Source organism: Centropristis striata, chromosome 14 (genome assembly GCF_030273125.1).
Source record: "Centropristis striata isolate RG_2023a ecotype Rhode Island chromosome 14, C.striata_1.0, whole genome shotgun sequence".
NCBI lineage: Eukaryota > Metazoa > Chordata > Actinopteri > Perciformes > Serranidae > Centropristis > Centropristis striata.
Window position 1 is genome coordinate 23,407,408 of NC_081530.1, and position 144,179 is coordinate 23,551,586.

General features: G+C 37.8%; 6 protein-coding genes and 1 long non-coding RNA gene across 9 annotated transcripts in view; 5 read left to right on the plus strand and 2 right to left on the minus strand.

Moving 5' to 3' along the window:
• Nucleotides 1-11,136, plus strand: part of kmt2ba (lysine (K)-specific methyltransferase 2Ba) — a 36,936-nt gene extending 25,800 nt beyond the window's left edge. The window contains exons 22-36 of one of the 2 annotated variants that reach the window (XM_059349600.1): nucleotides 285-419; nucleotides 545-703; nucleotides 826-943; nucleotides 1,045-1,123; nucleotides 1,873-2,033; nucleotides 2,388-2,549; nucleotides 2,718-5,046; nucleotides 5,531-5,659; nucleotides 5,997-6,115; nucleotides 6,645-6,770; nucleotides 6,987-7,239; nucleotides 7,388-7,498; nucleotides 7,619-7,702; nucleotides 7,808-7,937; nucleotides 9,259-11,136. In XM_059349600.1, the coding sequence (XP_059205583.1) occupies nucleotides 285-419; nucleotides 545-703; nucleotides 826-943; nucleotides 1,045-1,123; nucleotides 1,873-2,033; nucleotides 2,388-2,549; nucleotides 2,718-5,046; nucleotides 5,531-5,659; nucleotides 5,997-6,115; nucleotides 6,645-6,770; nucleotides 6,987-7,239; nucleotides 7,388-7,498; nucleotides 7,619-7,702; nucleotides 7,808-7,937; nucleotides 9,259-9,534 (4,371 nt within the window). In that variant the 3' untranslated portion in view covers nucleotides 9,535-11,136. The remainder of the gene's footprint in view (nucleotides 1-284; nucleotides 420-544; nucleotides 704-825; nucleotides 944-1,044; nucleotides 1,124-1,872; nucleotides 2,034-2,387; nucleotides 2,550-2,717; nucleotides 5,047-5,530; nucleotides 5,660-5,996; nucleotides 6,116-6,644; nucleotides 6,771-6,986; nucleotides 7,240-7,387; nucleotides 7,499-7,618; nucleotides 7,703-7,807; nucleotides 7,938-9,258) is intronic. The other variant, XM_059349601.1, reaches the window with a different exon arrangement.
• Nucleotides 11,137-13,556: 2,420 nt separating this feature from the next.
• Nucleotides 13,557-18,811, plus strand: LOC131985251 (trypsin-3-like). Of its 2 annotated transcripts, XM_059350291.1 has the most exons (5): nucleotides 13,557-13,596; nucleotides 13,789-13,942; nucleotides 15,438-15,691; nucleotides 16,965-17,101; nucleotides 18,662-18,811. In XM_059350291.1, exons 1-5 carry the CDS (start codon nucleotides 13,557-13,559, stop codon nucleotides 18,809-18,811), a joined length of 735 nt encoding a protein of 244 aa, XP_059206274.1. The 2 variants fall into 2 exon arrangements, with proteins under 2 accessions (XP_059206274.1, XP_059206272.1); XM_059350289.1 differs by lacking the exon at nucleotides 13,557-13,596 and having other exon boundaries at nucleotides 13,662-13,942.
• LOC131985252 (small ribosomal subunit protein eS19) lies at nucleotides 18,385-24,199 on the minus strand. Its single transcript, XM_059350292.1, has 6 exons — nucleotides 23,921-24,199; nucleotides 23,603-23,673; nucleotides 21,140-21,240; nucleotides 19,834-20,017; nucleotides 19,706-19,760; nucleotides 18,385-19,343 (listed from the first exon to the last, which is right to left on the minus strand). Exons 2-6 carry the CDS (start codon nucleotides 23,671-23,673, stop codon nucleotides 19,296-19,298), a joined length of 459 nt encoding a protein of 152 aa, XP_059206275.1. The 5' UTR covers nucleotides 23,921-24,199; the 3' UTR covers nucleotides 18,385-19,295.
• Nucleotides 24,200-27,534: 3,335 nt separating this feature from the next.
• LOC131984309 (uncharacterized) lies at nucleotides 27,535-54,673 on the plus strand. The gene is made up of 4 exons (XR_009395562.1): nucleotides 27,535-27,822; nucleotides 30,903-30,954; nucleotides 42,392-42,472; nucleotides 54,276-54,673. It is a non-coding gene; the product is annotated as an uncharacterized LOC131984309 (long non-coding RNA).
• A 4,656-nt stretch (nucleotides 54,674-59,329) lies between these two features.
• LOC131985275 (chromosomal protein D1-like) lies at nucleotides 59,330-64,097 on the plus strand. Its single transcript, XM_059350318.1, has 2 exons — nucleotides 59,330-59,469; nucleotides 60,688-64,097. The coding sequence occupies exon 2, from the start codon at nucleotides 60,729-60,731 to the stop codon at nucleotides 62,028-62,030; it is 1,302 nt and encodes a 433-aa protein (XP_059206301.1). The 5' UTR covers nucleotides 59,330-59,469; nucleotides 60,688-60,728; the 3' UTR covers nucleotides 62,031-64,097.
• Nucleotides 64,098-66,168: 2,071 nt separating this feature from the next.
• Nucleotides 66,169-77,599, plus strand: LOC131984247 (transmembrane protein 79-like). Its single transcript, XM_059349092.1, has 5 exons — nucleotides 66,169-66,298; nucleotides 68,342-69,127; nucleotides 71,806-72,000; nucleotides 72,105-72,327; nucleotides 75,525-77,599. Exons 2-5 carry the CDS (start codon nucleotides 68,446-68,448, stop codon nucleotides 75,715-75,717), a joined length of 1,293 nt encoding a protein of 430 aa, XP_059205075.1. The 5' UTR covers nucleotides 66,169-66,298; nucleotides 68,342-68,445; the 3' UTR covers nucleotides 75,718-77,599.
• A 10,263-nt stretch (nucleotides 77,600-87,862) lies between these two features.
• On the minus strand, nucleotides 87,863-119,647 carry LOC131984482 (myocyte-specific enhancer factor 2D homolog). The gene is given in 13 exon segments (XM_059349310.1): nucleotides 87,863-89,236; nucleotides 89,238-89,550; nucleotides 90,660-90,710; nucleotides 92,260-92,328; nucleotides 93,733-93,922; nucleotides 96,183-96,312; nucleotides 101,857-102,038; nucleotides 102,519-102,575; nucleotides 104,276-104,492; nucleotides 106,241-106,378; nucleotides 106,723-106,926; nucleotides 109,705-110,066; nucleotides 119,449-119,647. Coding segments are annotated over 12 exon segments (1,752 nt in total). The 5' UTR covers nucleotides 109,759-110,066; nucleotides 119,449-119,647; the 3' UTR covers nucleotides 87,863-89,089.
• Nucleotides 119,648-144,179: the final 24,532 nt, after the last annotated feature.

Below are 144,179 nucleotides of genomic sequence, written 5' to 3' on the forward strand. Positions count from 1 at the left end.
AGATTATTTATAAACACATTTTATATATAGTGAAAAATGCACAGTGTGAGGTGAGGTAATTGTTATGTTTTCTGCAACAGTCCAAAGACAACTATATTCAGCCATTTTTAATATGTATTTCATATTTGTGGTGCTACTTTAACTTACTTAAATTATCAATCACTTATCAGAATAGTAGCACATCCACAACACAGAAACAGGATGCATTATGTCTGCAGTGACTGTACATTGTATTGCCTTTCTTTGCATGCCATCTTACTATGAATGTGTTTTCCTCCTGACAGGATGCAGGACGGCTGCTGTACTTGGGACAGAACGAGTGGGCCCACATTAACTGCGGCCTCTGGTCTGCAGAGGTCTATGAGGATAATAGTGCTCTGATGCAAGTGCACAGTGCGGTCTCAAGAGGGCGTCACCTGGTAAGATATCACCAGGGAATAATTACAAAGTTTTATTGTAGCCAGTTTATTTGTCATTCTAGGCACAAGTGTTATGATGCGATTCTTAACTTTATTGATATTGTTTTTGTCCTTTTATTCTCCAGCGCTGTGATCGTTGTGGGCAGTCAGGAGCCACTGTGGGCTGCTGTCTTTCCACCTGCCAGAGTAATTTCCACTTCATGTGTGCCCGTGCGGCAAACTGCGTGTTTCAGCTGGACAGGAAGGTGTACTGCTTCAAACACAGGGATCTCGTCACTGCGAAGGTAAAGTCATAAATTAACATTTCTGTCAGAGGGGAAAGCATTTCAGTTTACCGTCTCACAACTCACACCTGCTGTTTCTCTCTCCACATTGTATTGATTTATGGTTCACTGTACTCTTCCAGATGGTGTCTGGGAAAGGCTTCGAAGTGCCTCGGCGGGTATACGTGGACTTTGACGGGATCAATCTCAGGAGAAAGTTCCTCACAGGCTTGGAGCCAGAATCCATAAACATGACCATAGGTAAGAATATCTGGCTGTGGTCTGGCTGAAAAATGACTGCTATATATCAGACTGCCTTTAATGTGCTGGAACTCATCACGCTTCCTTTTTCATTTTTCCAGGCTCTCTGCAGATTCAGAAACTTGGTGTGTTGTCAGAGCTGTCATCAAATGGAAGAATGCTGTATCCAGTCGGCTATCAGTAAGTGCTGATCTCACCTCTTACTAGGTTTGCAACTAAAAAAAAACAGAATTATTTTGGGAACTTGGGTTTGGGTTAGGTATGGGAATAATTAATGGATGATCGATTAATGGTCGTTAACAATTTGGTTGATCACATGGAATTTTTAATGAATCTGTGTATTTTTTCTTTTTTTCTTTTATCTATGACTGTGTCTCAGTACTCACTTAACTGAAACACGGCCGTATGTGAATAAGCCAATGAGCATTAAGTTGAGAATTAAGTTGGATAAAGCTACAGTATGCAAACTGAAAGTTACAATAACAATTATAAAACACACAGAAATACAGTAGTATAGAGTATTTCTTTGAGCAAAACTAGCTTACTGTATCAAACCTCGCTAGCATGTATTACTGAGTACTTTTATCCAAACACTTAAATGTGCAAGATTACTGTGAAAACTAACCTAATGCCTCTTCAGGGGCTAAAACATAAAACACTGAACTCCTTGAAGTTATCTTTACAGTTAAATTTCAGTTGAGTTTTACGATCTACAGGAAGTTTCTTTTCGTCCTTTCAAAATAAAATTGTCTGTTATCGAAACAGGCTTTTGCATAGTACTGTATATATATCTTTTGTTTTGCCCATGTATGCATGCAGCGTTTAATTGTTAACGTTATAGATAATCGAGTTGGCAGGTTTCTTCCAATCGCCCATCCCTAGTTTGGGCATTCCTTCTCTTACACGTTATTCCCCTCTTCCTTCTCCAGATGTTCTCGGTTGTACTGGAGCACTGTGGACCCTCGCAGACGCTGCAAGTACACCTGCAAGGTGACAGAAGTGAGCACGCCTCTGCCCGGGGAGGAACAAGATCCGAGGTGGGACCAAGAAGAGAATCACACCATCGCCCACAGCCCGCACCACCACAGAGGTCAGCAGCAACTTTTTTTATTTGAATGCCTGCCTGACAGAAATGTTTTAAACTAAAATAAAGAGCTGATGTTTAATCTTTAAAAAGTAACCAAGTTTAAAAAAAACAAATAAAAAAAAACAGCTTTTTTTGGTAGGTTGTAGTAGTGCACTAAAACATATTTTGTCTAATATATTTTGGACTAATTCATTATTTTAGATGATTTATTTGTTTATGTATGTATTTCATGTATTTTTTATTTTACATGTTGTGTTCTTTTGCAGTTTAAGTTCATTTAAAGATTGAGAAAATCTAGCTTTTAAAAAAAAAAATATATATATATATATTAGTTTGACACCTTTTCTTCTTTGCCAGATGCGGAGTCCCCAGATCGTTTAAGCCTTTCCTCTAGCCCGATAAAATCCACTACTCCATCACCCAACTCTAAACAAAACAGCACACCAGGATCCAAAAGTCCCGGTTACACTCAGACCAGGAGACCAGCAGGAGGATCATCCCGACCTCTTCCGTCTCCAGGTAAATACTTTAAGATGAAATATTTGACTTTTTTTTTTATTTTTTTACCTTTGCTAGGCATTATCTCTTCATTTTGTGTGTTATATGTATTATATCTTACTGTTTTATTGAAGTAGACTGCATAAATTGGCATCCTTGCCTCATATTCACTCTTTTTGATGCTCTCAGGGTCCACTCTTCCTAAATCCCATCATGTCCTGACACTGAGGGACCTGGAAGACACCCGTCGGCCTCGCAGGCTCTCCTCAAGAAGCCGCTGCAGTTCCTCACCAACAGACAGCGACCCGTCGGTTCCGATGACCCTCCGCTCTGGCGGCACTGTCCACTCCAGGTGCGCCCTGTTTAGCTCGCCTCCCAGGTCCTCAAACTTGGCAGCGACCTCACCTCCTCTATCACGACAAAACTCCGCCTCGCCCGTCTGGAGCTCCCCGCCACGATCCAACTCCAGCATTTCTGCAGGGCTGTCGCCTCGACGAGGACTCATCACTCACTCCCCCAGAGGGAGGCAGGCATTTAAAATCACCACTCCAGTTTCTGCCGAGGTTCCTCAAGACTTCCTTGCGTCTTCCGAAGCAGAAGACGCAGCAGTGGCCACAACCAACGGGATCTCACTCGCCCCTGATAACCTGGAAGAGGAGGTGGCTCATCTGATGGCGCAGGAGCTGCCGTACACTGTGTTCGACACCGACACAGAGGTCGCTGTGGCCTCCATGCTGAACGCTAAGCTTGAATTTGACGAGGCTTTGCTCACAGAGAACGTGACGCTTCACTGTGGCGCACAAGGCGGGAGAGGAGAAGCGGGAGTGCAAGATGTGGAAATGCAGGTAGATAATCAGGACTCTGGAGATGAAGACTCGAGCCATTACTTTAAATTTTCCCGCACGGTGGTGTGTGACGCAGCCAGCAGCTCCGACGCCACGGGTCAGCTCACTTCAACACAGTCGATCTCACAGTTGGACGGAGCGGACGGCGGGTCGGAGAGCGATGAAAGCGAGGTGGTCGAGGATGAAGTGCAGCACACAGGAGGAGAAAATGAAGAGATAAAGATTCATACAAACCATAACACACCGACTAAACAGCTGACGGTCGCTCTGAAAAGGCTGGAGTCCATTTACACTGTGTCAAAGCCAGCAGCTGAGCCGGAGTATTTGCCACCATCTGATGTTTTTGAAACAGATTTTGCAAATGATGACATGTCCGTTCAGGAGGAAGTGGTCCCGATGAGCTCTGAATCACCAACACAAACGTCTCAAAATGAGGTGATTTTGGATTCAACCACTGGACATTTTGTTTCCGGTTCAGATGGCAGCGTGATGTACCCAAGTAACGTTAAAGCTGGCTTAAAAGACGAAAGCTGCTCATCGACCGACTCCGTTGAAGAGTTTAAAGATGATTTGAATGACCCTGACTACTCTCCGGAGGATAGTCCATGTCCAGAGCGTAAAAACAAAAGATCTCCCCCAGCGATGACGAAAAGCATCTTTGCGAAGCACAAGCGTCCCTCATCAAACCACAGACGCCTGTCGCCAAAACCGTGTATTCCACAGCAGCGCAAACTCAAACTGATGATTCCCGCTCAACCTATGCAGACTGTAAATAATGCATCCCCTGCTACTGCCACTGTTTCACGCACAGTCACCTCCCCCATTGTGATCAACGGCTTAAACGTACCTGTTCAGCCTGGCGCCTCACAGAACAGAACCATCGCCATTCGCTTGGATAACTCGAGGGCAGGAAGTCAGCCGCAAGTTACACTTCAGAATCAAGCTGCAGCCAGTAGCTCGTCACTGTCCCCGGCTCCCGCCCCTCAGGTCCTTTTGGTTAACCGACAAGGTCAGATTTTAATCAAAGACCCGAGATCAAACACTTATCAGTCACTTAGTACAAACTCTCCCGCCTACAATAAAATAAGCCAGATCGCCAAGATTCTCCACAGTGGTAACGCCCTGCAGCGATCAGTCCCTCGCGTCATAATAAAGCCTCGTTCCAGCATCTCCGCCACAAACTCCCCTTCTGCCGATAACCACACACCAACATCGGAGAAAAAAATCATTCTCAGAGTGGTGCCTGTGAAAAGCCTTGTGACTCCGGCCCTCGCCACTCCGGTCAGCATGGAGAGCTCTACTGAAGCAGGTTTTTCCAGTATTGAAGAAAGCACAGCGCAGGCTATTATTGACAGAGCCATGGCGACCCACCGCGACGAGACAAAGACGAAACCCCTCATCCTCACTAAAACTCAACAGCCAAAGGTGAAAAAGGGAAAGCCTCCACAGCTCCAGGACACAGACGTGTCAGATCAGTCACCAGCTGCACCGTCAGAGTCCCCCGGTGCTTCCCTCTGTGAACCAATCGATGTGCAGCCAACTCCTCCATCACCACGCCCCCTGGTGAGGGTCAAGAGGGTGTCGTCTGTGTCCGAACGTCCCTCCAGGAAGAAATCCAAGATTGACTTCTTGACGGATCCCACAAGCGAACCAGAAGAAGTGAATGAAGCCAGGTATTCAAAGATTTGATTCTTCCCTTTTTTTTATGAAGACTTTTGAAAAAATACCAAATTACAGGCATACAGTGTGTGCAATGGATGCATAGGTTGTACCTGGGCTGCACTTGTAGATAAATGGTAAACTACACAGGGTATTTTGAATTTGCTGCATGCATTTTGCGCACTTTTGTATAATTAATTAATTATAACAAAAAGGTTTTTCATTCTGTCATCTCTAGCATTCTTGGTAGGTTAATTTACCAAGACTGTTGGTGTATACTGTTGTTGTAATACATTACCAGATACATTTGGCATTCACAGCAAATCAGGTGTTGAGGTGAAAATGCAGCTTGTGCTGTTTATTTGAGTGGGGGTCGTGCTTTTAAGCTGCAGTAGTGAGACTGCAGGTAATGCTGTTAAAATCACAGCAGCCTGCGGTTAAGGTTGAGTTTTTGTGATCTCAATTAAGCCACCAAAATGTTTCTTGTTTTTTCCCCAGCAGACCGAGTGGAGTGAGAATGAAAGCTCCATCAATGAAGGAAATCCTTGACATGGACCAGGAGAATATGCCACGAAAACCAGCGCAGTTAAGGATCACTGCTCCTCCTGCACCTCCTGCACCCTCCAGGTTTGTTCATCTTTAACTTCCCCTCATTCAGAGCCTTATTACTTATTAGAGTTGTGAGAGTAACAAAGAGGAAAATGATTAGTGTCATTAGGTAATGTGAATTTAAAGATCAATGTTTTGGGGACAAAACTGCAAGACAGCTTATTTTAAAATGTAATCAACAGCTATTTAAAGCCACAGTTTACATGCTCTAATGAGTATTTCTTGCCAAAACAAGCTTAGATTTAGTTTCAAATTTTTGGATGGCCAAAAACATGTTGATTAACTTTTCCTCAAGGGTATTTTTGTAGTTTTTTGCCTCTGCTTATTTTCTTTTTTGGTTGTCTCTTCTGCTCAGGCATCCTCGGATTGAGAGTCCAACCTCAAGCACACAAAACAACAGTCTTATTCAGGGTAAAACGCACATGTGGGTCAGCGCTCGCCACGGAGACCTTTCTGATTGGGGCCCTTATTCAGGTTTGTAACATCACATTGTATGTGTATTTAGATCTCCAGTATTCCCAGTATCCCCAGCACAAGTGAGGGGAAAAAGTTAGAACAGCTAATTTCATGTAATTAAGTGTAATTAATGTGTCTTTAAAAAACATTTCAGTGATTTTTTGAGATATCTTGTTCTTACATTTGCTAGACACATTCTAATGACTTAAAACCTAATTATATACTGCTATATACAAAGTCATTAGACCACCCATGTTTTCTTCAAATTTTTGTTCATTTTAACGCCTGGTACAATTTGATTCTTGATAATGATTTTGGTTATAATACAGAAAACCATGGAAAATGGCGAGATATCAGCTCTTAAATTAAACTCTTCTGAACTTTTTTTTGTTGTTGTCATTATATTTGTCCAAACAAATGTACCTTTAGTTGTACCAGGCATTAAAATGAACAAGAGATTAAAGAAAGCATGGGTGGTTTAATATTTTTTTTTCTTGACTGTAGTTTTTAAATTATTCTAAAAGTATCTATTCATTTAATTCTACAGGTTTTAGCTCGGAAGAAGACGTACCTGCACCCAAACACAGAAAGAGGACGTATCTGAACCAGCCCCACCTGCGCTTTGAAATCACCAGTGATGACGGATTCAGTGTGAAAGCGAACAGCATAGAGGGTAAGAGCTGCTTGTTTGCTCTGCTTGTTGCTAACCACACAGCTGAGGAATAATCTTCTAAGCATGTTTGAGTCTCTTGATTGGAGTAGAGTTGCAATCTTTTCACATTTGCACTGATTACTTTGGTACCCAACCCTATTTTGGACTCTGAGAGGGAAGCTTTTCTCATGTTATGTTCCCTTATAACAAACCTTCCTTATCTGTTTCCTGCGTCAGTTGCCTGGCGTGCGGTGATCGACGGCGTCCTCGAAGCTCGAGCGGGCTTCCACCTGAAGCAGCTGCCTCTGGGCGGGATGAGCGGGCCGCGGGTGCTCGGCATCGTCCACGATGCGGTCATCTTTCTGCTGGAGCAGCTGCAGGGCGCTGCAAACTGCAAACGCCACCGCTTCCGCTTCCACCGATGTGATGACATCGAGGAAGAGCTTCCCCTCAATCCGAGCGGCTGCGCTCGTTCTGAAGTCTACACGCGGTACAGACACAGTTCATTTCTGTCATAACTGGGGTTTTAAGAGCTTTCAATCGTTAATGAGCTTAATTCAAATGTTGTTGTTTGGTTTATTTGTCTATGTGATTTAAATAACCCTAAAATTAATTGATTCCTTTCTTTCTCTAATCAGGAAAGCAACTTTCGATATGTTCAACTTCCTGGCCTCGCAGCACAGAGAGCTCCCGGTCGTCATCGGCTCCCTCGATGAAGAGGATGATGAATTCCCACTGAAGTCTTCCAGGTTTGGGGATTAAATCTGTACCAACTTTTCTTGATCCCAAACCATAATGAACAGGGATTTTAAAGATTGTAATTTTGCCATGTTTGGGTTGATGCCAACTTTTCTGTCTCACTCTGACAGGAGAGCCACCAGCAGTGAGCTTCCCATGGCGATGAGATTCAGACACCTGGAAAAAATCTCCAAAGAAGCAGTCGGAGTTTACAGGTAATGGTGACAACAAAAAGACAAGAAAGGAGCCATGAGCTTTCATTAAAATAATTAGTGAGCTCAAATGTATTTTAACTTTTTCCTGTTCTGTTATCTCCCCAGATCTGAAATTCACGGTCGCGGCCTTTTCTGCAAAAGGAACATCGAGGCTGGTGAGATGGTGATCGAGTATGCCGGCACCGTCATCCGCGCCGTCTTGACTGACAAGCGGGAGAAATATTATGACAGCAAGGTTAGTTGACACAATACACACTGCTGCACTCAGGAGTCTCTGCCTCGATCATTTTGCATGTTCATTCCTGTAAAATCCTTTAATCTGAAACTGTAATGAAATGGATTGTAGGCACTGTGCAGAAGTGGCAGACTCCACCACAAACAGTAGGAAATAGTGTAAAGACCTTTACAGAATGGAAAGGAAAAAATATTAGACCATTGTTTTCTTCAATTTCTTGTTCATTTTAATGCCTGGTACAACTAAAGGTACATTTGTTGGAGAAAGTATAATGATTACAACAACAAAAAAACTCAAAAGAGTTTAATTTAAGAGCTGATATGTAGCCATTTTCCATGGTTTTCTTAATAATGATTTTGGTTATTATCAAGAAAACCATGGAAAATGGCTAGATATCAGCTCTTAAATTAAACTATTTTTTGTTAGAAATTGAAGAAAGCAATGGTCTAATATTTTTTCCATGACTGTATATTAAATGGATATTGCAAAAAATGGTAGTATCAACAACAGGATCACAATTATTTTTATTGCCTAGTAAGTTTTCACATACAAGGGATTTGCTTGTTGCAAAAGAACAAAGAACTAAATATAAATATTGATTAAAGAAAACAAGTAGTGTGAGCAGCATAAATAGCAAATATGAAGAATAGAAAAGTCAACATACAAACACTTTTTAAAAACTATATAAATTAAATAAACAGTAGAAACAAAAGTACAAATATGGATTATTCAAATGAGGGAAGGAGCTGTGCAAATAGAAATGTGCAATGATTTGATTTCATGAAAAAATAAAGTGAAAATAACACATAATATAGATCCATTACACACAGAATTAAACATTTAATGTCTTAATTTATTTAATTTTGTCTAATTATAATGATTATGGCTTACATTTAATGAAGACCTAAAATTCAGTGTTTTGAAAAAATATATATTACAAAAGACCAATTTTTAAAAGTATGTTTAATATGGAAATGTTGGCCTCTGAAAAGTATGTCCATCTATATGCACTCAATACTTGGTTGGGGCTATTTGACTTTACTACTGGAAATGGACTTTTCCATCATATTCTAATGTATTGAGATGCACCTGTATAACGTAGCTTTTGAATCGATTGGAAACTAAAAAATAATTAACCCTTTTTAAAGTTTCCGTATTGGAAAAACTGAGATTTCCATGCCTATGTTAGGACTGGGGAAGTACCCACTCACAGCCCGTATCCAGTCATGAAAGCATGTAAACATGTTCTAGCAGAAACCCAAAAAACAAGTATGAACCTGAAAATGAGCCGAACACGTCCCCTCTAATCTCCCTCCATCAGGGCATCGGCTGCTACATGTTCCGCATCGACGACTTCGACGTGGTGGACGCGACGATGCAAGGCAACGCGGCTCGCTTCATCAACCACTCGTGCGAGCCGAACTGCTACTCCCGCGTCATCAACGTGGACGGACGCAAGCACATCGTCATCTTCGCCCTGAGGAAGATCTACCGCGGAGAGGAGCTGACGTACGACTACAAGTTCCCCATCGAGGACGACAACAACAAGCTGCACTGCAACTGTGGGGCGAGACGCTGCCGCCGCTTCCTGAACTAGTACAACACGCACACACGCATAAACGCACACAATGTACCTGTAGCCATCTTGTTTAATGCACTTAATTCAGGAGGCGGACTTTGATGGACTGATAATGGCGACATACAAAGACCTGCATCTACTGAGTGTCTTGGCTTTGTTGGAATCTTAATTTATAGACTGACGGAGGACGCCGTGTGTTCGTTTCTGTCCTCTGAACTGCTGTCAAAGGTCACCTGGTTAGAGCCATATGTCAAATCTTGGGATTATTTATGTGATTTTTGGACTGCTGGATTGTTGGTCTGTTAAAAAAAGTGCAGTTTAATTAAGAAAACTGCATATTTTTTGGGATTAGTGTACTGTATTACCACCCCATACACCACCACATTCTTTCAGTTTTATATTGTTGAATATGTCAGTAGCCTCTGCTGGAACTGGGGCGATTATTACCAGCTACAATTGGTGCAAACTTTAATAATCTGATCGCAGCTATTACTGGATCTGTTATTCTGCTGGGGATTTTTTTGTAAATAAAAGGTCACAGAGAAGTGATGCAGCACCTTACTTTGACAAAACCTTCTCTGGCAGCACTGGTGTCGCAGCAGACGGGACAAGTTTTACTTTGGAGCGAAACAATTCAACTCAAAGCACCTCGTGTACACTGTAGTGCAGCTACATTTTAACCTCTGGATACTACCAAGTCTTGTGAGCAGGGACTCCTATTTTAGGTGCTGGTGACATTTAACCCAAAAGGTAGTTTTAATATATAGTCACCCAAACCTTTTTTTTTTCTTCCCACCCCTCACTCAGTCAGTTCCTGTTTTTATTTGTGACAGCAGAGACGCTGTGAGCTTTTATTCCACCTTTCCTCTTTATTTGTGCTGTTTATGTATTTTAAGGTCTATGAGGGAGAGTTTCCTTGCTGCAGGGTTCAATCTGAATATAGTGATCTCGCTCTGCACAGTCCCTTATATATCCTTTTTGTATTTTTGTATATTTGAACAATAAATGTGTATTCAACAAACTGATGGAAATAAATGTGTTTGAGCTTTTAACTTTCTATTTGTAAGTGAAGGCTGAATAATAGACCCGAGGCTATTGCGGAGTCATGAGTTACTCGAAGTTAATCTTTTTTTTGTTTGTTTGTTTGCACCCTCTTCCTCCTGTTTCTTTGTCTCTCACAGGTGTACTACCTCAAATGTGTTAATGAAGCAACATTAATTTAATTACAACAGCTTCCTCTTTTCCTCATTGTTCAATCTTTCGAAACATTACGTCTTGATAGTAAGAAAACAAAACATCAGTTACTATTAAACACTGACTTGCTATTATGCCTGCAATTATTTGTTAGATTAGGTGGCCACCTTTCTCTGTGCTCATGTTCTCCTGTGTGCAGCCACACCCAGCTAATGTAGATAGGATACTAGGTTGAAGGTTGAATGCTGTGGAAGAATGTTTTGTTTTTTTATTAATAACTGACACGCAAAGCTTTGTTACTTTATCTGCTCAAATGGATCCTTGCCTGTACATAGTTGTATAAAGAATTTCTAAACCTGTTAAATATTTTTTTACCTACAATTTCTTTTTTTAATTTATGTTCAATAAAAATTTGAAATGTTCAAAGTTTGCCATCCACTTGCCAATGTTTTTACCATTGAGTAAATATTAAATGAATTAAATTTAAAAAATATCGCTTGTGATTCTTGAGTGAACACAGAACAAATTACAGTGAACAGGAATGTGCTTGAATTGAGGATAAATCGGTGTTTCATCTACACAATTACTAGAGGTGTGAATCCCCAGAGGCCCCACAATACGATTTTATCCCAATACTTGATTCACGATACGATATTATTGCGATTTTAAGCATTTTGCGATATGGTGAGTATTGAGATACAATATATTGCGATTTTACTGTTTAACTGCATGTTTTGCCCACAAAATTAAATTCAATCAAGACTTGTTTTGTCAAATAAGAGAAAATTCTCAGTCTATTCATCTCATTTCAGTCTTTTTATTTCTCCTCAATGAGAGTCAAACCCACAGACTGACCAACAAAGTATTCAGTCAAACTGAACTTTTGATTAAAAACATGCATGGACGACAATAATTGCAGCAGCATTTTCTCAAACTTTCCTCAACTTTAGGCTTAACTGCTCTGATTTTTTTTTTTAATTAAACATTTAAAAAGTACTTTGCAGCATTATTTTGACAACTACCCGACACGATATCCTGACACACATCCAGGTGCCTATAAATTCCCGAGATCTTGTAGTTTCATATGATTATATGAAAAGTGAGCCCACTATGGCATCCGGAAAAAAAAAAAAAAAACAGCGAAAAATACTGATGGCCCATTGGCCGTCGGAACACCAAATATCGATACTTGGAGGCCATGAATCTACTTTACACACGTAAATGTATATAAGTACTTGAAATTAAACTACCATGTAGACACAGTGTGTGAGCTATAACCTTATAAACTACCTATAAATATTGGGGAGAGCTCAGGTTTTTGTGAAGGTAAAGGCTTTAGGATCTGGAAATCTTTGGTTTATGCACCTTGAATGTACTTGCACACTGCTTTTATTTTACTCTTCAGCTTTTACTCTTCAGACACCTGAAAAAAATCCCCAAAGAACAGTCTGAGTTTACAGGCAATGGTGAGAACAAAAAGACAAAAAAAGGAAGCATGAGTTCTTATTAAAATAGTGAGCGCAAATGTATTTTAACTGTTTCCTGTTCTGTTATCTCCCAAGATCTGATTCATGGTCGCGGCCTTTTCTGCAAAAGGAAGCTGTACAAGATAAGTCTATAAGCTACTGCTGCTTTGAGCTCAGTCAAGTAAGCTAAAAGAAAAAAAAAATCAGCTGAACTTTTAATTTCTGAAATGGTGATTTACCTCTTCATGGTTCTAAATCATTATAGTAATGGTCTGAGACGAGCCGAGAACTACAGTTCAGCTGCTCACAACTCAAAGGCAGACAGTCTGATTAGAGGTCACAATGGTCTGTTTAATATAAAGGTATACTATGCAGGATTTCTTTAACCTTACATATACTCATTCAGAAGCAATCACTCTCAATCATCACTTATCATCCAACAGTGTGTGGTTGTTTCTATCTGTATTTTTTGTCTTCATTTCATTTCACTGTGTTCGGGACATTTCTGGGCATAAACCTTTGGGTACGAAGCTACAAAAACAGCGGACATGGTGCAGAAAAAATGCTTCGTATCAGGTACAGTATATAACACACATGTCTTATTTATTAAACATCAGCTGGTTTGTTGTGAAGACAGTTCTTGTGATTAAATGAGTTGAGCCGGGTGTGCTCAAACCTGCTTATAGGCCCCTCACTTCCAGCTTTTTGACAGTTTGACAACCAAACAATGCTTACGTCCCAGAAAATACATGTTAAATTTAATCACCTCATGATTCCTCAGATTAAACTTGTGTACCATTGATGGGGCGATTCGGGAACCACAGATGTACATAATATTCTTTCCATTACGTTTCCCTTTTTTCCAGCCTTGCTGCTGCAGTTTCTTATCTTATCAGGTTTTCTATGGATTACCTTGAAATGCATTTGATGTTCCTGCAGCCTGCTGCTGAGTTATCACCTGCAAACTGCAATCATGCATACAGACCTTTAAAGTAAGCTACTGTATTTCTTTACTGTACTCCACTTACACTGTATGAAATGTGCCATTTGTTCCATTACACATCATCTAAAACTGGACAGATTCTGTACTAAAAGATGTCAATAAAACACTTTAAATTTACATGACATTGAAATTACATAATTTCTGATTACATAACGAGCACAGTTCAATCAGAGTTTCCCTTAAGTGTCCTGGGAGTTTTATCCCTTTAGCTTTGACATCACTCAAGGTCTTGCTGTTGCTTTCAGCCATATGGCTCTTTCCCAGGACAGAGTTTTACCTTCCCGACCTTGAGATATTTGGGAGTGTGAAGAGCGAGACAGGTGTGTATATAAAGAGTTGCAGGGTGAACTTTTTCTTACATTCAGAGGAAAGTCACCATGAAGGCCCTGATATTCCTGGTGTTGCTTGGAGCAGCTTGTAAGAGATTAATCAAATTATATTTTTATCTCCTGTTTTGATCAATGACTGTAAATGTCCTCTCGTGCACCTCTTTCAGAACTGTGTTTTAAAAACTGCTACAGACTTCTTCTTTTTTTCCATTCATGGCCATGGTTAAGTATTTCTACATTGTACTCCATATGTCTTATAATGCCTCACATTCTGTTTCAGTTGCTGCAGCTGAGGACGATAAGGTTGTCGGAGGGTACGAGTGTCCCAGACACTCTGTTCCCTACCAGGTGTCTCTGAACGCTGGATACCACTTCTGCGGTGGATCCCTCATCTCCAGCCAGTGGGTGGTGTCTGCTGCCCACTGCTACAAGTCGTAAGTACAGAAGGTTAAACATTTTTTCCATTATCACCAAGTTAAGTGCTGCAAGTTGGACTGAAGGATATGGATTAAACTAAACTTCATAATATCAAAGCGAGGATCCACAGTGATTGTGTGTCAGAACAAGAGTTTTATTGGTCAGTCGATCAATCAAACTTCATTTATGTACCTTTCGTACAGGGTTAGTGCAGTTCGACATGTTGAATGACAAGCCATAAATAAGACATCACAAGTGTAGACTGTAATAATATGAAATAGGCCAAAATTGTTTTAACTATTTGAGACCAATGCAAAAAAAGAGAGAAAAGAAACTTAAAATGATTTTAAAAGCCATAAAAACAGTGATAATACGGAGTGAAATAAAAACTAGATGAATACAACATCAAATTAAGTAAAAATAGAATGAAATTGTTCAAATTAAAAACAAATTGAATAAAATGATGTTAAGTAAAATAAATGTGTCATTATAAAACTCCACTGGAATAAATAAATATGAAGCTGAAATAAATAAGCATAGTCCCTTTTTATGCAATAAAAACATATTTATTTATTTCATTACAACATAACATTTATTCAACTATGTTGACCCATTTATACAGCTGTTTATTTAATGAATTATAATGATTAATTTATGAATGTATATTTTCATTTATTCGTATATGTATTGGCTGATTTTTAATTACAGGATTTATTTCTTAGCCATATTTATGTAAACTCTTAACATAAAAAAACGTTTTATTTATTTATTTATTTATTATGTATTTATTTATTGAACTATATTGATTCATTTATAAATGTATATTTTCATTTATTCATACATGTGTGGCCTAAGTTCTAATTTCAGGATTTAATTCACAGCCATATTTATTTATACCATTAACACAATAAAAATCTTCTAAAAACTTTCTTTCTTTATTGAACTACAGTCATGGAAAAAATTATTAGACCACCCATGTTTTCTTCAGTGTCTTGTTCATTTTAGTGCCTGGTACAACTAAAGGTACATTTGTTTGGACAAATATAATAATAACAACAAAAATGGCTCATAAGAGTTTCATTTAAGAGCTGATATCTAGACATTTCCCATGGTTTTCTTGATAATGATTTTGGTTATTATCAAGAAAACCATGGAAAATGGGAGGTCAAACACTGAGGTCCTTGACTGTATATTGACTCATTTATAAATGTATATATACATTTTTTTTGCATTTATTACCTCATTTAATATTTCTTAATAGACATATTTATTTATTCGATTACTTATTTCTTTGTTATTAATGTTAATTAATAATAACTAAATGGTATTCCATAAACTGGTGGCTGTAACCGTAACTGTTAACTGCTATTTGAATTTTCCAAACACTATGGCAGCTAATTTTTAATATGCTTTGCAATGAATCCCCTCAGTCAGGTCACTAACTTTATGACTCTTAGATATGATTATTTCAGTACCTAAACATCATCATTTAAACTCTCATCCCTCCTCCAGTCGCATCCAGGTCCGTCTCGGCGAGCACAACATCGCTGTGAACGAGGGCACCGAGCAGTGGATTGATGGAGTCAAGATGATCAAGCACCCGCAGTACAACAGCTACAACCTGGACAACGACATCATGCTCATCAAACTGAGCCGCCCCGCCACCTTAAACAGCTACGTCCAGACCGTGGCCCTGCCCTCTCGCTGCCCCCAGGCCGACGAGAGCTGCATGGTGTCCGGCTGGGGCAACACCTCCGCCAACGGAAGTAAGTTATTGAGTCTGGAAGCTGATGATAATGTGGGGTGATTCATACAGCACAGAGTTATTCAAAGAAATGATACACAGCTGAAACCCTGAAACAGCCTGACCACGTCACTGTGTGGATGTTAAGGAGCACATGAGACCTGATTTAAGGCTTGTAACCACCATGTCAGAGAGAAAGATAATTTACCATCAGGAGTCAGCTTTAACAAAAAAAACAAACAAACTTGCTTGACTTGACTTAAATACCAATGACTTCACTTAGACTTTAACCATTTGGCTTGAAAGTACTTGATATGTTACCTTAAGGCCAAAGATTAAAAAGTATGTCACTTTAAACATTCTGCCTTATTTTAATTCCTTTCAATTCCTGAATCAATTCACTTTAATCCTATAAATTCCCAGAAAATCAACACTTTATTCCTTACATCAAGTTTGTTTGAAACCAATCTGACAGCATCCAATCTGGGGAGAACCATGGAGAACCCAGGTTACGTTTCTGAGCACCAGTTACTCTGTTAAAATGGCATTACATTTAGTAAAGGACTCAAAGTTTAGGAATTGGGATTTGTCGGTCTTGATTTGGTCCTTGAGTGCAAAGACTTCTGACTTTTGTGACTTGAACAGCAAGTTTATTTATATTACACATTTCAGCAACAAGGCAATTCAAAGTGCTGAACATAAGACATTAAAAGCATCATGACAAAGGGCAGAAAAACTCATTTAAATTTGAATGAAAACAAAACTTTTAAAAATAGTTAAAGCTGAAGCTTAAATATAGTTAAAGTTATATAAAAAAGTTACAGTGCGTTTCAGAGTTATATGGTAAAACAAACTGTATTAAAATCATTTAGTGAAAGACAGCTGTAAACAGGTGAGTTTAAGCACATTTTGTCTACTCATGAGGAGTGTGTCCTAGCTTTATATATATATAATTATGTGCAGCTTTCCAAAGGGTGAAAAAGTAACCCTGACACTTTAAATATGGTTATTTGGCTTTGGATTAAGACATGATAGTTTAGCAGAAGTTGGTACTTAGCAGGTAGAGCATGACTTGTTTATTATTGCTCTTCTTTAGTTTGACTTGCGGTTCCAAACCCATTTGTGTTCAGTTTACATTGATATGAAACAGAAAAAAGGAAGAAAATCTTAAAGGATTAATTAGGAAAATGGGAGTCAATCCCACATTTCACATTATTTCCATGTTATACAGCTGAATTCTAGTGTTTTACATAATGCTAGGTATAGTAACTGAGACTTGGCTTCCTTCTCAACAGACAACTTCCCTGACAGGCTGCAGTGTCTGAGGCAGCCCATCATCGATGACAGGATCTGCAGGAACGCCTACTCCCATCTCTTCACTGAGAATATGGTTTGCTCCGGATTCATGCACGGTGGTGCCAGCAGCTGCCAAGTGAGTTGGACTGAACCACAGTGAACACACACAGGGAGTCAGGTGGTGCATGAGTGTGCATCTCCTCCAGCAGTACAAACACTGTGATTATGCACACTATCACACTTATTTGTTTTTCACAGAGAAATGATTCTACTTACTCCTGTAGTGCAAACGATGCATATATCCGCTCTAACCTCCTTTTAACTAAAAATAGAGATTCATTTTCAGTGCACCCACTTTTTAAATGACACCACTGCCACTGCCGTCTGTATCACTGACTGCAGGAGGATGATGCAACAGTGGTGCAAGAGACACATTAACCCTCTGAACATGTTTCCTCTTCTAGCTTCTTTAAAGTTATACGACAGGCCTAAATATTATTTTTGATCAAGCTTAAAAGCATAGTTGGTGGATGCTGAACATGTAATTCTATAATTATTAAACAGTTTATTGATATAAAATAGAAGAGAATTGTATTTTGTTTCTGCTATTCAGTGGTTGATGTAGTGAAATATTCATGGGATGGCATAGAGACTTTAAGAATGAAACGCAGATTTAATCATTATCATTTATAGCATATAGTAAAGCATTGAATCGAAATACCAAAAGGTGACATGATAAATCAATAAATTTGCTGCCCCTTCTTCCTGAAATAATATACAGAATAATGACATTGTCAGAGCTGATTACTATGGGAGAATTTAAGTTAATTTCAAAGGATTGAGAAAATAGTACTCTGGGTCACTCTGATAGCACCTAAAATATTATACTGAAATTGTTTAAACTGTACTGCTTATGTATTATAACTGTCATTAATTGCATTTTAAGTGGATAGTGTGCTCACTCATTTGTATTGTGTGACAGCTGTATTTTGTCTCTCTGTATTGTCTGTGTTTAATGTTGCAACGATGTTTATGCTCAGGTCACTCTTGGGAAAGAGAATTTGATCTTAATGGGACTTTTACCTGTTAAATCAGGGATATTTATCAAATTATTTTACTTTTTTAAATGAAAAAAGCCCATCACTTTGCCAACAATGTGGCCATAACAGTTAATTAAATTATGTACATTAATTCACATTTTTTAGCATGTCGTTTTTAAAAATAAATCTAAATTAAAGTGTTAAATGTGATTTCCCTTGCTCCTAGATGCCCCTAATGCTTCTCAGCAGACATTTAAATACCATTCAAAGTAATCCATAATCATTAATCAATTGTGTCATTTAAACTCTGTTAGGCCATACACGAAAAATAGATATAAGTTGGACTGATAATTGACATGTTTTAGGGGTGACAGCTGCCAACCCATAGATCTGCCTCAGCTGTGATTTATAGACTGAATCCTTTATTTACAACCACCTGCACCAGCCAATATCTGTCAACATGGTGCTTTTATCATAACACAAACAGTAGGTGGTATAAGTATATATTTTCACAGTCTTTTGACCACACAAAATGGTGAAACAGGATAGCAAAACATTGTTGTTAAGTTAATACAAACTGTAACCTGTAACAGAATGTCAGTATGTAATATCTATGATCACCTGCAGTAACAGTTATTCTTCTGCTTGCGTTGCAGGGGGACTCTGGCGGTCCTCTGGTGTGTAACGGTCAGCTGCAGGGAGTCGTGTCCTGGGGTTACGACTGCGCTATGCAGGGACACCCCAGCGTCTATGCCCGTGTGTGCCGCTACAACAGCTGGATCAGCAGCACCATGAGCAACAACTAAACCCACACAGTCGCCCAAACATCCATGTGCAACACCATACTCAGTGTTCATACTGTTTAATTATATGCATCTCATCGTTAACATGTTTAGGCATAATATTCTTTGGACAGATGAATAAAAATATACAGTAGCATCGACTGAATTTGCTTTGTTTTTATACATTGAGTTTCTCAGTTGGTGTCAAAACAATATAAACATGCTCTTGCTTGGTAACACTGTATCCATTCTGTGCTGTCACAAGGCCACTGCTGTCTGGAAATTCATACTGAATTACAGGCAAAAAACAAACCTAAAAATCTGCAGAACATCCATGTGTGATATCTGATCTGTACCTATTGTACTATGGATACATGCATCTCTATGACACGCCTTTTGTACTCAGTTACTGTGGGCACTGCAGTGATGTGGGAGGCAAGCAAACTTGAGTAAATAAGCAGTAAGGCATAACTGCATTTCACTATTCTGGGTTCTTTGCATGCAATCCTCAGATGGCGCTTTGTAGACTTCGCTGTTTCTTGTTTGCTGAGGCAACCTAAGGAGGAGAAGACAAAGAGAGAGCAGAGGGGATATCCATGCAGCCATATCAAACATCATGAGCACTGGATATAAAAATGATTCAGGGATGGCATAGCAATAAATAACCAGTTTATCTACATTAATACGCAAATAACACCAAAATCTTGGCTTAATCATCATCATTAAGGCAATAAATGACACAGAACACAAGTGGGAGCCATGCCTGTGCCACACATTTGTGCATACATCGACAAAAAACAATCATGACATCAAGCTTGTGTTTCTATTGTGTTTTAATGTACTCTTTGCAAGCTACAATTCACATTGGCTTATGCATACAATACATGTACTGCAGCTAATAAAAATTCAACCACCCACCTGACCAGCGATCCTGTCCAGATCTCTCTGGCCCTGAGGGGTAAGTCTCCGTCCACTGTAAGCAAATGTGAAAACACATCACTTATTCAAATCAAGGCAACATAACTTTCTCTCTTTCTATCTCTTACCCATTTGGGTCCTTCTCCACCATCTTCAGACCCTCCAGAGCCTGGAGGACCTTCCTCGCCACATTCCTGGAGCCCACGCTGAAGTGGGCGGGGCACACGCCGTTCCTCTGTCGCCCTCCATAGATCTTGATCATGGAGCCGACTCCGACCCCGCCTCGCAGGTACAGGTGGCGAGCTGTGGATGCTGGGGACAAACGGTATACAGCATATGTTGCAATGTATCCTTATTTTATCATCTGTTGACTTTTTCCACACGAAAGACATGAAATCAAACATTCCAACTTATCTAATGTGTGACATTTTTCTCAGCAGACTCGTATGTGACTGCGGGGTCAATATAGATAACATACAGCAGCAGAGGGAGGACTGTGTGCATATGCTTTTACTGTATATATCGTACTTATGATAGGACTGACAAATATTACACAAGTGTTTCGGGTATAATCATGTATCACATGGATTCCTAAAATGGTGATGACTGAATGGGGTGTTTAGGAAAACTGTTTCACTTCCTTGATGTTGGTGAAATCTGCTGTCAATCTCTTGATATAGTTATTTCATTTTGAGTTAAATAAACAAAAATCATAATTTAAGAGATCTATAGATCGATCCACTCTAACCTCCTTTTTTAGATAGATCTTATAGATCTCTGACTTGTAATGTTTCAAGAACCAATGACATAGTGCATAAAATATCCATTGATATTATTAACTCAAATGAAATGCTGAAAAACATTTAATGTCACTTAGCTACAGTGGGAGAATGTAACCAAGTATATTTACTCAAGTACTATACTTAAGTACAATTTTGACATACCTGTACTTTATTCAGGATAAAGAAGCGTTTAAAACAAGTGTACACATCGATGCTTAAATAATATCAACCAGTAATATACTTTAATGGCTTATTCTGCACAATAAGTACCTTTACTTTGTTACTTTAAATACATTTTGATGTTAACAGTTATGTGTTTTTACTTTAGAAGCATTTTAAATGAGAACTCTTATTGTAACAGCATATTCTTATACTGTAGTATTGCTACTTTTACTTCTTCAACCACTGCTTAGCTAAAGCTGTAAAAGGAAGGAAAAAAATGATCATCTAATTGCTTATCATGTCTGCGCAACAGCTAAAACCAAAAATACAGTTTGAGGTTTAAAAAAAGCTGCAAATCCTGCTGGAATCTACAGATTTTCAGCATATATGTTTGGTAATTTACTTTGAAATAATGATCGTTTCATCTACTAATTTGTTTCAGCTGTTGCAGATGACTTGATGCGTGGGAAACACTTCCAGTGTCACCAACCTGCTCTGGTGTAAAACCAGTTGTCATCGCAGGGAGCCAGCTCCTTGTGCCTGGCAAGCTTCACAGTGTCGACCCATTCTGGGACTTTCAGTTTGCCAGACCTGAAAAAATTCAATTATCAACTGATGTGATGAATCAACTGACTGGACCGTTTTCTCAAACAACATAAGGTGCAGGAAATGGGATTCATTCAACACATATGTATTATGTAATTAGTATTAATTACTTGTGTTGGAGTGCCAATACATAGCCACTGCAGTGCTGTTTGTCGGCCCTATACATCTTGTTAACCCTCTGGAGTCCATCTATTTATTGAAAATACACATATTTTATTTACAGTAATAACTTTATTTTTATATGATATGTAGACAAGCTGAGAGTGCCAGTTGAAAGTGCAATCATAGGAGCTTTCACAGTGTGCCATTTATGTTTAGAATGGCATAGACCATTTTTAAATTGTGAATTTTCTTTCTACAATGAAAACTATTACTATTTTTAATTTACATGCAAATAGACTGTTTTGTAGTTTTATTATTTTTTATTTTTTCTGCTGTTTTTGTATGTATAAATGGTTTTTAAAAAAGGTACATTTCCATAGACACGTGTCTTTTGCTTGTATTTTCGGTTCCTGGCAGCTTTATACTTTGTTAATTAAAATAAAAGGAAAAATCTGACTGATAGCCAAGTTTGTGTTGAGAAAAAGAAACCATGAATGTGATGTAAGGACAGACTGAAAGATGCTAAATAGAGACAGAAATTAATGCAAAGGAAGTTGACAAATTTGAACCAAAATCTCCTGGACTTCAGAGGTTTAAAGGAAGACTTAGATTTTAGATATCTATAAAACTGAATCCTATTTTCATGTATTTTTTCGTCTAAGTGACACTTTTTTTAAATTGGTCTTTTGAGCAAGAGCTCCTGTTCGAACGGCTGCAATGTCATAATTTTGGGCAATGTGTACCAATATACATCCACTTAAAGTGCTTGTTTTTCTACAGTCTGATTGCTATTATTAGTGTCTGACAACATTGTAGAAAAGAGCCTACAGTGAAATAAAACTTTTTTTTTTAACCTTTTACTTGATCCTCTCTGTGTCTAATCAATGCTCTTCAAATTCTTGGCTGCTCCCACATTGTCAGAATCACTTAAATATTCAGCCATGAAATTGAAAATCTTCTAAGATAACGCTCTTTGTAATACAACATATTAAACTCGTCATAGCATTTATTTTTCAACTCCCACTCTCCATGATGGCTGTGGCTCAAATGAGGAGAGATTTTGGACCAATCTGTAAAAACATTTTCTCCACCACCATCACAATAAGACTAAATTATATAATATAAACTGAACTGTGATCTGTGGTCTGTGATTGTCTCTGATGCTACATCCTTTTGATAGTTTTGTCTGCTGTTCTCAGGTCTCTCTTGCAGAAGAGATTTTGATCTCAATGATTACATAAAGGTTGTATATATTAATGAGGAAATATCTTGTGTAGGAAAGGTGTTCATCCTTCAATAGAGTTTCAGAGACTTGGCAAGAAGGACTGAAGCTGACTCTATACTAAAGCCCTTCATGTTTTTTTTTAATTATTATTCTTTAATTTTGCATCTTTGCAACTTACAAAAGGTGTAATGTTCAATTGTCTGTTTTAAAACTGAGCTCATCATAATTTTTTATTTTTTTTTAACCTTTAATTATAAAGTGTTTCTCTGCTTTGTTTGTTGCTGTACAATTAATTTGATGTTTTATAAATCAAAATCGCAATATGGCCTGGTGAATTACATCCAAATTGCAGGAGGTGCAATGTCTGTGAAAGGCTAATATCTGTCAAAATACTTTTCTGAATTCAGTACGGTAAGTCTGCAGAGATGTCCTGACCTATAAATTGTATTCTATAGACTTGAGAAAAGATAATAATAATAATAATAACACCACGATCATTTTAGAATAATTCATTTTTTTATTTTTATTTTTTACAAATAGTGCAGCCCTACATTGTATATAGTTTATCTTACTTCTATAATTTTTTTAATGTTAATTTTCTAATGTTGGTCGTTGCTGTTAAGTACAGCCCTGTGTCGCTGTAACATTGGGCTATAATAAACTTTTGCATTACTAGCTACGTGTGTTATAATTTATATAATGCATGAAAATGTCCTTACTGTTCATTATAGAAAGATTTTATATATTTTTTATTTGGTGTGTATCTTATTTATAGTGTCTCTACGGCGCATTTTGCAAAAAACCCTTCACTGTTGTCTCAATAAATACACATTAATGAAATTATTTTATTTCATTGAATCTTGAAATAAATGATTCTAGCTTTAAACATATAAAAACACAGTGTATTTTGTCGGGACATGAAGGTCAGCTGCTGTTGTCCATGATTCCCACACAGCACCATCAGGCTGCGTGATTGACAGCTCTCTATCAGCCAGTCAGCTGGTTTCAAGCTTTACTTACTTTTTGAGGAAAGCTGACAGAGCCCTCACAAACTCCTGCTGGTTGACATCTTTCACCGTGACACTGGGCATCTAAAAGGCACAGTTGGAGACAAAGGTGAGCTTAAAATGTCATTTTTCATCGTCAAGTAGTGGCTTTAGGAGCCAATAAATAAATAAAAATAATAATGAACCGCCCGTTGCAGCCGTTGGAACTCTTTGTTAACGTTAGCTGCTAGCTAGCTTAAAGTAACCATAGTTACCATAGTACCTCATAACGCGTCTGACCGTTACCGAAATATTTAGCTCTTATTATATCCAGAAATATGAAATATCTTACTGTTCACGCAGCCAGATGGTCGGGTTGGGGATGGAGTTTAGTGCCAGTTTAGCCGACAGCAGCTACTGCGGCTGGAGGAAGGATGCTGAGGATGAGGGAGGGGAGGATGGTACCGTAGCCTGAATTAACCTCTCCAGCTGCCCTCAAATCAGCTTCAATCAGCCTTTAAAAGGAAATAGCTCAAACGCCAATGGTAATATTCTCAACGTATGTTTTAATCACGCACTATGCCTTGTTAATGTGTCAAAAATGATGGTTAGGCACTGTTTAAAACGTCCCTTTTCACAGATGATGCCGGCTGTGAGCCCTTCCCGGTGGACCCCAGCAGAGGGTGGTGTTGTGGCGCCCATTCCTCTGTTTTACCTTCACACCCAAAGGGTTTTCAAGAAGGGTGCCGCAGTCTGCAGGCGAGGTTGGTAACCTTTAAGTTCCTTTCTTTTTACCATTTGCTCAAGCAAATACAGTCATTATGCAGTCAATACAGTCATACTTTTATTTTACTTTATATGCTTCATAGAGTGCAGTTGTCAATGTGGCATGAAATAAATTCATACATTAAGATACATTTCGAAGGATATCCCTGAAATATTGCTATTCATAAAACGTAATTATGTTCTGTCTTTCCAATGTCACCATTTTAGGTTAATGCCAATGCCCAAGCCTCTGTTTTCCAAGGTGATCACTGCCTTGGAAAACAAAGCAGCATGCAGTGACTGCTATCAATATTTTATGAATAAAAGCTCTCATTCTTGACACCAATGTGTAACAGCATACAGAGCAATGTGAAAAGGTTTTCCGGAAATTTCTCTTTTGACCTCCCATCACCTGCCTTCATTCTCCTCTTTTTTCACCTCTTTGCCTTTTTCCATGTCATCACATATTCTTAGAAAGCAATTAAAAGTTCTATAATGGGCTTATGGCTTAAGATAAATTCATATGTTAATATAAATGATGATATATTTTAAAGGATGACCATGGACATCTCTTTTCATTAAATGTAATAGCTATCTGTCCTCATTGCTGGCTGTTTTCTACTATGCCATGTCTTCACGATCTTTCTTTCCTTCTTCTTCCTTTCCCCATGACCTGCTCCTCTATTTTTCCTTTCCTTTTCCTTAACCCCTGACATCATATTAGTGAAAGAAATCTACTTATCTCAAAGCGTCGTTCCCCCCTCTCTCTGTTAACCTGCAAAGATGTCTGCATGCAACTTGTGATATGAGTTAAAATTGCTGAACAGCAAAAAAGTCAAGTACACATTATGAAATTGTACTTAGTCTTTTAGGGTATAATGCAAAGAAAAATAATAATGCAAATGCCAAGATACCACAGATCAAGGTTTTGTTACTTTTTCTGACATGTAGCCAATATGTAGCATTTTTTAGAGGTCAACGAGATAATTTAATGAAATTATATAGTTAGTTTTAATCAGAATTGTAAAATTTTATTTTTCTGTGGATCTGCTAATCGATTAATCAGCTCTTTTAAGCATTGGAAACACCAACAGTTATCTACAAATATTTTTAATTATCAATAAAAAGTTCTATAAAATATCCGAAAATAATGAAACATGGCCATCTCAGTTTCTCAAAGTCCAAGATTATGTCTTTAAATGTCTTCTTTTCAGTCGAAAACCCATTGATATTCAGTTAAATATAACATGAACCAGAGAAAAACAGAACAGAAGCTCAAAACATAGTTTTCTGACATTTTTGCATGAAAAATTACAATAATTGCCAATTATTTCTCTGTTGATCGACTAAACTATTAGTCGTCTAATCGTTGCAGCTCTAGGTCCAAGTCTGACGTGTACATGTCATGATTGCTGGCTTGCACTGAAGATTTAAATAAATATGCAGTATTAATTGATTTGTCAGCTGACAAAAAATACAATCAGTTATGTAATCTTTGATAAAAAAGAAAAAACACCAAACATTAGCTTTTAAAAGCTTCTTAAATGTGAGAATTTGCAGCTGTGAGGCTCTCTTTTGATTGTGAATTGAATCCATTTAGCGTTTAGATTGTCAATTCAAAAATGTAAGCAGATTGAAGACATCACTTTTTGGCTCTGGTAGCTCGAGATAAGACTCTTTCATTACTTGTGACATTTTTGACTGAATGAATAATTAAGGATATAATAGTTGGATTTATTCATATTTAACATCCAATAATTCCCTGCAGCACTAATTATATTGTATGTCTCAAAAGCATGCTTTAATTTTAATAGTTTTCTTATAAGTGTAGTTTGACACTATAAACTGCTGAAAATACAGAAAATCCTGCCGTTTTTAATTATTTCTTTCCTTGACCCCAAAAAGTCATGTATTTCTTTTCCAGTATGTAGGCTAACATGATATGCGGATTCCCACCAGTGTGTGAAACAAGCTGCATCTAAAACCAAGGTAGATGAATGTGAGTTTACAAATGTGCAGACATGTTCATACCACACACAAACACACACACACATACACACACACACACACACAGAGCAGCCCTGTGCTCTCTATGTCAGCCCGTCTAAGCTTCTTCCCCTCCCCCCCTCTCAACATCTCTCTCCCCTTTTTTGTCCCCCTCGCCCTCTCCTTTTCCCTCCCGCTCGCTCTCTCCTGCCTGCTAGCACTATTTCAAGCCTCTGCCTAGAAGAGAGAGGAAGAGAGAGAGAGAGAGAGAGAGGGGGGCAGAGACACACAGATGCGCAGTTAGAGAGAGGGAGAGAGAGAGAGGGGAGGGGAAAGCAAACAGGATTTAGAGTTCAAGTGCACGTGCAGAAAATAGGCTGAATAGAGGAGAGTCGGTGCAGAAAGGAAACCAGGAAAAGAAACGGCAGGGGCGGCAGACAAAGCACACAGTAGCTCTTTCTCTTCTGCTTTCTTCCTCTCTATTTACCTCTTACAGAAAGAGAAGGTATTAGCCTTGGAACAGAGGGGTGAAAAAATGAAAAAGCACAAAATTCGAATACCGTGAGCGTAAAAAAGAGGAAAAAATGTATTCCTATTCCTGCCCCCTCCTCTTTCCTCTCCCCACCGACACACTCCTCCTCCATCCCTCCCTCTTGGATATTTCTCCATGAACCCCCAGTCTCTCTCTCTCTCTCTCTCTCTCTCTCTCTCTCTCTCTCTCTGTCTTCTTGCTGGCTCTCCTTTCTCTCTCCTCCCACCTCTTCACACACACACACCCCGGAGTCCTTCCCACTCCTTCCCCTCATGCGCGGTTACTTTCACTGGAGTCCGACCACAACGAGCTCGGTTTTATATCTCCTTTTTCTTTTGCTTGCCATTCTTTGCTTTTGGTTATGCCCCCATGTACGGAGGCACCATCACCCCTACTATGCGTGGCACCCCTGAAAAACGCAGGCCATGGATTGTCCCTGCGTTAGACTGAATGCCACAAATCGCCTTCTTTCCTGTTAACAGTTTTTCTGCAGTAATTTTTTTTTTGTCAGAACTCGACTTCTGTTTAGAAACCTTTTTAAAATCGTGTCTGTGTTCTGAAGCAGGAGCTGAGGGTTGAAGAAAAGGAAAAGAGTGTCCGATGAATGGACAGATGAAGGGGACAGAGGCAAAGAATGAGGGGAAAATGGAGAGCATGGTCTGCGGGAGAAAGCGAGAAAGACAGAGAAAGAGAGAGAGAGAGAGAGGTAGGAGAAAGAGTACCGGCACTGGCTAGAAAAACAGGAGGGGAAAGAGAAGAGAAGAGAAGGGGGACCAGTAGGGGATAGACTTATGAAGGAGGGACGACTGGATAGGAATTGGTAAATTCGCGGGAAAGAGGAGAAAAAACAAAACTCCAGAATGAGAAGAAACCGGACTTCTCATCAAACTCAGGCTCGCACTCTGGTCGCCTTTGATTTTGTTTTTTCACATGATTTTTCATCACTTCTCCGGTCATCCTCTCATTCATCTGTGAGTATACTGTACGTCCATTTTCTTTCCCATATACCTTTTTTTCTTTAAAGCATTCTCCTCGCCCCCGCTTCATTTTTCAACTCTCCTATTTTTTCTTTCTTGTTTGAGAAATGTGTTCCCTAGGTTGCTAATCCCCCCATCCTGTTCGTCTATCCCATCTCTCGCTCCACCTCTCTCCCTCTTTCACTGTCTTTCTCTCTTTCCTCCTTCAGCTCCTCTTTATCGTGGGTTATCACTGTTCTCTTTGCCTCTCCTTGAAGGATTACCTCTGCTCACATTTAGATGAGGGCTCTGGGAAGGGATCACTGAGTGCACCCAGTTTCAGGGGGCCCATGCACGGGAGGCTAGCACATGAAGGAGGCAGGGTGTGTGCATATCTGTGTGTATCCGTCTGTATAAGTCATGTGTATCTGTGTGTCTGTGCATGTGTGTGTTAGTATGTTGGGGTGTGATTTAGAGTTAACGGAGCCGGCAGTGGCGAACAGTCACTCCTGCTTACGCATGCGTGGATTTACACAATCACGTTTCATGTTTCATATCCATAAAACGATCGTGCAATGGTGTTCGTTATAAAATGCACACTAATTAAAGGCGGTGTGTAAGAATGCGGCGAAAAAGAGAGCTGAAATTACTCTAAATACTGCAAGATTCCTACTTCTTCTCCCATTGCATATTTCACTCCTCCCATGCTCTCCCTCTTTTTCTTTCCCATCTTCCATCCGTTCATCCGGGTATCCCCAATCTATCTGTTGGTCCGCCTGTAAAGACAAAACCCACAATCCAAGCTGTGGTTCGGTATCAAGAAAAGATAAGGGTGGATTTATTCCAGGGTGTAAGCTGCATAACAAACTGGAGTACATTTCAACAAGTTTTTTTTTTTTCATTTTTACAGCCTGCACATTAGGGCAAGATTACTTTTCTTTGATGTGGGGAAGTTACAGGTAAAGATGGAGGCTTTGGTGCAAATTACTGCATGTCTGCTGCGTTAAGATGTCGACAGTAGTGGATTACATTCATACATTATTGTACTGTAATTAAAGTGGGCAGGAAGAGTAGATAGAGACATTTATATATATCAGCTATCGTCCATTTCTGCTGTAACCGCCATCGAGTATACCTTTTTTTCCCGCAGTGTCAGCCTCAGATATCTCCTGGCATCTCTTTCCATTTCCCTTTTTCTCTTTCCTGTGTTATACATCTGCCTGCTCTGTTTTTATTTACATAGCCTGCTGTTATCTCTGCCCACATATTCTGTATTACTTGCCACAGTTGTTATCTGCATCCAAGAGATTGTCCACTGGTATCGTTCCAAGGGGACTGTGTGTGTGTTCCTCCGCCGACAACGTTTTTTTGGTGGCGTTTGAGTGTGTGTTACTTTAAACGATAACTGCGGAAACACCTTTTGATCGTTTGTGCTAGTTTCTGTCATTTTTGTTTAGTTTAGCATCTCTGTTTATACTCTGTCAATGAAGGAAGGTTATTGAAGTTATGTGAAGAAATGGTTGTCAATAAAGTTTTTGAAACAGCGCAGGCATTTTCAAAAAATACCTACTGCAGATACGGGGAAAGAAGAAGTTAATTGTATAGCCTAGACTGTTAGATAACAGCTACTGGCCTAGTTTTCTAATAATATTCAGCGTTTAAATTTGTGCTGAATTAATTCAAATGCAATCATTTTATTTATGCACAATTATATGACATTTATGGGCAGATAGCATCACTGCATTCTGCGATAAGCCAAAGACGGAGTGTGCTTTTGTTCAGTGGCGTCCCAGGCTCGACCTTTCCGTGACCACCACTGTAGCTCTTAAGAAAATGAAGATAAAAATCTTTGATGTCGAAATGTTTGCGGGAACCAAACGTGGTTGATTTTCAGCTAAAGACACAAGAAGGTGAAGAGACATAGATCCACCCTAAAGCTTTCAACTTGATCGTAATTGTTTTCAAATTTGACTTTTTATGTTACTGAACCTGCCTGGCACCTTTGAGTCCACTCCTGAGGGGATTTGGTGGTAATGTCAATGTAGTAGGACCCCCAGGTTATGAAATATTATTCAGACAGACCTGGAGTTATGTAATCTTACATAACTGAGGCGGCAGCTCAGCAGGGTCGTGATCAGAGGCTCTGGAGGAGAAGCTATATGGGTCTGCTTATGGTATGAACTCACTGGCAGGGTCAACACACTCTGGGCCTTAAAGGGGAAGAGGCCCCGACTGCATAAAGATACTGCAGTATTCACACATATGGACTTAAGTGCCTGACACCTAAAGACTGAGGAAATAGAATAGCTTCACCTATAGCAGGAACAGTTTGTTGCAGACAGTCTGCCTCTGCCATTTACAAGTGTTTCCATTTCTGTGCAATTTGACAAACCCCATTCTGTCAAAGCTAAATATTTTTATGTGAATTATTAGCTTAAATCCGGCACTCATTTCTGATTGAATTCAACTGCAAATTTGATCATTGCTTAAAAATGGAAACATGTCGTCACATAGCATGCATCTAACTGCGTAATATTTGTACCTTTGCACAGTATGTTGCAAATATTCACAGAATTACAGTGCACAGCCATGACCCATACCAGCTCTCTGTGAATCTCATGTGTTTCTCATTCATAATTGATGACATTCAACCGCAGCATACATTAATGGATCGAACAGACCTCAGGAATTCCCATGCAAGCTGTCATTCTGTGTAGCCGGTTTGAATTTGTGCTGCTGAATTTGTGTTTTCCCAGCTGGAAACTGACTAGTGCTGGTACAACAGCCTTACAACGGCCTGGTGTGAAATACGAATAGTGCAATGAAATGCCTGCAGCAATAACAAGTGCTGTATTGAACGGAGGATTCAAATGATATTGTATTGTATATAAATATATGGTTAAACAAACAGTAAGGGTAACCAGAATGAGTGAATAATGGGGTTGCATTCAAGCTTGCTAACAAACAAACAAAAGACATATAATCCGGAATCAGCTCATAAATCATATCCAATAAATCAGGCTTTACAGAATGCCTGCGGTTCTTAAAGTCATTACATTGCAAATAATGTATACATGTATGTTTGTTTTCTTCAGGTCGAGCCTCTGAGACCACCTGAACTTTTTCACCGAAGATGATTTTTATCAGGTAAGGGAAGATTTACTGCACATTCATTTAACTCCAAGCCCTACAGTCTCATTTTACTGTGGCCTAGTTTTTCACTGCAATATATAAGTACTGCACCTCTTTTAAAACAGCATGATCATGGCCAGATGTAGGGATAACTCACAAATGTCTTTTGTGCAGTATAACACGATTAAAATTCATGAAAAAAAACACAATTTGAATCACTTAATGTTATTTCTATTGTTATTTAAATTGGAAATAACATGACATCTATAATAACATTCAAGCGCCCACAAGTGTTAACAGTATTGGAAAAAATGAGCTCCACATGCTATTGAATAATTTACATTTTCTTAGAATGCCTCTTGTCCATTCCTCTCTGCTCTAACCAGCCTGTGGCTCAGTCAAAGTTTCACAAAATGTTTGTCATGTGACTGATCTCAGCTGAGTCATTCATGGCTTCCCAGTTGCACTGAGGAACGCAGAACTTAATGTTTTTTACTGGATCTGGTTAGTGCAGATGGTTTGTTTTGGGCAAAATTTTAAATGAGACATACAGAATAAAGAGATTTTGATGAAATATCCCCATTTTAAACTTTGATTGGGTTACATTTTCTGCCGGGAATGTTCGCCACAAATGAACATGGACTGTCAGAAAGTTTAAAATCTGATGATAATGTCTGTTTTTACAGTTTCTGTCAATGATAGATTGTGTAATTTTGGTGAATTTTGAGAGAAAAAAGGCTTTTCAAACCTGCTGATACGTTTCAGGGTTCAGAGGATTCTTTCAGACAGCGCCCAGAATAAGCAACAGATTCTGTAATTTATGTTCATCCCTAAAGATTGAGTCTATTTATAGGTCTGTTTAAAATCAAGTGCTTTACTGATGAGAGTTTTGCTTAATGGCACTCAGCAGTCAGGAACACTTGGTCAGCCATTTTAGTCCGTGGCCTGATCGAAACGTCGATGCACCATCAGAATAATTTAATTACTCTTCCCTGAGTCATTCTGTCGTGATTAACCTCACAGATATGTGCGAACCGTGGGCCTACGTGAAAGCAGCTTGCGGACATTCTTTTATTTTGCAGGCACGCCTATTTGAGTCAGTTTGGTGTAACGCTGTTGGCTTTGACTTATCTTAGTAAGCAACAAGTGGAAGGGTCATCTGTTGGTCACGTCCCGATTATCAGATGTTGCTGAAAAGAGAGAGAGTGCCGGTATAAAGAGCGGCCTGTGGTCTCGCCTCGAAGCTAGCTTTGGAGATGCCTCACATTACATTTTTGTCTTTGTGCTGATGTCACCCCCATGCCCCCGGTCCAGCAGCAGGAGAATAAGAGCTACATTCTGCCTCTGCGACACAATAGAGCCCTTCTTGCCCTGATATTTTCACAATGTGTTTTTTGCAGGGCCCTATGCACACACAGACCGTTGATTCAGAGCTGGTTGAGCTGTGCACTTTACCTGATATTTCCATTCTTGTTGAAGGTGTTTGCTCAGACATTTTCAGCAGTTTGCTCTCACTGTCAGAATGAGCTTTGTAAATACACTGCAGGTCATTTATTCGATTTCAAGATTAATTTCGCAGCACCCACTCAAAATGGGAAATGTTAATGCCGCTTCATAAACTGCGTAGGGTTGGTAGAGTGTGTATTTTTGTGATAGTTAGGGATATTTTTCAACGAGTCAGTGAGAAAAGCCATGTAAGCCACTGCAGTACAGTATGGTGGAGTGGCATGGGTTAACATCTGAGGACCGGAGGAATGTGTCCGGGTCGACAGGGGAAAATTCCTCAGTCTTGTGCGACTAGGTCACTGCACTGTCGAGAGTCTGCCACCTATTTTAGCATGCGCATTGCCCTTTTCTGTCTTTTTCTAATTCTGCCTGACTGTCCTCTTTCTCTCTCCTTGTCTTCCTCTGTCTGGCTCCAAGTCTGTCCTTCTTTCTCACTCTCTTCCTCCACGTCATTTCACCTTTCTTCCTGCTCGCTCTTTGTTTGTCTCTGTCTCTCTCTTGTGTCTCTTCTAGTTAATCTGTCTGTCTGTCTTTCAGTCACGCCGTCTTTTTCGCTGTCCTACTTTGCTGCATGTTTTTTCTCTCTTTGTTCTGTCTTCCATTTGTCCTTGTGCACTTTTTGCTTGTGTTTTTTGTTTCAGATATTCATACCTTTAGGTAATTATTCTGTCATTGTCGTGTGGTTTGTCCATTCTCCACCCATTTATCTTTTTAGTATAAAGTCAGTCGTTTACTGTGTCACATTGAGTTCAGCGCTGAAGGTGCTTTCAAGAGGACATAGCGAGAGTGCAGGGGAGTGAAGAATAAAAGACACAGGCATATCCATTCTCTGTATGTGTGTGTCTATGACACTGGCATGCTTGTTATTAATGCAGTGCTGCAACATGCATATGGTGCCTGGTGGTACTGGTCATGTATGATTTATATGGGTTGTTCCCACATACAGGCCGGGGGCTTTCATACCAGTTATCTGTATTCCAGAGTGAAGGAGTTTGCAGAGTCTCGGCTCTTTATTGGCTGACAGTGGGGGTGACAGACAGACCCCCAGGTACAGGAGTGTTTCCGCTGATGGCAGATGTGGCGATTTGACACAGTCTGAACCTCGCACACATGCTTACTGAATGGAAGCATGGTTCTCCCATTTGCACAGATATTGGCTTTGCACAGTCTTACCCTCATGCAGAGAGATATCAGCAGCCACATCTGGAGATTCTCTTGTTCTTCTGTAATCTACATCCATACAGATGTGATATACCTGGCTCAAATATTTAATGATTTGCTGTTTAGTTGAATTAGAGATGTTTGTGGTTTGCCACATCAGGACATTATGGTACATGTAAAAAATAGGAGCAGTGCATAGGATATAGAGGGTCTTTTGGCAAAAAATGGAACACATATTCATAACTGTTTTTTCATTAGTTCATATCGCCTAAAAATGTCTTTGTGTTTTGGTTAGTTTTAAATGACCTCTTTATATCTACATAAGGAGCATGCCCTCTTCCACAGAGTTTGCCATGTTGCACTGCCATGTTTCTTCAGTTACGCAGAGCAGGTAAACCAAACACTGGCTCTAGAGAGGGCCTTTTGTGTTTTACATTACCTGAAGGCTACTATAGGCTTGAAAAGGGAGGAGTGAGTGGAGGAGTATTTAGTGTTAGACAACCTACAACCTCAACGCAAGATGCCAGTGAATCTGACACCTTTGCTATTAAGAAAATATACAAAAAAAAAATCAAAGGTTACACCCTTTTATACATGATTATTTATCAGTATCATAATCTCCAATTAAAAATATCTTAAAATGATCATAGTGGATTTTTTGTTTTTTTGCGAGGATCTGCACCAGACAAAGATTTTTTCTTCTTTACAGCACCACAATACTTTCACAAATGTTGCGCCACCTGCAATTTATATATTGCACTTGTCCATATTGTGAGTTTGATAAAAACTTTGATTAATTGTGCAATCCTAAAAATAATTGATAGTTACAGCCGGTTAACCTATAATAGTTTTACACACATAACTGTGATGGACAGCGTATCATAGTAATTATTCTGTCAAGTTAAATTATTTACTGCAATGTCATTCCCATCTTGTAGTCAGTCCCAGCATCAGTGGGGGTCGAAGGACATAGCTGACACTGGCCGAAGGCCCAGGGGGGGTTCATGCAAAGGTCTACTGCTGCAGTGGGTGGGAAAATTCATAATGGAAGACCTGCTTGCAGTCAACATAGGTTAAAACTTATATATTAAGTGAATACTTTTCCAATATTTTGAAAAAATGACAAAGTGATAGCTTGTATTGAAGAATTATTATATGTACCCGCTTCACTAAAATGATTTCATCCTCAACTGAATGTGAGCCAGAACTATTTTAGGTAACAAAAATCTCCAAATGGGATTTGCAGAGAATTCTGGAATAAAGCTCTTCAAATGCTATTTTATTTATCTCTGACACCATGTGTGTAACTCTGCGTGTGTGTCTGTTCGTGTGTGTTCACTCTGCCCGCCACCGATCACCTAAAGCCCTGGCAGTTTCAGACAGTGAAGGGAGGTGAGACGTGAGTAATAGCAGTGACTGATGATGTCACAGACAGCATCGCGCCGCTTCAGCTGCCCCCATGACCCGGCTTTGGGATGGCGGCAGCAACGCGCAAGCACCCGTGGGTAACACACGCCAAAGCACATTAGAGGCAGGGAGATGGAGAGAGGCGGGGATGGAGCACACAGAACACAGCTCAGGGGGACAGAGAGAGAGACTGAGAGAGAGAAAGAGAGGGGGGAGGTTGTCAGATTAAAGAGGAGAGACAGGAAGAAAAGCTGAGAGACACGGCGATGTTTGCCTCTCCATGCTTTTTTTTTTTTTTTAGCAGACTGTCTGGTTGGAGTTGCTGTGCTACATCATTGCCTCAGGTATCTCTCACTGTCTCTCTCTGTCTCTCTGTCGGTTTTACTTCCTCTTGTCAAAAAAAAATGAGTCTTTGCATGAAAACAAAAATGTTGTTGATATGCAGTCGATTAATAGTTTATTATTTATCAGTCGGCCTGTACCAAATATCTTACCAACATTCGATACTGTGCATAATTTTTTTTTAAATTGCATGTCTATTAATTCTTGTTTAACCCAATATTTTTGCAAAGTTGCAGATAAAGATCAGGCTACATTAATATTATTAGTATTAAACTATTTGTAGAATTAGTTTAGATCTAGTTTTGATAGATGTGATCATTTAAAAAATTCACAACATGTTTTTATCTAACAAAATATTCTGCTTCAAGCCATATTTGTGGCATTTATCCTTATCACGAACAACATTTTCAGTGCGGTCAAAAAACTGTTTGACCCCCTGCTCACCACGCACAAAGGGAGGCACGCAGCTCTATTAACAGTGAAGTCTAGCAGTGAACTGACAAATAATATTTAATAAAGAAAGTCAGTTAAATAAATAAAAAGACCAACTCATTGAATCTACTGAATCACTTATTTGAAATTGAGGATATCCTTTTTTTTAGGACAGACATTCAAAGGCATTTGAACAAGTCACTCTTTTCTGACAATTTAGAGACTAAACAATAAAGTGATTCACTGAAAAAGATACAAGTTGTCAACAATCCAATTAGAAATTAGTTGCAGTCCTTCATGTGATCTCTATTCATTCTATTCTCTTTAATCGTATTTTGCTTTAGGATTACACACACACATTTCACATTTTATCTGCAGCATCTCTCTCACTCTTTCTGCGTCCGTCTTTATCTTGTTTGTATCAACGGTCACGGTCTCTCTGATTGACTCCCAGTGCAGAAGGTGAAAATTATAGTGTGAGTTCAACAAGGGTGATATGAGCGACAGTGATGTAGTTAAAGGACTGCTGAGCTCACTTTTTCAGACATTATTCTGCACATATCCACCTTCATGCCTCGATAGCTTGATTCAGAAGGCAGATGTCACTGGCTGCAACTCCTCTTATCCAGTTCCTCCTTTGCTCCAGTGGGTCCATCAGGTGTTACTGTTTATGGTGATTCATATGAAGTAGCATTTATGTAGCACATGGAAACACTGAAAGACAATATGATGTATGATTTAATGCTAAGGCTGCTAGAGGAGTTTTCTTTCATGCATATGAAGTAAGAGAAAATTCTCACTGTCTGATACATCAATGGCCACATATAAAATACAGATTATATGGATATAGAAGTATTATACCAACATTTTATTTATATTCAGATTTATTTTGAAAAATTTAAAAATTTTGGATGTTGTTGGATACAGCAAGCTATCAATGGATCAACATTCATTTTCATCTTGTGCTTTGTGAAACTATGATCAGCATTTTTCATTATTTTTTCACATTTCAGGGACCAAGGGACTCAATTGATGCAAATAATCATTATTTGCAGTTTTACAGTAGTATAATTAACCATAGTTAAAGCCCTGATGATTAGAATGATGGGAATTGCACCATATATCAACGTTCATTCATTTTTAATAACTGGAGAGCATAGTCGCCAGCAAAGTATATTTTTTGGTGATATAAGGCCAGTGTTGTAGGTTTTTAAATGTAAAATTTCCAGCATATTTCACCCTGTTATCCAGCCATTTTTCTCAATATGTGTGCACTCATACAACAAAGGATAAAATAAAACCTAATCAGATCATAGCTTACAAGGTTAAATAAAGTGGCTGTTATTTTCAAACTCCATATCTATACAATGCACAAATTAGAATTGTGAATTAACACCTGTGTGACTACCATTCATGCTTCTCTTTCAAGGCCAAACAGTATATTCTTGGGAATCCATTTTCTGTAGGTATCCTCTTCAATTAAAGAATATTGCTTACAGTATTCTCTCCAAGGCACCAGAGGTACTGCACTTAAAGTTAACTGAGGCATTTATCATTGAAATCTATCTCAAGAGCCGAGGAACCTTGAAGTGGAGAGTGCCTGTTCACAAGCACTCAGCACCCATGTGTTTGTTTTCGCCACTGTCACTTCAAAGTCTCATTCATTTCCGACTCCCAAATGGCTCTTGATTCTTTGATCTCATTGCAGAGATGAGTAGATACTCGAAGCCGAGTAATACTGTTTGTAATTTCAAGGTGATACTCCAAAGTGCAAAGAATCTGAAATATTTTCCAGTATAGGTGGAAATGAGTGTTCTGTTATGATATAGCTCACAAATTAACAGATGTTGATATATGTAACCAAGATAATGATAGAATCTCAATAATTGTAAACTTGCGTAATTGGTATAAATACAAACAAATAATTAACAACACTGACACAGCTAATTGTCCAAGAAAATGGTATTGATACTGCTGCCAATGTACTGCTCAGCTGAAAATAATATTCTCAACAACAAAAATATGACACTCGATCAAATCTCAAGTGATTTCTTCATCACAGACTAGACAAATATAGTCGACCGGTATATCATCATCAGAGGACCTTACGTGTGCTGTTAGACAGGAATACAGCTTCAATCAGGCATTGTAGACCAAACATCTTTAAAGCAAACCAGACTGAAACCTAACATTTGGAGCTTAAACAGTTACTCGATTTAATGCAACTATTTGTAACTACCATAATAAATTATTTCAGTCAACTTTCAAGCAAAGTGCCACGGATTCAAGCTTCTAATGTGACGATTCTCAGCTTTGAACTGTTTCACGCAATTGTAAATGGAATATCTTTTTTTCTTTCTTTCTCCATGGTGATGGCCCTTGGTCACTCAACTGGCTCGGTTCAGCAGTGAGCGCTCTGTGAGCTCAGTCAAGCCCTGGACATGCTTTTCCAGTGTTACGATGGTAGTCTTAAACTTGGCAGAGATGGCTTTTTTGCTTTTTTGGCCTCAGCATGGTCAGCTTTGGTGTGCAAGACTCAAACTACGTCTTCTCCATCTGCTCTTAAGCCAGAAGTTTCATGTTTCATGTTCACGAAATTGATAATTGGAGAACATAATCAATATTTGAATCAATAATGAAAATAACTTTTTGTAGCCCTGCTAACACTGAGAGATAGTTTGATAGTTTCAGTACTTTCCAAACCTTGCAGGAAAGCAACAAGAAGCCTAGCCGACTCCCTATGGTCCCTACAGTTTTCACTGTAAATGTCAAGCTCCAACTGGGAGGCTAAGTGGAAAGGTCAGAATTAAATCCTCGCCAGCCTGAGATTTTTAATCTTATCATGCTTGGTGTAAAGGAAATGTGATATTTAGGCATGGGATAGAAGTAAAAGGGCCAAAGTTGACTGTGTGCAGACAGTGGCAGATGTTACTGTTGTGAGATCTGAGATCAAGGTTTGTTTATTCATGGCCATGACCCTCTCACCTCAGTCATCAACAGATTGGTCTCTAATAGAGATGGACCAGATGTGAAATTCTGGGCTGATACCAATACAGATGTTTCAAACAACAATTTGGCCAATAGGCGTTGGCATTTTTTTTTCTTGTCACTTATTTTGTTTATTCTTTTGGAAATCTTTATTTAAAAAAAATAAGAGTAAATGACTGAACTGTCATTTAAGTCAGTTTGCATTTCATTACACTGTCTTTGAATGAGCATACATTTTATTCATACATACTTGAAACATGAAACCTTCTCTTTAACAAAAAAAAGTTTTTTTCTGAAGAAATAAAGGTATCAAAAGCCGTTTCAACTGCTACACAACTATCTACCCATTGATAAAAATGTTGCAGTACTTACATAACCCAGCAATCTTTTTGTGAGACATGAATTAAATGTAAAAGTGATATCATAAATAGGACTAAATTTTATCTTTTTGTGTGTTGGCCATGATTGAAAAAAGTCAAATACTGGATAAAAAGTTACACACAGTGGTTAATTATTTTATTCAGGCATCCTTGTTAAAGAGCTTTCCATGACAAAATAAAATACAAAAAAGTAAAGTAAACACCACAAACGAGTGCCTTTATTTAACCAGGAAAGGGTATTAAAAATGGAGATTTTAATTAAAATGAGCACCATCCACTCTCATTTCCCTACCACTGTCCACGAATCAACAGCAATTAAGGAGTGCCAGACTTGTCTCCGGTGCACCGCTGCTCTCATCTCTCTCTGTTTTCTCTCTACCTCGCTTAACCATCCATTTTAACCATCAATGACCTCAAATCACTGAGGTTTCGGTCGTAGAAATGAGTGGTCTTTCCCAAGTGTACAGTTAGTTGCTGTGCTGCTGGTAACACATCACCCATCCAACCCACCATCAGCCCTCCTCCTCCTCCTCCTCCTCTGTGGTGCATCACCCCACTCTCTCGCTTTCAGTCTCTCCTCTCTCCTTCACTCCCTGGCTTAATATTGATCTGAATTCATTTGTTTCCTATTGATCTGCCACTCCACCCTCTGCCGCATTGAACAAACACAAGGACACACACCATGCGCACACAAGCCTCTCATACACGCACTTGTGCAGATGCAGCACATGTGCGTCTCACACAAGCCTCACACGTGCACACACACACATCCGCAAAGAAAAAAAGGTCTGAAAAGGCTCATTTGCTAACCTGTTATACGTGTACTCATTCAAAGGTTAATATGCGCACAAACACTGCAGACAGACACACAAGCAATCACACACTCTTCATCTGAGAGATTTCAGAGTCTGAAAACACGAAGGTATGGAGGGGTCTCAGCTCGAGCATCAGACAAGCTAATGACATACAAAGGAACCTGGATTCCATATTGATCCAACACCTCAGGAGTGAGATGAAAACAAAGGCAGTCTGGGGCTGTCACCGGCAGGCGACACAATTAGAGCTGCAGTTCATTTCTCAGGTTTTATGAATCGTGCCCAGAGTTATTAGTACAACAAATGAAAGGAATTCAGATTGGTGGCAATTGTGCAAGCAAGTTGTGTGAGCTGCGGTGTCATTTGTGGCAGTAATGGTGTACGTCTTTAAAACCCTTCATAGGCTTCAGAATAAAATTGGCAAATTAAGTCAATCATGTTTAAGGCTACACTCTTCCATTGACACACTTTTCAAAAATGGTATCATAAGTAATACAGAAAAACACATACTGTGCATGACATAGCCCAAATATATTATCATTTAGCATACTTTTGTATGAATAAACCCGTATGTACCTTTTCACACTGAGCTGTAATTACCACGTCACTTCCTGAGCCTCCATGCCAGTTGGAGTTGCCAACCATGGTAACCCGTGCCAATTTCAGCTGTTCTGGCTCTGTCTACTATACCTGACAGCAGCATGATGAACCTCTTGGAGGAGTACTTCGGCTGGTGAAAAAATGCAAACCACAGGCGAACTTTGCTTTTTCAAATTGAAGCAATATTGTGCAATGTCCAAAATCACAGTAAAATATTTATTCAAGGCAAAATTAATTAGCAGTCAATACTGAATTAAGTATTTTGGTGCTATGGAGATGTCCCAGGCCTACAAATTGTGTAGGCTTAAGAAAAAAAAATCTTACATTCTGTTTTAGCCTACTTAATAGCACATTAGTATGGATTTTTGGAACCAGCCTTAATAAATATAAACATGTTTTTAGTATATTGAAAGGATAGGCCTTGTGTTACTCAATATCTTTTTAAAAATATGACAATAAAACCTAAAATTAACCATGGTTAGTTGTTTGATGACAATCACACAGTATAGAAAACTGAAATAGAAATAGAAAGTAATCTACCACGAATTGTATGTATGCAATTGGCCCCCACAAAGTTTTGGAGGATGGCGCTGCATTGCGATCAGGGACAGGGACTTCCCTACCCTGTGTGTGGCATTTGACCTGAAGCATACTGGCTCCTTCTAAAGACATAAATCTTAAAAAATGGACAGAAGGACAATTGAAATACTAACAGTCACAAGGGTCAATTCATAATTCTTATGGATGGAATGGAAAAATAATATGTGTATACACCCAGTGATTCTGTTCTGCACCAAAATATAATGGGTTCTTCCTTGGCCTAAAATAACCTCCTTGGCAGAGGTAATAACAGAAATAAAGAATATCACCAGCTTTATCATTTAAGGCTTAATGTTTAATTCAGTTATCCTCCATCTTCAATAGGCTTTGACAGGTTGGCGAACCTTTTCTGCGGCCCCAACAGCCAATCCAAATTTTTGGTTGGTGGCATCAAGTTGCCATGACACCAGACTGTTTTTCCTGCCCTCTGACCTCCTTTCAGGACATGCTGTGCTCAGTCAGACTGCATCTCCAGCAGCGGCTTGAGTTCAAAGGGCCCTGGGGGAAAAGAGGCAAGGGGGAGAGGCTGTGTTTCCTCTCGATAATATTAGATAAGATCCACCACAGGCAATGCTCGCTTTCCCTAAGTGCATGCAGACAGGAACACAAAGACCCATATATACGTACACATGTGGGAATTAATGAGCGCACACCAACACAAAAGTCGAACATCTCCATCTCTGTTGTCTTTCATTGTGTTGCAGTGTCATAATTATGTCATAATTATTGCATTTGTTTTGCAGCATTATTAATGTATTATTCATCACCGTTGACTTTAACCGTCTCCTCTGTACATGTATTTTTGTACCACCCTCTTATTCACGCTTTGTTGATGGCGCAGTATTCATTCTCACTATTATCTCCCACTTTGTTAATCCATTTCATACCCTGCACACGATGTTTGATGCTTCCTCCATTATAAATGCTTGCGTTTCTAGTCATTTCTTTGTGCTGCCGAGTGCTTCATCTCTAATCAGTGATTGGTCCATTATGGTTTAATTATCTCGTAGTTTTCTTTCATGGTGGAGTCCAGTGTGCTTTTTTTTTCTGAAAGCGGCTCTATGAGACTATGTGGCCTGGATAAAAGCCCAGATAAGGTTGTCTGGGTGGCTGACTTTATTTATTTACTTATCCCAACTTCATGGCTCAATGTGTTTATTGATGTTCCCCTTCCTATCCTGTGGTATGCTAATAATCTGCATGATGCTCTGCCGATTTCAGGAATGCCGTGGTCAACCATAGAAGCTCCCTAGTGAGAAGAGAGCCATGGGAAAAACCTCGAACTAGATCCCCGGTTGTGAGGTAAATGCTTTGGCAACATCTGTTTCTTCCCATTTATACCAACAAAGGCTCTTTGAATCTGACTGAAATGAAAGAGAGAGCAAACAGCTTGAGAGATCACAGCCAGTGATGGAGAACGTCAGCTCCAAGTATACAGAGAGACATGAACATTTCCATGTTTCCTAGCTTCTTTTTCTTCTCTGACAGCCCCTTTCTGCCTCCTCCTGTCTCTTTAATTTGTACTCTCATTATAAAAAATAAGTTTGTTCTTATTGACAACCCATATTGAAGTAAAAGTGGTATGTCTACGCCACTTTAAGCAGACTACTTTCCAGCTGTTAGCTATCACGCAATCAAACCTGTTGAAAGAAGACTAAATCGGAGAGCCATCATGTATGTTATTTAACATAATTGCATATGGCACCTCACATAACTGCTTGCGTGATTAGCAGCACTCTCTCTCTCTCTCTCTCTCTCTCTCTCTCTGTTTTTCTTGCTCTTTGACAAACACACACTCTACCAGGAAAAAAAAAATACAGTTATAAGTATATAAGTCAACAACAGCTGCCTCCAATCATTTGTCACCCACAGAGTCAAACCGGCATTAAAAAACAAATGCAAAACGCTACACATTATTTAAAATTATTGTATATTGTGCGCATATAAAAGCCCTCATTATGGAATAAGAACATTAAATTGTTTCTGTCTTTAAGATCAGGCGTACTGAGTGCACACACACACTTTCTCCCTTCCTGCTCCTACAGGACACACACACACACACACACGCACACACACACACACACACACACATACTGGCCGACACTACCCAATAGCCATTGACAACAGTGCCCTAGCAACCATTGGGCATCATGCCAAGCCGCTGAGGTTGCCTGGTAGTGTGTTCCCATGGCAACGTTTTCTGCCTTTGTAAATAAGGTACAAGGAGAGCGAAAATAGGGGGGTTTGGGTGAAATTGCACCACAGAATCTCATTCTTTCTTGAGAGGACTTATAGTTTATGGTTTGTGAGTAGCGGATACTTATCCTGGCGCTGCACCAAGCTGTCATCTGATTGAAGCGGTGCATTAGTGTCGATGGGGATCTCAGGTCCAAGCACTTGCAACACAGGGTCAGATCCAGTTTAAAGAGGGACAGGGAAGAAGAATGTAATCTTCGTCTTATTTCCGGGTCTTTGAATTACTGACCTTGATCTCCTGCAGGTTTGGGTGAAGTTAAATGCGAATTTTGGATGTTTTTTAGTCATACAATGTCATTTCTTACTTTATTTGTATATTTATCTATTTGTTTGTCTAGCCTTACATTTGTCTTTTCCAATCACATAATCATGTGGCCTATTTTACATTGATTTTCTTTTTTTTTAAGGATTCAGTAAAGTTTTCTTTAACAGTGTGTGCCCCTCTGTAAAATCAAGCCGACCATCAACGGCCCTTGGCCCAGAGTTTGAGAACCGCTGTCTGAGGCCTGCATTCCTGTTGAGCTGGCACTTAGCAGACGATTCATAGCTGCGGTTAACAGTTTATTTGCTGTCACTGGGCAGATTTCGCTCCTCCGTGCCCCTACATTGTTTGGGTGGCGCCGCAGTCTCAGTGCGTCACTTCTCAAAGACGATGAGTGGTGGAGAGTCACCTGAAGTCTTTGTTTTGTCTTTGACAACAGATCATAAAGGTTCTTTTGCGTTTTTTCTATAATTGACAGAAATGTCTTGTTGCTAGGCAGATGTGTGCTTGATTTCAGTATTCTTCTCTCATTAATTATCTCTCCAGTTGGTGGGTGTTTTTTTTTTGTTTGTTTTGTTTTTAGTCACGTTTCTCATATAAAACACCATGAGGTCTATTGCATTTGATCGCTTTCTTTTCTGGCAGTCCTTTGTTTACAAATTTCATGAATTTAATAGAAATAACAGAATGCTTATCGTTTTAATTCCACCATATTGACTGGGTAAAAAACAAGTCATGAAAAATGACCATGTATTTTACATTTAGTTTAGCTTAGAAACAATTTTCTGTTGATTTTAAACAAATAAATGAACTGTTGTTTCCTAAATATGTTTGTTATAAATTGTGTGCCTTCACAGTCACTTAAATAGATGAGTCAAAGGTGTTCTTAAGAGACAAAGAACCTGAACATTTGCAGAGATTTTGTGGTCAGCTTAATGGAAAAACCTAGGATGCAAGTTTTCATACAAAAATAATTTGTTATGGACCCTGCCTCGAAATAAAAGTTTAATTATTTTTACAGTAATGACAAACAGTTGTTATCACTAAGTGTTGTTTCAGCTGTTCTTAGGCAAGATTAAAACATGATGATCATGTGCGTGATAATCCGTATCCCCAGAGTCATTATTGGAAGTGATAACAACTTGAATCAAATTAAAAAATGGAATTACTGCTATATTTAATTTGAGAGGTTTACATAAATACTTATTATAAGCCTAATGTAAAATCCGGCTGTAATGAAAATAGCCACTTGTAATTTACTAACAACAGGGCATTTTGGCTCATTTAATAGCCATTTATATGTTTAGCCAGAAATGTTTTTTAGTTTTTCAGTATTTTTTTTTTTTTTGCTTTTGAGCCAATTTCATATCATACAAACTTTGGACACTCATACATTGTTGTCATGAGTGATAACAACAGCTCAAACTTACTTGTTATCTACATATTAGACACTAAAATTGCTGATTTTTGTTGAAATAATTTCCCTGTATTAGCATCTTCTGGATTATGGTAATATAATATGGTTAATAATATGGTAATGTGGTTAGCACTGGGAGCACAATTTGGGGCATGTTCAGCCACAACAAAACACAGCAAACATGTATATAAACCCAGGGTCAGCAGCCTTTACTATGAAAAGGGCCATCTCTGTCCCCTAAAAAAAAACGGATGTGAATTTGTGTTATTACAGTCTTTATTACAGACTCAGGATCTAAATAAGAGACAAGACTTTACATTGAATAAATTATATATAAAAGCACAATTTTATATTAATAAATCCTGGTACAAAAGAATACAAAAGAGTCAGTGGCCTACAAAGACACAACTCTACCGATTTCTCTCGAGCCAGGACTGGCAAAAACCTTACTAAACTTTATGTTTGATAACCTAGAAAATTAAATAATTTTCAATCATTAGGCGGGCAAATAAAACAAGAATTAAGGTTTATATACACGTCACTGCTTATTGGGTAACACATCTGACACGCCCACTAAACAAGAGAAAACATACTTCAAAGCCCAATGAACACCATTCAACACTGTTTCATTAACATTGAGATTGAACATGCCCCTTTTTTTGTTTTTTTGTACAGTTTTCAGGTTCAATAATATTTTGGTGATTTAGGGAAATATTCTTTGGCTCAACATGATTAATTTGTTTTCGCTCTCTCAAGTGGCTGAATTGTAATCCCCACAAAGCTTCACCTGACCCGACACCAGCCGGGGTTCGGGCTCATGCACCACGCTGGCCTCCAGTGCAGGGGCTTCCCACCAGACTCACATTGGCACACAAACACACCCAGGCAGATTGGCAAAGAGCTGGCATTGGCACAACCATGCCGCATTCATGCGTGATCCGACTGCGAATGAGGCGGTGAGAGAGGTTTAAAAAGGGGAGGAGCAGAATCAAGGGGATCAAGGGGGGAGACTTAGTTGGTATGAACAGAGAGATTGTTTGAGAAAAAAAAAGAAAAAAAAGTTATAAAAGATTTTGAGGCCTGAAACGTTCGGTGATGGAGGACAAATAAGAGGCACTTATAGAGGCGGGAGGACGGCCAAAGAAAGAAAATGAAGGGTAGGCGGAGGGTGGGCTTTTAGCATGGCAGAGGGCAGTGGAGGGAGGCGAAGTGAATGGGTTTGTGTTTGGAAACTGGCCAATAAAAAAAAACAATCTATGTCTCTATTAAGCATATGGTGCTGCCATACCTTCTGAAGTTCGAACCCAGTTGGCTCATTTTTCATTTAATAATAGTTAAATGTTGAATCCTTAGCACTATAACAAGTTGAGACTGATTACAAATGGCTTTTATCCCTGTAATGTAATTGAACAAGACCCAACACAGCCATTCATCATCCTGTACCCATTTACCTGCGCTATACAGTACATATTAAAATGCATTTATGGCCCTTGCAGGCAATAGAGTGTGTTACATTTTGAGGAATCAGAAACCTACCACTTTTGTGTTTGAATCCAGCTTTGTCAGTGAGGCCCCAGTCATCCAAGACTTCAAGGTTGTATTTTTGGTGCATTGACCAAGCTGAATAGGAGGCCAAGCAACTCAGCTGCACAGCAGCTATCAAGTAATCAATGAGTCCTTGAGGCACACAGGAGGAGTGTCAAAACACAGCCATTGACTGCTAACAACAGCCAATTTGCTGCTTTTGCAGGAGATCACCTCAGCTAGATGTCGAATGTGTGGGTGCGCCTCATTATTTATGAAGTATGAAAGAGATTGACTGGATAGTGCTGTTACTCCAAATTGTCATCTAATTACTCACCCATTAGATCCTATTTGTGATATTGAAAACTGCCCTACAATGCACCAATTTTTGCATTACCCAGAATTTACCTTATTAAACAGTGCAAATCAGCTTATAATGTTTTAATGTCTGTAGATATCTGACACCATTCCTGACATTCTGAAGAGGCAAAGGTAAATTGAAACACCAAGAGACCATAAACTGCACACAGTCTGGATAAAATAGTACAATTGTCTGTAACAGTTAGGAAATGCAGCATTTCAAGTAGAGAGGATTTTTTTAAGTAAAAAAGAAAGCTGTTGATTACCAGTATGGCGATCAATATTGTGATATTTTTTTAGCTGGATTAAAAATATACATTTTCTATGTGGATTGTGCACCAAATGTACCGATGCAAAAGCACTCAGATGTCTGCTTTCTAAAACAAAAACAAGAATATTTAATACTATCATATGTTAATGTTATACGTTAATGTTATACGTAACGTTTTATATTGTCAGCCAATTCTGTAAATTAAAAGAATAAGTAAAAATGAAATAAATAGCTAAAACCATTTCTGAATCACACCAATGACTGTTATAAATAAATTAATATAAATATACAAAAATACTGAAAGATTCTGATTTGTCTCTATGTGGCAAATATTGGTTGGTGAAATCAGTTGACAGATAAATTCACTGGGCTCTGGTTTCAAGTGAAGAAATTGAGTCACTCGCATTCAATTCATTCATACACTCACTTACTCATATTCGGCCGATCTGTTACTGAAAAGAGGCATGGTCATTTCTACAGGAGTCATTAACTTGCCTCTCTGCAGCAATGCTGAACTCTGTAGGGTGCTTCACATCTGTGACACTGTTTGCCCTTGTTAATATTAAGACCTGAGGGCAGTGACATGTTGTTCGCTACTGCCGCTGTTCTGTTAGGTAACACTTGACGGTAACACTTGATGGTAATCCTCCCCCACAAAGTCGGTATTGCCTTTTAAAGTAGACATAGCTGTTCAAAGAATATTTATACATTTGTGTCACAGTTGAGAACGACAGAGAGAGAGTGAGAGAGAGAGAACATGTATAAAATGTTCAAGGTAGAGGTCTCAGATTACTTCAAAGGAATGAGGAAGAAATAATTTCATGTTCAAACTGGAGATGTTGTAAACACAACATACAACAGGTTTATACCTCGTCCAAACAGCCACACTCAACTGTAAGGCGAAAAGTCTGATATTTCAGAGAGGAATGAGGTGCAATAATCATACAAATTGGGATAATGGAGTGCACTTTTGGTCAGTGAATAAAAAAAGCTTCCAAGAGAAGTTAATATCCTGGACATATTCACACACAGTCATGATTGCTGGATTGTTTCGGAAAATTACACACATTTTAGATGCCACTTTCTCTCATAACGACACTGACAAGGGTGTTTCAGACAAACTGACAATCACTTAATTTGAAGCATAAGCAAGGGAAGGTCAATTTATTTTTATAGCACCTTTCAACAACAGGGAAATTCAAAGTGCCCTACAAAGAATATAAAAAGCCATTCAGACAAGACATAACAGAAACACAAGGTGATATAGACGGACGTAGGTGTAGATGGAAGATAAAAAATAAGCAAAAGTTAAAACTCTTGTGAAAATAAAAATGTAATTACAGTTTGAGTGCAGGGAGAGACATAGATGAATAATCAATTTTACTATATTAAAATAAAAATAAAAATTACTTAATTAAATGAGCTGACCTTAGAACAAGGAATGCATTAAACCTGAGTTCGTATTTAAATACTCAAACTTCCAATGAATCAGATACTTCAACTCCATCAAAACGGATAGACTATGTTCAAAATACAATACATTGAAACAAGCATGAACAAATCAAATAATATATGATCATTTATATTCATCAATTAGTCCATGAACAACAATTGTGATAATCAGATAGATCAGGTTCTGAATCAATACAACTGCAGAGATAAATTGATTTACCCATTACTTGTCATTGTCAACTATTAACTGAATTGCCAACTGTTTAGATAATCAATTAATTGGTTTTAGAAAAGTACATATTCTCTGAATCCAGCTCCTAAATGTGAATATTTTAACTCCGCTCTGTCCTTAATCTGAATATTTTTGAGTTGTGGACAAAACAGTGCATTTAACGACGTAATCTTGGGCTTCAGGAAACACTGATTACATTTCCTGGCAACAATCGATACAATAATAGTTGCAGTATAGTAATAGTAATAGTCGCAGACATTGTTTCGAAACATTTTGACTTTCATTGTCTTCCTAATGTGATGGCTTGAGACGTTTCTTTGGCTTAAATGATAAGAAACGAAATATCTTTTATATTATTTTGAACTATTAATGCTGGCCGAATAAAACAAGCAGTTTATAGATGTCACCTTGAGCTCGTTTTTTTTTAATTAGCTGACAATTTATAGTTCCATCTGGGAAAAATACATCAGATTTTTAATAGTGAGGAAGAAACGTTACTTGCAGTCTCAAGATATCATTAAATCTGAAGAATATTTGTAGTTAGACAAAGTTAATATACAACCAAACAGACAAGTAAAAAAGGGAAATGTTACTTCAGCCAGCTGAAGGTGTGATATATAATATCAGCCTTCTTCAGACACCATGACAGTACGGGAATCTAACTATTGGTTCAGTGAAATGAAAACAGAAGAGGAGGATTCGACTTTCACCTCAGAATGACAATGAAGTGTGCTCGATAGTGCTGAATCGAGTCTTTGAGTATAGGGAAGATTGCACCAGCTTCACTTGCAGAAGTAGGTCAGGCAGACGCCTACAGTAAGCAACTGCAGGTTAAGTGCTTGTCTTTGTATTCAGAGACAGCGAAGGTCTGCCTTGGCCTCTGGTGGGGGTAGGGGGTGGTCTATGTACTGCGTCTACCCACAAGAGGGAGACAAGAACACAAAAATGCATTTAGTGCAGTGAGTTAGCCAGTTTCAGCTGTTATTCCTTTCAATTCCAAAAGTATCACAAAATTAAACTTGGCAGCAGAACATGTGTTTTTTAATCTTTTTAAAGGATGTTAATCATTAACTTCATCATAAATATATTAGATGATGAATGAGACAGGACGTAAGGGAGGGACAGATGACAGGAACAGACAGACAGAGACAGACAGACAAGTAAAAGACAAAGAAGACTCTGCACAGAGGAGGAAGAAGAGACTCCAGTGCTGACCCTGCTCCGGTGCTCTGCAGTGTGAGGTAGTTGGTTGTATGGTTTCGCATCATAAACAGCCTGGAGATAACTGTACAACCTTCTAGCTTTCCCTGCGGTGTCACCCAGACTTCACGCGAAGGGCACCACGCTTTATGTCTCCTGAAGTGGTGAGTATGAAGACTGACCTGAAAAAGGACAGAGAGTTGTTTAAATGGACTGAGTTTTTATAAGGTTACAGACAAAAATGTACATTACATACTCAGCACGAGAAAGTAATAAAGGAAATCAAATAGATCTTAGGGCTGTAGTTAAGTAATAAAGTGATTGTATTTAGGTGTAATACAGACTGTTCTGTCGTTGTTTGTGTCTCATAAATTAAAAAAGGTCTTTGAAGGTTTTGCTAAAGGTCTGCTGCACGTCTTTTGCAGTGATGCACAAAGAGATGCACTACCGAAGAGATCACATCCATTATTAAATCTAAAATAATTCAACATTTCTCCTTCAGCAAATTCAATTGTAAACCCATAATTTTAATGGTATGAAAACAAGGTACAAAACTGTTTCTGCACTGACTTTAAATCTAATATGTCTGAAATACTAATCAGGTTTTGCTGTTGAGGTCCAACTAATCCAGACATCAATATACCCACCTTGCTCTGCAGTGCTCTTTGATTTGTTATTTGGTGCAGTCCAATGGGGTATGGAGCCAACCATCAATAGCTGTTTGCTTCTGTGCTTTCTTAGCATGCCGTGCACAAAAACACAGAAAATCTTTGTTGGCGACATTATGCTGGAATGTGTAAACGTTAAAAAAATGAAAACAAGACAAATTAACGAACTGATATTTTGATACATTTATTTGCCGGTGAGAGGCATTTTTGCTGTCTGCAAAGTAAAACAAACACATTATTCATTTTATGGCAAAAGGTTTCTAGTTTTTGTTTAATTTTAAAAGCCTCCGTGTGCATTAATTCAGTTGACATAAAAATCTCCAAGTGAGTGACCTGCACATGTTTGCCACTCTCTGTAGTCATGGTAGATAATGACAGTGTGTCCAGACGTTAGTATCACTGTGTCCTGAAGCACAAGGCTGTATGTGAACTTGCTTACCGCCTCCGCCTCCTTTCCCTCCTTCTCCTCCTTCTCCTCCCTGCGCCCGAACCCCCCCACCCCCACCTCCCCCTCCTCGCTCCCCACCAACCCCCACCCCACCCCCCTCTGTCCCCCAGTGTGTCTGGCTAGTGGCTCAGACACTCAGTATCCGCATTGCGTTGCAGTGCTCCAGCGAGGAGGGGAAAAAAGAGCATATATCAGCAATCTCTGCCGAGCACTGCTCTTTTCTGTACGCACACAAAGAAACGACTCCCTGGCATGTTCCAACTCAAGAGGAAATACAACCATCACAATAAAGCCGCTTGCCTCCTGCTATTTTATAAAGCACGGCCAGTTCCTACTTTTGTTTTTACCTTTAATACTGACATTACATATATGATAGTAGCTGTTGTTTTTTTCTTCTTAACAGCTCTATTTTCTCGTTAAGTTTATTGTATTGTAATACATTTTATCAAGTCACCCCTGCATGAAATTTGGAAATCTTTTGTTATTGTAATTTGTCACAACAGATTGTTAATTCCCAAGCGCTCGTGTGATTTGGGGAGTTTTCTGTTGAAGATGTAAAAGTTCAGCTATGTGATTTCACAGTTTCTGATGGCTCATTTATCACTCACCATGTGATAGAGGATATTTGTGAATTTGTGCAACATCGGCAAATAAATTGTTATGCGATGAATTGTGCAGATAGCAGACTTTTTAATGAAATATGGAAGAAGAGCAGCAGTGTTGTGGTCAGAACGACTGGGAGGTTAATCACCTTTGGGCTGGCTGTGGCTTTGATCCTCATGCTGTGTAAAAATCCACAGCCTCCGTCTGTGAGCTCCCTCCACCTCCTCCTCCCCCCGTTCCCTCCCTTTCTCACACACACACACACACACACACACACACACAGATGCACAGCGGTGCACAAGGACATGCACGCACACATCTCACACACATGCACCTCCCTGCGAACACGTTGACTCTCTCTCTCCTTCAAACACACACAAACAAACACAGAGTAATAGACACCCACTCAGAGACACAGCATCGTGTGAACGTAGACTGCAAGATGGGCAAGACAGGACGTCACGCCTGGAAAAAATGTACGGGGTTAGAGTGGGAGACGGAGAGAGAGGGGGAGAGACGAGAAGGGGAGGATGAAAATGAGGGGAAGGGCTGAGACGGAGCAGGGGGAGGCGGGGACAGAGTGATAGAGAGTGTTCAGGCAAGAGAAGAAGAAAGAGCGATAGCTGGAGATACTGCATGCTTGCATAAGTGTCTGAGTGTGTGTGTGTGTGTGCGAGCATGTGTTTGTGTGTGATGTATGTAGGTGACACAGATTTATGAAATAGATGTCATAGACGGAGGCGCTGTTGGTGGCTGTTGGGGAAAGTGGGGGTGTTGGGTACAGCACCAGATAATGGAATCAATGCAATTGTCTGTGTGTGTTTTACTGTGTGTGTGCAGCGTACCTGCCTCATAGACACTGCCTGCTCGGACTCTAATCGCCTGGAGAATTAGTGATGTGACTTGGCAGAGGGAAACAGGCACAAAACAGAGCCAGGGACAGCGCCTGAGAGAGGGATAGAAGAAGAGGAGAGACAAAAAGAGGAGAGCGAGAGATGGAGGGGTAGCGAGAGGGGAATAGCTTTTCTGTTCGCCGCCGCATACAGCGCGCTCAGAGAAAAGGAAGACTGTGAAGATGGGGCAGGATAGGTTTTATCAAGATTTATTTTCTTTTACCACTGGATTAATTGTTGCTCTTTTTTTTTTCTCTCAAGGGGAAAACGGATCAATAACTCATCGTAAGAGTGCATTGTGTTATGTGTGTATGCGTACCTGTTTTATGTACATGCACTTGTATGCATGTGCACATGGACAAATGTGTGTGTGTGTGTGTGTGTGAGTGTGTGTGCGTGTGCGTGTGTGTGTGTGTGTGTGTGTCTGTGTGTGTGTGTGTTCATGTCAAGAACACAAGAAAAGGGCAAATGGTGAGTTCAGAATGACTTAAACGGGCCGGCTAACAAATCGAGACGGGCAATTCTACTGACCACGTCCATCCGCCATCTTTCCTTCATTTGTGTCCACCTTCATGTTCATTCTTTTTGACATTTTTATACAAGCGAATATTTCTCTTCATTCTCCCTCTAGCTTTGGTTTTCATCCTCCGTGCTTTTGAGAGCAGCAGAGGAGCTCATGAAACTGGAGCAGAGGAAAACATCTCAAAGCACAGAGACAAAGAGGAAACAGAGAGAGGCAGTCTAATTTCTCACACTGCCAGCTAAAGGCTTCATGTTCTGTGTGCCTTTGTGGAGTCGCATGTTTATCTGCATGTGTGCGCACCTGGCCACAGACAGATTTTTAGCTAAGTTAGGGATTGTTCTGGATCGTTGGCAGACAGACGATGAAGCCGTCGTCTGCACAGACTTACACGAGATGGAGCTTTTCTCAGCTGTGTACCAGTTGTTTGGACCGTGGCTCATATTCTTCATGTGGCATCTGCAGTGTCAGGCTTGTGTGACATTTATTTTGTCTGGGGAAGAGCAAATCAGTGTTACTCCCTCAAGGCTGAACATCTTTGTCATGGGGGAGTGATTGCATAATCCTGTGAGATCACAAGGGCCTGTAGGAAATATAAGACGACAGTGTTGTCTGCGGCTCCAGGCACAGCTGTCTGTGGATGTTTCATGCATGTGCACAAGCAAAGAGTCAAGTGTGTGTTTGCGTGTCTTTGAGCCGTATGACCACTCTGCAAGAGCTTAATGCTCATACAGGCCGTATGCTCATCCCATATGCAAATCCCGATTTATACATTAAATTTGAGGATTTTCCTCTGCGTATGCAAGTCTTTGTCTGTCTGTCTGCCAGCAGGGGGCATTTCGTTTGAACGTCTTACTGCACAGACCTGCACTGAATAAAAGGCGCTGGCTATGTCAGGAGGACAGACAGTAAAACGGGCCCGGACAATGAAACAAACGGATACACTAAGAATATTCATATTTTAAAATGTCCTAACAAAATCTTTTTCTCTTTCTGCAGGATGTGATCCAGTCCATTTTGTGCAAACGTGTCAAGACGAAACATTTCATGTCGGACTGCAACCGCATCGATAAAAAACAACGGTAACCATCCAATATGACGTATTAACTGTTTCTCATCTATTCTAGTGTATTTTTGTTGTAATAGAAGATGCTATGTATCTATCAGTAGTTAAACATTTATTTATATGCAGCTTTAATGTAAAAAGTTAATGTCATTGAGCTAAAATAACAAAATAATTCATAATAAACATGCAAGCCACGTCTTCATAGCGGCATATATACATACGTCACCGAAACATATTCTTTCATGTTACAAAATACAAAATACTTAAGAAGTCTTGTTGGATTTAACCTGCGGATGAGGCTTATCGAACTGCATCTGTCTGTCAGTGTGCGTCATTGTCCCTGAGACCCTTAACCTGTGATGATATGAAAGGTCACAGGTGAGGTCCTTGGGAACAAAGCTGCATGCAGCTGCATCTGGAGGCCGAAACAATCCCTGTCATGAGATGGAGAGATCACTTAATGCAACTCATGTCCTTTTTTAAAAACATGACATTATCACAAAACAAATGTATCACAGCCCTGCAGTTGCGTCTGCATGAACTCATCTGGAGAGAATTCCCCAAACTTTCCAGACATCATGGAAAGCCGAGAGGAGACAGTGTGTTTCTCTGGAGGGGGCAGTACCTTTTGGCCAGCTTTGTGTGCTGAACACTTAACACGGTTCAATAAAAAGACAGCCAAGGTTTGTGACCCCGATGTATGATGCACGAAGGATTCTTAAATCCGTTCACTGACACTGAAAGCCACAACTTCCAACCTTCATCACTTCATCATCGTGTTTATTCATTTGTGAATATTAAAGCTCTTCAAAGCAACTCATTTTGTCAATTAACCGATGAATCACTGGTCTAAAAAAAGTCAGAAAATGATTTAATGATTATCAAAACAGTTGCTGATTAATTTTCTGCATATCGACTAATCCATTAATCAACTGCTTGTTGCAATTATATACATTTTCATGAAAAAAATACTAAATATAACTTACACTGTACAATTTGCAACAGATATAAAACATGAATACAAATACAACATTTACTGTACAAGCATAAATACGTCAAGCACTATATGTAATTATATTGCAACACAAATCACTTCTAGTTTAAATTAAATACTTAATCATGACTCAGAGTCCTATTTTTTTTTGTCATAATTTCCCATCAATTTATACTCTATCTTTCATATTAATGATAATGTAAGAGAAATACAATGAATAAGCTCAAAACCAGCTTTCTTGGTGTCTCAAATATAAAAGCTTTGTCAAGCAACACAACAGTATTCAATAAAAAAATATATAATCTTGAAAAAGCCCAAATGATATTGAAAGCTGATGATTCTTTACATTTATTTTCATGGTTTTATGGATGAATGATTTGCACCTTGTTGTGGATGTTCTCTACTTTGGTTTGGCTGAAAATATGACAATAAAAATCAATAAATGGTGAAAACTTGTGTTGTTTTGTTAAATACCATGTTAATTCAACAAAGAACTGAAAAGAACATTGGTTTTTTAAAGACACTATCAGCTGTTTTTTGTCTGTTCTTGCTGGTGTTTCATGGTACTTCAGCAGCGTAGAATACATTTTTTCCTCACCCAGTCAGGGATTTAATATGAGAGACACATGAAGATCAATGATATCACAAATAAAACTTGTCACATGTTTCTGACGACTTAACAAAGCACCGGAGTTGGCAGTTTTCAGGTGAATAAATGTGAGTGACGTGGCCGTCTTTCAGACTCTCGCCCTGACACTCGGCCAGGGTGGCTCAGTGTTCCCTGGCTCGCAGCCCCTCCATGTGTTTGTGCATCCCAGGACAGTTGACATTGATTGTGCAGGAGACAGACTGAGACACATTAGTACCCAGCTCGCTCCTGCCGCTGAAAAACACATTAACTGGCTGCATTGGGAGCCCTGTCTGGTAACCATGGCAAAGCACAGTGTGGGGAGGGGGAGGAGGGGTGAGACGGGGCAGCGGGTTCAGCGTGCAGTCTCTCAGGGGTTGTCTTTCTCAAACGCTCCTTTCCTTTCCTCCGGCCACGTCTGTCATTTTCTCTCAGCCTCTCTCTCCCTCTTTTAAACTGTCATCATCTCTTTCTCTCTCTCTGTCTCACCTCACACTATATAAGCACAATTTGCATTTTTCTTTCTCTTCTCTTGCATTCTTCTTATTGACGCTGACCTCATCAATCTGCCCTTACCTCATACTCCACCCCCTTATCCAACAACCCTCTGCAACATAATCTGCCTCTCTCTAATTTCCCCTTTTTTTTCTAGTTTTTTTTTTTCTCCTCTCATGTATTTTCTTTCTTTGTCAATATGGTTCCCCTCTGTGGAGAGACACGGGAAAGACAAGAGGGAGCTAAAACATTGTGGAAATGTGGAATAAACTTGGATAAAACTGGTGCTGAGAGAAGAGACAGATGAGCTTTCTGCAACACACTCATATTAATATGCAACCCAGATTCCAAAAAAGCTGAGACACAGAATTGATTGAATTCAGACGTCAGAGTTTATATTGTCAAAATAAAAGCTTATCAGATTGAACATTTAATATATTGTCTTTTAACAGTTTTGTCACAAAAGTGATTCTGTTTTGTTGTTTAAGACAACGTCCCAACATTTGGAAATCAGGGTTGTATATGGTATTAATAAAAAGGACTTGGTCTAGCCCGACCATAGACCAGTGAATATTTATTCTCTTTTCTACCTGCAGGCAATCCCAGATTGTACAACTAAACTAAATGTGTCTTGCAATCTCACTGACACTTTCAAAAACCTTTTTTTGCACTTGCTGCTTTGTCTTTACTTTTTTTTTTGTATATTTGATGTCTGATTAGTATTTTGTTTTACCTGTAAAGCACTTTGTTACCCTGTTTTGAAAGATGCTGAAGTTATTATGATGAAGGATAATGTATATAGAGATCTGCTGTATATAGATCTGTTGTACAACCCTGATTTAAAAAAGGTTGGAACGCTGAAATGTAAATAAAAACAGAATGCCCCAAATTCAGAAGTCAGTGTATATTTATTTATATTTCCTGAAACACAACTCAAGTTTTTTCATAATGATTCAATATATTTAAAGAATAATAATAAAGGAGGACCTGGCCATGAGGGCAGCACAAAAATTATTAACAAACAATACAAACAGACAAAAACAACTGAGATACGGCAAATATGTTAAGCACAATATTCAGTTTATATGCAATAAAAAGAAAACAGTTAAATGCATTTTTATATGATTTAAATGAGAAACGAATGCTATAAAGAGTGCTACTTTCTGACAACAGACAAATGGTAATTTACAGTAATGAGCAATTAAACTAGAAGTGGATTTTATCTTAAGTTTCTACTTGAATTATATAAACAAAGCTTTTCTGTCTAATACATATACAATGCTTATTCAAATAAGGTTAAAAAATATAATTATCTTTTATGAAAATATATAGTATTTATAATTTAGGTATATTCCAAAGATAAACAGAACATTGTCCTTATTGTATAATTAGTTATAATGTTGGGTATCTTATTTTTAGTTCTTCTATTTTTTATCAGATGAGTGTGGGTTGTTTATCAGAGTTAAATCAGTGTTTTTCTACAGTTTTGTTACTTTACTCCATCAAATAATTACACTGATTAGTCTGTAGAGGGCAGTGCTGAGCTACACTCCAGTCCTTGGTTGAGATGGTAATGCATTAATGCTTTACTTAATTCCATTATTAATTTAAATTAAATAATGATAAATACGTTGTAATATTTCACCCAAGTATAAACATTTTGTGGTACCTGTTACTGCCCTACTCGACATTGCAGAGGCACATATTGCAAATTATCTGACAGACAAAAAATATGTTGTAAGAGTTTAAACAAGCCAGCATTATGCTTTTATTGCACCATCACTTGAAAAGAAAATGTTTTTTCCTGCTCAGGTGCTGACAATAGAGGCAGCTACTGCACTATTTTACAATAATTTCACACTGTGAAAGCAATCAGAGCTCACAGTGAGCATAGAGGAGACTGCAGGAATTACTTTTTACATTTCTCATGTACATTTCTAAACGTTCATGCTGAGTTGTGATAGACTTGTAGAATATAGGGGTAACATTAAATGTTTTTTTTTTTTTACAAATTTGAATGGCTTCAAGAGGCTGTTATCCAAAATAAGGACTAAAAAAGAATTTGACTTCACACCCTTTTCAAGTTGGAACAACACTTCAGGTAAAATACAACATAAACCACATGTTAATTAAGTGGAGATGTTTCACACACACAAAAAATTCAACTGATCAGAATTAAATATTTGTCATGATCAGAGAAACTGGTCAATTTAATTCTAATTTCATTTTACTGCAGACAATGCTGGACAGATTTTTCTTTCCTTTAGGGTGTCCCCACTGAAGAGGATAACCATGCATTTATAATTTAAACTTGAACAATAAAGAAGGTTAAACTGAAAAATTCCGGGGTGAGGAAAGTAGCAATTTGCATTAGAAAAAACAGTACAGATAATGTTAGTTTGCTATGTTAACACATTGAAGTGTAAAGGTATTAAAGAAGCAAATTTAGTTGTTTTTTTCTGAGCTACTTCCTATTACTACAAAGCGGCACTGTTTTTTATTTATTTTTGCACTGATTTTTCCAATTAATCTTATGTATTGTATTTTCATCTATCTATCTATCTATCTATCTATCTATCTATCTATCTATCTATCTATCTATCTATCTATCATAGATAGATTACTTTAGATAGATTACTTTATTCATCCATCCCTCCATCCATCCATCCATCCATCCCTCCCTCCCTCCCTCCCTCCCTCCATCCCTCCATCCATCCATCCATCCCTCCATCCATCTATCTATACGAATACGAAAACTTTATCATCCACTGAGTGGAAATTCCTTTTTGGTTTCACCATAGACTTGTCTCAAAATATCGAGGCGGAACTGAAACTCTGGGCCGCAGTTTCCGTCAGAGCCTCCTAAAGGTAACGTACGGCCGGAAGTGGTCGCAAATTTAAACAGCCATCACAGCGACAATAAAAGCGCGTACTCTCACTTCGTGGGCGATCGGATGAATCGGGAATTGATGCAAAAATAAACTAAAGTTTTCCAGAGGATTTGTGTCTGGTGAGATATGCACTCTGTTTACGGCAGTATTTTATTTTACCCGCTTCACGCCGCTAGCTACTCTTTGCATCACCGTCGAGTTTGAAACTGACTATTTCCTGGAAAAGAATCTGGTCCATACTCGGAGCGATTGTTGAAGGCCTTAAAATTTGTTAACATATTTATTGTGTTTCTGTTGCAGTTAAGAATGCATAGGGTTTCTATGATTTTTAAAAATAATTTAAACATGTTTTTAATCCGTAAATATGCAACCTAACGACACAAAATCATTATAATCTGCATGTTATTGCTAGCCTCCTGCACTATCCGAAATGTTACGCCTTCCCGCCATTGCGAGAGTGTAATCCAGGAAATAGACGCAGCCGTTCAAAACCCATTCTTTTAATAATATTAATATTAAAACCAAGTGAAATATATTAACTGCTTTACGGATAATATTTAAAAATACGTTCATTTGTATGCGATGTTACTCCGCAGCCTAAGTTGTTTTTTAATCTTTTTTTTTGCTGTTATAATAGTGTTTCTGAAATGGGGAACGTTTTTAATCTGTTATGGGTGGCTCATTTAAGCATGTATTAAATACATATAGATACTTTTTCACATTTTAAAATAAATCAAATATTATAATTATTGCATTTAGTTAAAAGAAAATAATCATTGTGTGACATAATTCCTCTATTGTAAACGATTAAGCACATCAGACGCGCGTCTAAAAGTGTATATTATAGTATGCTGAATGTATAGTATCATACCTGATTGAAATGCATTACCCTCAGGTGTGATGGTACTATATTGTTGTTCAAGAATGACAATTGCATTGTATCTAAAATGTACTACACATTAAACATAAAGTTTTGTCTTTTTTGTTTAGTTTTGACAAAAAAGTGTCTCATATTATTAGATTTGTTTTGTTATATCACATGACGTTGTAGTAGTAGAAAGATGCCCTTCACTTTCCTAGAGCCTTAAACCCCAAAATAATGAACTTACTATAATGCAAGAACAAGAAAAGCAGCAAATGCTTCCATAGAGCCATGAAACCTCAAATGTTTAATTATTTTAATTGTCTTATGAGGTTATCATTATAGCTCTACTTAAAGTAAATATTTCTCATCGTTAAATACTGCACAAGACCTGTTTAATCAATATTTATAGTGTAATGTACACAGAAAGTGATTATTAATAAAATATTAATTATTTTCAATGTGCTATTTACAGGTGCAAACCCAACTGAAGCATTCAAAGCTGAAGGCAGCAGGATGGAGGAAGAAATAAGACGGGCCGAGCCAGAACAAGGAGATGTGGCTAGCAATGAGGCCACAGTAGAAACATCTGACAACAGTCAGTTGTCAATTAAAAGAAAAAGGGGGAGGCCACAAGGTTCAAAGAAGTTGAAGGTTTGTGTTTCAGACCTTACTTCAGGCATTGCCAACGGTGAGCCACAGCCCAAAAGGGGAAGAGGGCGTCCAAAGCTCATAAAAAACCCAGAGGAGCAGGCCAGTAATGAAGACGGCCCCACGGGAGATACTCCTAAGAAGAAAAGAGGCAGGCCAAGAAAGTCTGAGACAGCCGATGCTGAAAACTTACCGAACGGTGGCGGCGCTGTTACACCAAAAGGGAAAAGGGGACGTCCAAAAGGATCCACCAAGCGCAAGTTAGAATTTGAGAAGAACGAAGGCAGTTCTGTGTCACGTCGGAAACCAAGAGGCACTGCCAATAAGAAACCCAGGCTGGAGTCAGGTGACGAGAGACCGAACACACTGAAGAAGAGAGGTCGGCCCAGGAAGGTGGTAAGTGACTCAAACGGTCTCTCAGAGAAGCCTCGTAGAGGGAGGGGAAGGCCAAGAAAAAATGTCCAGGATGGTTCCCAGCCAGCTAAGAGGGGAAGAGGCCGACCTAAAGGCTCTCCAAACAAGAAGCCCTCTGCATATAAGGTCGGCCGGCCTCAGAGAAGCCTGCCATCAACAGGGAAGCGTGGTCGCCCAAGAAAACAACCAGCCAAAAGGGGAAGGCCAAGAAAATACCCTCTGCCGTCACCTGACGAGCTGAAAAAGCCAAGAGTGTGGAAGCCCTTGGGAAGGCCGAGGAAGTACCCACGTGTTGATCCTCCAGAGGGTTCCCAACCAGCCATTCGGAGAAGCCGCGGTCGACCTCGCAAGTCGGAGTCCAAGAAAGGTGCTCACTTACGCAAGGGTCTGTCTGCATCCTCACCGGTCAACCCTGATGCTGGAGTCCCAAGGAAAAGGGGCCGCCCCTCACTCAGTGCAAAAAGTCCCACTGGCTCACAGCGCAAAAGAGGTCGCCCTAAAGGCTCACTCAACAAAAATAAAGCCAGAAGTGATGAAACGGAGCTCGACGGCGCCCTTTCCAACCATTCAAAGGACAATTCCTGTCCTGCAGCGGTGGGGCCAGAAGAAGAGCTGGTGGAGGAACAGGTGGAGCATGTAGAAGAGGAAGTGGAGCAAGAGTCCATAGAGCACGACGCAGAGAAGTCCATCGGGGACAGTACTGAAGAATTCATCGATCAGGATGCAGGCTTTGAAGTTAGTAACCAGGCTTGATAAACTATCCCGGTCTGACCAAAAAGTTTCTGTAGTAGTTGCTGTTTAAAACATAGAATACAATCTTGTCAATGAAAAACCATGTTTTTAACATTCTGTCAGTCAGGTAGACTAGATATTCAGCAGCTCTTCTGTTTTCCTGACTAATTTGTCCATCTTGTTTTATTGTGCTTGATTTTTTTAAATACTTTATTTCTGTCATCCGAGTAAGCAGTAGTACTAATAATCTTTTTACTAGAACTGGCATGTAGAGTTTATTATTATAGACTGATTGTTCCAGTTTTCATTTAGCGTTTAGATGTAGTGTGTGTCAGTTTAACTGTAACTGTAAAACGGTTGCTGGGGAATGACTAAGAAGTGGGGGAAAAAATCCAAACAAATGTTGAAAAGATGGAAAAATTGGGGGGTGGGGTGGGGTGGGGGGACAACAGTGAAATTATAGAGAGCCGAAGTCGTGATATCATATCCGGGTGAGTCACTGGTCCACTTACTTCTGTATCTCGATACGATCTGATTCTACGTTTCTCTCATCGCTTATCTAACTATCTTAGGGTTTACTCATAGAAATAGAATAGGGGTAGAACAGACATTTTTATGTGTAATTATGTAGTGTCTTTCTTCATATGAATTGACTTGCTGCCAATTGCAGACAGAAAATTAGCCAATCAGCAGGCTGGTTGCCAGCGGCAGGTCTCCTGAAACCCTCCGCCTCACTTCCCATCACAAGCCAGCCGTCCATCTTCAAACTAATGTGACACGCTTTACGGCCCCACTGCCATTTTTGTTTTGTACTTGTCAGACGACCACAGCAAACTTCTCAATGTCTGCTCTGTTCTATTTCTGTGGGTTTACTTTCCATATTTTAACAAAAAAAGGTTTAATTACTTCAGATCGTTCATCATGTATTATAACCCAAACACATTTGTTATGATACTGTTATTTCAGCTAAGACCTGTCGGCTAATCGCCTCAAATGTCATTTTTTAGAATACTTTTATACTCAAATTTAAGCAAATCAAAAATGACTCATCCACACCTATTTTGATGTTTTACAGGAAGACAGAGGGGAGGGATTTGAATTTATTTGAATAACTGAGGTATTTTACCTATATTTGGCATGTAAAACAATAACTTGTTTCACTTGTTTCTTTTGGGGTTTTGCTTTTTTGGTGTTTGTTTTTGTTTGTTTTCTTGATATTGAAATGTTAAAAGGTGATGTAAAACAGAATTGCAGAATAAACAACAATATTAGAGACACGTAGTACTGTTGAGAAAGGCTGGGTTTTTGGTAATTTGTGTTTTTACAGGTTTTTCGAGTTTTTAAAAAACAAAACCCGGAGGTTACGGTTTCACTTCGGCTCTCTATTGAGAATCTGTGTGGAGAGTTGAGGGCTTGCAAGATAAAATACGTCTAAATGATGTCATAAGTTTCTCAATGCCATTTCACACTTGTAATATGTCTTCATATTTTTTTATTTTTTTTTGCCTTAATTGCCAAAGCTTTGAATGTACCATTGGTTACCGTTACTTAGTTCAACGAGTTGTCCTCCACAGATCAGCCCATAAACTTTTACTGTACATGCATTCCTCGAAAGGACGAAAAGCTCAAACGCCTTCCCGCCACTCAGTCGCCCAGAAGATTTTCTCCTCCACTTGTACCATTTACTTTTTTAGTTCCAGCTATTGCTGTAGTTATTTCACTCTTTTCTCTAAATGTTTACGATGTAGCTGTGAAGCCTTTTACTTTTTTGTTCATATAACTTGGAATTGTCATGAGATTAAATTCATGTGATTGGATCGATTTCACAAACATTTACTTCTTTTTTTTTTTTTTTTTCCTTTTTTTTAGCACCTTGTGTATAAAAAAAAAAATCAACAATTGAAGTTTCTAAATGCCAAATTGTGCTTCAGTGTGTCGAGTTATCAAAATCAAAATTCGATCTGGCTTTGTGAAACCGGATCATTTTAAGTGGACATATTTGGATTTTGTGTGTTTTGAACAAGAAGTCAATAATTTGTGAAATTTTGATCTTGAAATAAAATGTTGATCTTGCCGTTTTACTTTCCACTGTGTGGTGTGATTTTTGGTTCAGGAATTACTTATATCACTTTTTATTCCTGTTTATTTGCTTTTTATTCTATTATTTATGTTCAGGCAGTTGACATTAATTAATGTTGATTATTTTTGTGTCTGAGGGCAGCAGCTACACCCTCACCTGTCCTGTTTGATGACTTGGATGATGTGTTATGCACTTGAGGTAAAGCAAAGACTCTGTTTTGACAGATGAGTCACTCCACACTAGAAAACCTGCACAAGTTAATGAGTAGATTACAAAAAAGGAATTAGCATTGTTTATCATGTGTATCAAAGTGTTTCATTTGAATTTTAAGATGCCTTGTACAGTATATGCTCATAGTACTCCATAGTGCTTTAACTCAGAAAATGCATTCTCAACTGCAGTCAGTAAAATGTCACTGTATGTAGGTTGCTGCTTTTAATTAAACCCACCAAGATAAAGGTCAACACACAAAAAGGAAGCATCTGTTGGCAGGTAAAAGTATGGGATAATGTCTTTTTGTACTTTACTGTAAGAAATTGTTGAAAAATATTTTTTATTTTATTTTTTAGGAGTTAAATTATATAGACATAATTGGAGTGAAGTTAATGACTAAAGTGAAACAAAATGGTACAGGGTACTTCCTGATTAGTATTAATTGCTAAATCAAGCTATATCATTAAAAAAAACTAATTCATAGTCAAGAGTACAAACTTTAAATCAAGGGCATGAATTATTAAATGTAGGGCACAGACCATTAAATGGAAAGTACGACTGACAAAAAGAAGATGAATAATTAAATCAAGAGCCCAAATTACATGTCAATTCCCAGGTCATGAATACAATAAAAGGGTGGCATTCATATCTCATAAAATGAGATGATAAAACCGAGGAATTATTGAATCGAGAGCACGAATTCAGCGAAAATCAAAAACATGTAGGCCTATGACCATTTCGACAACATGAATTATTGAACAAACTACTAATTCAAGGTTACAATTGTATTTAAATTTAATTTTAATTTGGTTTAAATACGTATTTTCTCCACAACACCTCCTGGCCTCTATAAAAGTACCTTTTTTGGTTTGAAAAAGTTACAGATCTTCACGCTGTTAAAATAATCGCATAACTAATTATTTCAAGTTTTGCAGGAAACACAAAAAACTTCACCAAAAGTGTAACATATGACATTTATTGATCATTTCACTCAAAAAGGATGTAACAATAATAATGGCTGTTAGCATAGTAATAACACTGTGTGTAAATGATGTAACTTAAGAGAAATAAATGAGGCAATTTTTTGAACATGCCTTTGTGACTTAAGCAAGATATGGTAACACTTTATTTTGAAGGTGTCTACATAAGAGTCACACAAGCCTGTCAGAAACATGACATGACAAGTATCATGAGCATTAATGTTACTTCAAAGTGTCATTAATGTTTATGACACATCCCATGTCATGTTTATGACATGCTCATGTCACTCTTATGTAGACACCTTAGAGTAAAGTGTTAGTGTCAACAATAAAACACTAATAAACTAAACTGATAACTAAACAATCTCCCTCTAGCTCTTCTTTGCTGGGTTCTTATCTGATGCTTATGAATGTGGCAAATTGTCAAAGAAGTGATAATCTTAAAGGGGTAAAATCACATGATCTGATCAACTGAGGATGTAGGAGATTTTACCATAGGTGGCTGGCATAATGAGGAGATGATTTAGGCACAATAAAAACAACATTTTTTTAGCAGTGTGACGAAGTGTAACCAAATTTAATTTTAATTTGGTTTAAATACCTTTTTTCTCCACGACACCTCCCGGCCTCTATAAAAGTACCTTTTTTGGTTTGAAAAAGATACAAAGGTGACCGTTGAAACAGTTGGACCATGTGTATATATATATATATATATATATATATATATATATATATATATACATACAGTTACTTATAAATATCTATGGTTGAAACAGTTGGACCATCACATGACGTCAAATTTTACAAAAAACAGGCGGATCGCGTTTCCGGTCAGTGAAAATAGCAGCAGAGTGACACCTCCTCACTGTTTGCTCCTCCCTGTGGATTGAGCCTCCCGGGTACACCTGACAGGTTACTTCTTTTACTTCACCTGTGGGAAACGTCTAAAGTAGCCAGCTTGCCACTTTTACACCAAGTTACGGATTGTTTCAGTGATGTGACCCGAGTAAAAACAGGTACGTCAACAGCTAACAGCTCAATATTTTGTGTCTTTTGTGTTTTAGTATCGCAAGACTCGGTCTGAAACAGAGACTTGCTAAACTAGTTTTAGCTTTAGCCTGAAACAACATTCCTTACTGCTCTGACGCCAGGCCCAATTAGCTACACCTCAATGTGTGTGTCAGGATTTAAAGAAACTTTTTAAACATTAACTTGTCACAACAAACTCTAGAACATAAAGTTGGTTAAAAAAAAATCTGTTTAGAAGTTAAAATTCAGCAGTATAGGCTGCTGTTGACAGCTCAGACTCTAACAACCGGGAAGTGTTGCTCTTTCTTTAGACTTTCAGTGATTGTAAAGTACTGTGTGTCATTAATTAAGAAATAAACTGAAAAAGTAAGACAATTAAAGTAAACTGGACACTGAAGAGACCAGAATCAAAATAGTTTCCAGACTTGACAAAAACTCTTTGAGGGGTTAAAAATGATAAAATCTTCAATTTAAACCCCCAATATCACTTATCTTTCAATTTATTGCAAATCCAGCCATGTTTTAGACCTGTATCCCACAGTAACAACAAGTCAACTTTAATTTCCAGTATATTTCAGCTACTGTTGTTGCAGCAGCAGACAGGCAAAGTCCAGACTGTTTCATGTGTTTTCAAAGAGCAGGAATGCAGCCATGTTTATACAGCTCCTTACTCACTTTATAGCTGAAAAGAATCAGTGATTTCTGTTAATAATTGGCCAGCTAGAATAACCATAATGGATATCTCACAGATGGGTTGAGCTCCTTAATATTCAAATGTACAAGTGGATTTTATATTTAGTTGTTTGTGTAGCATGGCTGGTATGAAAGATAAGATGGATCAATGAGTTTTTAGGGAAGCATTACTCTGTTTTCAATTCTGAATGGTAAGATATTCCTTCACCAGTTTTAAAGATGCTACATATTTCACATATGGCCGACAAAGTTTGTGGTGTCAGTTTGGTATACAAGGTGCATGTTATGTGTTGTACTGTATACATTTTATGTAACTTTTTTATTGTCTTTATACTGTTTTTATTTCTGGGATTTTTATTTTTCAAATTTCAAAGCAAATTTCCCCAAATTATAATTTACTTTATTAGTACATTAATCAATTAAAGGCATATTATCCGCAGTAGGGCTACAAATACTGAATTTTTTCATTTTTAATAGTCTGCTGATTATCTTCTTGATTTATTGTTTGGAAACTGGCAAAAAAATGTCTTTCCAGTTTCTCAAAATCTAAAGTGATGTCTTTAATGTCTTGTTTTGTCAGTCTAAAGCCCAAAGATGTTAAGTTTAACATGATATAAAACTGAAAAAAGCAGGAAATCTCCACAATTGAGGCTCTGAAAATCAATCAACTAATCGTTGCAGCTCTGATCTGCAACAATTTTGAGAATTTGTTATTCCTTTAATTTTTATTTCAAGCAAAAATGCAAACATTTCCTCAAGTGTAAAGATTTTCCTCTATAGTCTACATTAAATTGAATCTCTTTCTCTGGATTTTAAAGTAGACGTAGCAAGGCATTTTGAAAATGTTGTATCGACCGAACATTTAACTGGTTAATTTTATTCACCTGATTAATTGATCGTGAAACTAACAAGTAGGAACCCAGCAGCTATTGCAGATATCTGTTTATAGAGATAAGTTGCAACCCTAACATATATTACTTTCTATTTTAATGTATGATTTAGACTTTATTAACAGTGATTCTTTAATTTTCTTAAATTTCCTTTTTTGGTAGTCTTATTCTTCACCATTTAATACTTAAGTTAAGGTTGTAGATATGTATTTTATGGCAATCTTTAAGTGGAAATTGCATGATTTTCTGCCCTCAAACCCAGACAGCTTCACAAACTCAGACGTGCTGTATTCACTCAGTTACCCTGTGCAGGGTGCAGAGCGAGCCATATAATACAACACACCCATGATCAACAGTGAACTTTGACTTTTTTTGCATGTGTGTTTGAAGGTGGAGCACAACATTGTTTTAAAACATGGTTGTAACTTTTTTTTTATCCCCTCACAGGAAAATCACCAAAGATGACTTTTAGCAGGGAAGTTTAACCAACAGTCAGACTCTTTACAGTGCACCAGGTATCGACTTGGAGAAAAAGAAAAATTTAATAAAAAATGTCTGGCTTAGGTGGTTTTACCACAGATTTGATTGAAGAGGTGGCACTTACACCTGCAGCGCCACTTTTCGCAGAAGGTAAAAAGCCAGAAGAGATCTACACTGTAGAGGAAAGAAGAAATGTTACAGATGAGGAAGAAGACGAGGATTTAAAGGAGGAGGAGGAGGAGGAAGTGACCAGGTCTGCTCATCTGGAGCCGAGCACTCTGCCATGGCCTGGAGACAAAGACAAGAGGCCTCAGAGGGACAACGACGATGGAGTCTGGTCAGAAAAAGGAGTTTCTGAGCCTGAAGAAAGGGACACGGGGATCAGCGCAGGGAGCCAGGACCTGTCGGAGGAGCGGAGCCAGGCCGAGAGCGACAGAAAGAGCAAGTGGAGGGAGAGCATGCCTGAGGGGGAGAGGTGGAGAGACGACGAGATCGAGGCGCAGCGGGACGATAAAGGGGAAGGCTCACTGGCAGACGATGAAGATGAGGAGGAGGAGGAAGAAGAAGAGTCGAAATGGTTCTCAGAGAAAGCTGCTCTGGGTTTCACGCCACAAGTCACGATTGTGCGTCCGTCCAGCAAAGAGATTCCTGAGGAGAGCAGTCTGTTCATAGAGAAGGACGAGGAGAAGGAGCCGCAGGCGGAGCTCCAGGAGGAGTATTACCCAGAGTGGACAGAAGAGGAGGACAAGTACTGTGAGTATAAAAACACAAACTTCACTGCATCTGATACGTATTTATTTAGAAATAAATTAAGAGCAAACTGGGGAGTATAACAGTTATTAGATGGGTAACTTTATACTTCTACTCCACAACATTTAGAGGCAAATATTGTACTTTTTACTCCACTACATTTAGCTGACAGCTTTAGTTAATTTTCTGGTCACGGTTTAACATAAAATATGATAAATGTAATTGAAATTTTAAGTGACTTTTTTTTATATTAAGTAGTTAAAATTAAAACACTATTTAGAACATATAAAACAGTCAGAGTGGGGACATTCTGCATAACAAGTACTTTTACTTTTGATACTTTATGTACATTTTGATGCTGATACTGTTGTACTTTTACTTAAGTAAGTTTTAAATGCAGTACTTTTACTTGCAGTGGAGTTTTTTCACTATTTTTGATTTGATTTGAATGATTTATTTCAAATATGCAACAACAATACAATAATAATAATGCATCAACAGGAGTCAGCCCTAGTGACTCCTGCACTGATTAGGCCGCCAAGCACTCTATAAAAATGCCACAACATATTTGAAAAGGGGTGGGAAGAAGTAAAAACTTGTTCAATCCCACCCCACTTCTTTAAACAATATTAACAGGTCAGAAATCAAAATCGAAACTCAAACTCAAAACTACCTGTTTCCTTCAGACTAATTTCTCATTTTCATGATATCAATTCTATGTATCAACACTTGCATATCTGTACACCATACCAGTACACATAGATGCATACAAACATACCAATACATTTCCTGTATACCCATACACTTATACATAATCCTACACATACCCATGTTTCCTACTCACTGACACACTGAAAATGTCAGCCACTCCGACTGCCAGCACCACAGCAACTGTGGAGTCAGCCATCGCAGAAGGCCGAGCCACCACAGCACGTGACACCACCCTTAAGACCAAAAGCTTACTGCTGATCACACAGTTAACTAGTCATGTTAACAAGTAATGAGACGTCAAAGCCCTCCTTCATTACTGTAACTCTGGAAAACCATCTCTTTGTATCTTCTTTTAAACTGTTTCATGCTTGGACATTGCTTGATCTCCATATTCAACCTGTTCCACAGCTTCACCCCACAAATTGAAATGCAAAAGCCTTTCCTGGTTGTCCGAATGCTGAACCTGTCAAAATTTAGTTTTCCCCTCAAATTATAACTAAGCTGTCTTTCATTAAATAATTTTTGAATATTATTTGGAAGTTTGTTGTTTTTTGCTTTGTACTTACATTATTCTAAATGTTTCCAAGAATTTTCAAACCCAGAGAAATTTAGTTTTATTCTGTTTCATTTGGTCACCAAATTGGTCACCAAACCCCCTCGGTGCATCTGTCAGTGCGGTGGTTTCCTGAATTAACCTTTTATCCAGTTTTAAAGTCACATTTTTATGAGAAACTTTGAACATCTGGGTTGTTTTAACTCAATATTGTAACCAGATGAAGGATTTTAGTCATCACATGTCTGGATATTAATTATCAGAGAAAAAGGAAGCTGAGTAAACGTTAGTCGGCAAACATCATTGAGGAAACATAGATTTTTAACATGAAACTACTTTATTCAGTATTTTTACTGGCTTTATTACCTGGGTCTGTTTGTTTTGGAGATGATGAGACCTCTGTGGGCTTCCAGTTAAAACCTCCTGAACGATAAACACTGAAGGAATCATAACTGGAGCTGGGAGAAGCTGACTTTCAAGCTGTAATGATGGTTATAAAAAAACAACTCCCATGATCCTACACTACTTCAGGATGTCACAAAACTCTGTCTTCTGTTATTGATTAAGAAAATTACATATTGTGCGATTTAGGAGTCATCACATCATTGCAGGAACGGCCAATCAGAGACACCCTATATATGCACATTGTCCCAAAATCCCTCCATTACTTAGCGCCTGTGTCTCTACTCCTGCCTGCTTCTCCAAACTGGAGGCGTGTTGATCACCGTCTACTGTAGGCGACAACACTGACTATGGATAAGTACCTCATACAAAATCCACTTCAAAAAATCCAAACTACCCCTTTAAACCCCCGACCACCCAAGCGTCAGATTTCTTAATCCCATAATCCTTCTTTACTAACAGTGTAGTGATTTCCTGCCCAAATATCCTCTTCCAACAGCTATTAAATCAAATTAAGGCCAGATTAAGAAAGATTATCATTAAAACAGATGCTCACAAACTACTCGGCCATTGTGATTCTAAATCCTGTTTTGTTCTTTTTGAGAAGAAGATGAGAAACATAATCTTCTTGTCTCCGAATGTGAGGAACATCAGAGCTCGCCGTGCTGTAGATTTTGAGCGTTTTTGTACATGCAGCCAAGCAAAGAGAAGAGTTTAAATATATTCTTAAAGGGGCTGTTTTAAATGTGGAACTTTCATTTGATTCATTTAGTTTTAACTGGTCACATATTAGATTAGTGTTTGCTCTAATCCAGGTGGGTTAAAGTGTTTTCTAAAGTTTCCCCTCAGTGAGTCACTGCATACTGATGTTCTCTTTTCTCCTTTAATCAGATGTAATTACATGATTCATTTTATGACTTCAGTCTCATTCTCTTTGTCTCGCTGCCACCCTGCTGTCCCAGTGAAGACAGAAATGAATGTCTTTGTACTAAAATGATTCCTTCTCTTTCCTCAGACGTTTGTGAGCGTCTGTGTAGTGAGAAACTGAAGCTGTCTCTGGCGACTGCGGCCGCGGCGGTCCTCTTCCCTCTGCTGGTGTGGGGAGGTTACTCCCTCCTTCCCTTTGACTCCCCGATGCTGGACGGCGCCCCCCTCAGGGTGGTGTACACTCTACGCTGCTCCTTCTTCGCCACCATCCCTATCCTGCTCGGTAGGACCTCATGTGTTAAGCATGTCGTGCACTGAAACAGTAAAATGAACGATGTAGCCCATAAAGAATAAAATCATGTGATAGTGACCGTTGTCTCTCTGCAGGTGTGCTGGTGCAGGGCGTGGCCCGGCTGCGCTACAGCGCCCTGCAGCCTCTCTACCAGAGCCAACTGATCAACCGAGAGGTGGCGGTGCACTGGCACTACGTCAACGAATCGCTGGGCCTCTTCCTCTTCTACTTCATGCAGCTCGCCGTCTTTGCGACCTACATCAGCCAGGACCTGCTCAAACTGGTGCCACTGCTCACCATCGTGTTTGTTTTCGGCAGGTATGTGTGCTTGTTATCATACGTTGTTGAATGTTTAGCATCCAGATCGAAGACAGATGATTCTTAACAAAAACTACAAAAGTATTTTCCCTTATTTCCCTTATTTTCTTATGTTGAATCACAGAGGCCTGACACACGTCTTGTTGGTTTAAACGAAAACAATATATTCAGTCAAAAACTATTTAATATTAAATGTGTAATGCAGGGGAAAGGCCAACAAGACACAGACATAAATCTGACATGTAAAGCTTTGGAAAAAAATAGAAAATTCAATGTTCAAGGGAACCTGCAACAACGAAAAATCCCCAAATCAACACAATCCTAGTTAGTGCAACACCACAAAACCTATGAGTCGAACTTCCTTTTAAAATTTAAAAGAGTTTTTTATGCCATTGACCAACAAAAACCTGGTCCAAAGTCAATGGTGCAGTATTTTCAGAAAGAGGCACTTACATGAAAGGGTTCACAACACATTCTACAAGTTATACACACAGGAAGACACAGCAGTGCTCCTCCTCCTCCTCCTCCTCCTCCTCCTCCTCCTCCTCCTCCTCCTTCTCCTTCTCCTCAGTTAAATAGGTTATCAGTGCTCATATGCAGTCAGATGGAGTTGTTGATGGGACAGAGGTATAGTGGACAATGCAGGCAGGAAACCGCTCGCTTTTCCAATTTTCCAAATCCGCCATTTAATAGGTATAATGTTTAACTTGTCCAAGGTGTTAGATTAGCGTTTTTTGCATGCTAACATTTATTATTTACCACTTAAGGCACAAAGACAGCTGATGTCAACGTTATTAGTTTTGTAGTAGTAGTATTAGATCAAATAAGATTTAAACCAGATGATGCATCACCTTAGTGAGCCTAAACATATATATTTTTACTTAATGCATGAAATGAACAATATTTGTTTGTATTTTCAAAAGCCTTTCAACATTTAATATTTCCTGTCCTGACTGGGTTGCTGCATGAGGCTATAATCAGTTTTGATGTTAGTTGCACTTCAGTTAAAACAGCATGACGGAAACATGTGAAGGAAATGAACGGCTGGTCTGCAGATTATTTGAATAGCGCTGTCTAACTTTGAAATCACCCTGTAAACACACCTCACTTTGATGTGGTCCAAACAGACAAATGAATGTCAGCTACAGATAGTGTTGTTGTTTTCAGAGAGCTCATTAGTAAAGTTGGGGCCAAAACATGCCAGACTACATATTTACTTTCCAAACGAGTAAAGAATGGTCTTACTGTGCTTTTAGGTTGTACATTTCTGTCAATAATACACTTCACCTACTCAGCATGACGCTGCTAGTCACACCTTAATAAATAACAGTGAAACCACCAACTGATCAATACAGATCCCCAGTTTAACCAGAATATATAAACCACTTACTGTTTGTGGGAGTACGAGTTACTTCCTGTCATAACTTTCAGGTTCAGGCTCAGTTCAGGTTTCACATTGCTCACAGCCAGTTAAAAAAACAGTCACCTTTTCCACTTCTAAATAAACTGGTTTAACTGGGGATGCTTTCTAAACCTGATGAGTCATCGGGTTGCATGTCCAATAAATGTATTCATTCACAGAAATGACAAAGTTTTGTTCTTTTCCAGTTTTGCATTTACATAGGATTATACAGTAAAGAAATATATATATTTATATATATATATATATATATATATATATATATATATATATATATTTTACCACAGTAATATTTAATTCCAGATTCAAGCACAACGTTGTGAAATACTTTAACTGGCAGGCTCCAATCATGGAACAAAACAATTTAAATAGTAATATAAAAAAACATTAAACATGAAAAAATAAAATATCTTTACAAAATATATGAAACAATGAAAAAATACATTATTTATATATATTTTTTTAAATATATATATACATTCATGGTAAAGAAGATCCAAAATCATGTTAGATACAGACACAAAAACAAAAAAACATATATAGATATTACTACTGCTCAAATTTTTGGGGTCACTTAAAAATGTCCTTATTTTTCAAAAGAAAAAAGCACAATATTTTAAAATTTAAATAACAGATGTACAGTCTAGACATTGTTAATGTGGTAAATGACTATTAAAGCTGGAAACAGCTGATTTTCTTATGAAATATCTATTATATGTTGTAATCAACCATCACTCCTGTGTTCCAGTGGCACATTGTGTTAATCAATGTTTATAGTGTTGAGAGGCTCATTGATCATTAAAACACCTGCATTATGTTACAACAGATGAAAACTGTTTTGTGCTGATTTGAGAAGCAATAAAATGATCCTTCCTCAGGCTGGTTGAGTATCTAGAAGTAAAGTTGGAGATTTGTAAAGGTTAATATTATTATTTCTACACTTGTCAATGATTTTACTATATTTTCGATTAATTTTTGTAACTCATCTCATGAATAAAACAGTTTGTTTTCATGTAAAACAACACAGATATTTTCTGGTTACCCAAACTTTTGAGCGCTACTGTATGTCATATTACGTTTAAATGCAAATTATTTTAATTATTTAAAAATTCACATAACTGTTTGGACTGTACTAAATGTCTTTTGTCTTTTTTTCTTTCTTTTTTTTTCACATTTGACGCTTTTATTAAAGTTGTTGAATGAAGCTTTTTTTTTATGAATTTTTTTTTACAGCAGTGAAGTTTTTGAAAGGCTAAAGACAAACATATAGGGATTAAATTTTTTTAAATAAATAAATTTTAACTTCTGGACTTGACAATGCTCTGGAATATAATTCTGCAAATTATAAAACAATAATAATATTAGTGAAGCTAATATTAGTGAATATCTACAACTAAATACCAGACTTAAGCAGGAGTAATACATGTGCAAATAATGCATCTGTTAGAAAAAGAACCAGTTTTCAGTTGTACCGATGGGGGGCTCTGAAAAATATTCCCAGACAGAATTAAATACATGATGAGTTGAAATTAGAGCGAGTAAAAAAGGATCTATTAAGTTATTAATCCAGATCCTTTGAGGCATCAAGCACTTGACACAGAAGCTGATGAAAGGCTCGTGTTGCTGCTGAAAGGGGAGAGTGCTCATGATCAGATCTTTCATTAATTATCCAAATGAAGCTGATTATAAATCTGCATCAAACACATACGATGGAGTGCATCCATCTACTCCGCCTCTTGTTGGCCTCTTTAACATGTGATTATTTCCTGTGCTGCAGGCTGATCTACTGGCTCTGCCTCTCTCTGGGCAGCAGCATCAGGGGCCTCGGCTTCGGCTTCTCCTTCTTCCCCATACTGGTGATGCTGGGCGCCAACCTGTACTACGTCTGCTCGTCACTGGGACAGGGGGCGGTGTTCGATGTGGGACCTCCCACCACTGCTCCTCCGCCCAAGCAGCGCTGGTGGGGTTAAAGGCTGTCATCCAAAAAGGCTACAAAGCACTAAAGGAAAACAGACACTTCACCCTGAAATCAAAAATACATATATTTCCTCTTACCTGTAGTCTTAATATCAATCTGTGTTGTTTTGTGTGAGTTGCAGTGTTAAAGTTGGTTGGCGTCTTTTATAAATTGTGGTTCTTACATAAAACTGCTCACAGCATGGTCCGTGGGTTAACTTGAGTAACTGGGTCATGACTCCTAGACAGAGATGGCACTGTCACGTTTTTCATATAAACATTTTTTGGCGCTTCGAGCACCACAAACTAAATGCTGTCTGTTTTTGTTCTGTTTGAAAGAAGGCAGATATCTCTACGACCGATATCTCTGACACTCCAGATTGATGAGTAGCACTGCTGTACGTGAAAAATTTATTTTTTGATTTTAGGGTAAACTGTTCCTTTAAGAAGGCCATACAGTGGTGTAGTGGTTAGCACTCTTGACTCAAGAGAGTCGCGGGTTCAACTCCGGCCTGCAGCTCTTCTATGTGGAGTTTGCATGTTCTCCCCGTGTCAGCGTGGGTTCTCTCCGGGTTCTCCGGCTTCCTCCCACAGTCCAAAAACATGCACTTAGGTTTGATTGGTGACTCTAAATTGCCCGTAGGTGTGAATGAGAGCATGATTGTCTCTCTATCAGCCCTGTGATAGTCTGGTGACGTGTCCAGCATGTACCCCGCCTCTCGCTCAATGTCAGCTGGGATCGGCTCCAGCCCCCCGCAACCCGAGTGTGGTTAAGGATAACGAATGAATGTTCCTTTAAGAGACTGTAAACACCTCTTTTTTTTGTCATGAGACTACAACACTCGGACAAATTGACTTAGAGTTGCAATCTTTCAGATTTCAGCCCTGGTAGATTTGGACACACCTGTGTTTAATATTACATTTAACTCTCTGTGAGCAGATTTTATTTTGTTATTAAATTAATAATGATCTGCTGAGACAAAAGTGTCTTGCTTTATAGACACTGTTTTGTTCACAATATAATCCACCGCGTGATTCTGCAGTTTAATAATTTTATTGTGAAACAGCAGAAGAAAATGTTTATATCAGCTGTTAACTGATGGGATGGAAATTGCATTACGTGCATGCATCACTTTCTATGAATCCTTTGTGCTTATGAAGGCAATTGGTAATGGCGGACCCTGCCACCACCAATAGAAATATGTGGAAAAATGGGCCTGATTTTGTGAAAATTTCAAGGGTTGTAACTTTGAGTGTTTCATAATTTCTTTGCCCCTTTTTGTTAGGTTGTACAATGAATTCAGAACAAAGCAATTAAGGACATGAAGCAGATTGTGGGTTAATGTGTAGCTTGAATCTCTGAAATCCAGTAAAATTCACATGCTAATTCTGAGAGGAGGTTGGAAAAGTTTACATACAACAAAAAGCTCCTACGTGTATGCCAATATAAAAATGCCCTGTTTACAAAATTTGACTAATCTTCAATCACACATGTTGAAACAGTCTTAACCTTTTTGCCTCAAGTTTCAGTGTTTGGATGTGACGCAGCACAAAATGAGGACATAAAAACTGTCAGTTAGAATCAAGTGAGTTATCAACAGTAAATGTTAAAGGCCACTGTAACATTTTTTTTTACAAGAAGGAATTATGAAGTTGTTTTATGAATTTTCACATTTTTATTTTGTTGTACAACTGATACCAATGGTAATCTTTAAAGTTGATAAGTGAGACTAAATGCATTTGTGTTTAATTGATCAAGGCTTTTCTTTGTTTATAGTGACATAAGTTGATGGTCTTTTTTCTTCCTTTTTAAGGGACCTTGTATGTATGTAAGTACCGTACTGAAAACAATATTTGGGACTTTGAATGTGTTCAATAAAACATAACAAAATGACACTAAGCTGTGCAGCAGCTGATGATTCAGTGTCCCAGAAGGGAACATACAATAATGATAAAATATTATGAAATATAATAATATAATATGGTGGGATTTTTTTTTAGATTTTTGGGGGGGCATTTTTGAACAGAGTACACGATGACTGTTTTTGGACATAATTCTAACATGGTGCGTTTTTTTTCTCTTTCTTTTCATTTTTGGACATAATATTACCATGATCAACCTACTATTCTAAAGTATTTTAATGGGTTTTTAGACAGCATTTTTAGTAATTTTAAAATAACTATATTATGACTTATTTTCAGTTTTTGGACATCCTATAATATGGTGTTTTTCTGTGATTTCTGGCCATATTATGCTCTAATATGTATCAACAGACTATAATTGGGCAATTTCAAGCATTTTAAAATTTGACATTTTTTGACAAATCAGCATATCATAGTATGACTTTTTTCATTTTTTTCCACAAAATATGGTGTTTTTCTGTAATTTCTGGCCATGTTATGCTCTAATATGTATCAACAGACTATAATTTACCCATTATTAGCATTTTTAGGCATTTTAAAATTTTACCATTTTGGACAAATTTTTGAGGGGTTCATTTTTGGACATCCCATAATATGGATACGGCGCCTGGCTCTACCCTCCATTGGTCCAAGACAATCCAGACTCTTTGCATTTCTTGTTCCCTGCTGGTGGAACACACTACCAGTTCCAACCAGAGCAGGGGCGTCCCTCTCTACCTTTAAAAACCTCCTGAAGACCTTCAGCTCTTCAGAGAGCATCTTCTCTCCTAGCACCACATGATAATTCTACTCCTCAAATTATTGTCACTAACACTTATTGATGCACTAATAGCTCTTATTAGTGGGGCGGATTAGCTCAATATTTTACAACAATCGTTCACTTTGTGATAAAAGCATGAAATTTGGTAGATGTGTTGGTGAATATGTTTCAAACAAATCTGGATATTGGGCCACCTCAAAAGCGCCCCCTAGTGGCCGTGGCAGGCATTTGTTATACAAATAAGTCAATGATGAATAAAAATTGCCCTTTTAATAATACCAACTGGTGATGAATTGTATATTGTTGGAAAGCCTGATTAGTCACCTTTACAACGAGGTACAGCTTGTAAGGATCGTGCATTCATGGAATGAGCAACGGGGCTAAACGTGTGGGTAGCACCCCCCAAAAATGTGCATCCCCTGTGTAGTGGGGCGGATTAGCAGAACAATCGTTCATTTTGTGATAAAAGCATCAAATTTGGTACACTCATTGCTGAATACATGTTTAATGAATCTGGATATTGGGCCATCGCAAAAAAAAATTCTGATGGCTGTGGCGGCCATTTTTAAAAATGGCCATTTAAAAGCAGCCATTTTTAAAAATGGCCACCGGTGGTTACTGGCGTGGAATGCTTTGCCTACCCTACAGCTGCTGTTTCATGTTTTCAGCACCACAAATATAATTTAGAGACATGTTAAAGTGGCAAAAGCTTTATTACAGTCTAATAGAAAAGAACATTAACTTTGTATAACATTTTATTAGGTCTTGATATTCCCATTCACAGGCTACGGCCTCCTCTTTGGCTTGTATTCTTCTATTGCTCCTTAAAAAGAAAAAATAATTTTCAATATTGTATGACCTGCAACAATAAAAACAAAACACATTTAGACAGAGAAAAAATCATACATTTTAAAAATTCTACTAGGGTTACTTGTAGCAGGTTACTCTTTCTGGCAAAATCCTTGTACTGAGGTGTGTGACTTAGTCAGGCGGCTTAGCCAAATAAAGGGGACACGCCGGATAAGAGCACCACATTTTTTCCACAAACTCTCTATCATTATAGGTTTCAATTTTTAGTAGGAGCCACTTCATCAAGATTGCGGTGATAGGGGGTGGTCTGTAGCGTAGTGGGTTACACAGGCGCCCCATGTATAGAGGCTACAGTCCTCGCTGCGGTGGAGCCGGGTTCGAATCCGGCCTGAGCTCCCTTTGACGCATGTCCTCCCCTCTGTCACCCCCTTTCTATCTGTCTCTCACTTTCAATAAAGGATGTAAAATGCCCAAAAAAATAATCTTTAAAAAAAAAAAAGATTGCGGTGATGGCAGCCATATAAAGTCTATGAGAAATGCTATATCTTCCAAGCCACTTAGAAGGTCAATCTTGGTGTCAAAATATACATTTTCTGGGTCAAAGAGTCATTTAAAGCTATTGAGAATATCACTAGATGATTATTTGATCCAATAGATATGTTCATTTTCACTCAGACTGGGCAACTCGCTTCAAGTGCTGCAGCAGGGTATCCTGAGTTGAAACTGTTTGGAATCAATGCTCACGGGAGAGTGTGGATTAGCTGCCATGTACACTGCTCAAAAAAATCAAGGGTACACTTTCATCTCATGTCAGATCTTGATCAACAAATTATTTACAGTGAGTCATCTAGTGATTTTTGCTATCTTGCTAATTTACTTTCCGCCAAGGCCCATGATGATTGTTTTTCTCTTTAGCCTTTACGATGTTCATAGCATATTTTATTCATAATTATAACAGGTGAAATAAAATATTTAGACATACCTTGATGGACAGTCCACTGCACTGCTTGTCCCAGGAAGCATTTGCTAGCTAGCTCGATGGCTAGCCCGATTGTGGTGGGGCAGGAAAAATAACTGAAAGAGTGTCTAACTGGATTTTTGTTAATTTAATATGTGTATTTACATTTTTTAATTTACGTTTGTATATTTAGTTTACATTTTTTAAATATTTTAAGAAATAATTTAAATATTTTTTGTAATTTTAACGAAGAAAATGACTGCTATGGCCACTAGGGGGCGAATTTGCGATGGCCTAATATACAGATTTGTTTGAAACATATCCACCAACACATCCACCAAATTGTGTGCTTCTATCACAAAATAAACAATTCTTGTGATTTATTGAGCTAATCCGCCCCACAGGGGATGCACATTTTTGGGGGTTGCTACCCACACGTTTAGCCCCGTTGCCCATTCCATGAATGCACGATCCTTACAAGCTGTACCTCGTTGTAAAGGTGACTAATCAGGCTTTCCAACAATATACAATTCATCACCAGTTGGTATTATTAAAAGGGCAGTTTTTATTCATCATTGATTTATTCGTATAACAAATGCCTGCCATGGCCACTAGGGGGCGCTTTTGAGGTGGCCCAATATCCAGATTTGTTTGAAACATATTCACCAACACATCTACCAAATTTCATGCTTTTATCACAAAGTGAACGATTGTTCAGCTAATCCGCCCCACTATATTGCACTATACCTTGTTTGCTTTTATTCTTCCTGTAAGTCGCTTTGGATAAAAGCGTCTGCTAAATGACTAAATGTAAATGTAAATGGATGCTATTTTTGGACAAACTATACTACCACATGTATCAACAGAGTATAATTGAGAAAGAAAAAAAAAAAGAGTATAACTGAGAAAAACGTGAAAAAAATTGTCATAGTGTAGTTTGTTTAAAAATGGCTAAAAATGTTGAAGAATAGCATGATGACAGTAATAATAGTACATGTATATGTACATATGTGTACGTCGAAAAATATCAAAACACCACATTATAGTATGTCCATAAATTATGTTGAAAAGAGAATAGTATGTTGATCATGCTAAGAGTATAGTATATCCAAAAATGGGGGAAAAAAATCATTATATAGTATGTTGTAAAGTGTCGAAAGTTAAAAAAAAATGGACACAGTGTAATTTGTCCAAAAATGCCTAAGAACACTTAATAATAGTACCTTGATCATGGTAATTAGTATGCCCACAAAAAATCCAAAAAGTATTGTATGTCCAAAGATGAAAAAAAGTCATACTATAGTATGTCAAAAAATGTCAACAGTCATAGTGTAGTTTGTCCAAATATACCTGGTAATATTCATTAGGATTGTATGTATTAGTTATACTTACACTGAAAATGAAGCCTAATTCTGCACCCTGAAACCTTTTCTATTCTCTAATCTTACAGACAACATTCTTACATTTTTAGAACTGATAAAATTATATTTTTGAGCACAGAGTGAAATAAGTAGAAACATTTTGTTTTATTCGAGAAACCAGAAGCAGGCTGAAAATCTGTAAAAGCAAAAGTAAAGTCACCATGCAAGTGACCTTTTACACATATCGACTGTCACTCTAAATGACAAGAAAGAGCAAAAAATTGTTTCTATAGATTAATTGTAATAAGGTATATACATTTTGTAACTGTAGATATTTTTTCTCTTTGCACACTATGGACAAAACTATATATCAAACTATATCATTTAATGTTACATCATTTCAGAAGGACGTATGGTACTTATTGTGTTTTCTAATATATAGGCAATTATTGATTATCAAAATAGTTGCCAATAATTTATAACTTAAGATCTGTAATATCCAAAATAACATAAAACTCTTGGGGGTTTATTTCCTTTAAATATTGAGAATCTTTTTTTAATGTGCTTTTCTAATAATCTATTGTAACACTTAATATTATATACTTATATTGTATATATCTTATAATATAGTTAACTGTATATATATGTATATATATACACATTTAACTATATTATATATATATATATATATATATACACACATTTAACTATATTATATATTATATATATATATATATATATATATATATATACACACACATATATATACACACACATTTAACTATATTATATATATATATATATATACATATATATATACACTTTGCAATTTTTAAAATTTAAATTCCATTTTATTTTCTTGTAGTAATACAGGACCTTAACACACAAATTTACATAATTTTATTATACTTTTATTATTTTTATTTAATTTTTTTTCAAACTTTAAATATATATATATATATTCATGGTAGTACAGGACCTTAACACAGAAATGTAAATATTTTTATTATACCTGTATTATAATTTCAATTGAATGAAAAATATTTGTAATATTTTTGTAGTAGTACAGGACCTTAACAAGCAAATAAATTTTTTATTGTAACTTTATTTTATTTTTTAATTATTCACACTTTATATTTCATATTTTCCTGGGAGTACAGGACCTTAATACCGAAATTTTAATACTTTTTACTATACCTTCATCATTATTTTAATCTAAAAAAATAAAACTAGGACTGCAAGCAGTACTGAACGGGCCCTCGCAGTACACGCGTGTCGGGGCATGCTGCCGTTGGGGTGTGTGCGTTACAGGGGCCAGTCTATACCACCCCTATGAATTTGATTGCCTTAAGTGTTATAGTGTGGCCACGGTACCAAATATGAAATTAGACTGCCACCACAGTGCCACCTAGGGGCCGATCAATAAAACCTTCAAGGGTTATCCTCAGGAGGGCATTGACAATAATTGTACCAAGTTTGGTGTTAATCCGACCAACCGATTTGGAGATATAAAATACTTCAATTTAAAGAGCGCCACCTAGTGGTCATCGGCCAAAATTTTGCACAGAGCCTCAGGGGCTCATGGGGAAGTAGGATCTTGAGTTTCATGTCATTCAGACACACCAATGTGGAGATATGCAACACTTCGTGTTTTGTGTTTAAAATAGTGCCACCTGCAGGAAGTTGTTATTTAATAACTTGAGTATTCTTTGGGTTATCAAATTATTTTAATAACTTTTTGTTATGAGGGTCCATAGATGCTGTGTGCAAAGTTTGGTGCAAAACGATGAAATTGCCTAGGAGGAGTTCGCAAAAGTAGGTTTGCGACATTTCACGAATTTGCGGGGAAAAAAACGGTAGGCGAAAATGGGCGTGGCCTATATCCCGAGATTCAGCACAACTCAGTGAACGCATGGATATAAGGTGCGATAATTGTGCGATAAAGTATGTGGGAGTTATTAGCCAAAACGCACTTTCCTTTATTATAGTGCCACCTAGTGATGGAAATTCAGGATGACAATAGATTATAAAATATTTCGCCAGGTGTGACTTATATTTAAAGTTTCATGAGTTTTGGGGTATGTTCAGACAGTGAAAAATGCGATCATTTGGGAAGAAGAAAAAAAAAATCATTTGAAATACAATAGGGACCTCGCAGGTCGTTGCCTGCTCGGGCCCTAATAAATAAAACACAACACCAGATAAGAACATAAAGTTTGGTAAAAGATCACATAAATTACTGCTGTTTTTACTACCGGACTCTAATGTTAAATAATAATCTGAGTGTCAGACTTGCTCACACAGTTGCTGCTTACCTCACAGGAGGTCATGAGAGATCGGCTAAATTTAGCGCCGTATTTATCACTGGATGTGTGAAATGAAGCTTCATTGCACGTGTTTGTGACTGTGACAATGAGCTGAGGATGAAGAGGGAAAAAACAGATAATAAACTCACTCTAATGCCCCTCTGAATTACACTTAGAAAGGTTGTACTTGCACCAAATGTTCCAGATTTTATCTTTCTGAAAGATTTAAGAGGCACTTTTGCTTTGTTACAGAGCAAACAGGAAAATAAAAACACAAAGTCAAATTAATTTCACTCAAGTTTGTCTATTTAATATATAAAATACGGTAAAACATACGCAAAAAGGGAAAGGTTTCAAGGGACTTGGATACTTTGGTACAACAAACACTTTTTTTGTAAAAGCGGTATAGAATTTCAATAACATATCAGTGCATACTTTGTATATGAAAATATACACAAACTGTATATCATTCTCAAAAAAACAAAAACAACAAAAAGAAATATTTTCTTTACAACAAAACCCAAAGCAGACTAGCTCAACACAATATATTAGCTATAAATTTCATCTTTAGTATTTCATATGCTACATTATTCTGAGTTGTTTAAAAACTCATTTGTGATGCATGTCCTTTATCATTACTCTACGTAACATACGTTTGTTGTTACCGGTATCCCATGCATTTACATTTTTTTCAAATTTCATGATTTACTAATTTCAGTTGTTTCCCATTTTTATAAATATATTCTATATCTTAATTAAAATTGCAGCATTTAACTGGTATTTCCTTCATTGCATTTGCTAATACCACAATAACTGATCGTGCAATTTTCAGCAAGTTGTTTTAAAAAAAGGAAACCAGTATTATATGTTTATGATAAGGAAGATAAAATAAGATAAAATAAAAACTATCCTACACAAAATAGCAATAAAATAAAAGCTCCATAATAATATCATCATCATAATAATAATTATAATAGACAATGGAACTGTCACCAGCACAAATTAATCCAAAAATAGTGAGATTCTAAAAAACATTGTACACAACAAGTAACAGGGGTGCAGGTTTTCATTTCTCATATAGATTGTCTTGTGACTAAACTGCGATATTGGACAGAGAAACTTTTTGTACATGAACAAACCTGCAGGAGGCAGGGAGCCAATCGGTGTGGTGTCACATTTCAGTCAACCATCAGCGCCCACAAACACAAAGAGTTTCCACTGAAATTGTAAAAAATAAAAATAAAAAATGGAAATGACTCATTGGCTTTGCCTGGAGGCTGATACCGCTCATCAGGTGGATCTTTAAAGGAACAGTTTGGGAAATATTCGCTTTCTTGCAGAGAGTTAGACGAGAATGTTCAATACCACATCTGTTAAATATGAAGCCGGTTAGCTTAGCTTAGCATAAAGACTGGAAACGGGGAAACAGCTAGCCTGGCTCTGCCCAGAGACTGAAAAAGTCTAAATCTCACTAATCAACACCTTATAATCTGTCGTTCCTTAATAACTTTATGCTGCTTTCACGGCACTTCTGAACAGGAAAACCCCCCGTTATTCCGACTTTGTAATGTTAACACATTATTCCAAGATTGTTACAACTTTTGTAGGCCTTTTAGTCACATTAAGGTTGTCAAAATATTAGATTTCAAGACATGATTATCATGTTATGATATATCACCTTTTTTTTCTTCCTATTAAGTTATAAGTCAATGCCAGGTGCAGATCCATGGCTTCTGTCTCTGGCACAACTTTTAACTCTGGCAGCATCATGCACCTGTAATATTGTTTTAACTAATGTAAACGATCCGTTCCACAAGCTTCTGTGTTATCGGTTAAATAACGTTCTTTAAGAGACACACAGAGCTACTAAACTGTCTGTGGAGTCCAGCGAGTTCCTCCAGAGCTCAAGTATCTGCAGATCATGTTTGACTATCCAAATTATGTTTGTCTTTCTTTACTTATCTTATCTTTACTTATCTTAATCACACAGTTATGATGTGCTTTTGAATGTTTGGAGGAAATAAGCTGTTATAATGCCAGAGCTCCATTACCACCAAACACTACTTCTTCTTCAATTTTTTTTTTTTAACCTTTTATTTTCTGTGTATCTGAGAATGTCTTGTAATTGTTCCTGCTCTGTCTCTTATTGTTTTTCTTTAAATGTAAGAATTGTTTTTAGCCTTATGGCATCATTCTCGTTGTAATTAACTGCTTTCTGATGAAGCACTTTGTAAACTGCTGTTTTTAAAATGTGCTATATAAATGAAATTATTAATTATTATTAATATTATTATTATTACTGACATTATTTTGCAAGTGTATATCCGCTGCAGCTTGGACTTGGCGACCCCCAAGACGATTATGATCGGTTTAAAGAAATACAAACAACCCAGGGAATTTAATTTATCCGTTAATGTGGAATTATGAAGGTTTAAGCCAGATCTTTATACACAGCGAAAATGTGAAAAAGTGCGGAGAAGAGGCCGAGGGCTGTCCTGAAAACCATTTTTTGTTGGGTTTCGGAGTGCTTCGGTAGTAATCAACATCGAATATTTGATGCTTCAGCCAAATTGGATATTAAAGGCATTAATTCAGAGGACTCTTTTATTCTACAGTATTGAAAAACATCTGAATCCCGTAATTGAAAACCTAATACCGACAAATATTAAGATTCAGCCTTAGATAGGTCTGCAAGAGTAGAAGTGAGCTTTTGAGGTGTTACCTTTAGACGGAGCCAGGCTTTTTGTCTGTTTCCTGCAGAGCTAAATATTAGCATAGATCTTCAATAAAACACTCTGTAGGAAAGCCAATAAGTGAGTTTCGCAAAATCCCTTTTAACAGTTTAAGAGGCAAATTTTCTCCAACACAAGTTTATTGAAAGTGTTGGCTGTTAAATTGATGACTGAAAAAATTGAATCTGAAATGAAATAGAGTGAAAAGCTACCCACCACACTGTCGAATGATGGACGGAAAAAAATGACCTGATCATGGAAAAACATCAACAACAACGCTGGCGTGGAAAAAGTCACACGCAGCAGGATGGTGTTTTTTTTTTCCGGATACTCGTCACAAACCCACAGTGACGCAGGGTTAACACTCGTCTGCGGGCTGCGACTTCACCAAACAGCATCAATTCATAAAAGCCGCCATGTCCACTTCACCTACACTGACTGAACAGTGTAGGATTGTTTATGTAGATAATAAACAGTCAACAAACACACCAGTCTGCACTTTGAGCATCGTCTCAAGGACAAAAAATAAAATAAAAAGGTCAAGCAATCAGGAGAAACTTTCTATTAGTAGGCTATAAACAACCTGTGTACACACACTCATACACACACACTTGAAATGGTTTGGACTAAACAAATTGTACTAGAAAACATACAATTAAACAACAAACACAGCACTTGGTAGCCAATCTCTTGACTTAATTTCAAAGTGAAAAAAAGGCATAATCTGTGTCTGAGTAATGTGGAAAATATTCTGTCGTTTAAAGTATGAGTCAAAGAAGTGCTTTTTAATCTAAATAACTACGCTATAAGTGAATGGCAGTGTCCTAATCGTTCAGGTGTTTATGGACAATTTATACTTTGATCGTGGGTTTTTAAAAAATGTGTGGTAGGAGAATATGATGACACCACAACCAAGCAGGCCTCTGTGAGTGAGACAGAAAGTGCACACACCATCAACACTAGCATAAAATAGTTTTACTGAAACGAGTCCGATCCACCAGCACTACGTAGTGTGGCGAAACCCCTGCACCGTAGCTCGAAACATATCAAATTCACACTCATATATGCAAACAGATCCACTGAGAATCAACACATTGCTTGTTTTTAGGGATACCTAGCAAAGTCTATGCAAATATAGTCATATGTACATACACGTCGTTGAAGCTGAAAAGCTATTTTACTTTGTCGCCAACTGAAGCGGTAGAAATATAGAAAATGTCTTTTTCCTTTCACTTTTTGAAACACGGCAAAGAGCTAAGGAGAGCTAGAGAGAGCTAAAGAGGACATCAAAGCTTTTGTATAAGGAGTGATTTTTATACAAAGTCAGAATATTCCTACTTCTGGACGACTAACGGACCCTCAAAACAGATTTTTTTTTTTCTTTAAATACCAACAGATAAAGAACACTTGGACTGAGAGAACCAAATACTTTCCCTACCCAACGAGAAAAAAAAAAGCCACAAGAGAGGCTCAAAAAACTCATACTATGCATTTAAGTGGATGGCATCTACTCCTGGTAGTAAGCTGAGTGGCTGGCTGGATTTCTGGTGCAACTATTTCCATCCGAGCTCCAGAGGAGATGAGGTGAGGTGAGAGGACGGGAGGAGCAGCCCCGTCTGAGGAGAGTGACGGCAAATTCGAAAAGCATTAACAAGTTTCTAGTTCTTGTTTCAGTGCCAGTGATAATTCGTCAGTGTCCCTGCACCGTGTGCGAGAGGCATTTGGCATTTTTTTGTTTTTCATCGAAGAGAGGTTGATATTGGCACTCTGGCGAGATGCTCAGCTCCACCTGAGGGCTCGGCCTGCCTGGGGCGCACGAGGGTTGGGAAATGTGGCAGCGAAAAAGAACCTTTCATGGTGAAGTATATTCAGGATCATGTTTGAGTCTGTTTGCTCAGTGCCAGATAGATGCTCAGTCCTCAAACGTGTCCAGATAAAGTTCTATCCAAAAGTGCAGTTTGGAAGTGACTTATGGAAGAATGGACAGCACACGACCCAAAACGACGTTCAAAATAGCAGGAAGTCATACAAGTCCCATAATGTCGACGACAAGCCACCAATCACATTGTGAACGATGTAGCAGAGCTCAATGTAAATACATGACGGTGAAACCATGTGAACGATTAATGTTTATGGTTTTGTCAGATTGCAAAAAAAAAAAAAGAAAAAGGTTCAACACCTCAAAAGAAACGACTATACGGGAGTCCATTCAAGCAAGAAGGCTTTAAAAACCTACCGTCCCTCTATTCAAGGATCTACAGGGAAAAATATCCAGCTGAGCACTAAGTCGTCCTCTCCTCACTCAGAGCGCGATCCCCAAAAGGGTTTTTATGTATATTTTTTATGTATTTTTTGGCAAAGCCTCGAGAGTCTGGGTGACGCAGCTGAGTCGCATAATTTTGGACAGAGGCAGATGTGTGATGATAGTGTCACATGGCAGTGGGGTCGGGGCAGTGGGGGGTTAAAGGATGAGTGTGGGTGTGTTGTGGGTGTTTAAGTGTCACCAAAACTTCACCGAGCGCCGCGGCAGGCGACTCTATGTGACCCAGGCGTCCAATCTCATGCGCTTGATGTTTCCTCCCTCCTGCTCCGGTTCGTTCGACGCCCTGAGGAGCTCCGCCGAGGGGCTGAAGTCAGGGCGGCCTCCTGTAGCACCGCTGCCACCTCCGCCGCCGCCCCCCGCCGCCTCCTCCTGCGCCTCCGCCGCCAGCTGCAGCAGCGTCGTCACGATCACTGCCTTCAAAGGAGCTGGCATTGCTGCTGACGCTGTCCGCAGGCGAGCGGCCGGTCGGCGGCTCCAGGCACAGCAGCGAGCCGGGATACTGCGGCGGTGCGGTCAGGATGGCTCCCCCTGAGGTTGAGGACGGCGTGGTTGAAGATGGAGGAGGGCAAGGGGTGCTGCGATCCCGGCCGGGCGACACGGGCTCCGACTTGATGCTCACGCAGGAGTTGGTGTTGACGGTCAGCATGGCACCTTGAGGTATATGAGTCACAGGCCTGAGAACAGGGAGGACACGGAGGACAGAGAGGGAAAGATAAGGGACGAGAGGAAAGGCGAGAAAACAAAACGTACAAACGATTAGCTACTTCACAAAGAGGTGTATGAGAGACTGGAAAGTCACTGGTGTCAAGACAAAAACCAACATTACAAGGCACAGCACTAACAGGGAGAAGCCACATTCGACTATTCAATAATTTAATCAATTCTGAGCCTTAAAAGCAGAAGTAAAACCCCACTAGTGTTGCACGATATACCCATAGTAAAAAGGTACCACAAAAATGAAATCAGTGTATATTATCATCTGTTAATTACCAAGCCATTTAGATTAACTGATATGCAGGTGGGGGGCACTGTTTTAAATTTAAAAAAGTTGTATTTATTAATTGATATGCGGTTGCAAGTATGAAGTAAACTAGCGGAAAAAAATCACAACAATTCAAGTATAGGGAACATCAGATCACTGCATACCATGTATATTTTTAATTAATCGATATCTAGCCATTTTCCATGGTTTTCTTGATAATGATTTTGGTAATTATCAAGACAACCATGGAAAATTGCTAGATATCAGCTCTTAAATAAAACTCTTATGAGCAATTTTTGTTGTTATCATTATATCTGTCTAAACAAATGTACCTTTAGTTGTACCAGGCATTAAAATGAACAATATATTGAAGAAAACAAGGTGGTCTAATATTTTTTTCCATGACTGTATATACAATCTTAAGTTTCATTTCTATTACTAAATTCCTTATTTTAGGTTTTGGTATTGTTTCAGTATCGTATTGAGATATTTTGGCAGGGTATTGTATCGTAGTCATAATTTTGTTATCGTGACAACACTACCCCGGCCGCCACTGCTCCCAGAAGACCAACACAACAGCCCAGGAAGCATGAAATGATTTGTGTGACAGGGTGGATCGCAGTGAGTCAGCTGTGAAGTGAAGAAACTACAGATGATAAAACAGAAAATAATATTGGGTTAAAGAACATGTTGGAAACCGGAACTACGTCTCATTTCCTGTTTGACTGCAGACATGCTTGGGGGGGGGGAGCCAGCCAAAAGCGCACAGACATACAGGAAAAAGGAAGTGTGATACAGTACCGGCCCAACCACTCATCTCTACCCAAGAGCAGGTTGGACGGAGAGCCAACACTGTGGGGAGAAAACAAAAAGTTGGAGCCCAAAACCAAAGGGTAGAGGTGGATTAGAAGGCATGTGTGGAGAAAAGTGTGAAACATTATTGCGAGCAAAGTTTCTTCAACAACAGCAATAATGTTAATAATGTCTGAGCATCAGAAACACACAGACCCCGATCTGCTGAATTTTTGTCCCAGCACACATAAAAATCCAGACATCCAGACAAAAAGCTTGTTTTCTGATCTACAATCAGTGAACGGAGCTTTCACACAAGAGTAAATGTGTTAATCAGGACAGTCACGTTGTTTTGTTAACTTTTGTTTGTTACTACAGAGTTTGTACGGTGGCCCTTAAGGTCATAAACGCATGCACGAGTGAATTCAACAGCATTTCTCTTCAGAACAAAACAGTTTTTATAGTTAAAATAAGGATTATTTTATCAAGAAAAATGCGCCCCAAAGGTTGAAAATACCAAAACAAAAACAGGCAAAATTTGCAGCAAGAGAAGAAACATGGAGGAGGGATATTAAAGAATGTTTCTAATTTTGCGCAATACTCTTTGTTTTGCCTTTGTATGCATTTTTGCATTTGCATGACTTTATGATTTTAAATGCTGTGGTTGGCAATCCACCAATAAACACACATTGAGTATCCAGTGACATGTCTGATTTAACAGAATATGTCAAAGGAATAAAAGCCAAAGTATGTTAGTGAGGTTTATTGATATATTAGAAAGAAAAATAAAAGACTTTCAAACTGAACATAACAGTTTTTGTTCTGCTACCCCTGAGCCTCAAGTGTGTAAAAACTACACGTTATGAACATCTTTTATTAAAATATTAAAGTTTAAAATGATCAGTTTTCTCTGAAAAAAATCATATAACTATAAAGTTCTACTTTTGATTGACTAATTTAATCTGATTTTGATATAATTTTTGATTTAAAAAGTTATACAAGTACCTATTTGTAAAGAGTAAATCAGTAAAATCTAAAAGCAACATTTATGAGGGCAAAACACTGATCTTTTGCTGCTTGCTCAAATAAACTGGTGATGAGTTGATCTGTTTTACATCTTGACTCAGAATAAGCCAAAAGGGCCTCTTTTATTATAATATAATTATGGGGTATTGATATCATTGAGTCATCTTTACATCCAGTTCTCACTCAAGTAGATTTAAAGTAAACACACATGCAGTGGACTTTAATAAGAAGTGTCAATGTCCATCATATTAAAACCAAATATTTGAATTTAATCTAGTCGATGGCTGTTTTCTTAAGAATATTTCTTTACAGCCCTTGTAGAAAAAGTATATTTTCTTAATTTTTGTCAGCAAAATTAATAATTAACTTATATTATTAAGTTTAGACAGCTTATGTTTAGGTTCAGTTCTTCATGAGTTCATAATAATGTAAAAATAAATGTATGGCTGCCTTTAAGACAACATTTACTGAATGCCGTTTTGTTTTAGACAGAAGCCCTTCAAGTGCAAACGTGGACCACAAACCCCCCTACAGACAAGGTCATGACATTTCACACACGCACACACTAGTAGTGGCTGTTCACCTCAGGTTGGCAGCCAGACTGGACACCTGGCTAGACAGCTCGCTGCTCTGTTTGTCCACGCCCCACATGCTGCGGACGAGAGGAGAGAACACACTTCAACGATCTGGTGTTCATGCTACCAAAGACACAACTGGAAGCCCTGCGGCGCTCGGCTCACACTGGGCCTGCGCCGACATCAGCGAGTCCTCTAACATAATACAGGCTTCCTCTTTATTAACCCTCTGAACCGCAAGTTGTTTTCTCTGTTTACATTTTACTCACTCTGGCCTTAATTTCACTGCAACATATAAGCTCTATGGAAGCAGCAATCATGGCTAGAAGTGGGAACAACTCAAAAATGTCTTTTTGTGCAGAATAATACAATAATAATAACATACATCATTAAAAAATAAAAACACAGGTTGAATTTCTCTGGTATATATTTTTTAAATTTGAATAAAATAGATTTTATATATGCAACACTTTTACAAGTGTAATTAATATTGGGTCTCCACATTCTATCGATATTTAAATATTTGCATTTTTACAGCCTCTACTTACAACCTCTCCTGTCCTCTCCTCTCTGCTCTGTGTAAACAGCCTGCAGTTCTGTATGATTTTTAGTGAATATTTGTTTTGGAGAAGTTTTAAATGAGACGCATAGAATAAAGTGATTTTGACAGAAATATCACAATTTTAAGCTTAAGCTTTTAAGTTTTGGTATTTTTTCTAACGATAATGCCTGTTTTTACAGTTTCTTTTGATGACAAACTGTATATTTTTGGTAAAGTTTTAAAGAAAACACATGATTTCAATCCTGCCAGTGGGATGGTTGGATTCAGAGGGTTAATAAAAAAAGGTTATTAAAAAGGATTTTAAAAAAGTGAAAAATAGCTGTCATCTGTGTTCCAAAAAACACTGAATGAAACTTTAATAGGGATTTCCTCAAATCACATTTAATTTACTTGGAACTAGTTGTGTAAAAACGCCAGACACCATAACTCTTTGCAGGGAAACGCAGAGATTTCAGCGGAGGGTCACTCAGCTTCGTGTGACCTCGTCTGAAAAGGGCTTGAGTGTAAGAGACGTTCATTTATATGTAAAATTCCGGCACTTCAGCTTTAATAAAGGATCTCTGAGACGGTGAAGTTGCTTCATACAGCTGAAGTGTATCATCTCCTGAAAAAACTGAATAGGAGATATTCAGGTTGATGTTATGAAGAGGCTGAGAGATGGTGAGATGCTGGTGAGAGACCAATTCACTAAAAAGGAATGTGAATTGCTTCGTATAAAAGATCATGGTATGGATATCATGCAAGCTGACTGCGAAGGTCAGTAGTAAAGTATTTCAGTGTTAGTGTCAGTAGGCCGAGAGCTTTTACGCCATAAACGTGTCACTGCCAGCCTCATCATCAGAATGACGGAGGAGCTTTCAGGAAACCAGATTGTAGGAGAGAGACGCAGCGCCGATGAGAAAATGAGGAAAAGACTTACACCAAGTTGCTGAGTGTTGCAAGATTAATCTGCTGTTGTTGTTGTTGCTGTGCTTGCTGTTGTTGCTGCTGTTGCTGTTGTTGCTGGGAAACAGCCTGCTGCTGCCATGTGGACACGCTGGTTGGCAGCAAGCCGCCAGGTGACGCCAGAGCGTGTAGAGCAGTGATGTCTGCACTGGTCAGCTGGTACTCTGAGACAGGACCAAGGATAGAGTGTTTAATTTTATTTACTCAGGTATCGTTATCAAAAGGTACAGTATGTAATTCTGGAGAAAGAGTTGATTGTTGAGTCTTATTCTCAGTCTGATAAAGGGACAGACTGCTAACCAAAAGTGTCACTATCAAACTAGTAACCAAATAAATTGTTTTACAAGTAGAATTTGCTGCCATTACTGACATACGTTTACTTTTTTTTCCATGCAGGACTTTAACTTGTAATGGAACATTTTAACTAGGGGGTGGGACAAAAAAACAAACGATAAAGGACATGGATGCTAATCTATTTCATTATATCCATTATTATGAGTGCAAACACGAATAAACCTTTTTGATATTAATATAATAAAATAAATTGAATTCATTCATTATTGAATTTAAGAGTAGTCTTCTTTCCAATTCCCAAGTTTCAAAAGGGCCTACAAAACCTTTTTTGCCTGCACAGTAATAAATTACTATTCTGCAATATATATGCAAAGCTCTGCAAAATCTTAAGTACTGTGATACTAATACCATATTGTGACACATTTGGCGATTCCTGACCATAACTTTTACATTGCTGTAAAATGTATTCACATTACATTGGTACTTTTACCTACAGTAGCATTCAATATAATAGCAGTCCAATGTGACTAACCAGATTAATCCAGGTTTTTAGTATATTTTTTATTGCAACATGGCAAACAAGGTAGCAGTAGGTGCAGTAGATTCTCAGAAAACCAACAAGACCCAGCATTGGTGATATGCACACTCTTAAGGCTGTGCAATTGGGCAATTAGTTGAAAGGGGCGTGTTAAAAAAAATAGCAGTGTGGCATTCAATCAGTGAGGTCATCAATTTTGTGAAAAAAAAGGTGTGAATCAGGTGGCCTCTATTTAAGGATGAAGCCAGCACTTGTTGAACATGCATTTCTCTTTGAAACCCTGAGGAAAATGGGTTGTTGAAGACATTGTTCAGAAGAACAGTGTACTTTGATTAAAAAGTTGATTGGAGAGGGGAAAACTTATGAAGAGGTGCAAACAATTATAGGCTGTTCAGCTAAAAGTATCTCCAATGCTTTAAAAAGGAGAGCAAAACCAGAGACACATGGCAGAAAACTGAAATGGAGGAACATTTTGTGGACTGATGAGAGTAAAATTGTTCTTTTTGGGTCCAAGGGCCGCAGACAGTTTGTGAGACGAACCCCAAACTGTGTTGGGCCTATTTATCACATACCAGGGATCATGGATCAGTTTACATATGTCAAAATAGAGGTCATGTTGCCTTATGCTGAAGAGGACATGCCCTTGAAATGGGTGTTTCAACAAGACAATGACCCCAAACACACTAGTAAACCAGCAAAACGTGTGGGGTGACATCAAAAATGCTGTTTCTGAAGCAAAACCAAGAAATGTAAATGAATTGTGGAATGTTGTTAGAGAATCTTGGAGTGGAATAACAGCTGAAAGGTGCCACAAGACTCCATGCCACACAGATGTGAAGCAGTTTTAAAAAACAGTGGTCATACAACTAAATATTAGTTTAGTGATCACAGGATTGCTAAATCCTAGAAACAAAAAAGTTTGTATAAAATAGTTTTATGTTTGTAAAGTCAATGGCAAACACTGCTATTTTTTTGGACACACCCCTTTCAACTAATTGCCCAATTGCACAGCCTTAAGAACGTGCATATCACTAATGCTGGGTCTTGTTGGTTTTCTGAGAATCTACTGCACCTACTGGTACCTTGTTTGCCATGTAGCAATAAAAAATATACTAAAAACCTGGATTAATCTGGTTAGTCACATTGGACTGCTATTATATTGAACACTACTGTAAGTTACGGATCTGAATAGTTTTTCACTCAGTTTGTGAGGACGGCCAGCTCTAGACAGATTTAAACAAGTGCCATACTTCTTCCATTTCTTAATGATGGATTTAACTGAACTCTGTGAGATGTCCAGTGAGCTGGACATTTTTTGAGATGTAGCCATCTCCTGACTTATACTTTTCATTGATCTTTTCTCTGAGTTGCTAGGGGTGTTCTTTTGTCTTCATGGTACAACTGTAGCAGGAATAGTGATGAACCAGAGACTGGACCTTGATCACTTGATCACTTGTTTTCATTTACGTTTCACAAAGCTTTTCAACTTTTTGGAAATCAGGGTTGAATATACCCATTAATTCCTTTCGGCCACTTGATGCTTTCTCTGTTAACTAAAAGGATATTTGCGTTCCCGTGTGTGTTTCGCTCACCTGTGTTGTACGCTGTGGGCATGGCGGAGAAAGGCAGCCCCTGTGCCAGGAGGCTCGGTGTGGCCACAGAAACCACTGGTGTGGTGAGGCTTTGTGCCACCTGCGCTCCCGCTGCCAGCCGCTGGGCGTTCTGCCAGGAGAGGACAGCGACATGTTAGTGACAGCGGAAAAAAAATCTTTAACCTGTGGCCTCAAGGTGGAAGACTTGTTTTGATAATGTAGATTCTGACATGCTGGGAATGACAATGTGCACATGGCTGGATTCATAATGAAGTACAGAGTAAATCTCAAAGTCAAGTGGATTTACTGTCAGGAGATTCTTCACGTCATGCATCAAAAACAGTTTCCTTGTTTCGGGTGTGCCATGAACATATTACATTAAAGGCAATTTATTTAACCATCACATATAATTATGTCTCAGGGTGGGTGTTTCTGTTTAAAGGGTTTTTTTGATTTTTCTAATAAAGGCCAATTCATGCCTTTATTAGATAGTGACAGTGAGAGATGACGGGGGAATTAGGGAAGACATTAACCACAGATAATGCAGTTTTTAACACTGAGGCCTGTTTAAGTTGATGTGTTTTAATCATTTTAAATAATTCTGAAACATAGGGTTACATTTCTATAACAGTTTCTCATCATTTGTGCAACAGCTAGAAGTGGAATATCACAGCTTTCCTACTTTGTTATTGGCCACAGCACACACACAGACATACATATATAAAATTAAAAAATTAAAAAAATATTCCCATTTACACGCAACAGTTCATTTTTAATTTATTATACATTCCTTAAATACATTTTCTGAAGAATGAGTTATCGATTAAATGAGTAATCGTTTCAGCTCTCATACCATCTACTACACCAGGGGTCTGCAACCTTTAAGAGCAAAAGAGCCATTGTAGTCTTACAAAGCGGCATACTAAGTCTAAGTTACCCTACCAACATTACTAATAGGTCATAATGAGCATTTATTAATATGATTTTGTCAGAATGCAATGAGGACCCAAGTCCAAATTTGTAATTGAAAGCTAGCCTAGCTGGGCAATACTTAAAACTTGACTTGAAGTTGGTAGAATTTAGAGTTTATGGCACCGGGCCGTGACCTTTTGCAAGCAATGAAAAAGCACATTTTAGTGGATTAATAATGCCGTATATAAATTACACATTTTTACAGTTGAAGAATGCAAATTGTTTTGGGCCTACAACAATGATAGATGACAATTAAAAGGTAAAGAAAAAACGTCCTTTTTTTGTTATAGTGACAGTGAGCCACTGCAGACGGCCTGAAGAGCCACAGGTTGCCTAGCCCGTAATACACTCTACAAAAAGGACTTGTTGCACTTTATATACTGCTTTTTAAAGAAATATATTTGTAACATTTCAGAATAACTTCACACAGTCGTATTTTCATTTACTATTAATACTTTTTTTTTTTTAAATCATTCTCACTCAATTGGCGCCACACCACAATTATGATGACAGTGCTGAACATTATCTTCGCTTTTTGAGCAATTTGATGAATGATAGAAACAATCAAAGCCAATCAAAATGAATGCAAATTTAAAGTGATCAGTATAGTTGTAGTTTTCAGTGTGGACGGCCTTTAATAGTAAATACAGTCAATTACAAGTTGTCTGTGTAGAGTAAACAAGAACTATCAAGTTACTGTCAGCTTCTGTGACTGAGATCTTGTTTAATGTGCCGCTGATTTCATGTTCCTCCAGTGGATGTCACTACAGGACTTACAGTATGTTACTCTGCTTAACCATGTTTTTTATGTGTCAATCAGTCATTTTTAGAGATCACAGCACAAACCTGCTGCTCGCTCAGTATTTGCACATTAAGTCAGTCGTTTAGATGACAAAATATCGGCAGTTTCTAAAACACAGGTGCAACAGACATGCTGCTAAATCTGTGAAACTGCTACCAAGAGGTTTTATTACCATGTGCCTGCGCTGAAAAACACAAATCTCTGAGGTAGCACAACACGCTGGAGTCTGGTTCAGCTGAAATATAACTCAGATAAAAGCAAACTGAGGTCCATTGTAGGAGAAAAAAAATAGAAAGGTCCTGCATATAAAAAAGCCAAGATGCAATAACTCTGGTCTGAAATTACTCTTGTGAATTGTGAGAGCGTGTGAATGCAGATCATCCTGAGAGGAAACACTGGCTGAATTTACAGAGAGAGAGAGCAGATAGACCGGAGAGAGGGGCCAGATTCAATTAACTGCCTTTGTGAAGAAGTGAGGAGGGGCGGCAGGGTGAGGGTGATGAAAATGAATCACTATCCTCTGGAAAATGAGATTCTTGCCTGTCAACTTTGAGTGGAATTGTAAAAAAGGGGGCGGCTGACAATCAGCACCAGGAGCAGAAAGCAGCAGCCATCATCCCATCATCCCTCCCTCTCTCTCTCTCTCTCTCTCTCTGAGTAAATTCAGTTGGGATTAAAATGAGTCTTTATCGGATAACAAGCTATACTTTTTAAATGACTTCTTCTGCATAAAATAAGCCATTTCCATTTTTAAGTAGTAGTAGTATTTTAGGGCAAGCATCAGCTGTAGCGTTACAACTACTTGTTTCATTCATAAAATGTTAGAATATAAATAATGGAAATTCCCTCTATAATTTCCCAGAAACCTATGCAAAACTGATGGGTTGAGCTGGTTGTTCAAAGGTTCATTTGTAGGTGGAAAAGCTTAGACACACCACTCAGTTAGTAAACTCCAAAGAGTATTGCGACCACTTTAATAACTACAATAATGTCTACACTACAAGAAATGTAATTTAATATCTGTAACTTTGCAAAATTGCTGTAGAATCTTTATTTTATTGAATTATTGTATTTGTTTGGTTTTTGCTTCATTTATTTATTTTTTATATTATTTATCATATTGGTTGCAAGTTTAATTAATTTATTTTTTTGAATTGCATACTGTAAAATGTGCAAATGTCTGAAAAACATTTTTTTAAAAACCTTTAAATAAATAATTTAATTTAATTTCCCAGAGGCCAAGGGGACATATTGTGCTTGTTTTCTCTGACCAACAGCGAAAATTTATTCTCAAACGTAACAGAGAGAATTGTCAAATCATCAGGTTTGAGAAGCTAAAATCAAAAAATATTTGCTTGAAAATAAGTGAAATTATAAATCAATTGACAAAATTGTTGCTTACAAGTTTCTGTTGATCTACTAATCAAAGATCATTTCAACACCTGTATTCTTTCAAAGATTTGGAGACACAATCCTGAAATATGAAACACTTTAAGTTAAGTTTTTGTTGCAGGTGATTTGGACACTTGACCGAGTAAAAACATTTGAGAGAAATGCCTTTAATGTAATGCAGTTAGTTTTAAAACATCTCTGATTGGCGGTTTTGGTGGAAGGTGAAAATGAGTGTCAGTGAACAGGGAACATGCTCCGCGGCGCTTCGCACCACAATGCCAAGTGAAGAGACACTCATGCTTTACGTGGCATCATAAGATGAAGTCAATGGGCCTGGATCAAAACTGAAGGACAGTTCTGCTGAAGCTCTGATCACTGTGATGGTTTGTTTTTCTGGATTATCACGATCACTATGTCATTATTATACTGCAAAGATCATGATCCTAACAACACAACCATGAGTCCTGAACCACATGCAGTCAGGCAGCAACAACAAGCTGGAGACCATCTCGATAAATGTCAGTGGAGCGAGACCAAAAACAATGAGAAACTCTTGTGCAGTGTGGTAACCATGCTAATAATGTGCGGACAGTCGATAGCCATCGACTCATGCGAGTGACTGACGTGGGAAAAATCACCTCGTTTACCAATTCCAGCTCATCCTCTGTCTGCAAGGGGTGGCAACAGAGAGAGTTACAACTCTGAGTCATGTTTATAACTAAAAATACAGTCATTTAGAAAACACAATGGTTATAAATCAAAGGCAGAATGAGTAGAATTTTACCCCCCAAAAAACAATAGACGGATACAGAAATGATGCCTCTTAATCATAACTTCTAACCCACTACCAGTGTGTAGGGGGTCTTTATTTGCAGACACTCTATTTTCTTTCCATTTTATTTTAATTTTCTCATGTTCGGGCTGTTTCTGGGTGTCACTCTAGGGTTGCAGCCCCCAGAAACAGTGCATAGGACTCTATGAAAATGTAGCAACCAGGTGCCAAACAAAAAGAAAAAAACAACCAGATACGGTGAAGTGGAACACCAAACGGACGATGCTCGTTCTGAAACGAGAGTGAATCTTTTCGCTTTTACACCGCCATTGAGCACTGAGTTTTTTTTCTATACACATGTGCTGGATTGGCTTAAAACTGGTTGACTCGGCAGGTTAGTGTCTAGATTACAACAGTTCTACCTGCATGAAGGTGCATCTTTAATTGACTACAGGTCAAAGGAGCGACTTGTTAATGAAGTGGCCGCATAATGTTGAATAAACACATTTCCTATAAATTCTGAACAATAAAAGTCTCCCTTTTTTCTGCAGCTCTTGATGTGATATCTCACTGTGGTTGTTTCTGTGTTTACTCTTCTTCCCAGCAGTAGACGGTACACTTGTTTTTACTGAAGAATAGCTTCTCAAAAGGCGTAGCTAATTGGGTGATAAACATTTAATTTCCTATAAATTCTTCACATTAAAAGTTTAAAGGCTTTTACTAAACAGCAGCAAAATCAGGACGTTTTTTGTCAGCAACTTAAAAATACTCCTATACAGGTTAGAGAAACAGCGAAATAATGCAGTCATCTGAAAGTACAAACAGCGACAACTGAGAGAAACTTCAAATCAAACCACAGAGATTAGATTTAAAGATGCAGACGAACTTTAAAAACACCTTTCTCTAGTCTCCTGCACAGACATGAACTGAGTCTTTCAACAAACGCTCTGGGGGTTAGCGGTCGGTGTGACGTCAACCCAACCTGAGCATGTTTCGCTTTGGCTCATTCTGGAGATGGGTCGGACATGGTTCGGCACAACTCCAACTCCAAAAACTGGTTATGAAAAACGTAAATCAGTGCGACATGGTTTAACTCGGCGCGGCCAAAAGTGCAACTGAAAAGCCCAACTGGTGTCATTGAACCAGGCGAAAGGCCAACTTTGAATTTTTTTAGTTTACAAACTGCAACGAGAAAATCCTGCTAATTCTGCCTTTAACGTGGGAACATGTTTAGTCAAAAGAATTATGAGAAATCTCTTCAGTATGTCAGTGGGAGTTGGCTGATTCATCTGAGACTTTACTAAAGCTGCCAGAGTAAATAATGAGATGTTGAACGTTCAGTGCAGAGCTTTCGGGTCTTTACTAAAAACACAAAAATAATGGCAACCAGCCTCTAAGGGAGTTGTTATCCTCTATATAAACACTATAAATTGTTTCAATATAATATAAATATATCAATTCCCACTGTTTCGGTACTGTTTTCCATCTCATTCATTGGCCCGTGAAGGCGTGCTTTTCTGAGACGAGGTGAAAATAATTTCTATCCCCTCATGTCCCTTAACAAATCTTCTGGGTTTCAGGTGTCTTGTTATTGTTTGTAATAGACTTATTTTAATCATCCCAAGCAACTAAGCATGTTAACAAAAGGTATAAAGTAACATTTTTTCATTTTGGAAGGTTGAAAATGTTAACTTAAAAGGACCCAGACTGCACAAGTTCGACTTGGTTAGGCTCACCATCTGCATGAGGCTCTTTCCGCCCTGTGAGGTGATGACTCGGAGGTCTGGCTTGCGGCTGTTGACCATCTGGGGGCTGGGCGGTGGAGGCGGAGACTTGGCCGGGACTACTTTCCCCAGACTGTTGCCGTTGGAAACGGTGAGGAGGCCTGGGGAGGCCCTGGCACTGGTGTAACCATTAGCTGCGGGGAGAAAGAGGTGCGAATGGACAGAAATCAATAGGAAAATCAAACAGGTGACTGCAGACAGCGGGGTGCGGGCGCTGTGTGCACTCAAAGTTAAAATAATCCTCCACGGCTTTCTTTTGCAAACTGATATTCTATTCTGAGGCGCTTTAATTTAAAGACATGTCAACGCCGACGGAATAAAAAAAAGATTTGTACAAGACAATGTCACTTCATCCACAGCAAAAATCTAATCTTATAACAACTAAAAACTGGAATTTTTGCTTGTGATTATTAGACACAATGTCAAGACAAATTTATTCCTTCCACTAAAATCTGAGGTTGGATTTGAGTATTCCTATTTTTTGTCAAATAAGTGGAACTACTATAGATGATAGTATATTGTGTGACACACGTGACTAAGTAAATTCAAAGTGTCTTAAATCTCATCTGTTTGTTTTTTTTCTACATGTAATAGTGAAGTAGTAGAGTACTCACGGACTGGACTTGGGCATCCTCCGTTTGAATTATTCAGCTCACCTCCAAGAAGAGCACCTATTGAAGGAGGAAGAAAAGGATGTGAATTAAGAAGCACAACAACACTGGAAGGTTTCACATTTTCTGAACTATAATACTTTGCTGTACTTACTTCTATTTTTTTCTGCTAAAATCTGAAAAATAAGGAAGCAACAACTTCCCTTTAAAAAGACTTATGTAAAGGATAATGAAAAGAAACCTGCTCAATCTCAACAAATCAACCAAAATGCATCTTTTGTATCTTTTTTCTCATTTTAATCCTTTTTATTCTTTAACCAGTTTTATTTTTTCCTCTTCTTTTTTTTTTGCACACTGTATTCTTCTGAGCTGCATCAGTGCACGAAGCATACAAGTGCGCTAGGGACATGCAAGTTCTACAGTTGAGAAAAAGTAGTGCCACATTAAATGTCTATGGAAAGCAACAAAATCGGTGGACATATTCTAAATATAGCGTACACGTGAAGCAGTATAACATTTTTAGGGTGGGTCTTTGTTTAGATGGTTAAAATATGTTTTGTTGCAATCCCAGTCTGTTTCCTGCCTGGAGTGCAAGTCTGGTTCTCCAAACTGGGAATGCGCAGACTGCAGGTAAAACATCTACTCTGGCTAAGCACCTCATACAACCCTGCTTCAAAAAAAAAAAATCTGAACTATCCCTTCGGGGTTTAAGTTGTTGTTCTTCTGGAGTTTTTGGTTACCAAACACTTTCAGCCAATTCTGGTTTGCATGTAGCTGGGAAATCCAAGACAAATTGCAATTGTATTTTGTGAACCGGCAAATGGAGATGCACATATGTTACTATGGGTGCTTTCACAACCCAAAGTTAAGCAAGTTTCAATCGATCTCTGGTACGGTTAGATCCTTGTTACAGTTCGTTTGCTGAAGTCCAATGTTTGATTAACATCTGGGCTGAAGAACACATACAGGAGATGCTAAATAAAGTCCATAAAAACAATTACTTATAAAATAATTATAGTAAAAAAGCTTTGACAGCAAAATCTCATGGTGCGATTGGGTCCATGTTGCTTTGTTTATTTCTGTGTTTACATTTTCCATTGCCAACTTTCCAACCAATGAGAAATAATACTAAATATATATAATAATATAAATAAATAATGGTCCGCTTATATTTATGCACTGTGAAAGCAAACCAGACTAACTAAGAAAACAAACCAAAAGTATCAATTTCCCTGATTGGTACCAACCAAACAGACTTGGGTTGTGAAAGCGCCCTCAGTGTAAATTAAAGTGTCTTAATCTCATCTGGATTTTTCTCCAGGTGCAGCATACTTGAAATGACAAGTGTAAAAGGTAGGAGATAATTACAGGCCACGCTCATTGACTCCAGTTCTTCCATGCTTAATATTTGGCTGATACAGCGCTGAACTTATAATTTAAAGGTTATACAAAAGTGAAAAGAAATTTCCAGTCGGAGGAGTGCTGCAAATGTCACACACTGCAGATTAGTGCAGTGCAGAGGAATGTGCTCCTCTCCCTGAGGAACTAATCAGCTCTTTACAAGAAATTGCATGCAATATCTGCTGCAGGTTTATGAAAGAATAACAACTGATATAGATTCAACATTACAGTGTATTTGTAGAAGTAGAAGTTGTTTCTTCGTGTCAGAAATATCTGGTCGATGGTGTAAAATCTGTTTCTGCTGGTATTTTACTGATGACTTCAGTCTCGTCACATTAGGCCGAGTATCACTCGCTCACCTGCACTGGCTGGTCGCTGTGGCAACCCAGGAGACACCGTGTTTCTCTGAAGGGCTGGTTGCTGTGGCGACAGGAGGTGGGTATCCGTGAGCGATGAGGATGTTACATAGGAGGTAGTTACCAGCGCATTGCCAGGGTTGCTGAACTGCAGTGTGCTTTGATTGGACGCCTGGACTGTGACCGGCATGGAGAACGTCTGGGGTGGAGCGGCCGACTGCTGCGGAGAGAAACTCACTTTTAGTCTTCATCGTACAGCATCGTAAGCTAATCGTCTCTTAAAACGCTAATATGAGATGATGTATCTGTTGGGCTTTAATTACAGGTAAGTGTCCAATGTGCTGAGCTAGGACAGTAAAATAAGTTCATAGATTTGCGACAGTTAAGCCGATACGTGTTTGAACAAGAAATCTCTGTTGCTCTAATTCTCCAAATTCCTGATGTATGGACATGAAGAACCAACTGACAACGTAAAAGGTTTAATATTTAACATTCCCACTTTAAATTTGTGTCTAAAAATGCCTTGACCCATTGCCCTGTATTTTGTGTACTTGCATTATCCCAAATATTTCCAACAATATTCAAAGCCAGAGAAATTTGTAATTTCCTAATGCATAGTAGTAGAAATTAAAAAAAATATTGATGTAGACAAATCTAAACATCTAATCAGCCAACTACACGGCAGCAACTCAATGCATTTAGGCATGTAGACATGGTGAAGACAACCTGCTGAAGTTAAAACTGAGCATCAGAATGGGGAAGAAAGGTGATTTAAGTGACTTTGAACGTGGCATGATTGTTGGTGCCAGACAGGCTGGTCTGAGTATTTAACTAACTGCTGATCTACTGGGTTTTTTTTACACACGAGCATCTCAAGGGTTTACAGAGGATGGAAAATATCCAGTGAGCCAACATACCTTATTAATGCCAGAGGTCAGAGGAGAATGGCCAGACTAGTTCAAGATGATAGAAAGGCAACAGTAACTCAAATAACCACTTATTACAACCAAGGTCTGCAGAAGACCATATCTCAACACACAACACGTCCAACCTTGGAGCAGCTGAAGACCACACCGCCACTTTATTAGGTACACCTTGCTAGCTAATAAACCTTTCTCATTCTCTTCAACTCACTGTCATGTGATCTGGCAACATGCTGTAGATGGCGTTACCCAAAATCTCAGAAGAACAGAGGGCGTTAGCAAAACTGTGTCAAAACCATTTTCGTAATGGTAAATATGGCTGTTAGTTAGTGTAAATATCTAGACAATACTTCCACACTAGTGGCGGAAGAGGTGATCACGCACACTTAGGAGAGTGTATACGATTTCACAGCACTGGCAAAGCTTGTAATGAGCTATCTTCCTTAAATACAGTATCTTTGGTAGTAAGTCCAAATTGTGTCTTGCAATTATATGCATACTGCGTGCAACAGTACATACTTTGTAAGGGCAGCTGCAGTACAAACGAAAAGTAAAAATAAAAAAGTATGTGATGATGAACGCAGCTTATGCTTACGCATTGGCCTTGCAAGGTTCAGGGCTGATTTAAAAACAGCAGAGGGCATGTTGGGCCATTTTCAAACCATAAAATGCAGATGATGCATTCGGTAAGAAATGTCAATTATAATTAATGTGTTTCATGACAGTACGGTTATATTATTTAGTTTACAGTTAAAAAAAACATGTTTAAATTTGCAGTTCCGCTTTAAAAACTCTGGCCAGATATGACTGTAGCCGTGAACTGTTCTAATATCTGTTATCTAACACAATGATCTTAAGTTTCTGATCTTCTGCAAAAGTCCCAGTGACAAAAGTGTGAAAAGAAGCAGTTAGAGGAACTTCACCCCAGTGACTGTTTCCTGTAGGCGCTCAAGCCGAACACAGAATAATAACAAACAAAGGCTTTTAGTCTCCAGTGAAGAGAGAAGCAGAACAAACAGTAATTACAGTACACTCCATGACTTACTCCGTAGCGTTTGAAGAGAACATCCAGGTCCTCTGTGGTCTTACGGTATTTGTCATCATTAAGGGGACTTTGGTCGATAGAGTCTTCACCGTCTGGCTCTGGACTGTCACAACCGTTGAAGCCTTTCTTTCGCAAAGTCTGTAAAAGTAAAAAAGAAAGTGAGAATTTTTTTTTTTTTTTTTTTTTTTAATCAGCCAGTTAAGCTTAGGACATTCTGATTAGGTTTTTCAGTCCCCAAAGTTGATCTGGTATCTCCAACACTGAGTCAGATCTGAGACTTATATTTATCTTAATGTTGATTTAATATTTTGGACTTGATTCTCCAGCTTCCACTTTTAAGAGGAAGTAGTTACAGTCCATAAATAATAATTGGTATCTTATCTTTATTTAAGGGTAAAGTCTCCCTGTAATAATAAATGTTGCAACAACTTTTTTTAGACAACGCATCACATGAGCGATAGTTCATGTTAATCTGGATTTACCTCGATGATGTCTGCGTTGGTCCTGCTCTCGTGAGGCTCGTTGTACTCTGTGTATTTGAGCAGGACCTTGTCCATGTCAGTACTGGCATACTGGAACAGCTTGTTCGCGTGGTTGAAGATGATCAAAGCGATCTCGCAGTCACACAAAACACTCAGCTCGTAGGCTTTCTTCATCAAGCCAAACTTTCGCTTTGTGAACGTCACCTGAGAGAGAAACAGGGCCGAGGGTTGGGGAAAAAACACAAAGTTTTGTGTCATGATTCAGGTACACAACTCTCTCAATTTTCTCTATTTTCCTGTGTCTCTTTCTCAAGGTTAACACTTTGATATTGAAATAATTATCAATATTATTATTAGGTCTTCTGTGATCCACCCACAAAGAGGTCTAGACTTGCAAATCAAAATTAAATTCACAGTTAGAGAGAAGTCGGTGACGTGCAAAAAGTCTTTCAGGTGCCTCGCAATAAAAATAAATCATAAAGTCACATTGGATAACACATCCAACAAATATTATTATTTTGGTGCTCTTTAGCTGTCAGAAGAGTCACTGAAATATAAGTTTTTTCAGCATTAAAAATTAAGCATTTTAAGCATTAATTACAATGCTAATACAATCAGATATATGCACTAAAAGAAATGCTCTGAATTTGGACATTTGTTGATTTTATTTTTTGACTTATCAAATTTAGTTTAATTTGTGATATCTCAGTTTTTCCTCAAGTTCCTACTGATTCTGCCATCAAATTTCTATGTGGTCCATACAGTACTGTACATAGAGGACACTCTTTGGTCTAACTTGAGATTGTGGCACAAAAAATGGGAATAGGTCCATTTTTTAGTGCCAAAGTAGAGAGCAAAAGCACAAATGATGGGGAGACCATCTGTTTTTTTCACTGGTTTCCCATTAACCAGTTGGTCAATGGTAAGCTGGACAGTTGCAACCTGAATTCAAACTGAATATCATTTTTTTTTTTTTTTTTATCTTTGTTGCCAACCTTATCTTTACACGGATTAAAAGATTTTTTTATTTAAATGAAATTTGTCAAAATGTTGAAATGTTGTGAGCAAGTTAACCAATTTGCAACTATTAATTTAATCAATCAACTGAGCCCCTGTCTACAGGTACACAGATATTTATGGAAACTGACATTTTCTACCACATTTCAACAACTTTTCAAAACCACAGATATGGAAATTTCCACCCACACGAGTCACATTTCAGTTCCACCATGGCACTTCGGGTCATGTGCCGGAAGCATATTTTTAAAAAATAGGCATCAAATCTTTATAAATAAAGAAACAATTAGCTACTACTGTTGCACGATTGTTTGATATGTTACTACCACCAAAAAAAAAAGCTTGTGCAGCATGCTCGAATGGTACATGATATTTTTAAATAGATGGGAATCATAATAAAATATCTGTATAAATGTAGACAGGGCTTAAATTATGCTGCATACAAATTATTTTAAATGGCTTAAGTTATCTGCCATAACTGATCCTTTCAATGGAATATGTTCAGTATTTGCTGGTTTCAGGATCCGTATGCAGAGTTCAAGGTCAGAGCTGTGAGGAAGTGGTTCACATAAACAGTGATAACTGGGGGGGGGGCACTGAATTAACATTTTTATCCAACGACTCATTACACAACTGAGACAACAAGAAAGACGTTAGTCAGGGAAAAACCAGGAGCCACTCTGAAGGAGCTGCTGTGATTGTGGATCAAGGTGAACAAAAATCAGTGCAGCATTTTACAAATCATGGCTGCTCGGCAGACGTGACACATGACAATGTGTTGGATACTGAGAGGAGAAACATGTGGAGGACTGAGAGCACGCTGCTAAATATTCTGTGGTGTGATGAAACCATAATTGAGCTTTTCAGCAGTGATACAAAGCACTTTGTTTGGCAGAACTCTAACTCATCTCCTCACTCATCCAACACCGTCCTTGACTGTGAAGTGGGGTGGCAGCCTCACGCAGTGAATACTTGTGACGAGAACAGAAACAAACAAATGGAACTGAAAAAAAGGGCAAATTCCTGAGGACGCCCTGCTATAGAGTATTTGAGGTCTTTTACCGCAGCAAATGTGTATATTTGAATTTGACAAAGCCAAATCAATTACAGAGCAGCTTCAGAATGAGAAAAACTCTCATAAAAAAGAGAATCTGTGAATGACTTCCAGACAGCTGAGTTCCCACAAAATATATAATATGCCTGGCGCCTCAGGCTCGTAGTGAGCAATATCAAAAACCTCAGCACCAAAGATCAGTTTGGCTCAGTATATTGCAAACATCATGATTTTAATTTGTAGATACTGTTTCCTTTAATTTCTGACCTTTTGTCATGAACATGAAAACAATGTTTGTCACATATATTTGAATAATAAAATGATAAAATGATCTTTACCTTCATTTTATTTATTAACTTCAGAATAAAATAGATTTTTAGACGATACTGAGGACTGAGTAAAACCGATTTTTAGTTCCAAAAGCAGAAAACGCCTTACAAAATGTCATCCACAAGAGTATTATATTTTTATAATATCTAATACAGCTGGATTTTCAACTGACAAATCAATAGCTAAATAAAGAGACATTTGGCACACATGGATTCAATAAATAAATAGAATTAGGTGTAGCAGTTTACTGTGATTTTACAAAGCAAAAATGTAAAACAGATTATTTGTAGATCTATCTTAAACTGGATGTTGACTGCATTTTACTTGTAAACCGACTTACAGTACTAAAGTAACATTATTTCTATTATTAATCCACATATTGTTCTACTGAGGAAATGATTGTTATTTAGCAGAAAATTACATCTTGACTTTAACTCATAAATGGACGACAAAAAATGCTTTTTTGAACGTATCGACTAGTTAAACTCCTTATGCTCCTGAGAAAGATTTTTTTTAAAGCTGATTAACCAATCGAATAATCATAAAAATGATCAACAGATAAAAACTAAGTCAAGACTCACCTGCTTGTTCCTTTCATCGGTGATCCGTTGGATCTGAATCTTTTTCCTACCCATGATGCTTTGCAGTTGCGGAGACAAATGTCGTAGTCAGTCAAGTGGAGAAGCGCCTCTCGGAGGGTGAGAGAGGAAGTGCAGACCTCTAACTTCAGCCCAAAAACAGTCAGACACAGTCATGCATCCAAGGATACACGCACACACACATTTCTCTGGCCAGGTGTGGGGAGGCGACGCTGACGGGCGGCGAGAGTGAAGAGATGTGAAACGTTGAGGCGTGGAGGCCCTCAGTTCATCGTTTGTTCAACAGGGACGAAAGTGACAAACTTCCCTGCAGCTGCTGTGGTGAGGAGGACGCCACTCCTCTCCTGCCAGACAGAAAAGTTACACAAATATCAGACAAACATCAAAACAAGACAAGAGGATAAATCTACAGTGTGTCTGTTGAAGAGGATTCATAAATCTTCATATTTTTGTCATATGAGAAATAAAATGACAACATAATTTATCTAAATTAACCTCAGAACAACAGAGACAACAATACAATCTGATTATTGCGGCAGGGGGTCACTGACAAACATTAAAGTCTCCATCTCAACACTTTGAACCAGAATCTCAGGTGAAATGCTTCGGCATCGTGATTTCATTAATTCCAACACCCACGATTAAAAAGCAACAAACATGTCAAAAGAGAATGACTCTTAATTTAACTGATTTGTGATTTAATCTCAGGTTTTGAGACGTTCTCTTTCTACCTTCATAGTGATTGTCAGGAGAAGTTAGTGTTGTATTTGGTTCAAGTACACTTCAACAACATTACAACATCACAATAAAGTGCTAGATATATGCACATACAAAGACATAAAAAACAAAATATTCTTCATCTCTTTGCTTCTCTCTAAATGTGTCTAAAATATTTCTCTACATCAAGTCGACAACTAGCCTAGATCTAATTTTTGAAAGTGTATAAGTTTAAAGGACCCTATGAAAATAATTTTATTCTTTCCCAAATTTCATGTTTTCCATTAAAAATTTTCAGGATTCTGTGATTTACGATTCAAGCACATTTTGTCATTAACTCAGTGAGAAAACATTCGAAATTTAATGACTATCAGAGAATTTGATGTAAAAACATTTCCCCCAATTCCAAAGTAGCTGTTACATTGTCTAAACGGTGAATAAAACTGAACGAAGTAATCTGCTAATCCTTTTTGACATATACTCAATAAAAATTGTACAAACACAATATATTAAATGTTCAAACTGAAATCTGAATTTGAAGCATCCTGCATTTATTTAAGGTTGACGCAGTGTCCAAACTTTTGTGGAATCAGGGTTGTAGCAGTCGTTCTGTATTTGAAAGAGAAATTAAAAACCTAGTGTACTTTTTTTATTCATATAAATCAAATAACTTAGCTTGAAAGTGTCTCCTCGTATCTGTTTATTACGGTAAAACACACTATTTTAAACATTTTTATTGCATGCCTAAAGCTCTCCAAAGTGCTCTTAAATTTCCCACCTGAGGAAAGTATGTGCTATCCGTCAAGCCCTCTATTGTCCTATAAATTTCCTAAAACCTCTTTTACACGAAAAACCCAGAATGCATATCTTTACCTCCGCCTGAGTTATATTTATGTGACACTATACCTGTCAGTGGTGAAGCAGTCAATGATTTATGTGTAAAAAGAAAAGCCATAAAAGCCATTTGAAGACATCATTTTAGAAAATTCATGATAAAAGTTTGCCTGACCATTTTATAGGTTAATTGATTGATTGATTAATTGAGATGCTAAGACCAAAACCTGTGAGTCATCAGGACACACAAGCAAAAGGTCAGCATGTTTATCCACACGCATGATGCTTCAGTCCCTTTAGGGCCATTCAGTAAAAAAAAACCTGACACAATCAATGCCATTGAAAGTGACTCAATGGCAAAGGTCAAGGGTGCTCCACAAGGCTTTCAATCAATATCAATATTAAAACTGGTTTGGATAAGTCAAAAGTTATATTGCATCAGAGGTGCCATATTGACCCCTACAAGGGCTTCACACATCTTTTTGTGTGGCAGTATTGTAGGTTTGCTTTGTGTGCAGGCTGAATCAGTGTTTGGTACTCTTTCTACCAGCCTGACTCTGAAATTCTCCTTGACATGAAGGTCTGAGAGTCGTCAATAAGAAATGAAAATGATGAACAAATGATGAATAAGAAAGCCTTGAGAACTTCTGCACGGGTAAGTCTCTCGGCCATGTTACACAACTATTGGAGTCAAATGATTAATTCTCTCTAAAGTGAAAAAAACAGGTGTAAAAGGCCTTGTAGCAAGATTCAGATTTTTCAATGCATCAATGGTGGCATAGATAAATATTTAGAAATTATTATATTGCAGCAGTAACAACAATTTCCCTTTGTTCAACCGTGTCAACATATTAACATTGCTTACTATGCATTTTACTGCATCTGTAATTACAAATTAGTCACTTAATCTTTATAATTAACTCAAATTAACTAACAGTAATATATACAGCTGCACATATCCTTCGTTTAAATACATCTACAACTGTTATTTAAGTCTACAGTAGCACTGCACTGTTAATCATATAATAATCACAATTACAGCTTAAACAGTTAATTTAACTATTTTTTTTCCCTCAGGTGCATTAAATCAAGCACTCCTCAGAGCTCAAAGTAATGGAATTAATCAGTTAATCAACAGGAAATTAAATGGCAACTATATTGAAAATTGATTATTAATTTCTCAAGCAAATTTTCAAGCAAAAATGCCAAACATTACCTAATTTGAGCTTTTTAAATAGGAGGATTTTCTCTGGGCCAGTACCAATGTTTTTTGTTGTTCTTGTTTCAGTTTTTATTGTCATTTGCAAGGGAAACAGAAATATCTTTGATGTAAAATATTGATTTTGTTGGACTGCAAATAACCAACACAACATTTAGAAAAGCTCAAAATTGACTTGACGCATTAGATAAACCTCAGCCACGACCACTGTTTAATGGTACTGGGAAATACATATCAATGCATCCCTAATTTCCTCCTTTTCTGATTTAAAATTACCACCCTGGACTCTGGGACACAATAATGAGTATTTACTAATATAATTGTGAGATTCATTTTTGACTGTCTGACAGATCTTAACCAACATTTGTATTGTTTGTAAGTAGAAGTATTTCACTTGACTTTGTTTTTTTGGGGGGGGAGGTTTGTATGTATGTGTTTAATATCGTTAATAAAGGGAGAGGGATATCAGCATTTTCTATATACATTAGCTTTACCAAAAAACATTCTTCTTATTCTCCTCTTATACTTAGGCTCAGCCCATCAACAATGGTATTAAGTTTTCCCTCCAGTCTTGACCCTCTACGTCCATGCTCTCCTGTGGGATTGTTGTTAGGCCAGACGGAAAAATTGAAAAACGCCAGTGGAGTGCACATGGGGCCTCCACAAACCACATTTCAACACTTCAGAGCGTCCAGCTTGAGAATTAATCAGAAGTTGTAATAAAATCCAGCATATTAGGTTCAACTAGAAAAATCTCAGTGTCATTTATCAGTGCCATGTATTACATCAACAGCAGCAAATGAAACTTCAGACTTCTATATCAACCATATTTATTTTTAGAAATACATCTTCACTTTTCTGCTTGCCAACTCTAAATTACTTCTATTTAGTGAGGTATAAAAATTTTAATTTTGAGGAAAAGGAGTACTGGTCTCAGATGGAGAGATGAGGTGAAACAGCATCGGGGCAGAGAAGTTTGATCAGTGTTTCCCCTTTTTTTTGGTGGAAACTGACTCAGGTTGGTAGAAAATTTATAGTCAAGTCTATCACACCTGGAGCATTACTGGTTATCGTGTCAATAAAAGTTCTCATCTACAGCTGGAACGATTGGTTGATTAATCAATCAGCACAAAAATAATCCGCAACTATTTTTATAATGGAAAATTGTTCCAATTTCTGTAGGAAAAGCAGTAAAAAAAAGTGCAAACACATTTTCAGGTTTCTACTTATAAAATGGCAAAATTTACTTGCCTCTCTTTGTTATACGTTAGTGAAAGTACAACAGTATAATTTTGAGTTTTGGACTTTTGGTCAGACAAAACAAAACATCTGAGGACATCACTTCTATTTTATGGACCAAACAATTAACTTTTAGTCTGTATATTGTTTCAAAAAGACACAAATGTCCATCATGCCCCAGAGCCCACTGTGACATCTTAAAAAGCCTTTTTTCCCATTTCTGCTTGATTAATGACATTTTTTCTGCCGATTGACTAATTGTTTTTGCGCTATTTCATAGCTTCTATCAGGTGAAATTAGACAATTTTTCCAGGTTCCCCTCTAGAAACACAAACATGTTCAGTTGGGAATCAAAACTGTAGAAGGACCTACATGTTCTTATAAAAAAAAATTAAAATTCGTACATATTCAAGGTACCAAAGATGTTTATACAACAAATCTTGTCAGATGACATCAGTGATAAGACACTTTAAAAGTGTATCCATTATCTAAAAGCATTACACACAGTCCAGAAATAGATTTGGACAGCTGGCAAAACTGGATGGAGCTTTTCATAAATTGTATATCTGTGTTCACAGCAGCTGAGGACATAATCATAGATCATTAATTAATTGCAACTGTAAGACACCAACCCAAAACAATTACCACAAGAAGATGCAGAAATATCCCACTGCGAGAGGGAACAATGATTAAAAACAGCTCATCCTTACTGACTACCAACTTTGCCATTGTCAAGCTACAATATTATCTTTGATTAGCTGTGGATCGACCAGAACGAGGCGACACTGCAAGGCTTCTGTCTCGCCTCCCTCTCGCTGACTGCCCTCTGCATGGCTGCCCCCTCATTACTGTAATTGACACGTTCATCCCTCCTCTTCCCCCTTAAGGCGCTGATGGCTCAATTAGGAGCTGGCCGGAGGACTGATTGGACGCCAAGATAATGAGGTCGCCGCTTGGCTAAAACTGAGCCCTGCATCCAGCCAAACCAAGCTCGCTCTGCGACATATGAGAATCCCAAGAAGCAGAAAAGACTGTTTATAAGTCAATCCAAAGACACTAGATATAAGTGCATAATAGTGGAAAATGAATCACTTTTGGCTGGACCAGGTTGGCCTCATTATCTTAAGGGGGCAGGCATTTGGTCACACTGGTAAAACAAAGTGAGTCACGCACATGTTATTCGAATCATCCAAGCGATGGTTATGCAACCCTTGAATGTTCTTCTGATGAAGGAGAGCGCAATCAAGCTCAGGGTAGGCATCTGTCTGTTTTGGAGGAGTGTAATTAGTGGCTGTGACCTTTAGCGGATTATGCACTAGCCAATGAAATGTGCTAGAGCCCTGAGATAAATGGTCGGAGCCTCAAACATGACTTGCAGTGGGGTTTGCCTATCCACAGCTCTCAGACAGGGGTTTAGGACAGCCTTAATGGCTCAATTGCCACTCGCCAACGATAGACAGCATTGATTTACATTCACTTAGTCCTTTGCAACGATCTTTAACCTGACAATAAAAAGGAACATACAGGCGACACAAATATACTGATGTTTCATCACTACAAGCATCACACGCAATTAGAGCTGATACGAACTATTGATTTCATTGTTAATTCTATTCATTTTAATTAACAATGTGAAATTTTCTATTTTCTATTTTTCTATTATCTTTCTTTCTATAAAAGTGACAGAAATAAGTTTTAAAAATATCCATTAAAATTCCCCAGGTTCCAAAGTGGCATCATTAAATTGAATACCTTTTTTTTTGTGACCATCAGACCAAAACCCAAGATATAAAATTTGTAAAATGTTTGTCATTTTTGCTTGAAAAATGACTTTACCAGAAAATAGTTGGATTAAATATCTGCACATCAACTTATCGATAACCAATTATTAATTTCAGCTCTACATGCCATCTATAAACCCTGATTCCAAAAAATTTGGCACGCCGTCTTTAACGTAAATAAAAGCGGAATGCATCAAATTCAGAATTCAGAGTGTATATTTACAAAAACTATCCCTTTCTACTGTGAAAGAAGCTGCCACTTTTCACAGAATAACACACTCAATTTTCTCTCCTTGAACCATGACCTGACAATAATTTTAGTAACATAAGGTATTACACAATATGAGGTAAATTACAAGACAACTGCTGTCAAAAGAATTACCTCAAAGCATAATACCTACCCAATTAAACAATTTTAATAATAACATATTTCATGTCTCATTTAACACTTTTGAATTTGGATTATTTCCCCCTCATGTCTCACTATGAAATAACTATTAGCAGACAAATCAATGAAAGCATCCAATAAAAGCCCTGAGGTATCACTGTTTCTCTTCCACTTGACAAAATAAAAAGGAGATACAAGGAAAGTAAAACGTATCACCCTGGAAAATCTTTGAGAAGTTGAGAAAATAAATAACTTTCTAGAAAAGTATTTCAACCAACATCAAGGACTGAAACTTGGAATGAAAAAATTTCTAATCAGCCAATCAAGTGGCAGCAACCCAATATATTCTGACATGAAGATATGGCTAAGACGGTCTGCCAAAGTTCAAACTAAGCATCACAATGAGGAAGAAAGGTGATTTAAGTGATTTTGAATGTGGTAGTCTGTTGGCGCCAAAGGATCTACTGGGATTTCCACGCACAACCATCTCTTGGATTTAAGAAAATGGTTAGAAAAAGAGAAACTATCTATTAAGCTGCAGTTCTCTGGATGAAAATTTCTTTTAGCAGAGGTTAGGAGAATGGCCAGACTGTTTTAAGCTGATAAAAAATAGCAATAACGATCCAGATAGCCACTCGAAAAGCATCTCTGAAAGCACAAAATGTGAAACCGTGAAGCACATTGGCTGCAGCAGCAGAAGACCACACCGGGTGCCACTCCTGTCAGCTAAAAACAGAAAACGGAGGCTACAATTGGCACCAACTCTATAATATTGGACAACAGTAGATTGGAAAAACAATGACTGATCTGATTAGTCTTCATTTCTGCTGTGCCATTCAGACTGTAGCATCCGAATTTGGCTCAAACAACATGAAAGTATGAATCAATCCAGCCTTGTATCAACAGTTCAGGCTGCTGCTTGTGGTGTAATGGTGTAGGGGATATTTTCTTGCCCCTTAGTACCACCTGGGCATTGTTTAAAAGGCACAGCCTACCTGGGTATTGCTGCTACCCAAATCCATTCCCTTTATGACCACAGTGCACCCATCTTCTAATTACTTCCTCCACACCATGTCAACAGAGCTCTAATAATGTCAAACTTGTTTCTTGAATATGACAATAAGTTCAATATATCAAATGGCTTCCACAGTCAGCAGGTCCCAGTTCAATAGATGGGGGTTCAATCTGGTACTGGCAAGGTGCACCTACTAAAGTGGCCAGTGAGTGTATGCATCTATTTCAAACATTTCATAAAAATCTCATCTATTTTGGTCTTGCGTCTCTTAAAAAAACACCTTTTGTGTTAAATAAAACATGTTAATTGCTAAATATTTGTGTTAAATCAACAAAAATCCTGAATTGTTTGATTTGTTGTCTGTCTTGTTTGGCTTTACTTGACCCGAGAGACAAAAGTTCAAAGTCTTATATCCCAAATAATGCTACCAATTCAAGACCTGATTTCTATCTCGAGGAATTGCTGCTTGGACTTCAAGAAACCCTCAGTTGATTTAATTCTGTTCATCTTGGCAACCACTCCCAGCTTTGTCAGCTCAAAGTCCTACCCATAGGAACTTCAAGTTTCGACAACGCTGTTATTTCAAGCACTTTCATAAAAATACTTCAGTTGATGATACCGTGGCAAGGTTTTTTTGGGCAGCAGAGTTGTTGATCCTGCTGTGAGGCAAGTAGAGAAATGGGAATCTTTGGGAAATGGAGAACTTGGCTTTGACTTCTAAAAAATAAGGATTCAGCAGCAAATCCAACACGCATATTACAATAAACATGCTGCTGGTGGAGAACTAATGATTGAAATGTGTCATATATGTTTATATGTACAGGCTGCTCTTCAGAATATTGCTCAAACTCTCAAGATAGACAAGTTTAAGTTATGTTTGTGATGAGTAATATTCCCACAATTCATGATTTGTTGAGGAATTTTATTTACAAATGTATGTCTCGATTACCTTATTTAAAAAATGAAATCAAAACTGTCCTGTGAAATGCAATATGTATATATTTTTCTCTTCGTATTGCCAGTATTATATCATTTTTATACTGATATTTACCAATTTGTGGTATCGCAATATACCGGTATTTCAATCACCGTGATATTTGGAAAATGAAATAATGAATCAAAAAGTTAATTATGGGCAAACAAAACCATGGGAGTATTCCAGCGCCTCTTCATTAATATTCTGTTCGCTTAGGTTATTTGTTCTTTTTGCATGCTTTTGTACAGTTGTGGTTACAGACTGTCTTTCCACCTCCCCACACTCATATTGAGTCTTTTTTTAATTTGTGAAAAATAGATTTTAAAAAAGGCACAATAAGCCAAGTTTAAGATGAATTTGGTTGATGAAATTATGATTTATTTATTTCATTCATTTTCTATAAATTATTTTGGACAAGATAATAAGCATGTAGTGACAATCTGATATTGTAACTGTGTCTGAAATAAAGTCAAATAGAAAGCTGAACATGTGCTCAATCACTGCGACTGCACTACCATCAGATGTTGATATTAGTCCATCTGCTGGAATGGTACACAGTGGTGTATCACTCTGTCAAACTGGCCTATTTCTTGCCCCACAGCTTTGCTATCTAACCCGGGTATGCACAGAAAATCATGGCTGCTGATTCCCAGAGCAATAAACGTATACAGCCAAATGCTAAAACATAATTCATAAATCAGCCCTCTAATTTGACTATGGTACAGAATATTAGAATATAGCTCTACAGCTAACAGTAAATAAACCCATGCAAATGCCTTTTGGCTGCAGCCTGACATCTGGCAATATTCATATTTGAGTGTCTTTTGTACCAAATCTCATTAAGCCACTAAACGCACACACAAACTTAAACCAGAGCAGAAAAATATATTTTTCTTGAGGCTGTTTTTTTTTCATAGTGAAGCTGGAAAAATGCAGTAGCTTTGAACAAAAGGTCTCTTATATGGGTCTCTTTAATGGAATAAAACTACTGAGCATGTTAGATCTGGTATGTGGAGTCCACATGAGGTTAAAATGATTCCTTTTTAACAGAAAGTAGGAGCAGGGCTCATGGCTGTGTGCTACAAACATTATGACAGATGGAGTCTGGAGACTGAGTAGGCCCACTGACGGCAGACAGGTACCCTACAGGGTCTAATTTGACACGCTGTAAGCTAATACTGCTATCAAATCGTGTGTCCTGATTTTTAACAAACCAAACACCTTCATTTAAGACACAAGAAGCGGGGTAGATTTACTCTACAGAGCCGAAGACGAGCTCTCTAATCAGGCCATTTCACAATTTTCAAGTTACGAGTCGACCGACAGCCATTACCTTCCTTATACTCTCTCCATATAACTCGGCTATGCGAGCTGTAGCACGCACTACTTTATATCACATTACGGACATTTTGTATTCAAATTATCACTATTATTCTATATAATATAAATATGTACTGGGATGCTCAGTAACTTTGATATATTTAAATTATATAGCTAGCAGGTCTTGATCTGTGCGAGGAGAAAAGACGCAGGAAGGAAATGTATCACTCCACTTACCCAGAAATATTGCTGATAAAAAGCCGAAAATAGGCCGTTCGCCACGCACTCCAGAAGTCTTAATGTCTTAATTAAGACGTGTTAATTATTTACGCAGAAGCGACGTCTCTTTTTACATGAATCCGCGGCATTTTATTCCATTTAATGTTGAAGTAACTATACTGTCCACCCAGGCGATACAGCGTACCCAGTGTACGAGCGACGTCATTGACATTAGCCCTTGACTGACCCGTCGGTAATCCAATGAGAAGCTGACGTGCGGGGCTTTCGTCCAATCAGAATACGGTGTCGCCAAAGTGGGCTGGTCTAAGCGAGAGGACATGACGGAGGTGACGGCCATGTTCTGCAATAGTGTTTGTATCCCTCCGCTTCAGTATTTACCTTTTGCATGATTTTGCATGTGGGGAAAATGTCACTGTAGCCCCACTGTGTCCTGCCTGCTTTCCATAAGAGAGCCCGCTAGGCCATTTGTTTTTCACGTCTGTGACCACCACAGCCCCGTAAAGCGGCGGATAACCGGCCGTTAAAGCCTGTTAGGGCTGTTAAAGGCAGAAATGTTAAGTGTTTGGGAGGCGTTAATCGTCCAAATTGTTCTCCCAGACCTTGTTTTATCATGCCATCAGACGTTGTGACATCATGATATACAAGAGACTGCGGATTTATATTTTTTTAACTAGTCGCCTTGTGAAAATCTGCACATGTAGAGTAAATATTGAGACACATAAACTGTTTAATGGTCATGGGAGGTCTAAAATAAGTGTAAAATAAATTGCAATACATCCATGTACTGTATAATATTGTACAACACACATTCCTCATATCATTTTATTCGCATTTGTAAGTCTACTTAATAACGGTCACATACCTTTGTATGCAGACTTATTTATAATCTTTTACAGGGCCTCATTAACCTACTAGAGGGCCCTCGGGCAAATTACATATTAGTGACCCCTCTTTCAACCTACCCACCACACACAAATTAATTTTCAATATTTTGAGTACACACTGGGGTCACAATAATACATTTTTTACAAGGCTACATCATTATCAAAGGCCAAAAGAATCTATCACACCGATATTTTCACAACATTTAAATGAAAAAAAAGAAAGATATTTTTTAGCCTGTTTTGTCCCAATTATTTGACAAATAAATTAGACTTAATAGGTTACCCTATTTTATAATTCTCTACAAGTGTAGGGAGGTAGCTTGAGACAGAAAGACTGTAATCATATGTGGAAAAAAAGTACTGAAAAAAGAAACAATCACACTCAAAATAAACTAATAGACAGAAAATGTAAAGAAACAGAAATTATTTAAGAAGTGCTGGATTGTTTATTATTGATATTATCCTTTGTGTATTATCATGATATGGATATTTCTGTATTTAACATCATGTTTACTGATACTTTACTGATATATATTGTATACACACATTTATTTGTAATACTCACCTTGTAGGTTTAACATCAACTGATAAAATATCAATATTCACAGGGTGTCTCAACAACGACGGGGCCTTCAAGGTCAGGCAAAAATGCAACATCAACCTTAGGCCCGTAATATTTCTGTCTATATTTTGGTTTAGTGGTGCATGTTCCCAAAATAAATTTTAATTAGTCAAATCATCACAAAGCAATCTACACAACTCTAGTCGCCTATACAGTAACAATATCACCTGTAGTTTAGAGTCTAGCTCTTGTCTGTATAAATAAACAAAAGGTTTTAGTTTGCTTATATTTGTTTAACAGTGTGTCTGCAGTTGTATCCTCACATTATAGCTGATTTTGATTTTCAGGGTGCATTTCAATGTGATGTTTTGATCATAACAAACAAGCAGTTGTCCTTGTCAGGCAAAAAGCATTGTATTATTGTGCTCAATTTCACTCAAATAGGTTATTCAGTCTGCGAGTGAGTTTGGCTTGTTAGCTTGCTGGCAGCAGTACCTGTCCCATTTCTTTTCATGAGAAACACCGACAGACACTTGGAATGTTTGAACAGTTTTTCACTGTGTGGAAGTGAAAGCTTGTAAAGTACTCTTGTCAAGAAACTTAAACTGAAAATTTCTAATTCTTAAAAACAAAAACTAATTATTATGGAGTATCCAGTTTTTTTCTACTAGTATTGTATCAAAGGTTAAAATCCTGCTATCATGACAGCCTTAAAGGTACATAAACAATGCATAAATGGTAGGTGAGATGAGGACATAAGAGACCATTTGAAAATGTTATATATATATATATATATATATAGTATATTGAGATATGTTATCCCAGCCATAATAGTTGGCTCTTATGTATGCTACCAGTAGGAAACTAGTAAACACAGTTAATTTGGGTTTCTTAAAAAAACCTTGCATTTCTAGTAACATGCTGCTCACATTTCTACTCTTTCCTCTGGGTTTCTAGGCAGACTTGTGTCCTAGTTTGGAAACAAATGCTGTATCAGACCCAGTGCTGCGGACCTTCGGGAATAGAGTGGCTGACAGAGATAAAACACATGACATCTTGGAAAAATGCCTCATAAGGGACATCTTGAACTAGAAACACAGTATCAAAGGCTGGCTTGATTTTTTTTGGATTCAAACCCACATAAAGATGAATCATGGGCACCCAGCTCAGGCATGGACATCAGTGTGGACCAGTGAAGTAGAATAGTTAAGCAGCACAGGATAAGAAGAACCAGGTCTGCTCTTGTGGACAGAGGATGTTAAAGGGACCTGAATGCCCTCAAGGAAAGCAGCAAAGTATTACAAGATTCCTGTGATGACCTGGAAGTTTTGAAAAGTTCACAGAAGTCATTTGAATGAAGTCCAGCGGTAAGTAGAAACTCAAAGTCTGGAGCATAATAGTGTCCAGAGGCAGACATAAGAAATGAAATGAAGGGTGCAGAGGGCAGTTAGATCAGGCAGCAAAAGAAGGAAAAGTTCATCTGAAGAAACTCAGAAAGAATTGGCCTCGGGCTCCTGGAAGAACAGAGTGGGCATCTGTTAAAGGTTCTTCACAGCCGAGGAAAGGTTTGCAGCTTTAACTCCTTAGCGTGTTGGCGGTGGATCTGTTGGTATTGCGGGTTAATGGAAATGTTGGTGGTTTGATCCTGAGTCGAAGCTGTTGAAGTGTCCTTGAGCTAAACATTGAACGAAGCAGGCAAACAGGGGTGGAGAAAAAAATTGGTGAAGTATAGAGTGGCGATATTTTATGTGGCAATATTGTATCGATACACAGATGCAAAGTATTTATATATTTTATTATATGCATGGTGTTATTTTTGCCAATACAAATGAATGTTTTGGTACCAGAATATTAACATGAATTGCTTTTTTAGACCACTAGATGATGCTGAGTGAAGATTTTATTGAGGGTGTGTTCGTTAATCCAATCTACAATGAAATGAGAGTACTGCTGCTTGAAGAAAAAGAGTAACCTAATTAATAAACGTTTAAGTTAATACATCGGCGCTCTGACTATTTATAAATGCATCCTTGTTAAGTTGAACAATGATTGTTATACAAAGAGCTCAGTTTATTAGATGCATGTAATATTTATTACTTTTTTTTAAGTAAGTGATCGTCATTGTATCTGCTTGACAATCCCATTTTGCGGCAATAAAATATAAATAATAATCTAATTTGATAAAAGAGACACTGACAAAATCTAAAACAATATTTTTGAGGAAATACCTTGATGACACGTCACATTGATAACCAGTGCTTTTCAAAAAATATTAACACAATGAGATTATTATAGAAGTAGTCATCAGTATTGTGGATTTAATGACTAAGTGAGTGAACAGCGAGGACAGTCTGGTATCACTTTACAGTAATGCAGCCTTAAAGCCAGGAAAAGTCAACACTTGTGCATCTAAAATCTATGATATTGATATATTGCCCAGCTCTACTGCAATATATATTATTGCATATTGCAAAATTGTTGTTTTTTTTTTTTTTTTAACGCATATCATATTGTGACTTAAGTAATAAGCCCTCTGGTGATTCCCACACCTATGTGTTAAAGGTAAAAATGACTCCCTGATAGCATTAAGTAAAAAGGTTGTGAAAATCTAAATCAATGGAGGATATGAATAACACTTCAGTTTTAATTTTTTTGTTTATTATAAAAAGCAGACGGCTGAATCACACACTGCTACTAAATGTCAGGGATGACTCAACGGAGTCAAGGACTTATTTCCATTGTGGAAACTCTCTTCATGAGAGAGAGAGAAAGGTGGACTGAGTCAATAGAAACTTATGTGAAAAAAGATTTTATTAAGAGATGTGCTGCCTGGGCGATGGCTCATTTAATAATGTGGCTTTCATCCCATATTAGTATTCTTAATAAACACGTAAGGAGGACGATACTGTAGAATGATTCTAGTTATCATATATAATATCAATGTTATAATGATGCAACAATGCCGCAAAAAAATAATAATAGCTTTCTGTCACTTTTGCACTTTTAATCAAAACAATAACAAAAGACAAAGTTCGGTGAAGTTGTTGTGAGAGTTGTTTTTGTCTCGGTGAGATTTTTTTTTTTCAGTGTACATCATTCAGGAGGTTTTTTACAGGGAGCTGAATTATCCTCCGAGGTCTACTTCTCTTCAAAACAAACAGACCCAGTGATTAAAACCAGAAAAACACTCAATAAAGCAGTTTGACATTATAAATCAGTGTTTTTCTGATGTTATCTGGTGGGCAAAGGATGTCCTGGGGGTGGCTGTGAGCCAAATTTCAGTTAATGTTTTAAAAGATCTAAAAAGGATATTGCAAAAATGTGACTTAAAACTTGATAAAAACTCAATTAATGGAAGCTTCTGGCAGACAACCACAATGATGACATGTGTGCAGAGAGGATATGATGCAATTGAAAGATGACCAAATTAAATGGACTAATACCTTGAATAAAATTACAGATCTTTTTATTTTTAAAGATTTTTTTTTTTTTTGCCATTTTTGCTTTATTGACAGGAAGAGAATGGGACATGCAACAAAGGGACCTTAGCCTCAGTGTAATGCAATCTACCAGTAAGCCACCGGGACGTCCCAAGATTACAGATTTTGTTTAAAAAGTTGACAGAAACATTTGAGATTAGGCCTGTCACGATAATCGACTTATCGTTCAATATATGAAAATGGACATGATAGTTTTTTTCTGGACTCAATATATTGTCGTATTTTTGTTGTGTTTAAAGTAATGCTGCAAATGTTTGACAGGTAGTACGAATTGCCGGGAAAAAAACTGTTTATATGTTATTTCAATGATAAAATAATATAATACATGATTATCTCATTGCAATGTTTTGTTAACAGAGCCTGAAAGTATTTGTATTTGTTTTGGTTGTAGTTCATTTATTTATGTTTTATTTATCTAGGATATTTTAATATTTCTTTTCCAAATTTCAATTCCAATGTTTATTACTCTCGAGATTAAAAAAAACAATTGTTGTGGAAAAGGATGTACTTATTATGCTCTAATTTAATTATACAACTAAAACAACATCGATACAACAATACTATCGTTTATCGTGATAGTTTCTGGGAAAATATATTGTCCTAAAAAATGTGTTATCGTGACAGACCTATTTGAGATAATGTTATACACAAGTCAAGAAAATATAGTGTGTTGTCTATTTACTAAAAAATAAAACACAGATTTGTGTCTGTTTTGTCGTTGATCCAGCCAAAAAAAACACAAAAAAAACAACAACAAGGTGCTTCACGGCATTGATGTAAAACGAACACAACTCAGCTACAAAGGTATGACAAAATGTCTCATTGTTGACTAATGTATATTGTCTCATAGTATATATCTATATGATCATTTTTTGTAAATATTTCACCAGTTTACAGCAAATATTCCATCATTCAGAGGTTGACGTTATAAAGCCACTATCCATGATTAAACTCATCAAGTCATGGTGTTTTCAGCTGTTTGACAAAATGTGTTTTCACCCTCAGGAGCGACCGAACCCGCGGGGTCATCATAATCCATCTGCATGCCAGGAAATGTGTTTTACAGTCACTGTGGTAATGACAAAAACAAGCCAAAGTGCTCTCCATGCAGGTCTACCCCTCTCTGCTGCCCACACACACTCCACGCTGCCTCCCACACCCACACACACACACACACACTCCACTCTGCCATCATGTTACTCTTTTATGATCTTGTTTTATAGCGGAGACTAGAGCTACTTGTCACTCTTATCACTCACGAGGGTATTTTCTAGTACTAGTGCTTTTTCAGAGCCATACAATGTGCTTCTGTAACGATAAACAGGTCAGTCTTGGTTCTTTAACATGTATCTACAAGTTATATTCAATAAAATAATGTGCCAACATGTTTTAGATCTTGTCTTTTAATCTGAATGTGTTTTCAGATGTAACCACAAACATACCACGTGGTTCATTTGGGAGCGGAGCTGTAATTTTAATTATAGATAGGAAACATTTGTTCCTGAGGTTCAAAAGCTTTCCACTCATCAACTTGCAGACTGCTCATGTTTATTATTGTCGGTCGTGGGCTACATCCATAGTTTGGTGATGATGGAAATGCAGACGCAGCGATGCTAACAGAAAGACCTGATGTTCTGATAAGGTGCTTCTTACTGGGAGCATCTGCAGGAAATACTGAAGTTGTGTCTCCAAATTCCTTCAGTTCAACCCTGCCTGACTTAAAACTAAATATGCTTATGTTGATTTTTTATGAAGGGACAATGTGCATTTATCAACATGAGCACTTCAGTCCATCATGTGAATGTGCCAGATTTAGCCAAACAGGCTCATTTTCATCTGCAGTCCCTGACAGGCTGATGCCATTAAAGCAAAAACAACAACAAACACAAGCATTAAGCTCAGATAAATAGTACAAAAATGACATTGTGTAGGAACCATTGTTTTGTTTTATGTACAGTACTGTGCAAGAGGTGTGAAAAAATGCCTAGAAGAATTGATGCTGGTTTGAAGGCAAAGGGTGGTCACACCAAATATTGATGAATTTGATTTTTCTTCTGTTCACTCACTTTGCATTTTGTTATTTGATTAAAAAAAAAAAAAACTACTAACATTTCTTGAGTACATGTTATGTAAATGTTGCCCCTTATTCATTAACCCTACTGTTATGTTCTTTTCTCAGGAGCAGTAATAATGTTGGTGGGTCAATTTCACCCGGGGCATGTTTAACTATCCAAAAGTTTCAGAAACTAAAAAAATCCCAATTTACATTGTTTATATTTCATTATAACTCCATTACTAACTATTTCTATCAATATTTAGTGTATATTTCATTATAACTCCATTACTAACTATTTCTATCAATATTTAGTGCAATGGTGTACCTCTCACAGGTCATGGTTCAATGAGGATAATTCTTGTTTTTAATTTTTTCTAAATGCAAAACTTTTTTTTATACACTGGAAATATCTACATGTAAAATACAATGGTTTTTACATGACATTGATTTTTTTTATATTTCTATTTTATTTTTATTTTATTTTATTATTTTTTTTATTTTTAATCTTTGAAATGGTTCAATATGACCCGCAATATAACAAAAGGTTGTTAATGTTCCTTGATGATGCGGTTTCGTAGCCTTATTGCTGCCACCTTTTGTCTAAAAACTGCTAAAAATAATATTTAGTCAAAACATACCAGAAAGAGCTCAATTATTCCTCTTCTCATTAATACGTAATAACTATTTGTAGTGCAGAAAAGGCAGAAGCATTGTGTTATTATCAGTGTTGCATAAAGCAGTTGAATATTATTATCACTTTGTCCAGCAGGGGCAGCAGAGAGTCGGGTACAGTGACCCCCAGAGGTGTGGGTGTAACACACTGAATGTCCTCATGATGGCAGCAGGAGAGCAGAGAAACCTGCTTCCTGCTGTGAGTCTGATTTCTGCACTCAGTCTCATCGAGCTGCTCCAAATAAAACATTATCTCCACGTTCATACAACAGCGAGGTCAAATATATCGCAAATATTTACATTATTTCATAATTCACTGCGTAAACATGTATTAAAACATCTGATTTTACTGGCCTGCAAACGCACCAGACAGACATGTACTGCAGCAGAGGACTGATGGGTTTAAACATTTGACCTGTTTTATTACTAAAGCTGAGAAATAAACTGTTTTTTCATGATAAAACCTAAAGACAAAAGCAGCCAATAGCCCAGACTACATTAAGAACAGGTCAGTCCTAAATAATAAAAATGCATAAAATCTAAACACGTGCAAGAAAGACTTCATCTGCTGCACATCCCATAAGACCTGCGCTGTGTTTGAACTCTACAGGCTGAGATTCATCATCTGTGATCGATACGTTTGAATTCATGATGCTTTTAAATTGATTTGGAAGAAACACGACTTACAAATGACCGCTGATCTCTTGTTTAGAAAATACTGAATTCAAAAACTGCAGCTGCTGTCAGTATTTAATACACTGTCTTTGTAGTTTTTCAGTCAACATTTTAGTTCATGAAATAAATGAAAATGAAGCGATAATCACCTGAGTCGCATCTACTTGCTGCTGCGGCTCCGAAACTATTAACAGGCGAGAATTAATGAGCAATCAAACATTACAGGACTTTAAAGCCAAATGTTTGAGTAATTGTGACGTTAAAATGTGAATTACTGCCTAATCGCCATTTTCAGCCATAAAACTGAGAATTAATGAGTTAAATGTAACCCTTTAAAGATGGTGATATTCACCTGGTTCAGTTTTGGCCCTTTTATCTTTTCTAATTTCATAAAAAGAGGAGACGTGAAGGCTATTCAAATAAAGCCGAAATAGGCCTAAGAGTCGGACAAAATATAAGAAAAACGAGAAATTAAAGCGTGTTTTATGTCTGTTGTTAACTGGGATTCAATTTCAATGTTTCGATTATTGAAAGTGCGGGTGTGTGTCGGCCTAAATATCATTGTTGGACAATTAAAATACAGCGTGAGTAGTATAATTGCAGAGTGGGAAAAATATTTTTAAATAAAGTCTAAAAATGAAACCTATTAAACTGCGAAATAGTCTAAACCTTTGAGCATATGTGCGTACAATAAGAGGTAGGTTGATCATAAAACGTGTTTATCAAGACTTTAAGTTGTCTGAAGGCGGGCCACCTGTTGGTTTTAAAACAACAATAAGTGTATTCATGACTTTTCTCGACTACCAGATCATGCAGACTAGAGCACCGGTGTCTGTCTGGAGCAGGAGTGAACAGAAACGCCTGTTGAATCTGTCGTTTGTCTCGGTGTAATGCTGACATCCACATTCAGATTAGGACTTTTTTTGTTCACTTGTTATAATAAAAGAAAACACAAGTGAATTAGACTTCGATTATGGAATAATACATGTATAACATATCATATCAAGGGTGCACTATACTGTAAAAATGCAAAATAATCTAAATTGTTTTTATAATTTTTATTTTAAAATCAAGAAAGATCATTCAGCAGAGTGAGTTTATTTTGTGCTCTTGCACTTTTTAACATAATGCACATAAGGCAGAATATCTATCCAGTTAACTAAAACTTTGCAGCAACATGCACTTCTAAAAAGAAAATAGAAAAAAAAGAAATGCCTGAAGGGGCCACATCAGTTTTCCATCTCAATCAGTCACTCAAACTTTATTTTACATCAGCAGTCACATCATAAGGCAACCCCAAGTGCAGAACATAAGAATCAGTTGCTGTGAAAGGAATATGGTTTTAAGAAATAGCCTATTTTAAAAATAAACTAATAATAATAATAAAAAAGAAATAATAATAACACTGCAAGTTGTAATAAGCACACATTCGATAAAAGCTATAGACCAACAAGGTGTGTTTCGATTTTAAAGTTTCAAGATATCAACATTCTGCTCTTTCAAGCTGTTCCTTCAGGCTGGAGCTACGATCAGAGAACCTGAGGGATCTACTGGGCACACGTCTTTAAAAAATCACTCAGAAGATTGTTCATGGAAAACATGGGACTGGTCAATAATGAGATGGTTTGCCAGTCCAGACTAAACCTTGTTACTCTCATGGATCAGGGATTTATTTTGTTTCTACCATTATGTTATTGTTTAATGTAATTGTTGTCCTGTGTGTTTGTAGTTATTTGGACCCAGATAAGTTTTGTTTTAACTAGGTAACTAGGATGCTACATACTACAGTGTAAAATGTTGTGTTCCAAGTAAAAGCCCTGCTTTAAATTATTTACTTAAGTAAAAAGTAGCATCAAAATACCCTTAATCTTTTGAAAGTAATACCCATCTTGCAGAATTGCCCATTTCAGAATCATGAATTATGATTATTGATGCATTCATTGGCTACTTTAAAAAAAACACCTACTTTTTATACCACTGTACCATAACCTAACTATATATATTATAAACTATTTGCAAAATTAAATTATTGATACAAAATTTAAACACTCTAAGTAACCAAAGCTTTAAAATAAATATTTCCTCTGAGATCTCGTGGAGAAGAAATAACCTATAAAGTAGCATAAAAAATGTACAGACTTCACGTAAGGAGCAAGAAGAAGAAGTGCAGGTTTAAAGTTCATTTAAGATGTTTAACTGAAGCATTCTGCTACACAGCAGAAAGATAAATCTCATCTTGTTTCCCTTCAGGGTTTGTCAACTGTGGTGGATGAAGAAAAAGCATTACTTTTGTTTAAATCAGGAGAAACCCACAAAATTCATCATGTCACTAACAGGGAAACTGCATAATAGACTCTTCTAGAAGCAGAAAACAGAATTTAAAATTCCACTTGAGTGCAAAAGGTTTCAAATAGGCACATTTTTCAAATTCAGTGTCCCAAATTTCCCCTCCTGTTTAATACAAACTCTACAGCCAGTTCTCCAGCTTCCCAAGGTCGCTGAAACTGTGATGTGAAACACACGGCGGCACATTATGTAAATTATCTCCAACATCACTGACAACAGGAGTCCTCTGACCCCTGAGAGCCAAGCTGAGGTTGGTGGTCCTTCATAGACCACCAGTTGACTTCATGCAAACACTCAACTGAAGAGCTTCAACTGTCACTTAATATCTAATTCACCAGTGAAATATACTGCATTTTAAACTGCAAATTTATTCTCATAAATAGCCTTTATTTTAATTTTATTTTTTTAGATTAAGCTGGGGTCAAATGAACGATTAACTAGCTATGATTTGACTTTTTAAAACATTGATTTAAATGTTTTGAACAGGTAACAAATAAGTAAAATTAAATAAATAAAAAAATAAAAAATGAATTGGAAAAAATACAAATAAAATAAACAATAAACCTAAACCAAATTCATAACATAACATAACATAACATAACATAACATACATTTAAAAATCATAAAATATTAGTCTACAAAGTTGTTCACATATTACTTCAATGGTATCTCTTATCCAGTTATCTCGACATTTATCAAATATGCAACCCATAAACAGCTACCCTAATGCTAGTAAATCATCAATTAGGTTATTTATTTATGATTTATTCTATTTTATTTTTCATTTCTTAAAAGTGTTTTAATATGCAAATTTCTTGCAGCATTTCTGGAATAACTGTGGTAATTGTGCAGTGACTTCATTCTCATGAAGTGCCCCCACTTATTTATTATACAGCAGTGCGTCTCATTAAGCTCTTATTCATATCAGAGGATCCACATTTGAATATTGGCGCGACGTGGGGTTGAAAGGCTGCCAGCTAGAGCCGCTGCAACGTGGGCACAAACCCACACTGAATCATGGTGGTCAGGCTGAAGAGTAACACCTCGTATTTACAGTAATAACAGGTGAGATTTTATACATAAGGACCGTACTGACATGCGGCACGTCGATGCACGTAAAAGCGGTTATTTGCACGCCGCCTGTGAGTGCAGTGAAGCCTGCAGGGTGTCTGGGCTGCAGCAGTAAAACAATGGAGGGCCGCTGGAGGCTGGTTCACTGAGACAGACTGTGACCCACCAGCCCAAAGACTGTCTGCTTCTCACGGCCCGAGTAACGCGTTACAATCACTAACAGGGCAACGAGCTATTGTTTTTTTATGACTTTGTGCGAACCAAGTAAAGTGGAAAAAGTTGGATTCTGCTGGCTTTAAAATTGCAAGAAAACTCGTTTTTCAACCTCTTTATTTTAATTTTATGATAAATGCAGCCGTCGGGCATTAAGTTGACAGTGTTCCCCATCAAGAGAAAATATTTTTAAAATATATATATATCAACTGGTAGGAGTACAGTACTGTAAATACTAAAGTACAGCTCTGAAGTAATCATTACTTTATTTGAGTATTTCAGAGGTCAACAGGCCTACTGTTTGACTTCACTGTTACTATACAAAATGATTGAATGATTTACACATATCCTATAATGTGCTGTTATAGTAGATTAAGATGAAACTACCCAGCAATAAAAAGTATCTGAAATTATCTCCAACCACACAGCCCACACATTAATACATGAACATATTTCTTATTTTCCCTAATATGACATTTAAATTGATCGTTTTCTGTAGAATGAGTATTCTTTTTATGTTTAAGCACCATTATTTTATTTATTTTTTTGGGTCGTTTTTTTTTGTGTGTGTGTGGAAACTTCCCTACTTTTAAATATGTACATTTTTCAAAAGTATTTCTGTGTTGAAGGATCCTTCCTCTGTTGCTCTCCTGAGGTTTCTCTCATTTTCCTTTTCCTGATAAAGTTTACTGGAAGTTTTCCTTGTCTGAATTGAGGGGCAAAGTGATCTGTGGCAATTTAAATAAACCTAGCTGCACATAAACTTCGTATCATTTTAAGTTGCTGTTTGCACCACACAGTATTTCAAATCACAAAGTCCCAGTGGTGGAATGTTACTAAGTACATTTTCTCAAGTAATGGTTAAGTACAGTTTAGAGGTACTTGTACCTTACTTGAGTATTTCCATTTTATGTAACTTTATACTTCTAATCCACGAGAGACAAATATTGTACTTTTTACTCCACTACATTGAGCTGGCAGCTTTAGTTTCTTTTCAGGTCAAAATTTAACATAAAACATGATGCATTTAAAGTAATGAGGCATGTCTATAAATTAAACCTCATAACAGCATATTAAGTACTTAAAATGAATCTGAATCATAATAATTTCACTTTACAGCTAATAAACAACCCTTAATAGAGGGGTTATGCATTGTAGGTTAATGGCTTCATTATTGGTTAATAATCTTACTGATTCTGGTACTGATTTTATCCCACTACGGACACATTGTAGGACTGTAAAAAAAGAAACTGATAATTTAATAGTGCTTGCATTAACAGGTTATTTTATACAGTAGGTCAAGTTGAAAAAAATGCTCTCACTGCAATGAAACACTACTATAGGGACTAATATCATCACACATGAATACAATTAAGCTTGTTGACCACAAGAGTCTCAGCTTTCCTATCATGCCCAATTTATGCAATTCATAGACTGTTTAGGGACCCAGTATTCAGAAATATTCACATACAATAGGAGAAAATAAGATTTTACTGCATGAAAATACCTGCTAGGTTTAGCCCATTTTCAATCGGATAGGTCAGAGGTCAAGGAAACGCTTTGAAAATTGCCATACTAATTTATCCATCACTAAGCTTTAGCCGAGCTCTGGAGCATTATTTCACCCCCTTCCCGCCAAGATATCACAACATGGTTGGCACTAATGTTTCCCCCTTAGATCTAGTTTCATATGTTGCTTTATAACTGATCCCTCTGAAAGACAAAAGTCTGCAAAACATCAATGGATCAAACTAAATAAACAGGGCTGTTTTTCTGACACCATGGAAAGTTGACTTTTTAAGAGTTAAATGAACATTAAGATCTTATAGAATAAGATGCATTCTTGCAGGCTTCTAAAAAGACCTTTGAATTCAGGGATCTAACTTGTAGTGAAGCATTTTAACAGTATGGTGCGTACTTTTACTTAAGTATAAGGATCTGAATACTTCTTGGTCACATGCTACAATCAGTCAAAGGCATTTTTTCACAGCCCAAAATGTGCTTTCATTAAGGGTTGATAACTGATCAAATGATTGATTAACCATTAATAAAGCATCTAGTTAAGCTACAACTTAAAAACTTCTTATAACACACATCTTAAGTGATACCAACAAAGTAAATTTACTATTTGAAGCGTAAACATAGAATGTATAGACGTGTGGGGAAAAGAGATTCTGTGTGTGAAGGAATTTCCACACCCTGATGTGGTCTAGACAGATCAACGTGACTGAGTTAACTTTATTAAATGCAAATCATGAGCAGCGTCTAGGCTGTATGCTCACAGACAACAAGACCTCATACAATAACATTTGAGAGGATTCGTCTTTCATTGATTCAAAAGATTTCTGGTGCGATTATCATGATAATTAGCCGAGACGGAGCGCCTCTCAAGTCTGTCTACAAGTTTCAGCCGCAGACAGAAACATCTTTGAGATATGTCAATTCTGGGTGAGAAGCCAAACACAATGACATGACTTCTCACATTAAACCATCTAAATTATATGTTCTTATATCTGTATGAAGAGAGACGAATTGTGCAGTAAAATGTTAGTGTTTTACTGCTATATATAAAGTTTTCATACATATATATATATATATATATATATATATGTATGAAAACTTTATATATATATATATATACATGTATATATATATACACATATATATATATACATATATATATATATATATATGTATGAAAACTTTATATATAGCAGTAAAACACTAACATTTTACTGCACAATTCGTCTCTCTTCATACAGATATAAGAACATATAATTTAGATGGTTTAATGTGAGAAGTCATGTCATTGTGACTTCTACTTAGAAGTTTAATCTACAGCAATGCATCATATACTATAAGATACTAATAAGATGTGTTTATTTATTCATATGTTGCTGCTCTATGTGTTCATGACCTTAGAATACAGCCCTGTTTGCAGCTTTGTGGTGATGCATTTCTGGGTGATTATAAGGGATTTTTAAAAGCTTTATTTAACTTAAGAAGTATAGGAGAATTTTCTTAACACATACAGGAACACTTGTAGAGATATTCAAATTCAAAATGACAAAATAGCGAGATATGTGGTTTTCAATGGACAGGAAGGGGTTGAAAAATGTTCATTTGAGTGTAACTAAAGCTGCTAGACAGTGATAATGGAGTAAAAAGTACAATATTTAGCTCGAAAGTTGCATAAAGTAGAAAAAAGTATTTGAGTATTTGAGTAAATGTACTGAGTTACTGAGTTACATTTACAAATAAATCACAGTATATTGGCCTACAATCAGTTTTAATAAGGTACAACCATAGAATATGGGAGGAGGCTTAAATATCTATTGTAAATATCTCAAAGTGGTACATTTATGTCCATGATGCTAAAGTAAAATCTACCCCCAAAGTATACCTGCTTTTGGACAACTCCAAACTAAACATGGTGAAACCGCATTTAGCTGCATGCTCTATATGCAACTGGAATTATATAAGGACCGGTAGCAGTTTTTTTTAAAAAGCAGTTCTTTTCATGTGCCTGGACTGAGCATGAAATCTTGCCCTTTATTCCACTATGTTTCATACAGTTGTATTCTATTATATGTACTTTGCATACCTATACTACTCATCTTTTCATTGCATTACTCTATTTAGTTAACAGTTGTGTAGTACTTCCTTTTAATCATGTTTTGTAAATGTGCATATATTCCTTTTGGCTTTTACTTATGTAAAACACACCCAATGTACAAAAGAAAGAAACTGGGTTGCTATAAGCACTATATGAAGACTTTAATGAGAAGATTAGATTTACAAATGTTCTCAGGAACAGATATTTTGATTTATATATCTCTACCAGCATGTATAGAACTTTCTATAAGTACATATTATGGGTATATATGTGTGTATATGGCCGATATTTGATGATAAAGTCGTGCAGTTGAAGCGCACACACTGCTGAACACCTCTGCAGGACTGTTTTTGGATGAATGAACGATGAAGCCGCCATGCACTTCTGTATGCGTCTGTTGGGGGGCGTGAGAGACGCTGCCATAGGTCCTTATTATAATTACATCGGCCGTCTTGCATAATATCAAAAATCTCAGAGGGTGGGAACAGTGTTACCTCACTGACTCACGAGGGGGTGGGGTCTTGGACGGCATATATGATTGAGGACAAATGAGATGTTAAACCATTTGGAGACAACGGTGGTGGAGGAGATGTAGCCATCCAGGACAGGCGGACAGCCCCAACTCCCCGTTTGGTGAGGGGAGGACGGGGGCTGAGGATGTGGAGGACTGCCGTGTGACGATATGCGCGGAGAGAAACAAGAGGACCCGTTAGATTACAAAAAATGGACGGGGCCGGCGGGACGTCACGATGCGCCGTCGCCACAAAGCTCAATACGCCGCTCATGAACGCGCTCATTTGGCTCCCAGCATGCCGCACGTCCGGAGGGACCGCTGCCTACCAGGAGCTCAAGTGCAACCCACCCTGCTGCATCTGAGGAGGAAACAGTAAGAACCGTGTTTTTTGTAATACGAGTAATTTTGTGGAATGTGAGTTTTTAGCAAAAAACCTGCAGGAGAGGCGCAGCAGAGGCGTCCAGGCTGCAACACTCTGTATTATGTGTTTAACCCTGTTGTGAAATAAGTGAGGCCGACCAGATGCTTCACACTAATAAATCTACATTTTCTTCCACTGAGGCTTGTTCTGTTCTCACACCAGTTTAATGTCTGTATGAAGTGTGCGCAGCAGCAGCAGCAGCAGCAGCTGAGATAAAGGCTGAGCATCATCTGATGGCAGCAGCACAGACGTGTAGTTACACTTGTGGCTGCAGACACTTTTGTTTGGCACTAGATAGTACAGCATATGTTCAGGGAGGCATAGGAGTACAATCTGAGCTCTGAGTTTAGTGTTTTTTCTTTGATTAAAGTCACAGATGATCTCCTGTCTCACTCAAGGCCTTTTAACTAGTTTCCAGTCTTCATTATGAGCATAAATGATCATTTTAAAGCAATCAGAATCTGCATTCTCTGCACATTTAACCTACATTTTTAACATACATTTAAGATGAAATAGGCTGATTGTTTTTTCTTCAACTTTAATATCTGTGTCTTTAAAATCACTAAAGAAATGTTGATTTGAGTGTTTCAGTGACCCCGGATCAGCCATATGCTCTGTTGTTATCACCATTACATAAGTTCATGTTGCACCATTTCCACTAGTTTACTTCCACAACTGGAGAGATGCTAAAAACCTGATGCTTCTTTGGCTATATTTCATCTCTTTGCGGATTTCCCTGTAATTTTACAATGTTGCCTGGTGTCAAAGTGGCCTCGGGCGGGGGGAAAAACCCAACCCAGGAACAAAAGCTCAGTGTTGAGTTGTGTTGTGTTTTGGCCTGTTTGCTGTCAACAGATTACGCGCTGAAAAGGCAAAACAGGAGGGAAAGCTTGTAAAAAAAAAAAAAAAAAAAGGGTGATTATTGTAGATGAAGCCAGCAGCGTGCAGCCTCCTGCAGCCTGGGATTATATGGTAAGCATAGCAGAGCTCTTACATAAGGCCTGCTTAATCTGTGTGAGTGGGTAGTAAGACATCACTCTCATACGTGCATAGGTTTGATTCCTATAATTATTACATAACATTTTCTATAATAGCTAGGACTATTGGATGTAGGCTATATTTGTAGAGGGGTGCATTCAGGAGTGATGCGCGAAACTGCAGCTGAGACGTTTATTTACATGGGGGATTTTGACTTTACACGTGCATTTGTATTGTGATTCATCACTGAGGCCCTGCGGCGTAAGTAGCTCGTGCAGGGTCCAGGTCTGATGACGCAAAGGCGAAATTAGTCGGATGCACCCCCAAAAAAGAAGACATGAATTACGCACAGTGACCATGACTCTGCAGTTGCATTGAAGAGGTGGATACAGGGAGAAACCGCACGAGTCAGTGCTGTATAACTTCCTCCGGTAAAATTAACCTGTAAAGTTATGAAACTGATCACAAGTTAGAAGATCTGTAACATGTTGTGATTTGACGCGAGGCTGCTGTCTGCAGCAGCTTCACTCTGCTGCAGAGTAAGAGGAGCTGCAGGTGCAGAGCGACCAGCACAAACTGGACTAGTTTGGGGCTTTCTGTGACCTAGTAGGCAGTTTTCCCACGTAGGGTGTTTTCCAGGGATTTTCTAGAGAGAGAGAGAGAGAGAGAGAGAGAGAGAGAGAGAGAGAGGAGGGGGGGTGTTCGTATGCTATTTCTGGGACATGTGAGTGCACTTTTCCCACATGAACTAAACCCTTTCTTCTTTCTTTTTCCAACAGAAACTTTAACGCAAAAAGCAGCAGAAATAGAGATGAGGACTTCCTCCAACTTCCAGGTGAATATGAATCATCTCACTTCTCATTTGACGTGGATTCATGCTCTCGACACTAAACCCATCTATAGCAACCCAACACGGATGACTCTGCATGCGAGCTGTCGGCACTTCAAGAAAATTAGGAAAATCCACATAGTAGGCCTAACATCTGTCTCTCTTTCGCTCTTACACACACACACACACACACACACACACACACACACACACACACACACACGGAAACTGAAGCGAGCACGCAGCAGCACGCTGTGTGGAACTAATTGATTACTCCTGGAAATCATTTTAAAATCCTTTCGGGATCCTTTTTTGTGGGCTGTTCCGCTCAGATTTTGCAGCATTTACAGCATCCTTTTATGCTCCTGACAATCTATTAAAGTAGAACATTTCTCACCGCGTTACAGCCAACTTACCTTGAAGGAAACTTGGAGAGAAATGACACTTTTCTCTGCAGGGTGCTGATGGTCAGCGCTGCCAAGAGTCATTTTGGATGTAATGTCTTTTTTTTTTAACCCTCTTTCTTACTATTGTTTATGTATTAGAGTGAAGTTTTTTAATTGCTACTCTGCACTGTGTGACTGCTTGCTATTGGTCTATGCATTGCATGCATCCAGGAAATGCATTAGATGTCAGTTAAAAAACAGTTTTAATTTAGAGTATTTCGTCTCATAATGACTCTCATTTAAGATGCTAATTTAAAGTCAGCAGTTTTCACTATTTAATATTTGCTTTGAATTACAAATGCCTTGTGAAAAGCTCAAATTAGCGCCTGACAGACATCTACATGCGCAGAAAACGCAAGATATATAAATATAACAGATGGATTCTATAATAATCTGCTACTTAAAATAAAAAATATCTTTTTTTAATAATTAAATATAGGGGGACAGTAAAATACACACGCGTTATAATTCAAAACGATCATCACTTGATACTTATTTGGTCCACTGTACCAGAAATCTTACTCAAATCTCGTGCAGTTTTTCGAAATAAAATGTATTTATTATTAAGCTTTTTAAAAACTAACACACTCACACATATAGACTTGATTGGGACACATTTCTATAGAATTCAATTTAACAGAACTTTATTTAAGCCTGTAATGGGTACCATATGCATACAGTAAGCAGGAAAAGAAAATCTGTAGATCACAAATCTAACCACATTAAAATGCTCTGAGATTATAAACTACATGTGTAATTGGTAACAAAGCCGTAATAAAGCAGCTGTGTGCGAGTTCAGGTCATCAGTATAGTTGTGAATGTGAGCGTTAAAGTCGTGAGCTCGTGTTAAACGTGTGTGTGTCGCGGCCTGCAGACGCAAAACAGAAAAGTGATCTCCACTAATGGATGCTTCTTTTTTGTTGGCAAAAATCCAAAGCCTGCTGCGTATATTTCATCCCTCTCAGAGGTCTTTCAGAAAGCAGTTATTAAATATAAAATGTAAAGCATGAAAATATGTGCAGACTAGAATAATTATCTGCATTTTAGCGCGTTTTTTTAGATGAATTCTGTGCGTGTTTTTGACTTGTGTGTGGAGCCAGTGGCCTATTTTCATCATGTTGTAGGAAAAAACATCCTCTCCATAATGGCGTGTGTGCAGTAAGTGTGTGTGTGTGTATATGTGTGTGTGTGTGTGTGTGTGTGTGTGTGTGTGTTAATTAGACATCACACCTCGCTGCATTAATTGAGAGCCACCGGTGCCAGTGACTCTCCTCTCACGCCAGAAGCCATTTAAAAAAAAAAAAAGCAGTTTATGGAGAAAATATAGCCCACATATATTTATATTGCCTACATAACACACACACACACTGCTGTTTTTGGCTCTAGGTGTCTCAGTATTTTAGTATTTTCAGAAACGTACATATTACAAACTGTCAAATGTGTCCAAATGTTAAAAAAAAAATTACAAATGATTAACTCAAAATAAATCCCAATCATATATTGAAATACATATTAAATAAATATGGAAAATACTTAAAATATAGCTCCATAATATAAATTAAATTAATTTAAATACAATTAGCCACAATAATTCCCACAAAAAGAAGCATTCACTTCTATACATTTTTTAATCTATCTTCTTTTTTTCCAGCACTAAAGATATAAGTCTCTTGTAGACTTACAAACGTCTTCCTGAGCAATTTATTATCTGAACTGAAGATTTTTTTTATGTTTTGAAACAGTATGTGGAGGGGATATTTTCAGGACACTAAATGTATATTAATAATATTAATAATGCTCAGGATGAAAATAGAGCATTATTGAGGAGAGACACTGCAGGTGAAAAGAGTAAAAAATCAAGAAAAAAAAGCAAAACTATTAGCTATCACGACAAATCTTACCCAGTTATTACTTATATTAAGACAATTGTTTTTTGTATTACACATTTTCTTAAATTGTTTAAATATGCAAATGAGACATTATTTAATGCTAAGTTTTGGTGAATTTAGGAGACACTTACAGACACAAATAGAAGTGTTGTAAAATGAACACCTAAAGGTATATTTGGGATGGCTTTTTTTACTATAGTGTGAAAGAAGACGTGTAAGACAAGCAAAATAGGCCAGAATGTCTAAATTGAGCAGTGCATTAGAGTCTTACCTTAAGAAAAATGTAAAAAACCAACAGTAAAATAATTCTGAATATTAAGTAAAAAGGTTTAAGAGTTTATTTGCCTGATACACTTAAAACAATTCCGGACTGGACATTAAAACAGACTGATTTATAAACCTTTATATAGTTAGTGAGTATTTGCCTCTACTAAAATGAGTTTATGTGTTTAATTTTCAAGGGATTTCCTCTTTTTTATTCTGCCATATCGTAATATTTTCTTTACAGGACTATTTGTGTAAATGATTCCCCTCAGTGCTATTTCATCCCGAGCTTCTGTTGCCCCTCATAAACATCTTTATTGTTGTTGTCTTTAGTTCACTGGATAGTCGACTATAATGCTTTGTTTTGAATTCCTATAAGAGCCCGTTCACATTTCACTCGTATAAAAGACACTTAATAGCTTGGAAAATGTGTTTTCCCAGCAGTATCCCCTGTGAATCTTTAGTCATGCTTGTTTTTCATCTCATTTCACTGAGGCATTTTTAACACCATGTGATAAATCATCTGCACTAACACTCCAGATTTATGACTATTATTGTCATTATTTCCACCTCTGGAATATGTGCAGCTTTGTTTGGGTGAATTAGCCCTTTAAGCATTTTTCCCTGTCATTCTTTGTCCTCACAGGTGTGTCGGAGGTTGTGCATGTGTGTTGCTGGCAAAGAGCAGCGTCCGCAGGCCTGAGGGGTTGTCTGTTATCTTTGGTTATCTAGCTGTATGAGTGACGTACATTCTTCATAAAGCTAGATAACCGAAAGTAACAAGAATCCCATTACACGCCTGCACGGCGGAAGAAAACTACATGAAAAACAAAGCAGGAAAAAGAAGCAGGATGAGGCTCGGACGATGGATGCTGCCAACTGATGACGTGAAGGTATGATGCTGCGTTACATAAGGGCTGTTTTTAAAGGGAGGGGAGGAGGTGTGGGGTCTCTCCTAGAGGATCTAATCTGCACCAGGAAACACAAATAATCAATATCTGAATTGCAATTACATAAACAATGCTAGATTTTAACAAAATACATCAAATCTGGTTGAGTGATACTGCAGTGGTAGCTGTGTTACTGTGTGACGAGATGCTGAATATTTCCTTATGAAGGCTCATTTATAAAACTACTGGTACAGCACACACTGTCTATCAAAGGGGTAGACGGGAATGGAAAGGAATAAGATATAGATTAAACATACAGGGTTTTTTTGCCCTTTGCAAACATGCATTTAAAGTCTCACTTAAATTGCAAAATGGTTGATATCGTTATCGATGAATATGTACACTAGGGATTGAATGAACAATTATTTTCATCATGGATTATTTTTTATTTTTATCAGGCGATTAATCGTTTTGTCTCTTAAAAGACAGAAAATAGTCAAGAGTGTCCATCCTTGTTTCTAAAAGTCAAAGGTGGTGTCTTTAAATGTCTTTGATATTCAGTTAAATATGATATAAAACTACAAAAAGCCGTAAATCTCCTTAATTCCGAGCCAAAAAATACATTTTCCTCCCCTTTTTGCATGAAAAATTACTTTAGGTTGAGTCAAATCAATTAATTGACTAATTGCTGCAGCTCTCGTACACCTGCTCCCATTGAAAGATCCTGTATGTTTTAGAAAATTACAACACAATATGTATTTTTACATCCAAAATGTACTTTTGTCCCCCTCAAAACAGATCATTTTAGTGGTGACCAACAATATGTATACTTATCATATAACCCTTCAAATTAAGATATAGTGCCTTTCCCTCTATAAACTACTATTTTACATGAACCCTTTCTAAGCATATTGCTTCAGGAGGAAATGCATCAAATTATCCAAGTAAAATGTTTAAAAAAAATCAGTTTCCTTGTGACTTTAAACTTCTTCTGTAGTGAGAAATCATGCAGGGCTGAAACTGTAGGGCTCTGTAAGGGATAAATTCAAGCATTGCTGACTTTTACTGGAACATAAACAGCTGCCATATAACAATATTATTCATTAGAAAAAGCCTGTGTACACACAGACTTTTACTTCAAGTTCATTCTCAGGGTTTTAATCCACTCTGTGGAGCCAAATTAGATATTTCACATTGTGTTTTCCACAAAAAGCATATAAAAAAAATGTGATTGACAAACATTTCGGCCACTTTTTTAATTCTTTACTAGAGAGGTAAACTGTGAAATTAATTTGCTGTTCCTAAAGTACTTTACACTCCAGTAGGAGAGTTTTATTCTCAGTGCCTCAGAGATTTATGGCCTCCACCTACACTTGTATTCAATCTTTATTTTCTTAAAACAGAGGCCTCTCCAGCTGATCACAAATCACATCAAATGAGGTTTCCTGTGAAGACACTTTGAAAAAGTTTTCACCTGGTTGGTTCAGTAAAAGATTTGTTACTGCGAGTACAAATAAGGGACGACTGAAGCAATTAGCTTGAATTAGCTGCAGAAGAAGCATAAAAAGAAGAAAGGAGTTTCAAAGCACTTAAGATGTCCAGATAAATATTCTTAAAACAAAAACTGATTTGATTTTAAGATCCAAGAGTCCTAAACCTCCCTTTTTTCTTTCTTTCTCCCTCTCACACAACCATACATACACACAAACACACACTCAGGATTTTCTTTGTCTACTTGCACTTTGTTTGCGTAAGAATTTGGCCTCAATCTGTTTCTAATTAGCTTTTATTTTGCCTTTTTATTGATGCCATATAATTGGATACATTCTGGTCTTAGCGCAGTTTTCTTGCCCGAGTCTTTTTTTTAGGAGAGAATCTGTTTGTTGTTGTTGTTTTAGCCGTTAGATGAGGTGTGAGCTACGCATGGATGAGAAATTGGGGCTTCTTTTTTGCAAAAACACACAACAACCACCATCTCTTTTTCTGGTGGATGCTTCATAAAAGGGTGATAATGTGCGTGCGGGGTTTCAGAGAGCACGGTGTCCTACAGAGTGCTGGTGAGGGAGGTGAAACTAAACAAAGAACACCTCGAGAGGCAATTAGCGGCACTTTGCCATCATTTGGAGCATCTCCTCTCCAGTTGATGCTCTTCTGCAGTTGATTTTCTGCTTTTCTTGCTCAATGGGCTTTGTCTCAAATGAGGCAACAACAGTATGACATCAGCGGGGCACAACGAGGGAAGATGGCGTGTTTGCCTGATCACATCTACCATTTTTAATGTCGAGCATAAATCCTATTGTATATACACTTAAATCTTAAAGTTGTGTCAATTCCCAACACACTACAGTACATTTAACATACATACAACCGTGTTGAGAGGTTTAACACAAGATTTCTGCAACACATGTGATCCTGATAAAGACACTTTATTGTGGTAAAAATGTGTTAATTCTATGTTTAAAGATTTGAATTTAAATAAGCACCCAAATAAGACACCCACTTGGAACTAGGTCTGCCCCCTTTTAGTCAATTAGTCAGTAAAATAGTTGTTCTGGTCCTTTATGTGATGAATGATTTATTTCTAAGAATGTTATGAGCACATCTTGAGTAAACACAAAATTTAAAGAGTTGCTTTGTCATCAGTCTTTTTTTAAATAGATTAGTAGACAAAATCATGCCAGTGTTAGCAGACTACGAAATTCTTTAGTTTAGTTTACAGCTCTATTAGGAACTAAAATCTCTGAAAAATAGGCGACAAAATCTCCCTTAAACCTCTTAAGCTCCATCAACACTAGTGTGACAAAGCACAAAGTGTATCCATCTGGAAAAAGTCCTCTAAACCAGTGAAAACAAGGCTGTAGGAATATTTTATATGCTGCATTCATCTTATAACCTCTAACTT

Bases quoted from the DNA above. Each gene is read 5' to 3' on its own strand.
- LOC131985252 (XM_059350292.1), bottom strand. From the start codon at position 23,673: ATGCCCAGTGTCACGGTGAAAGATGTCAACCAGCAGGAGTTTGTGAGG. The intron at 20,018-21,139 runs GTTGGTGACACT...GTTTGTCCCCAG, and splicing joins CTGGTTTTACACCAGAGCAG to CATCCACAGCTCGCCACCTG. The intron at 19,344-19,705 runs GTGGGTGGTTGA...TCTCCTCCTTAG, and splicing joins TGGACAGGATCGCTGGTCAG to GTTGCCTCAGCAAACAAGAA.
- LOC131984247 (XM_059349092.1), top strand. From the start codon at position 68,446: ATGTCTGGCTTAGGTGGTTTTACCACAGATTTGATTGAAGAGGTGGCA. The intron at 69,128-71,805 runs GTGAGTATAAAA...CTCTTTCCTCAG, and splicing joins AGAAGAGGAGGACAAGTACT to ACGTTTGTGAGCGTCTGTGT. The intron at 72,328-75,524 runs GTATGTGTGCTT...CCTGTGCTGCAG, and splicing joins ATCGTGTTTGTTTTCGGCAG to GCTGATCTACTGGCTCTGCC.
- LOC131985251 (XM_059350289.1), top strand. From the start codon at position 13,722: ATGGCCATGGTTAAGTATTTCTACATTGTACTCCATATGTCTTATAAT. The intron at 13,943-15,437 runs GTAAGTACAGAA...TCCCTCCTCCAG, and splicing joins GCTGCCCACTGCTACAAGTC to TCGCATCCAGGTCCGTCTCG. The intron at 17,102-18,661 runs GTGAGTTGGACT...CTTGCGTTGCAG, and splicing joins GTGGTGCCAGCAGCTGCCAA to GGGGACTCTGGCGGTCCTCT.
- LOC131985275 (XM_059350318.1), top strand. From the start codon at position 60,729: ATGGAGGAAGAAATAAGACGGGCCGAGCCAGAACAAGGAGATGTGGCT.